The 142,790-nt window shown below is 49.6% G+C and overlaps 3 protein-coding genes and 2 non-coding genes across 5 annotated transcripts; 3 read left to right on the forward strand and 2 right to left on the reverse strand.

The window, feature by feature from the left end:
* Positions 1–9,868: 9,868 nt before the first annotated feature.
* On the reverse strand, positions 9,869–21,372 carry TAB1 (TGF-beta activated kinase 1 (MAP3K7) binding protein 1). Its single transcript, XM_065402752.1, has 11 exons — positions 21,291–21,372; positions 19,161–19,297; positions 18,802–18,955; positions 16,393–16,479; positions 15,435–15,573; positions 14,808–14,921; positions 12,689–12,800; positions 12,420–12,564; positions 11,821–12,043; positions 11,321–11,477; positions 9,869–10,536 (listed from the first exon to the last, which is right to left on the reverse strand). The coding sequence occupies exons 1-11, from the start codon at positions 21,321–21,323 to the stop codon at positions 10,329–10,331; spliced, it is 1,509 nt and encodes a 502-aa protein (XP_065258824.1). The 5' UTR covers positions 21,324–21,372; the 3' UTR covers positions 9,869–10,328.
* Positions 21,373–35,171: 13,799 nt separating this feature from the next.
* SYNGR1 (synaptogyrin 1) lies at positions 35,172–65,453 on the reverse strand. Its single transcript, XM_065402763.1, has 4 exons — positions 65,355–65,453; positions 41,056–41,293; positions 38,410–38,555; positions 35,172–35,390 (listed from the first exon to the last, which is right to left on the reverse strand). The coding sequence occupies exons 1-4, from the start codon at positions 65,451–65,453 to the stop codon at positions 35,172–35,174; spliced, it is 702 nt and encodes a 233-aa protein (XP_065258835.1).
* Positions 65,454–83,724: 18,271 nt separating this feature from the next.
* Positions 83,725–96,701, forward strand: RPL3 (ribosomal protein L3). Its single transcript, XM_065423690.1, has 10 exons — positions 83,725–83,809; positions 85,624–85,816; positions 86,528–86,696; positions 87,705–87,840; positions 89,360–89,546; positions 90,069–90,229; positions 93,295–93,396; positions 94,740–94,835; positions 95,497–95,616; positions 96,586–96,701. The coding sequence occupies exons 1-10, from the start codon at positions 83,807–83,809 to the stop codon at positions 96,628–96,630; spliced, it is 1,212 nt and encodes a 403-aa protein (XP_065279762.1). The 5' UTR covers positions 83,725–83,806; the 3' UTR covers positions 96,631–96,701.
* LOC135873126 (small nucleolar RNA U83B) lies at positions 89,709–89,801 on the forward strand. The gene has a single exon (XR_010561076.1). It is a non-coding gene; the product is annotated as a small nucleolar RNA U83B (small nucleolar RNA).
* Positions 95,946–96,038, forward strand: LOC135873124 (small nucleolar RNA U83B). Its single transcript, XR_010561075.1, has one exon. It is a non-coding gene; the product is annotated as a small nucleolar RNA U83B (small nucleolar RNA).
* Positions 96,702–142,790: the final 46,089 nt, after the last annotated feature.

Raw genomic sequence — 142,790 nt, forward strand, 5'->3', positions numbered from 1 at the left:
ACGCGCTGATGGCCCATTGAAGGGAATCCACTCTCCCAACATCTCAGAGAGAGCACATATACAATGGAGACTGCTTGACCCACATTATAGCAAAAGAGCTTTCCAGCAAGCTGGAAGAAACTATAAAGAGGGGAAGTGACATCATGACTTGGTCTCACCCTTCCCACAACTCAACACCTGGAAACATGTCTAGAGGACAAAGTCTTTGAACCAGGGGAGGGTGGTCCTGGGCTGGAAGGCAGTTCTAGCCTGTGCAATGAAGATCTGTGACCTGTTTGTACCATCTGCCAGGGTGAGACACTGCTTGACTCAAATCCTGTTTAGTTTATAGAACTCAGACTGCAAATTTATTTTTGTTTCTTAGGTAACCAACTTTGATCTCCACGCTTGCTAATTATAATCACTTAAAAATCTATCTGTAGTTAATAAATCTGTTTTATATTTTACCTAAAACAGTGGGTTTTGGCTGAAGTGCTTGGGAAATCTCAACTCAGTTTACAAAGGCAAGTGTGTGTCCTCTTCACATTGAGAGAGAGGCAAACTGGGTAATGAACTTACACTGGTCAGGGTTCTGATCAGGGCAAGACAGTACAGTTCTGGGGTGCCAGGCTGGGGAGAATTGGCTGGAGTCTCTCTATTGTTGGTTCATGAGTGTCTGGGGAAAACATTCATGCAGCTCAGTTGGGTGTGTCCCTGCCTGTGAATGTCTGTGTAAGTGCCGAACCTGCCAGAGGTTTGTAGCTTGCCAACAGCATCACAGGGTGAGATGGATACTTCAGGTTGTTGGGACAGAGGGCTTAGTGGTCCCACAATCCAGGTTGCACCCCAGGCACCCCATCACATTTCCTCAGGTGTTTTCTAGACAGTTTTATGTAGTATTGCGATAGCTGTGTCGGTCCCAGGATATTAGAATGATAAGGTGGGTGAGGTAATATTTTTTATTAGACTAACTTCTGTTGGTGAGAGAGAGAAGCTTTCGCGCTTACACTGAGCTCTTCTTCAGGTCTGGGAAAGGTAATCAGAGTGTCACAACTAAATACAAGATTGAACAGATAGTTTATAGCATAAGTAGTTAGCACATATTCTAAGGGACCATTCAAGGTGAAGTGGCCCATGTGTTAAATTGTCATCTGGGGCTATGCGGAAGCTAAGGTGCAGATGGCACAGCCGCTCCAACGTGGGACTTAGGAAGGATGCAGTGTGGGACTGTGAACACCCTAACCTAAAGCACACCTGGCAGAGTAGCTACAACTGAGGCCTTATGGTCCCATGCCAGAGCACAGCAGTTCTGCCAGACTCCATATGCGTATGCGGAATGTGTGGGCATCCTGAAATGTTTATTGCTCCACTTTACTCAGGGACAGAGTCTGCCCCCTTTACTCATGCACATTAGCACCCTTGATCTTACTTTGTGAGTAGTCTATGAAATCAATGGGACAACTTATTAAGTATCACACTCCACAGAAGCCTATTGGAATCTGACCCTAAATCAGTAGCCTACTAAGATGCTGACAAGCTCTCCTCCTGGAGAAAGCCAGCACAGCAACACAAATGTGGCATTTCCAGGTCAAGCTGTTCTTGTGCAATTGGGTGGGCTGGGGGAAGGAGTGTTAGGAACCTCTTAAAGCATCTAGCACACTTGTGCACATGATCAAAATAATACCTCTCCCAGAAGTCAGACCTGTCTTCCAGTAGAATTTCCCATCTCTTGGAAACTTTATCTAATTTACCTCAAGCTGTGGAAAACTTCCTTAGTAGACAATCTCACACACTAATATTTGTGAGTGTAGGCAGCCTGGTGTGTGTGTGTGCGCGTGCGTGCGTCCGTCCCCAAATGGACATTATAGTGGAAAGGGAGAGTCACCCTTGACTAAGGAGTTAGTGCTATGCCACCATAACACTGTACCTGTCATAGCTTCTCTTGTTTCAAACTGAGGGAGTCCTAGTCTTTTCCCTCCCATGCTCCTCTGTGCTTTAAATCCTTCATGCAGAAAATTCCTTACGCTCTTTGCTCTTATTCCTTCAGGACATCTCTCTTCTCATCAATTCTGACTGTTCAGCAGCCTGAACTCAGTTGTGCCAGTCCCTCTCTTTTCAGTTAGGTTCTCAGCTTCAGAAGATAAATATTAATAGCTTCCATGTATATACTGTGCTTCTTTTGCAAAGAATCTTGAAGAGTTTTATGGTTCATATGTAAACAGGGACAACTTGAGTCACCAATGAAACGTAGCCAACTCTGGGATGGAATGTGGCAGCTGTTTAGCAACATACAGCAACAATACACAATGGTTTAAGACAAGAAGCGAAGACAATTATTATATTTATTTGAAACTCCAGTGGGGAGTCCAAGTTGGCAGAATGTAATTACTTGTTTTGGATGTTAGCCAGAATACTTGGAATAACACTCCTACTTTTGCAACAAGTACCATAGGATTTTGAAATACCTAACCTTTCTATATTGGCATATTTACAATGAACACATTATACAACTAATACATATTAGGATAGGTTAATACTAGTACGTGTTAGGATTCCAAATACACCCCCATTAATATTATGGATAATTATCCAGGTCACAGGCTATAGGGCAGAGGTGGGTGGCCTGCGGGCCGCACACGGCCTGTCAGGGTAATCTGTGGCGGGCCGCGAGACAGTTTGTTTACATTGACTGTCGGCAGGTACGGCCGCCCGCAGCTCCCAGTGGCCGCAGTTCACCGTTCCTGGCCAATGGGAGCTGTGGGAAGGGGCGGCCATCACGTCCCTGCGGCCTGCGCCACTTCCTGCAGCTCCCATTGGCCGGAAACAGCGAACCGTGGCTACTGGGAGCTGTGGGCGACTGTGCCTGCGGACGGTCAATGTAAACAAACTGTCTCACGGCCTGCCAGAGGATTACCCTGACGGGCTGCAGGTTGCCTACCACTGCTATAGAGGGTTGATCTTAAGTCTTTTCTTAGAACTTAATATAGTGGATATGGAAGAAAAATGTGCCCATCTACAGGTAAGGGAACATTTCTTAAGAAGCCGCTCTTTTGAACAATGGGCTGCAATTTGGCATAGAGCGGTCTCCTCCCTGATTCCCTTTTGTCATCACAGCAATTACTACATTTTTTTCAATGGTGTATCAATCCCGCCCACCTTCTTATAACCCTCTTGCCAGCCCCCAAAAACCCAACAACAAAAAACCTTACTCCACTACTTCAGATACATGATGGAGTGTGGAGCGAGCTAGACACATGCCTACATCCACAGAGGGTACATCCCAAAACTGATAGATTCAGGGGGACATTGAAATAAGGTGATGAAGACAAGAATCTCAAGTTCTTGGTGGTACTGGTGGGTTTGCCCAGGAAAAGAGAAGCATCCAATTAAAAATTCCAGATTTGCCACAAAAAAAAAGAACAGGTGTGAAGTAAGATGCAAGAACAGCTCACAGTGGCTTCAACTGGAGTAGCAGATGTTCAGCACTGGTTGAAAAATCAAGCCCACAGTGATTTGTCCAAGGTCACACATGAAGTCTGTGGTGGAGCTAGGAACTAAACCCAGATCTTGAGTTCCATCAGACCATTCTTCCTCTCACTAAAGCTTGTTTGATGTAAGTAGATTTATTGTGCCATTTATATAGAACTTACAGTAAGAAGTCCCATGTGATCTTTAATAACCACAGGTAGTCAGGACCTCAGTTTTACATCTCACCTGCGTGAGGGAATAGGCTGTCATAGAGAACAGCCCCCTACAGTACCAAACCTGAGTAGGCGTCCATCCATAACACACCAAGCCAGCAACTCTTAGAGTCATTACAGCTAAAGTAGCCCAGAACAAGACTCCCAAAAGCAGTGGGGACAGAGCCTTTGCAGCGGCAGGATCCCAGCTAAGGCACCTTTTACCCGAGATGATCTGACTGAATGTGACCCTGGTAAGTTTTAAATGTAAGATCCACTTTTTTAATAAGACCTTCTTCCCCCATCTCATGGTATCTCTCACAGCAAGGGCCAACCCACAAAGTAGGGGCAGAAGTAGAAGGAACAGCACAAATAGAAGGACGTGGCAACCTGGGACTTGGGAGAGCCAGGTTCAATTCCCTGCCCCATTAGACACTCTGTGTGACCGTGGGAAATCACTTTGTCTATGCCTGAGCTCCCCACATCTGTAAATCAGGGATAGTAGCTCCCTGCCTCACAGGGCTGTTGTGAAGATAACTACATCATATATGGTGAGGGCCTACAATAATGGGGGCCATATTAAGTACTGAAGGGAGATAGGAACAGGACAAATACACACAGCTGGAATGTGGGAGACCATTAGAATATTCTTTCTGCCCACACCCATTATCTTTAACTGCTGCTCAGTACAGAGATACCTTACGTCTTTCTAAAATAGATTTTTAAAAGGTGTATTGCCCCCTTCATTAACATGTTTGTTAGTCTAAATTGAAAGACTTGGAGCTACACTGGCTGCCTCTTTGCTTGTTATATGTTCCTTTATTTTATCTGTAGCTTGCCCTCTAATGTAACCTCTCATTTTGAGGCTTAGCACACTGGGGAGGACGACAAACTGGTGGTAAGGAATAGTCTGAGGGGCAGATCTGGGCAATTCTCTCCCTTATACAGACTAGCTTGCAAACGTACTCCTCTAAGGGCTTGTCTTCACTACCCGCCTGGATCGGCGGGTAGAAATCGATCTCTCGGGGATCGAATTATCACGTCTCGTCGGGACAGAACAATCGATCCCCGAATTGACGCGCGTACTCCACCAGCCCAGGTAGGAGTAAGCGACGTCGACAGGGAAGCCGCGGCGGTCGATTTGCCGCCGTCCTCACAGCGGGGTAAGTCGGATCGGATACGTCGAATTCAGCTACGCGAATTTGCGTATCTTAAATCGATCCCCCCCCCCCCCCCAGTGTAGACCTAGCCTAAGGGAGGAATAACCATGCAAACCAATGGAGGCTTTGAGTGGTCTGAGCAGGAAGTATTTTCTTCAGCCCTATTAGCTAGAGGGGTCAGGAAATACCTCCCCCATGTGTTTAGACACCCTGTCTGGGAGCAAATGAAAACCCTGGGTTCCCAGAGTAGTAAATCAGCTGAAGATAAGACTCTGGGGAAGTACGAGACAAGTTACATTTCGCAAAGCGAAGGCATTGTTTCCATGTTTGCTTATATATTGATTTTGGCCTTAGCTGGCTGGGTGTGAGTACTCCAATAAAACACCTTGTGTCTTTTCTGTATATTTGTTTGGGATTCCAGGCTTGCTCAGACAAGTCAGTGGCTGCTACATGAGCCTCTGACTCATGCTGGTGCTCTTTCACAAGGGGTGTGACAGGCTAGAAGACAACCGAACAGACACCTCTCATGTTATGTTTGGAGCGTTAGTTCAGAACTGACATGAGTAAACCTGCCACCGAGACTACTTTGTACTCGACTCAGGCACGTCCTTGGAAGTCTACTAGAATACAGGCCAAGCCTGACCCAACTCGGTTCAGGAGATCACGTGGCCACGGCGGGTAGCTGCAGGCAAACATGAAAAATCTTTTCCCTCTTGCTATGTAAGTTCAGGCAAGCTTGAAGAGTCTTCAGTTTACAGGAATAGAGGTGATGGATATTCAGTAGATGGCTGAGGGGTTAAAAAGCCCTTTCATGTCTCTGCTTGATATTTGGACCCAGCCTGGCCTGCAGCTGGGTGCAATATAGAAGTGATCTCACTGTATGTATGTTTGGCAGAGGCATGCTGCTATGAACAGTTTGAAGCTAAGAGCAAGAAGTGCATCCAACACCCTTTGAGTTGCCTTCAACACTGCCTAATACTCTCTAGACACTGCTTTAGCTTGGATCATTTCTTGTCTTACTATCTGTACAGGGGAGTGGGAACAATCCCCTTTCTTGATTTATATTGTCATCCTAACGGGGTTCAGAGACTGCAGTTATCTTACCTCTTCCCTGCAGCAGTATTTGCCTTAGATTGCATGTTTAGGGCTCTCTCTTTCTCTGATCCTTGTAACCCCTTTTCCTGCCCTTGTGACTGTATATTGGAGACAAGGTCTACAACTCTTATTTAAAGTCTAGTTACAGGGCTATTCAACATTACAGACCCCATTTACATGAGATTGCTCACGGGAGAAGGGTATCAGCTTTCTTCACACCAGAATTGCACAGCATATTCAACATTTAATTTGCTTGAGAGAAGCTAGCAGTCCCCTGCTGGGTAGCTGCACTGATTCTTTGCTCTCCTCCTGCGTGGGACTTTACGCTTTCAGTGATATTGAATTTCATCACATCGCATGCAGGTCGCTGTGGGTTTCTCCAGATCATGCTGTAGAGTTTGGTTCTGTCCTCCTATGTCTGCTACTTAGCTGTTTTGTTTTGTTCTTTGGGGGGGCGCAGGCAGGAGAGAAGATATCACTTGGAATTTGGTCACTGCTTACTCTGTATCTTCTTGTAACTCACTAATGAAGATATTAACTTCTGATTTCTATTGTAGTCAATGTGGTACTATTCACACATCTTCCCCTTCCTTTGGAGTCTTTTCATTACTTAGACTTCTAACCCAGACTGTAGTAATTTTCAGGAGGGTAAGCTTTTCTCCATGTTCTTATTTTGGGGTGGGGATTCTCTATGAACACCTTAGCGAATCCACATACTGCACTACGGCCACTTCATTCCTTGTATTCACTAAATCAGTAATTAGGTCGCAGGATATGTTTGTTTAGCATGTTCTGTTAAGTGTGTTGGTAATTCTTGAACTTTTCTCTGAAATAGCCACATGCTGGAATATTGCCACTGGAACTGATCTCAGACTAAATTAGCCAATAGCATAGATGGGGGTGCGAAGTAGGTTAGGAAGGCCTGTTTATACAGATATCAATATACAGGGCATGGAATTGAGGATGGGATTGGAACCTTTCACCGACTCCAATTCAGTCCATGTCAGTAGAGGAAGGTCATTCTCACTGGATAGCTGTTCCATAGCCTATGGGGGACGAAGTGAGGATCTCAGTTCTGATTCTAGGGTGACAGATATCCCAGTCACCTATACCTCAGACACCAAGGACTGAATGGGCTGTGATTTCCTCTAGGTTGGGGGGGAGGGGGGGAGTACACTGTAGGGAAAGCTTGCTGTTCTGCAGATAAGGAGAGACTTCCATCTCCAGGGCTCATCAAGCCAACAACAGACTGAACCTCAGAGAGGCTCTGTGACGTTGCACTCTATATGATTTTATAAAAATATGCTAATGAGTGAATACAATGTAACTGGAATATGCTTCATGCAAAAGGTCTCTTGTAAGGTATCATTACAAAGCTTATAATCTACTGAGTGTGGTCATCCTATTTGTATAAATGTATCATTCTTGTATCTGAAACTAGAAATATGAAATATAACTCTGAGGGCCTATTGTAATTATGCAAAGTGTGGGTCATTAATGGTGGTTTGGAACCTTTATGGCTCTCAGCAACCAGGACAATTGACTGTGGATGGCTCTGTTTGCAGGCAAGCCTTCCTGTGAGTCAGGCTGGGAGAAATGAAGGCTTGGGGTCTTACAGTGACATGTGATCATGTCACCTGAACTGGAATCCATCTTTAACCTAGTGCTTTTCCATTGAGAAGGGGAGGAGGGTGGGGACCCAGAGGGACAAAGGATTCCTGCCTTATGCAAAATATATATAAATGTGTGGAACAGAACAAAGTGAGGAGCCATCATGAAAAATCCCCTAGGTACCACCTGAGCTGGAACAAGAGCTGTACTGGGGAAAGAATTGTGCCCAGGCCTGGAAGGTGTCCAGTCTGAGGAAAAAAACTTACTGAAGCATCTCTAAGGGTGAGATTATCTGTATTCAGTTTGATTAGACATAGATTTGCGTGTTTTGTTTTATTTTGCTTGGTAACTTACTTTGTTCTGTCTGTTACTACTTGGAACCACTTAAATCCTACTTTCTGTATTTAATAAAATCACTTTTTTCTTATTAATTAACCCAGAGTATGTGTTAATATCTGGGTGGGCAAACAGCTGTGCATCTCTATCAGTGTTATAGAGGGCGAACAATTTAGGAGTTTACCCTGTATACGCTTTATACAGGGTAAAACAGATTTATTTGGGTTTAGACCTCATTGGGAGTTGGGCATCTGAGTGTTAAAGGCAGGAACACGTCTGTTAGCTGCTTTCAGGTAAGCCTACAGCTGTTAGGGGACGTGATTCGGACCTGGGTCTGGGTTTGCAGCAGGCTAGCGAGTCTGGCTCAAACCAGGCAGGGTACTGAAGTCCTAGGTTGACGGGGCAGGAAAGCAGGGGCAAAAGTAGTCTTGGCACATCAGGTGGCAGCTCCCAAGGGGGGGTTCTGTGATCCAACCCGTCACAGGCTTATACTGCTCTCCTGTCTTAAAAGGGATCCCCTCTCTCAAACCAACATATGCCATTTCCGTGTCAGGTTTGAATGGATTTGACAAGGGGCCCCTCTCCAGCACGGGCAGATATACCCAGCACCCCTAACCTTCCGAGAAGTCCAAGAAGGGCAGATAATTGAACTTTTCTATGATATTTTGGAAAGAAAAATTAGCAGCCAGTACCCACACAGCAAGTATGAATCAAAGTTGTGTCATGCAAAGCCAACATCATCTGTATTTGGCACATATAGGGAGCCACCCACATGTGTGTTCGGGGCATTTCTTTTGTACTTTTCAGATCAAATGCAGCTTTCTATGCTAGTCTGGTCCAGCCCACATATTTATGATAAACTCTAATCTTGCCCTGCAGCACTCCCTACTCCACCCCCATGTTATTCTATTCCTGGACTCCGCTTATCTTTCAAAACATACACATTATTAAGTGACGGCATCCTCTTGCTCTTGCCAGCTCTGACTGCCCCACCCCACAGTCCATCCCGCTGTTTATTAGCAGCAGTCTGTTCTGTCTAAATTTGCATTTGTAAGATCTTCAGTGCACAACTGCTAAGATAAAGTCTGCACAATACCTCGCACGCTTTGGGTACTATATAAAAATAATAATAAACGTTTAGGCTACCTCTTATGTAGCATTTTGCATCAGCACTTTACAAAGCAGGTAGGTATCACATCCCTGTTTTACAGATGGGGAAATGGAGGAAAAGAGAGGTGAAGTGACATGGCCACACTGGGAACAGAACTCAGGTCTCCTGAGGGCTAGTCCATTGCTCTATCCACTAGGCCACAGTGTCTCTCATATTGATGATAAGAAGTCTCCTAGGAAGCTGACAGGCTCATATGTCCCTTTACTAAGAGACCAGCATCAAGATTTCATTTTCTAATTTATTGTGCTACAATCTGCCCTCTGTAACTACGGTTCTTTGATTCCTGGAGTCTGCCGGAGGCAGACAGAAGCACGTGTGGGGAAATAAGGGAGCTTTACGAGAGCACTCTGTGGACCAGACCTCCTCTCTGAGGATCTGAAGTTACATTTTAACTTGAAGTCCCAAGCTGTATGACTGGATGGGGAAGGGAATTACGAGTGGGATAAAGAGCCTTTCCCTTTCAGGTTACCAGTTCCTGACAAGCTCAGGCCAGTAATTACCTCCAACAGCTGGTCAGCGGTCCACTGGAAGTGAACTAGAGGTCTTATTTCCTATTGGGCAAGTCTCTGCATTACAGCTAAAACTATTCAAGCCCTGACCTCAGTCACAGCAGAAAGTCCAATAACTGCGGGAGCCAAGGAGACTAAAATCCCTGCGCTCTTGCTTAAGAAGGGCCCTTCCCAAAAAGGTCCAAGACACACATGCAGGGAGAAGCTGGCATGCTACTGACTGTCTCACCTGTTCTGAAGGTTTCAGTCTCTAGGGCTGTCATCCCAACACCTTCCTTTCACCAGCACTAAAATTCACTCTAAAGAAAACACAGCAAGCCACGCAGGTGACAGTAGCTAGAAGTTATTTATTCTGCAAAACAGAGGTATCTTTTATGGAGTTAAAGACTGGTATCACAGCGTAGGGTTTCTGCACTTCAATGTACAATGACTGCGTATATATACATACAATGTACAGCCACTGTACAGACATCTGCTCTTGCCCTCGCCATAACAGAGCCCTCCCTGCTGACTTTGTCCATAATACTGATGGTGAGGGATAAGTTTGCGACCCCTTCCCATATTTATGGGGTTTCCCAGAGAAGGTGGTGAAATGCAAAGGCCACACACATGTTGATGAGACAGTTGCACCAGCACCCAAGCCCAGGGTTCATCACAGCCTGGATCCAGGTTACAACTCATGACAGAACCTGGCCACCACCTGGAGTTATTTCATTCTCACCTCAGTCTTCATTTGCTCCTCTGGGCGAGCTCCTGGTGGTTGCAAGGCACCCCTCTTCTCCCTACATCAGGACACTGTCAATATTCCCTGTTCACCATGGTCCATGTTCCAAAGCCGGTAGAACTCTGCAAAGTCCACGTAGGGCTCAACACGTCCATCCTCATCTGGCTGGAGTGAGTGGGAGGGGCGGGAGCGGAAGAGGCCCCCATCTGAGCTCGAGCTGCTGCTCTGGGTATGGGTGTTTGTGGACTGGAGAGTCACTGTTGGGCTCTGACTGCAGAAAAGGGCAGGGAGAGAACACAGACATGTTCATTTTAATCTGTCCATGCCTAGTGCATATCAAATGCCAATGCCTCTTAACCGTATCAAATTACCCTCCCCGCGGCTAACAGACACACGTAGCTGCGGTCCCTCACTCCTCCAGGAACATTATAGAGACATGTTCAGATCCACTCTGATATTGACAGGTGATAAGAGAGCTGCCTCATCATGACAGGCCTGACGCATGGAACATCTGAGGGGTGGAGGACAGAGTAAGAGAAAACTGAGGGGGAAAATCAGACTTCCTTCCTTGCCCCTACAGCAGAGTCTGGCAACAAGAAGCGCTTTTCACTGTGTGAACTGCAACGTGGATGTGGCAGCTCCACTCTTCCTGGAACAACTAGAAGGTGGGAACCAAAAAGTTACTGGCACAGCAGGAGGTGTACGCCCCCCTCTATGGCAAAGGTGGTGCTGAAATCAAAGCCAACCATGATCTTGCATGGTGGAGAAATGCCCCTTCCAAAAATATGATGTAAATTCAACCCTTCTTTTCTTTTCTCCTGCGTGCAATCCACCAGCCAGACAGGTGACCCACACAGCCACAGCCTCTCCATGGGCCAGCCGGCTGACCTGAGGCCCCTGATGGAGTGGGCAAGCCCAAGCTCCCCTACCACTGCCCAGGTGCTGACTACTAGACCAACCAGTCCACCAAGGATCCTATTTATTCCACCACCCAAATCGCACCGAGTGAGAAGCAGGGGGGGACAATTGGTACTGAAACAGCACACAGCATTTACTTAGTGAGCGTGGGTGTGGCTTCATCCAGGGTGGAGCTGCTGTGGGCACCGTTGACCATCTGGCCTTGGGAAGGCATGACAAGGGACAGCGTTACGCTGGTCTTGCTTGTGCTCTGGGCACTGGAGTATGGCACAGAGACAGGATAGATACGGCCTCCTGAGAAGGGGAGAAAAAGGAACATAACAGCTGTCATGAGACGTGGGAGAGTGCATGGAAACCCCAGTGTCTGTAGTTCCCCACAACTGCCAGAGGGGTGTCCTGGCCTACTGAGATCCCATATGTCCCCAGTTGCTCTCTCCAGTGCCCTCCAGTCTCTGAATCACACTGTGCAAGGACACCTTGGACACCTGGTACTGAAGTGACAATTCCCTTAAGGTAGAGGGGAACAAAATCTCCACTGAAGGCTTCTTCCCCTGGCATCAGGTCAGTGTTGGCAGGACAGAGGGGTACTAATCTCCACTCCACCCACCCTCTTTTTCCAGTTCTCCCCCTCCCATACCTTGTGTCGGGGTCAGCATGGGCTGGCTCATCTCGCCCAGCGGGTACCCAAAGTTCCTCACCAGCAGCGTCATGTCTTCATGCCAGGGGCAGAACTTGGATCGTTCCCCACCACTGGCAAAAGTGTCACAGTGGATCCGCTTAACCCGGTCCACCACAGCCTGCGCCACTGCATCCAGCGATGTTTGCTTAGCAAACTCTGTGGCAATCATGGCTGCGATCTCCTGACCGTGGAGAGAGAAAAGGACTTTAGGAGAGGATTCTGGGGGAACTCTGACCCAGCCATCCAGCATAAAAGGTTCTTATGGTAACTGCCCAGTCAAATAGTTGGAGAGGCCTGAATGTCCCACCTTGAATTGACCTTTGTGGTCTGGAACCATCCCACTGCCCCAATGAACTGCTCCATTTCAAGAGAGGGAAAGCAGCCGGGAAAAACCACTCTGCTAGAACAGCTCACTCACCCCACTGCAGACTGGGATGATGCACCCAACCATGCTGGCGCTAACAGGACATCAGTGCAAGGCAGCTTGCGTGAGTGGAGCTGGTACCGATGGGATGATTTAACACCTTTGGGAATGCCTCCAGCCAGGAAGATCTCACCTGATTGGCCTGCCCGGGCCCATGAGCTGCCTCCAGAGCTTTGTAGAGCCCTTCTGACATGAGTACCAGGAAGCCAGTCACCCCATCCAATGGCTGCCCTCCATGGATTTCAGGCTCTGATATGATGGGCTTAGATTTAGCAGCACTGAATGGAGAAAGCTGATTTAGTATTTAATAGAGTGATGCGGGCAGGTGGAAGGGGGAACCTGCCTTCAGAAGGAAGCAGGGCTGGGGAGAGAGCAAGACCACAAAGTTGAACTTTTTCTAACCTAAGCAGTTCAATATCAGTGTAGCCATATTTGACCTTGTAATCCCCAATGCGCCGGGTGCTCTCTTGCCCACAGATAGTTCCAACTTGCTTTATTTTCCCTGCATCCAAACCTGACAGATAAAGAAAAAAAGTTAATTGATTCTTTGATATACTTGCTGAAGTTCCTGCACTTGTATCCTGAGGAAGGAGAAAGGAAACACCCATAGTTAAAGATACCACAAAGGGTAAACTAAGGGACATGAAGAGACATCAGGAAACCTCCAGGAACTCAACAGGGAAGGGAGGAAGAGTAGCTCATCCTGTCCCAGTTTTTGCAGGAGACAGCTTTCCCCCATCAGTTGCTCCAGGAACTTGAGAGAAGAACAAGAGAGCACACGTACATGTACACACACACATACAGTGAATTGGACAGTTGGCCCTGGGACAAAAAGCCCACATCCCGTTCCAAAGCCACTACTAGCTGCAGTGCTGGGTGTACAGGATTTCCAGAAACACAGTGGAACTTTATGACAAGGTTGCCTGTAGACCCTGCAAAAGGGGAGAGAAGGGTGTCTTATGTGAAATAAGATGCAAGGGTCTCTGTCCAGCTGCCTCTCCATGTGCGACTGCCACCCCAGCCCCCAACCTCTGTATGACGGCTTCAGCCCCACTGCACCATCTTTGTAATCCAGGAGTTGAGTGAGTGAGGAGAACGAGCAAATTCAATGCCTCTTACAGATTAGGTGCCTACATTAGCATCAGCTGCTCCCGAGAAAAGGGTAAAAAACCCATTGATCAGAGCAGCAAGCAGGCAGTTAGTTATATGGAAAAAAAGTTAGAAGGAATAGGAATATAAACCCTTATGCTTCAGGTCATAAACCAATCACTAACTAGCAGCGGTTAGGAAGGAACTTCACATCTGGGCAGGTTAGTTGTCCATTCTAGGGGTTCTAGCATCTTCCATTGAATCATCGGGTCGTGACTACTATTAGAGACAGAATTCTGGACTAGGCAGGCCTCGAGAGTCTGATCTGCACTGGCAATTCCCACGTTCCTAATTATGACCGGACAACAGGCACAAAAGAATTTTGGAAAAAATTAGTTCTAGAGGGTGACTATCACCACCCCAAGGTGAACACAGGAGTCCAGGTCAGACTCCCATCTGATTCCAATCACATTCACTACGTGGACGGTCCAACATCTACTCCCAATAGCAAGGCACAGCCCTGAAATCTGCTGCAGGCTGAGACTGACTCAGTCATTTAGTGTGGCTGACTTGCTGACTCCTGGCATGGATGATTCTTGCGATTGACAGACCAGTACAAAGAGGCTCCTGGTCTGCCAACCAGTCAGTGTGTATGCTCCAGCCTTTACATATGCCTGTCAGTCTCAAGTGTTGCATAAAGGCTGCTAGGAGTTAGATATCGATTGCCAGTAAAACCAGAAGGCACAAGCAAAATGCAGCTTAACCAAGTAAGGGAGAGCATCAGGAACAATGTTAAACTTCTGATACATCCACCTCTAGTGTCAGTGGGCTGTAACTGCAGACAGAATCAAGTAGGATACACTGGCTGGCTAGGGGATTGGGTGTGCAGGCAGCAGAGTGCATAGCATGGGGCCCTGGGGAAAAGGAGCCTTATGTGACTGTGTAGTCCATAAGCCTGAGGCTACCACTGGTTTTTGGGGGTGTTTGGCTGCATATATCACCACCCAGAATGCCCCTCCAGCTCATAGCTACTTCCCAGGTGCTTCTGGAGAACAAGATGTAAGGTGCTGGACTGACAGCCCTGAGACAAAATCCTCTCTATCCCCACAACAGGTACAGCACAGGCGGCAGCAGCAGTGCAAGCTCCAATTCCATATTATTCCTCATTAATGTATGTAACCTAGCCCTGGAGGGACCTACTCTGGGGTGAGAAGGGAGTTCAGTCACCATGGCTCATTCATTCCTTGGCTTCTCTGCTTGACTGCCAGCAAAAGGCCAAAATAGTGCCAAATGAGAAGGGGGTTTTGTGAGGCAGACACCAGTACGGATTGGAACTGGACCGAGCTCTGACCGCTCTTTCATCATCCCGGAGGGCTGCCTATCTCTGGATCCACTGAGCACAGCTCCCCTCTTTCTGGGACTCATCACTTACCCAGCTGGGAGAAGCGGAAGAGCTCATCCTCATTCTCTGTGGTGTGGTCCACGTTCAGCTGTGTCACCTGCAACCCGTCCACCGTAGACTTGCACAGCAGTGCGCGGTTTGTACCTGTGGTGGGAGCAGCATGTGAGGACCTGGTGACTATAAAGAGAGGGTGGAGAGGTGGAAGAGAGGGAGAAAATCCGAAGGGATGATAGGAGGAAAGGGGAACAAGGGAGGAAAAGAGGGAAGGGAATGAAGAACACACAAACCTTCACAGCAATCGCCTACAAATAGCTCCTCAATAGCATACAAAACAATCTGGACCAACCCCTAATCCAGTGCCTGCAAACATAGACAGTTCCTTTCTTCCCTAGGGAACTGCACTACTGTACAGAAGCCGCTTTCCCATGTGTCTCTGGTCACAAACATTAGATCAGCCAACCTTTGGAGAGGCGCAGACCCAGCAACCAGCTTCTGGACCATTTTGATTTCACTGCCATCCCCAATTAACTCGAGTGCATTTCTCACAATGTAAGAAGCAATCCAATTGTTCCCCAAGCTCAGGTTCTCCTCACTCTGCCAGAGCTGCAGCCACCCTCAGAAATATCAAGATCGAGCAGGTGCAGAAGAGGAACACACCTACATTGGCGATGTAGAGCTTGTTGTTGAGTATGACAGCCACAACAGCCATAGCTCCTCCAGAGATCTCCCGCTCTAAGGCCTTCAGTCTCTCCAGGATCTTCTGGTACTGAGAAGGCAGCTGGTGGTGGGGTACTCCCTAGAACACAGGATAAGGGGGGAGCTTAAACTTACACAACCCATGGCATCGAAATCACAACCGGACACTGTAAGCTCTTCAGGGCAGGGACCATCTTTAATCTTGTGTCTTGTGCAGAACCGAGCACATTGTTTAGCACTGAAAAATAACAGTGCCAGATCTGACATACCTTGGAGACAGAAGTCCTGTTTATTGGCAGAACAGACACTTCATAGGCACAGAGGCCATGCCCACTTCCCTGCCTGTATGCCTCAGCCTTGTCTTAGAAGGAACACATCTATAATGGTGATTGCGGAGTTTAGTCTCCATGACCCATTCAGTTCTTGGCCTCTCTGCTGAGACTAACAGTAAGAGGTCCAAGTAGTGCCAATGGTGATGGTGGGTTAATGTGATGTGGGAATGCTGGGAATTGGATTGAGATCCCTAAATCATTTCACACAAGCCAACAAATGATCACCAGAGGGTAACTATTTTCAGTTACAGCAGGGGTTCTCAGACTTTTGTACTGGTGACCCCTTTCACACAGCAAGCCTCTGAGTGCGACCCCCCCTTAGACATTAAAAACACTTTTTTATATATTTAACACCATTATAAATGCTGGAGGCAAAGTGGGGTTTGGGGTGGAGGCTGACAGCTCGTGACCCCCCATATAATACCCTCACAACCCCCTAAGGGGTCCCGACCCCTAGTTTGAGAACCCCTGAGTTACAGCCTCCCATGGGCCAGACTGAGGCCAGTGACCTAGAGGCAAGAGGCTTCAAATCCCATCCAGCAATTTGGAGGGGGCAGGGATGCATCGCTTCACTAAAGTCAGATTACCTCTGGCAGCTGGGAGTGAAGGCTGGCCTTCTCTGCCAAAGCATCATCAATGGACTCCAGAAAACTTCTTTCTGCCACGTCAAAAGCCTGCGAGGGGACAGGAAATATTAATAGGAGACAAGTTAACAGCAGCTGTTTTGCAAACACAGCAATCTGATGTCTGCTTACCTTCCATCCTAACAAAAACTTAAACTAGTCAACAACTTTACAAACTGATGTATAGACTTGTATATACACAGGGATCACTACACCCACCAGTGAAGTGCAACCACTTTGAAGTGGAATGGTGAAACTGGGTAACAGCACGTAGGAATATTATGCAACAGTTAAGGGCAGGAAATGAAAAATTAAACTCACAAGGAGACCAGAGAAATCTACTGCTGCTTTAGGAAATGGTTTCACAATCCCATCTCCCCACATCCTAAATGTTTTCACTTCACTCACTATCATAAACAAAAAAGGTCAATGGTGACCCGTTACTCAACACAATTAATATTAACAAGCAGAGGGAAGGAACACAAGCCAAAATATGGAAAGAAAAGGTTAAAGAATATTTAGATAAATTAAATGTATTCAAGTTGGCAGGGCCTGATTACATTCATCCTAGGGTACTTAAGGAACTAGCTACGCAATCTCAGAAGCATTAGCAATTATTTTCAAGAACTCCCAGAGGAGGGATGAAGTCCCAGAGTACTGGAGAACAGCAAACATAGTACGTATCTTTAAAAAGGGGAATGAAGAGGACCCAGGGAATTATAGACCAGGCATCCTAATTTCAATACCTGGAGAGATACTGGAACAAATGATTAAATAATCAATTTGTAAGCACCTAGAGGATAAAAGGGCTATAAAGAATAGCCAGCATGGATTTGTCAAGAACAAATCATCCCAGTTCAACCTAATTTCCTTCTTTGACAGAATTACTGGCATAGTGGAAGCAGTAGACGTGAGTGATATATCTTGATTTTAGTAAGGCTTTTGACACAGCCCCACATGACATTCTCATAAGAAAACTAAGAAAAATGCAGTCTAGATGAAAACACTATAAGGTGGGTGCCCAACTGGTTGAAAAACTGTACTCAAAAGAGTAGTTATCAATTGTTTGCTATCAAACTGGGATAATGTATCTAGCAGGGTCCCACAGGGGTCAGTCCTGGGTCTGGTACTAGTCAATATATTCATTAATGATTTGGATAATGGAGTGGAGAGTATGCTTGTAAAATGTGTGGATGACACCGGGCTGGGAGGGATTGAAAGCACACTGGAGGACAAGATTAGAATTCAAAAAGACCTTGACAAATTAGAGAACTGGTCTGAAATCAACAAGATGAAATTAAATAAAGACAAGTGCAAAGTACTTCACTTTAGGAAGGAAAAATCAAATGCACAACCACAAAATGGGGACTAACTGGCTAGGGGGTAACACAGCTGAAAAGGGCCTGTGCTATAGTGGATCACAAACTGAATATGAGCCAACAATGTGATGCAGTTGCAAAAAAAGCTAATATCATTCTGAGGTGTATTAACAGGAGTGTTGTATGTAAGACATGAGAGGTAGCTGTCCTGCTCTACTCGACATTCTTGAGGCCTCAGCTGGAGTACTGGGTCCAATTCTGGGCACCACATTTTAAGAAAGATGAGGATGAATTGGAGAGAGTCCAGAGAGCAACAAAAGTGATAAAAGGTTTAGAAAACTTGACCTATGAGGAACGATTAAAAAAACTGGGCCCATTTAGTCTTGAGAAAAGAAGACTGAGGCAGGGACCTGATGACAGTCTTCAAATATAATAAGGGCTGTTACAAAAAGGATGGTGATCAATTGATCTCCATGTCAGCAGAAGGTAGGACAAAAAGTAATGGGGCTTAATCAGCATCAATGGAGATTTAGATTAGATATTAGGAAAAACTTTCTAACTAAAAGGGTAGTTAAATTCTGGAATCGACTTCCAAGAGAAGTTGTGGAATTTCCACTGTTGGAGGTTTTAAGAAACAGGACAGACAAACAACTGTCAGGGGTGGTCTAGGTTTATTTGGTCCTCTCTCAGAGCAAGGGGCTGGATTTGATGATCGTTTGAGGTTCCTTCCATCTCTACAGTCACCTCTTTCTCCTTATAATCCCCTTCTCAAGCTGACCTGTTCCTATGTCCAAGAAAGACTGAATGCAGCTTCCTGCAGAGTTGTTAACACTGCACTAAGGGAAGTAGAGTGACAGAGGAAGGCTAGGCAAAAGTGAAATGAATACTGCTGTTCCACATTCTCAAGCCAAGTGCGCTCCCAGCTCCTGCCAGATGTCCACAATCTTCTCCCCGCCCCTTAAGAGCCAGGATATTGTTTACCCAGAGGCAAAAAGGGGAGTGGGATGTTGTTGCAGGGGGAGACATGGGGTCTCCACAGCCAGAATTCCATTACCTGCAGCAGGACCCGGCGCACATCAGCATCACTGTGATCTGCACTTAGCTGGCCCAGCAACAGCTCCGCGGAGAGCCTCTGGCCCACGAAGTTGGTGACCCGGTTGCCATCGTAGCCATTGAAGACCCCATAGAGGTAGTAGTTGTTCTCACTCCTGCCAGAGAGGGTCAGGGTGGAGGGGTTAAGGGCGGGTGTGAGGCACAACGACAGGGACGGATAGCACCACTGTGAGCCTCTCCTAACAAGTCTTGTACACTCTAATTCTGCCCCATTTCTGACCTCTACTGTAAAAAGCCACACACCACTTCTGTCCTGCCTCTCCATCTGTGAGCTTCTATCTCCACCTGCAGCCCACTTACCTGAATTTCAGCCAGTTATCCTCCCATGGGTGGCTTTCTGTCCCCTTACCATCCGCACTGTAGGAACGGTTTGGAGCTGAGCCCACCCCAGACAGCTGGCAGAGGGGCAAGTCATCTGTCCAGCTTGGCTGCTGCTCCTGGGGAATAAAAACAGGAAAGAGCCCATGTAGAATCCCAACTGGTTCAGAACTAGGGACACTGGGTTCTGCACAGGATGGAGCACCATCCACTACTTCATCACAGTCCTGAATGCAGCAACCCACCCAGTGACCTCTTATTCCTTGCTGCCCCAGTGAAATCACTTACCACCACTCTCCCCCTCTGAAGGTGAGCAGCCTGCAGCACTAGCTGCACCTCCAGCCCTTGCTAACAAGGAAAAGGACTGGAATGCACACTCAATATAGCAGAGCATTAACTGCCTCGGATGAACCCTGGTGTAATCTTTCATGCTTCTTAGGGAAGGAGTACAGGTGAATTTGGGGAACAGACTGAGGTTCTTCAGGTTTTGCGGTGCACACATCCAACTGCAGCCAGCAAAGGAACATGAAACAATCTACTGTTGTGAAGGTAAATAGTGAGGAATTCTTGGGGGCATAATCACTCCACTCTGCCCACAGCCAACTTTTCCCCCAGAAAACATTTCCTCCAGAAAGCTCCACAGTCACTTCTCAAAATCATCCCTTCAAAACACAGCGCACACCTGCCCCCTCCCAAATCAGCTTTCCCACATACCTGCCTCCTATGGACATCTGCTTCCCTGAAGAGAAAGACACTGCGTCTAGGTGCGCACACCACACATCTCTGAGCATGCAGGCACCCCCCCCCCACTCGCTCCACTCATATGCTGGGAGGGGTCTCACACCCCTCCCTATGACCCTCACACAGTCTTCCAGCGGGGAGTATAACCCCCTTCACCCACCCCCTCCCTGTGCCCCTCAGACACCCAACAGCCACCCCCCTCCTCCACTCCTTCCCTGTGCTCTCTCCACACACACCCCCAGCGGGGAGAGGGGGTAGCCCCCACCCCCCTACTTGTGCCCCCCCATAGACACTCCTACCCCCCAGCCCTGCCTGTGCCCCCCATAACCTCCCAGCCCCTGCCTGTGCCCCATAGACACTCCTACCCCCTGCCTGTGCCCCCCATAATCCCCCAACCCCAGCCTGTACCCCCCATAGACACTCCTACCCCCCAGCCCTGCCTGTGCCCCATAGACACTCCTACCCCCTGCCTGTGTCCCCCATAACCCCCAACCCCAGCCTGTGCCCCCCATAACCCCCCAACCCCAGCCTGTACCCCCATAGACACTACTACCTCCCAGCCCTGCCTGTGCCCCCCATAACCCCTCACCCGCTGCCTGTGCCCCCCATAGACACTCCTACCCCCTGCCTGTGCCCCCCATAACCCCTCACCCCCTGCCTGTGCCCCCCATAGACACTCCTACCCCCCAGCCCTGCCTGTGCCCCCCATAACCTCCCAGCCCCTGCCTGTGCCCCATAGACACTCCTAGCCCCTGCCTGTGTCCCCCATAACCCCCCAACCCCAGCCTGTACCCCCCATAGACACTCCTACCACCCAGCCCTGCCTGTGCCCCCCATAACCCCCAGCCCCTGCCTGTGCCCCATAGACACTCCTACCCCCTGCCTGTGTCCCCCATAACCCCCAACCCCAGTCTGTGCCCCCCATAACCCCCCACCCCTGCCTGTGCCCCCCATAACCCCCAGCCCCTGCCTGTGCCCCATAGACACTCCTACCCCCTGCCTGTGTCCCCCATAACCCCCAACCCCAGTCTGTGCCCCCCATAACCCCCCACCCCTGCCTGTGCCCCCCATAAACACTCCTACCCCACAGCCCTGCCTGTACCTCCCATAACCCCCCAGCCCCTGCCTGTGCCCCATAGACACTCCTACCCCCTGCCTGTGTCCCCCATAACCCCCCAACCCCAGCCTGTACCCCCCATAGACACTCCTACCTCCCAGCCCTGCGTGTGCCTCCCATAATCTCTCACCCCCTGCCTGTGCCCCCCCATAATCCCCCAGCCCCTGCCTGTGGCCCCCTTAGACACCCCCTCAGCAGAGGAGTCACCTCCTCCCCACACAGCGCCGCGGGGGGGGGGGGGGGCTCTCACTCACACTCTGCAGCAGGCTCCTCCTTTGCGCCGCCATCTTGCTGCAGCAGCAGCAGCGACACGCCGGTCCCAGCCCCGCCGAGCGCGGAGGCGCCGAGAGCGGCGCCCGGGCGGGGCCGGCGGGTTTGGGGAGCGCGCAGCGCCGCCTGGCGGGCAGCGGGAGCGCCGCAGCGGCCGCGCTGGGGTGGGGGCGGCTGCCGGCTGCTGGTGGCCCGCCCGCAGCGGGGGGTTATTCCCTACCCCTGCGGCCCCGGGGCACCCACCCGCCTGGGCTGTCCCGCCGTGCGCGGAGGGGACCCCCAGACCACGTGGCGGGGAGGGTCAGGATGGGGATTAGGGTCCCCAATTTTCTAATCTCACAAAATGGAACACCCTAGCCCCGCCCCTTCCACGAGGCCCCGCCCCCTACTCACTACTTCCCCCTCCCTCGCTGGGGGAGGGGGCTGTATGTTGAGGCAGGGGAGTGGGGTACAGGAGGGGTTATGGGCTGGGGCTGAGGGGTTTAGGGTGCAGGAGGGGGTTCTGGGTTTGGGGGTCTCAGGGCTGTGCTGGGGGGTTGGGGGTTCGGGCACAGGCTTATGTCTGGCAGCTCCCAATCAGCGGCGCAGCAGGGGGGCTAAGACAGGCTTCCTACCTGTCCTGGCTCCGCGCTGCACCCCAGAAGCGGCCAGCAGGTCTGTCTCCTAGGCAGGGGGGGCCAGGCGGCTCTGCGCGCTGCTCTCGCCCGCAGGCACCACCCCCGCAGCTCCCATTGGCCGTGGTTCCCCGTTTCCGGACAATTGGAGTGCGGAGCCGGTGCTCAGGGCGGGGGCAGCGTGCGGAGCTCTGTGCCTTCACCACACACACACCTAGGAGACAGACCTGCTGGCTGCTTCCAGGGCACAGCGCAGAGCCAGGACAGGTAGGAACTAGTCTGCCTTAGCTCTGCAGCACCAGACTGGACTTTTAACGGCTCGGTCGGTGGTGCTGACCAGAGCCGCCAGGGTCCCTTTTCGACCAGGCATTCCGGTCAAAAACCGGACACTTGGCAACCCTATGTGGCACCTGGCTCGGGCCCTGTGTCGTGGACTCTGCCCGGCTGCCGTGGGGATCAGCTCCCTGCCTGCTGGGTTCTTAGCAGGGCCTCAGCCCCTGACCCAGCCCCTGCCTTTCTCCAGTGGGCCTGGATTCTCCCCCTCTGCCACACACCACCTCCTTGCCCTCTCCCTCCTCCTCTCACCCCACTGCCCACTCCTCTCCTTCCTTGCACCCTGAACGTTCCCCTCACTGGAGCCAGACATGGCTATGTCTGCACTGCAGCCAGGTGGGCAATTCCCAGCCTGAGCAGATGCACACATGCTAGCTCTCCTCGAGAGCTAAAACAGCGGTGTGGCTGTGCTGGCACAGGTGGTGGCAGCGGTTAGGGCCTTACTACAATCTTGCTTGATTCCCTGGGCATAGGGTGACCAGATGTCCCGATTTTATAGGGACAGTCCTGATTTTTGGGTCTTTTTCTTATATAGGCTCCTATTACCCTCTACCCCGTCTCCCGATTTTTCACATTTGCTGTCTGGTCACCCTACCTGGGCACGTACTGTGAGGTCTAACCTGAGCCACCGCCTGTGCCGAGGCGGAAACACTGGTTTTGGCGCTAGCTCGAGCTGAGTTAGTATGTGCCCATCTATCCACGCTAGAAGCACCCTCCCACCCATACCTACAGCGTGATTGCTCATACTTCCCTCTTCATGCTTCAATCACACAGGGCTGGATAAGGCACAGGCCTCTAGCTCCTGGAGTCATGTGATTACAACAGAACCTCAGCTTTCATTTTCACTTAGCCCTCATGGTTCAGAAGAAAAGTTTGAAAATGTGACCTGAAAATCTGCCTGAGCCTGAAACAATAGATTGGAGAGGTGTGATCTGCCCCAGGCATCTCAATGGACAAGCCCCACTGCTCTGGGGGCCCCCACAAACACCACCCAACAGAGGTCTGTGTGTGCCAGCCAGGAAAAGAGTATAGCAGATACTCCTGTCCTGTGGGGAAGTACTGAAGGGCCTCACTGCTATTCTGCCTCTTCTCCAGGGGAAAGAGGGTCCTTTGCTTTTACTCTTCAGGAGGAAGAAGGGGACCTTGAGGAGAGGGGAGGGTGTCCCTCTGCTACCATCATTCTAAGTGGGGGGAAGTATCGGGGGAAGAACCACGGTGGGCCCATGTCATGGTGTGCCTAGGGTGCCTGAAATTGCCTTAATCTGACCCTGCACTCAAAAGCTCTTCTCCTCAGCTCCAGATCACAGCTGGTGCATCTAACAGGTCTTTAAAGAGGGTCAGTTCTGATTAAGTTCAAAACCTTAGGTCTCATGTCTCAGCTGTGTTCTTAGCCCCTTTATGCCACTGGAGTAGCTAGATCTCCTCCATTTAGAATGCCCCTGGTGTAGAGGCAGCATAAAGCCCTCTGCTGTCCTCCTTTGCAGTGCCCAGCATAGGGACATGTTGGGGCTGAGCCCTGGGACAGTAGAGGGCATGTCAGCAGCAGAAAGGGTGTGTGGAATGTTTGAATGCATAGGTGGCTGTGAGTATCCACCATAAATTAGAGCAGCCCCTGAGGTGGTTCTAATTTACACCAGAAGCTCAGCTAGCTCCTGGACCAGTTCAGAATTCAGTCACCACAAAACTACCTTTGTACAACCTCTTCCCCTACTACTGGCCTGTGCTTCCTGAGAGGCACAACTCAGAATTTGGGCCATAGTTGCCGAAGTCAGTGGAGTTACTCAGGAGTCTCTTATAACTGAGATCTTAATCTGGCCCTTGATCAGGGCTAATCCTATCAAAGGAACCCAGTGAATGAATTTAGAGAAAGACAGCATAGTTTTTAAAAATTATATCATTATATACATGCACATGTACAGATAATTGGTTTTGGTCTTTCTCAAGAATGTGCCTGCACCTTTCTAGGTGAGGGTAGCCTATTTCAGGAATGATGGGTTTTGTATAACATCTTTACGGGAACAGGAGGGGAGATGTAAGAATAATCCCATCATTTAATGAGGAGTCAGATGAAGAGACCTCCACTTGTGTGACTGACACATTTTTGATGTGAATGATGGATAGCAGAATGGATGCCATAGCACTGAAGGTTTCTGGGAACAGCACATTTCTCTGTGTGAATCAGTACCCAAGGGGCGTAAAAGTGATCAGATGTGAAATTCTGCTCTTGTGTGGCAATGTCATGCTGGCCAGGGTGGGAGTTATCAAGGTTGGACACTCCAGTAGTCCCATAGTATTCTATTGTTTTGTAGAAAATATATGAGGTTCAGACACACAAAATTCTACTTTCAGAAAAAACACCAATGAATTAACTCAATGATTTTTAACTATGTCTATGAAATGTTGGGGGCCTGGCCAGCAGAGTCCAACCCCTCTTTGTCCACTCTTGTCTAGTGCCTGATCACATCTGTTTCTTTCAAATATGTGGAGCGTTCGGATCCTTTTCCTTCAGACACAGTACACGATCCATTGGCTGGAAGTTGAAGCTAGACAAATTCAGACTGAAAATAAGGTGTAAATTTTTAACAGAGAGGATAATTAGCCATTGGAACAATTTACCCAGGGCTATGGTGGAGTCTCCATCACAGGCAATTTTAAAATTAAGATTGGATGCTTTTCTAAAAGATCAGCTCCCATTCAAACAGGAGTTAATTAAAGGAAGGGCTATCAGCTATGTTATATGGGAGGTCAGACTGCAAGGTCACAGTGGTCCCTTCTAGCTTTATAATCTATGAAGGACACAAGAAGTTCAATAATCCAAATGGAAATAGATACCGTGTTAGAATGATTTCTTAGAAAAAAGGTTAATATTGGCCAGGTAAGAGAATATGCTAAACTGAAGGTCCCAGTCCTGCAAACAGGTACACAGAGGCTTAGCTTTATGCACAAGTTTAGTCCCATTGATGTTGGTAAGCCCATGTGTAAAGATAAGCACATGTGTAAGCATTTTCAGGATCGGGGCTTGCATGTGCACACAAATCAAATGGGGAAAATTATTTTAAAATAACATTTCTCTGGAACTTCAAAAACCCATGTAGAGCAGAATGTTTGTATTGGGTTTATATATTAAAAAGATGATGGGAGATCTCTATTTTAAAACACAACTGCATTGCAGTTATCACCTTTTCTGGATTGCAGCAGCAGCAGATGCTGATTTGATGATGCCTAGGGTCATAGTCCTATAACATGATGAGCATGGGTAGCTTCCTGTGCCTGCAGAGAGCTCCACTGAAATCATTGAGGCTGTGTATGGGCACAGGGATCTGTCCATATGCATCACATTGCAGGATTCAGGAATTAGGATTGCATTCTGTCTTATAACATGTACATGCAGCTCCCACTCAGGTTAATAGAAATTGTGTGTATATGTTACAGCAGCTTTTAATCCTGAGAGAGAGCGAGAGAGAGCACTCTCTAGAGGTTAAAGCAGACCTGCTTTAGTCCTAGACTCACAGAGTTTATGGCCAGAAGGGACCATTAGATGAACAAGCATGACCACCTGTATATCACAGGCCATTACATTCCACCCCTTTACACCCAGGATTGAGCCCAACTGTGGTGCTGCTATGTTTTACTAAAACACATCTTTCAGAGAGGCATTCAGTCTTGCTTTGAAGACATCAAAGGATGGAGATTCCACCTCTGCCCTTGGGAGTTTGTTAATCACCCTCACTGTTAAAAATGTTTGCCTTATTTCTAATTTGAATTTGTCTGGCTTCAGCTTTCAGCCATCAGTTCTTGTTATACCATTATCTGCTAGATTAAAGAGTCCTTAGTCGCTGTGAAGATACTTATACAGCGGAGTCTATTCTTGGCTCTGCCACAGTCACACTGTGTGACCTTGAGCAAGTCACTTCACAGCTGTGTACATCATTTTTCCCATCTGCAAATTGTGACTAATAAGAATTACCCCACCGGGGTGTTTGCATAACACTTAGAGCACCTCAGCTGGAGAGTGCTACAGATGTACAAAGTAGTGCATCATGACTAATTATTTAGCTAGACTGACAGCTTTACACAGCACTTTACAGAGTGGAATGCTGCGCCACACAGCTTTTGCTGTTTGTGATTAACCCTATTTCCCCTTTCCTATATTTCCCCTTATTCTCTCTTCTTAACAAATTTCAGCAGAAATCACTGTGCTGAATGTCATAGCCAGAACCTACCTGAGGAAACAGGATGTTGGTCATTTAAGCCCCTCTGAGCCCCAATCAATAAATAAAATGATCCAGTGAGTCAAGCTAATAGTGGCATTAAAACAATCCCTCTCTCCCCATGTGTCATACTGCAGTCCTTGTATCAGTTATGGCGCTCTTATTTGTATTTTCTCCATTGTTTTGCTATCCCTGGTAGGAACCAGATCTACATGCAGTTGTTTCAGGTGAAGACTGGCATTATTGCCTCCCTAGTTCTACAGGTGTTTTCTCCATAATAAGGGAAGTGCAGTGACTCTATTGGGCCAATGGGCTGGAGATGGTTTCTACAGATAGACACAGTCCTGAGGAGTGCAGTGATGGCGAGATAAACATTTACAACACTTATGTTGTGTGTGTGATGAGTCATGAGGCTGGATTCAAATATATAATAGAGAGGAAAGGTGGGCGAGGTAATATCTATTATTGGACCAGCTTCTGTTCGTGAAAGAGACACGCTTGTGATCTTACACAGAGCTCTTCTTCAGGTCCTGTGTTAACTCGAAAGCTTGTCTCTGTCACCCACAGAAGTTGGACCAATACAAAATATTACTTCACCCACCTTGGCTCTGTAACCCGGTCGGCTATTTATAGACAGAAAAGCGGCGGCCAAGTGCCGCTGGGCACCCAAAGCCCCTTCCCGGCTCCCTCCATCCCCTGCAGCCTTACCACGCTGTCCGGCCCTGCAGCTGTCTTCCCCCTCCTCCACTCCCCTGAACGCTCCGCCCACCTGCTCCTCCCCCTCCCCTGCTTCCCGCGAATCAGATCTTCGCGGGAAGTCTGAAAAGAAGCAGGGGCAAGCGGGAGGCAGCAGCAAGTAAGCTGGGGCCGGGGGGGGGGGGGCGTGAGGAGGAGAGCTCCGGGGAGGCGCGGCCCGGGCCGAGTGGCGCCCGGCGGCTCCGGCCCAGCTCGGGCCCCAGCGGCTCTGGCCCCGGTTCCGACCCCAGGGCGGCGACCCCGGCTCGGGCCCCAGCAGCGCCAGCCCTGGTGCTGGCCCAGCGCCGTCCCGGGCCCGGGCCCCAGCAACGCCGGGCCGGAGTGCAGCCCGATTCCTGGGCTCTTTAAAGCCGGCCCGGGACAGGGAGGGGGGGTTGGATGGGTCGGGAGTTTGGGGGGGCGGCTGTCAGGGAGGCAGGGGTGTGGAGAGGGGTTGGGACAGTCAGGGACAGGGAGCAGGGGGGGTTAGATGGGTCTGGGGTTCTGGGGGGCTGTCAGGGGGGCAGGGGTGTGGAGAGGGGTTGGGACAGTCAGGGACAGGGAGCAGGGGGGGTTAGCTGGGTCTGGGGTTCTGGGGGGGCTGTCAGGGGGGCAGGGGTGTGGAGAGGGGTTGGGACAGTCAGGGACAGGGAGCAGGGGGGGTTAGCTGGGTCTGGGGTTCTGGGGGGGCTGTCAGGGGGGCAGGGGCGTGGAGAGGGGTCGAGGCAGGCAGGTAGCAGAGGGGGTTGGATGGGTCAGGAGTTCTGGGGGTCCTGTCAGGGGGCGGGGAGCAGTTGGATAGGGCATGGGAGTCCCCGGGGGTCTGTCTGGGGGCGGGGGTGTGGATAAGGGTCGGGGCAGTCAGGGGACAGATAGGGTCGTAGGGGGTTCTCAGGAGGGGGCAGTCAGGGGACAAGAAGCAGGGTGGCTTAGATGGGGGTGAGGTCCTAGGGGGCAGTTAGTGGCAGGGGTCCCAGGAGGGGGCAGTCAGGGGACAAGGAGCGGGGGGGGGGGTTGGGGGTTCTGGGGGGGGCAATCAGGGGGTGGGAAGTGGGAGGGAGTGGATGGGGGCGGGGCAGGGGCAGGGCTAGAGCGGGGCTCCTCCCCCCGTGTCCTCTTTTTTGCTTGTGGAAATATGGTAACCCTACTGTAATATCCTGGGACCGACACGGCTAGAGCAACACTGCAAACAATCATCTAATAGTTCCAGCCTTGCCAATCTGTAGTCACAAGCAACATCTTTTTGTATGTGTGTGTGTGTGGGGGGGTTCTTCTTTGCTTGCAGATCATGGAGGCTGAGGTTGGAGGAGAAAGCTACAGTTTTCTGGGAAGGCTGCAGGTTGGGTGGTGGAAGAGAAATGCTGGTCCAGCATAGCTGGGCCTGCTGCACTCATGTCATGCTACTCCTGGTCTTAATGCTGCAGAGCCATTCAGAACCTGCCCATTGAAGGGGCAGGACCAAAAGGTATAATGGAGACTCTCCCCTTGCCTCTCCCTTTCCCCACATCTTCAGCCTTCTTCCTGCAGGCCCAGCTGCCACACCTTTGCTGCCCCCTCCTGGCACTGACCAGCTACTGTAATAGTGGCTGCAGCACCACGTGTCAGGTCTATGAAGTGAGTAATGAAGATGCTGCTGTGTGGTGCACTGGCACTATACAGGAGTCTGCAGGCAGCAGCTGGGCCTACAGGCATCCCCCTTTCCATGCAGGCTGGAAAAGGAGAGAAAGGGAGAAGAAGAGGGAAGAGACCGAAGTGTGAGAAAGAACTGGAGAGAGAAAAGATGACAGCTCCCTTTCCCAAACACACCCCAGGGGTTTGAAAAGGCAAAATGGAATAGCTTCGCCCAGGAGAAAGGTGGTGGTGGGGGGGGGAGTGGGGAGACAGACCTGCCTCCACTCCATGTCTGTGTGTGCCCAAGAGACCAAACAACAAAGGTGATGATCCCACGAATGTTCAACCAATCTGGATTTTTTGAGTGGGTAGGTTTCGGTGTTGCCAGCGACTGTGATTTTATTGAGAGGCTCATGATATTTATTTATATTTATTTCACAGTCTCACAATAGCCTAAAGCCCCAGCTCCTGGAGTCCTTGTGATCTCATGAAAATTTCAGCTTTCATTTTAAAATACAAGGCAGTTTCTAGCCTTCATGGCCGCAGAGCAAAGCTTAAAAACATGGCCCCTAAAGGTTCAAAAAACAGAAGGAAATGAAAAGATGCCAAAATGTCTAATTATCTGAAATCTCATGATTTTTAAGACAAGCTCATGGGTTGGAGGGGGGTCGGGAGCTAATTATTTTTGATTGCTTGGTCAGCAATGCTGCAGTGGCTCACGGGTTATTGGTTGACAATGAGTTTTTAATGGGCTCCAAAGGACATTTTTGCAACCTACTAACATCTCAAAAGCTAGGAGAGTAGAAAGAAGCCTTGCCCCAAATGTAGCCTCCCACTTCACTGGGTGCACTGTACTAAACTCTTTTTGGACATGATTTTGAGTTGTAATCAAGGGGGGCACATTTGACCCACAGCAGCACCCTAATCCTGGCCTGGTGTAGAGGGGGACTGGAGAGCAAGCCCACCCCACACTCACTCCACAGTGATGGCTCCTGTCCCTGGGGCTAGGCCCAACTCCCCAGTCTGGTTGTTGCCATCTGGTGCACGGGGGTCACAGCACCATTCAGGTTTGGCCCAGTCACCCCTCTGTCATGACAAAGGGGCGTCTGGGTCAAATTTGAATGAGTGGCATTGCAACCTGGCTCGCGGGTCACAGCGCCACTCCGGTTTGGCACCCTTGGTTTCAGAAGTTCTGCGGGTGCAATTGAACCCAGGCTAAAGCCCCAAACAAAAATGGATCAGAAGATGGCTCTGCGTTTCCTGGTTACTCGATATTGCCCTAACTAGAAGGAGGGTGTTGCAGGGGGAAGGATGTCTCAGGGGATTGGGAAATGGAGTCTTTCACCACCAGGACCCCTGTGTTGATTGACCGCAAGTTGGAGAGGGGGATGGGTAGGATCCATAGGACTCAGATACCATGAGGATGGGCTCATTAGTGCAAGATAGACAGATGTGAGGAAAGTGTCATCTAAGGCTAGGCAGGGGATGGTAATTTGAGTATCATGCTGATCACATTGTGGCTATTGGAAATGAGATAGGTGTTTGTGGGAGGGTATCTATTGCTGAAGTCGACTGTAGCCGTGCCTGGTGATTTTTTAAATATTTAATGAGATTTTTAAAATGTGTCCCCTGCTAGAAGCTAGAGCAATGGATAAATAATCTAGAAATACATCACAGCAATAAACTGTAGGGTAAAATAACCCCCAAATCCCCAGGATATGAAAGGGAAGAAAACCCAAGACACCTTCATTATGGTTTGTTATTTTGAACATAACTTTATTGATAAGAGACACCAGTAGTTACCACCTTCACTTTGTTAACCACAAATATACAGGACGTAGTAAACATAGGTGCCAAGATGGCAGGGTTTATTGGAGTTGGTTTTGGAAAAACATACTAGGTGGGGGAGGGAGTGGGGGGGACACTCAGCATTGGACAGACACCCGAGGAACCTGTGTGCAGCAGGCCATTCTTTAGTCATCATATATATGTATTGCTTTATATTATACATCTTTTTATTTATATATAATATATATATACTATACACAGGCAGTAACGCTGCAGGGGGGGGGCAGGGAAACCCAACTGGAGCTATCAATTCCACAGAGGCAGTGAGATCGTCTAGAGAAATGGTTCGTATGTGCTGCATGGGATGACTGAGCTAACCTCTGGGCCTCATCGTCTCCTAGTCTCTCCCGAGGCTGGAGTTAAGATTCCTAAAAGGACCCACCCATCTGTCCTGCATTCTCAGGGTCTCGCACATGCTTATAAGGGTACAGGGTGCTGGCAGTGTCAGGTGCAGAGACTTATTCCTAGGGAGCCATCAGGAACAAATGCGGGGGGGCGGAGGGGGGAGTGAAATTAGTTGGTGAATAGCATGTGTGCATGGGAGGGAGAAACCTTGTGCCTGGGACTTGTCAGGACACTGGAGCAATAACCCCCTCTGACACCTCCTGTTGTGAAACGGCCTCTAACTCAGGGTCCCCACATGCTCTGTGTGCACGTGGGTGGGGGGCCAGAATCGTTCCCTCACTTCCAGTAGAGAGCCTGCAACCCTGTTAAAAAGCCACCACCACCACAGAGGGAAATGCCCCCTAATTGTTCTACTACTCAGAGACCCTTGTCCTCTTCTCTCGGTCTCCCCCAGTCCCTCGTTCATCAGGGCTGAAGATGTTACATTGAAAAAGAGTTCACTGCTCCCACCAGGCAAAAGCAAAGCCAGGAACTGAGCCACCAGAGTGGGCGAACCCTCTAGGAACCACTGCAAGCTCCTGCTTGCCATGCGGACATCTGCCGAGGGACAGAGAACAGGAGCAGAGGGACAGAGAGGTGGGGAATAACCTGAGACAGGAGCAGACTGGTTCTTCAGCTGCCTGGGAGGTGCCTGCCCTGACAGGGGAGGTAATGAGCCTGGCCGAGTTCCACCTCAGAGCAGCTAGGGGGTCCCTCGGTGTTTTGAGGGTAGCAGGGTGTAAGGGGGAAAGGTCTCTTTACTGACCAGCTCTAGATGACTTTAGGGACCCTCCCGGCTATGATGGGAGAGGGGACATTAAAATAGTCCCATGGTACAAACCAAAATAAAAACATCCCCTCCCCACGGGCCGAACACTCTCTGGTGAAGTGGGGGATGGCTGCTGGGTCTCAGAGATTCATTCCAAAAGACATGTTGGAGTTTTACCCTGAGACACCAGTTGCTTATAACTCCTCTACCTCCCCACACAACCCTCATCCACCCCGTCATTCTCTCTCTCACTCTGGGGGGGAGAGACAACTTGGAGAAAGCTTTCTCTGACACGGATTACAAAGAACCCCTCTTGATAAAGTCCCCCCTCTCCCCAAACCTAAATATTAGGCTACCCCAACAGAAGAGAAGCTTGGGAGATGGGAACCCTTCCCCACCAAACTTCCTATTTACAGTATTGCTTTTGCTCGGGACCATGGAGTGAGAGACTTGCCCAGCTCCTCTTTGTGCTTCAACTGTGACAGGGCCTATCATTTCCTTCCCCTCACCTCCACTAGCTGCTAGCCATGTGCCACGTACAGCGAATCACTGGGAGAGGCGCCAATGAGGAGGCCTGTAGACAATATACACACACACAGGCACATAGATCACGCAACAGCTGGAGTCTCAGCTCCCTCCCATAACAGCTCCTCCTCTTTTCAGTGCCCGAAGGTGGCAGCTCTGAGAACCAGCCCTTTAAAGATAGACACTGCAGATAAAAACATGTGTATAATTGTGTACAAAGGAGGGGATTCCTCACTAGACAGTTCCTCCCCCCATTTTGGGGCTGCGTCTCCCTATTTCTCCTTCCCCCGCATTTGGGGAGGGGTGTGTGGCAGGGGAGGAAGCTAGTAACCTAGATCAGTGGTTTTCAACCTTTTTTCATTTGCAGACCCCCTAAAAAAATTTTGAATGGAGGTGCAGACTTCTTTGGAAATCTTAGACATAGTCTGTGGACCCCCAGGGGTCTGCGGACAACAGGTTGAAAACCACTGACCTAGATGTTTTGCCCTGCTCTCCTGGCAACCCAAGTTCAATTCCCAAGCCTGGCAGGAACTAGGAGTCCTAACAGTAAGTGCTCTGCACTGCAGGGCCGCCCAGAGGATTCAGGGGGCCTGAAGACAAAGCAATTTCAGGGGCCCCTTCCATAAAAAAAAGTTGCAATATTATAGAATACTATATTCTCATGGGGGCCCCTCCGGGGCCAGGGGCAAATTGCCCCACTTGCCCTCCCCGGGCGGCCCTGCTGCACTGCCACCTAGCACACCTGTGTTCCATCCTTGAGCTCTCAATTCCTCAAGGTGCTCTGGAGAGTGGCCCCATGGTTATTGTTCTGTACTATCATACTGCCCTGGTTCTGCTCCTGGTCCCTCCATCCTAGAGGCTGTGAGCTCTGCCCAGCTCAAGCGTGGTAGCCTAAGAGTTAATATTCTGCACACCCATATGAGATACCTAAGCTTTGGTTCCTGGCCTCATTTTCTTAGGGCTTGTCTACATGGGGAAATTGCCCAAAATAGTTATTGTGGAATAGCTCCCCCTGTGGACACTCTATTCTGGAATAAAAGTCACTTGTAGTCCGGAATAATTAGTGTACTTCCAAAGCCGAGTAAGGATTCTGGGATAAAAAAAAAACATATTTTATTCCAGAACAGAGTGTCCACACAGGGAGCTATCCTGGAATAACTGTTCTAGTCGATGTCCTGGTGTAGACAAGCTCTTAGGCTGCCAGGAGCTAGGGGCTGAGGATGGAGCACTGACATCTCTGAAGAGTTGTAAGATAAACAAAGACCATATTTCAGTGGGAAGAGAGTGCAGCACGGCCCCTCCAGATTTTGCAAGGGCAGGGGGAGATGCTCCCCATTCAGCTCACTTAGCAGAGCTGCTGTTTAAAGATCCCTCTTAGGTTCCCTGATCCAGTCTCAGTCAGGATAACTTTGGGGCAAACACAAGAGCCCAGCTGCTGGGGCCCTTCTCATTGGTTACACCCACTCTAAGAATGTCTAGACACCAGCTGGCAGAAAAGCAGCAGTATTTCTTTCCAGCAGGGCGAGAAGCTCCATTGGGAGTCCTGCCCTGTTTCTCTGGGCTCCAGAAAGCGTAGCACAGATGCCCAGGATGATCAGTCTAGGAGCACAGAGAGGGTGGAATCTCTCTAACTCCACCAGGAATGTGGATTCAACAGGACTATAGAAATGAAATTCACCCGTTTGTCCCTTTCGTCCTGCACCTTTATTCTGGGCAAAGGCCACAGCGCTCCCAGAGCTGGCTGGCAAAGTCCCCCTTCAGCTGGTGTGAAGCTGGCTTTTCCCCAAATCAGCCCAGTGTCTTCCTCCTCATCCTGTGCTAAGCCAGTTGTGATCCCTAAGCGGAAGGAGCAGGGGACCGAAGGGAGTTCTCAGGAGTTTCTCTCAAGACATCTTCCCCACCCTGAGGGTGCAGCTTGGTTCTGGTTCTCCCTAGAGGAACGCAGTGTTAACCTCAGAAGGGTGCTTACATGGGGATGGGGAAACACCTCCAATCCAATCGCCTGGGGAAAGAGGGATTCTCATCGCATAGCCCATCCAGTCCAGTCCTGATTATTCTCTTGGTTTAAAATCTACCAATGTCTTTGTAGTTTTCGAAGGTGCCTGCAAAACTCCACCCCCACCCCATTTTCTCTTTCAACCCCCCACCCTCAATACCACTCCTCCCTACATCCCTGAAGATAAACCACCACCAACTTCCCATACAGTCTTGTACTGCTGAGGGGGCAATACCCCATGGGACAAAAGGGTTGTGATCTGCCCCGTTGCTTGCACATCCACCCACCCCCCACCCTTGCACGCCTGCATGCTTGCTCTGACCTCTCCCTCCCTCACACACTCCTCCCCCATCTCCAACTCTCCCTTCCATACACACAGACACACACGCATCCGCTCCAACACTGTAGGTGCCACCTTTTCTCCCCGCCCGCCAGAGCCGCTTGAGCGGTCCCCCTGTTATCTCCACCTCTTAGGCCTTTGCTTCCTGCGCTGGTGTCCTTGTCACCCTCCCCTGCCCACCAAAAGACTGAGCTGGATTCTTGCCCAAAGCTGCTGCTCACTCCCAGGTTGCCAGGGGAGCTTTTGCCGAGACAGGGACAGACTTGGGAATACACAGTTTGTGTCTGGTGGACAATTCAGAAGGAGGGAGGAGCAGTTAGGGATTTTTTTTTCTTAAAAAAACCCACCAATAAATAAAAACAAATGGCCCAGAAGGCTGGAGCATGGCCAAGGGCCACCTGTTGCGCTGGGACACACCTGTCTGTTTTGTGCCGCGGCCTCCCGCCGGCAGAGGGAAGGGGGCGAAGGGGAGGGGCACGGGAAGGGACACCAGCGTAGCTCAGTAGTTCTGCGTTTGGTACCCCTGCGTCTCAGCATCAAAAGCGTCTACCGGAGGGGGCTGCTGGTACGTCCCCACCGTGTCTGTGGCATCGTCCTCGTTCGTGTAGGGGGCGTAAGGCAGGCCGGAGTCCTGGCTTGGGTCCGTGTAGTCCTGGGAGAAGAGGGCCGAGTCGGCACCAATCCGGTAGCGCTGGTACGCCAGAAACGCCTGGCCCACCTTTAAGGGAGGACAAGGGGAGACAGGAAGCAGAGAGAGAACAAGGCAGGAGAAAGGGAAGGAAACACGCCAAGGAGGAGAGACAAACAAAAGCCGAGTTAGTAGTGGTTAAGGATTAGTGCACAAGGCATGACTGGAAATCACTGGTTAAACACACCCAAGTGCAAGAAGACTTAGTGTGCCCCATGGAGAGCGTGAGCCCAGGACAAGAGAGAGAGTGCGCTAGTGTGCCACCCGCTGCTTGCACTTGCTTTGCCCAGGCCCACAGCAGTCGCTGGGGCATGCTGGGTCCATCCTGCCCAGCGACAGGGTTCAAATTGTGCAGGCATAGACGGCCTGCAGATATACATGTATAACGTCCCCTCCCCAGCCAGGTGATCTGCTTTACGTCCACCTCAGAGGTCTCACTCCTTTGGGCTGGATCTGTGACCCATTTCACCTTAGACCCCACTGGGGCTCCAGACTGACCCGCCAGAGGGAGGAGATGGACGTGAGGCAGTGGCTGTTCCCATTAACCCTTTCACTGCCAGTCATCCACTGAGCGACCCACTACGCTGCCAAGAAAAAAAATCACAGGCCTTGCTGGGGAGGGGAGAAGAGGAGAGGGGAAGCAGATGCCTTCCCTCCGGGAGAGCGGTTAGAATAGGTCCAGCCTTGTTCCTGCTCCCTGCCTCTGACATTGCTTTTGGAATGCTCTTTGGTGTGATAAGGTCATTGGCGCTGGGGCTTATTGAGGGTCAGGGACCAGAGGGCTGCATTCCCGCAGCGTCCCAGACATGTTTGAATGGTCCAGCCACCCAGGGACCATCCCAGCGTAGTGAGTGAAAGGGGCAGAGGAGTGAGAGGAAGTGGAGATGGGAAGTAGGGATTGTGGTGAGGGGAGCCCTGCCTGGCTAAAATATTAAGACTGAGCAGATTCCAATAGAAAGGGATACAGGTGTTATTCAGCGTTAGTCAGGTGTGGGAAAGTGGAGGAGGAGAGGTGGGTCACTTCCTTCCAACTCCCCAAAGGACAATTAATGTCCCATCCCAGTTCCAAGGCACATCGCTTCTCTCTCTCCCCACCACGTCAGCTGCACCGACATGGCAACGTGCATCTGTATTCTCAGCCCCTATCCCCCACCCCGATCCTGGGAGTTGGAATCATCTGCACTCCGACCACCTCCTCCCCTATGCACACCCCTTCCCTGCCAAGGCCCTGGGGGAATGGCGCTAAGCGCCCCCCTGGGGAATGGCCCTAGGGCAGCGGTGCGGGGGAGCTAGGGAAGAGAGTGTTGTATTCTTCCTGAAAGCTAATGTGTCTGAATCTCCGGAAAGCCAGAAATGTCAGGAGGCCCTGTGAGGAGAGAGGGGGAGGGGATAAGGAGAAGAGTCAATGAGGGAGACAACCAAAGTCACGCGACTGAAATAAAAACCCCAAGAGACACCATTAGACTCCCCTTCCTCCAGCCAAACAGGGAGAGGAGCTGGACCCACACCTTCCTCCTCAGGCCTTTCATTTCATGGCCCTCTCTTCCTGTGGCTGAGGAACCCTGGTCCGTGGGGAGAGCCCTGCAGTGCCACTCATTGGGTACGTCTGCACTGGAGCTGGAGGCATCATTTCCAGCTCCAGCGGATGTACAGGCGCTAGCTTTGATTGAGCTTGGGTGCTAAAAATAGCCATGTAGCAGTCATGGTGCTGGCAGTGGGATGGACTAGCTCTCTGAGTATGACCCTGCCCTGGATCCTAGGTACTTACTCAAGTGGCTAACCCATCCTGCCATGGCAACACTTCTATTTTTAACACCCTAGCTTGATCAAAACTAGCATGGGTATGTCTGCCTGAGCTGGAAACTACACCTCCCACTCCAGTGCGGACACACCCAGACAAAGTTTGGGAGGATGTAGCAGGTGTTGCTCTCCTTTGCCGCATCTCTCAGGGGGTGAAGATGCTGCCTCCACAGCTCTTCCAGCCCCTGATTTCCCACCTCCACTGACAGCCCCATCTGCACTAGAACTACAGAGAAACATCGAGTGAGAAGAGCAGATTCTGGTTGAGTGGGATGGCAGCTATGCCACTGGCATGATCTTATCATCTGCGTACCACACATTTTCATTCCTAGGAGTGTGTTGGCTGCTATTTTGTGCGGGGGGGTGACACAGTATCTTGCAAAAGACAGACACACTGTGCTCTCTTGTGCAGACTTTACTTATGTTCTTTCTTGTTTTGTTCCATCTCTCTATTTGAAATAAAAGACTGAAAGTACAAGGAGGCTGTTTGTGTATGGAAAAAACCCAATAGGTTACATTGAAATGGAGCCCCAAAATCTGGACAAGTAGAGAAACTCCCTGGTGCGGGTTGGGGGATAAAAAGGGAAGGGAAAGGAAGCTCTGGGAACGGTCCAAACAAATTCTACCATTTTCTTCCTACCAAATGAATGAACTAGGGATCCCAGTATGGGGGCAAACCAGATACAGAGAGGGGGAAGACCATATGGTGTGCTACAGGATGTTAACAACCATCCCCTCCCCCAACACAGCTGCTGAAGCCCCTCCTGATGTCAGTAATGCTAGCAACACATCCTGGAAAGAGAAGCAGACTCTTTGTATGGTACTTATACAGTCCCCATTGCTACAGTATCTGAGCACCTCAGAGTCTCCGCTCTATTTATCCTCACACCTCGGTGAGGTAGGGCAGGGCTATTATCTCCACTTTACAGACGGGGAGCTGAGGCACAGGGAGGTTAAGTGGCTTTCCCAAAGTCACACAGAAAGTCTGTGGCAGAACAGGGACTTGAACCCAGCTCTCCTGAGTCCTAGGCTAATGCCCTACCCACTGGATCATCCTCCATTTCTTCTACTGGTCCTCTCCCAGAAGCCACTTCAGCTTCTGTTCCATTGGAAATGCAGAAGGAGTCAGCTCTAGCCAGGGGACCTTCCATCTACAGAGGGCTGAGCTAACCCTAAGTGGGGTGGGAACCGCTATGCAGGGGAGCCCTGATCCAAGGGCCCTAATCAGGGTCCCGGCTGCTTTACTCACCCAGGTGAAGATGGAGAAGAAAGAGAAGGTGATGGCTGCTCGGGCTGCATCTGCCCCCTCATTCAGCGGGTTGTTCTCATGCTTTGAAACTTGCCACTGGTTGGCCAGGAAGCAGAAGCCAACAAACCAGAGGAATGCCCAAAAGGCTGGGAAAGGACAGCATTAAAACAAGATAGAGAGAGAGGGGTAGGGTAGGGGTAAACAGTAAATACATTAAGTTTCTCCAGCAATTTCTATCCTGCAAGACCCCCAAGTGTTTTACAGAGTAGGCCAAATTCTGATTGCGCAGTCCCACTAAACTCAGCGGAGCGGCATGGCTGTAATTGAGGGCAGAGCAGTCACTCTGGGGTGTGCAGCTGCAGAGAATACATGTAAGGTATGGTGTGGTACCAAGGTTTTATCAGCATGAGCTTGGAGGGTCACATGATTCACGTGAGTGAGTTCTGCGGGGCCTCCCAAATGAGGCCCTGCAGCCCTTCTGAACCAGTTACGCTACACAATATGGTCCTGGAAGGACAAGTGAAGAGCAGTTTCTCCAGAACAAGCTGCAAAGGAATTGTAGGCAGCCAGACTGAAATTACAGAGTGATTGGAATTTGGGCAGGACACCAGGGCTAATGCCTTTATAAAAAGTGCCATGGGATCTATAATACAGCTATATGATGACAGACAGGCCCTCCGTTTTACATCTCTTCCAAAAGATGGGCCATACACACTGGTAATACACAGAATAACAGTGTTCCTGCTCGAGGGACTGGAGAATGAGTAAAGAGAGCAAGAGAGCAGCAGCATTTTGATGGAAGAAACCCCCTGGATCACAGCTCCCTTGGGGAGGGATGATAAATGAGCAGGATCAGAGTTCTAAGGGGAGAAAGGAGTGTGGATGATCCAGATCAGAGCATCAGGGCGTGGGAAAGGGGCTGGCCTGGAGTTCCTGGAGAGAACAGAAATTGATGCATTTACCCCCTTTCTGAGGTACGACCAGATACCTTGGGAGAAACAGGCAGGATGTTTGTTCTGCTGTACTGCACTCAGTTTCTCTAACACACTCCCTTCCGCTTCTCTGCATCTCACTGTTATTTATATAGCACTATCGCTGTGCCCTGGCTAGACAACGCGCAACGTTTGCTAAACAAGCAAAAAGACCCCTGAAGGGCTTGCACACTTAAAGGCCAAAAGAGGTACAGGAGAGTGAACAGACATTGGGCCTGATCCTCTTTGCGCAACCGTTTTCCAGTGGGGTAACTCCATTGGTGTCAGTGGAGATACTCCTGACGTGAGCTGATGGGAGTTCAGAATCAGGTCTGCAGAACGGGGGTGGATGTCATGTTGGGAAGGCTTTGCAGAACAAGTGATTGTGTATTTTATTTTAAGGGCAAGAGGGAACTGTCTCAGTGCACATTCTTGGGAAGCTGTTCCGGGTGTCTTGGGGCTGTGAAAGAAGGGATGAAGTTGGGAGGGAATGAGCCAAAGGGAATAGTGAGGAGCGAAATGTCAGCATGAAGGAGAGCGTGTGGGGGGACGTCAGAGGAGACAAGGACAGATGAATGAGGGAGTAGAGGACAGGAAAACTTTGAAAGAGAGATGAGGGAACTTGGTGCAGAAGATGATGAGACATGGAATGAAAGAAAACAACTTTCCCTGTGACACCCATCACTCACTGAAGCCTCCAGCTGAAGTACCAGGCACACAGGTGCTGCTCTGCAGTTCCAACAAACTAGGGACCATGGGAAGCAGAATGTAAGTTAGAACAGCCCTGGGTGCCAGGAGCTGGGCAGGGGCCTGTAATGCCTCAGAACATGCACAGTACAAAAGTGACTTAAAGGGAATTTATAGTCAGACTATTTAAAATTCTGTGGGTTTTTTGCGGGGGATGGGGTGGGTTCTCATTTGATTCAAACACCCGGCATTGGAAAGAAAAACCTCAGTTACAAGATGTGTCACCCTCTACTCCTTCAAATAAGGGCCTAGCAAGATCCTACCCCAGTTTTCTGGTCTTCCAAGGAGACCTCCAGCAAAAACCAGGGAAAATGAGACTTGATATTTCTAAAGGAAAAAATAAGGGCAAAAAGGTATCCTTTCAGGCTGTTTTTATGCACCATACAGAATTAAAATAAAGGGGCATAAACCAGATGTTTCTTTCCTTTGCAGGTCATTTTTAAGGCATGCCATTTTTAATCACAGGAATGCAATTTGTACATATGCTCACATCTCCCACATTGTGTGAGGAATGCTTGAGTTGTCTGTGGTGTCATTATCCCATCATCAAATCATAAGGCAGCAGCAGAGGCCAGAGAGAGGTTAAAGAGAGACAGGGCAAAGAGGAAGAGGATGAGAGGAGGGTGGGGGGAAAAGATGATGAGTTAAGCGGAAGGAGAGGCTAGGGGACAAGAGGAGGAAGGAGAAGGAAAGAAGAGACAGGAAGAGGAGAAGAGGAAAAAAGAGGAGTGGGCGTAAGAAGGGGGCAGAAGGTTGGAGGACAAAGAGGAAAAGAGGACAAGGTGAGGGGGGACAAGGAAGGAGACCAGTCAAAGAGCTCCTGTTCCAGGGATGTCTGGCCAGCTGGCTTATGAAATAAGACAGGTTCCTTCCCTCAGCTCAGCTCCCTGAGGAAAGGGGTTCTATGCCAACCAGCCAGGAAGCTCACCAGAGACTCCGATGTCCGAGAGCACTGCCTTCTTGCGGTCCTTGACGCTGCTGATCTGTGGGAAATAGACGTCCAGAGCCAGGTAGAGAAGGCAGCTGAGGAAGGCGAGGACGCCCACGGTGATGCCATAGTTGCAGGCGTTATGGTTGCGGTTGAAGATACAATGCTCCTCCACCTCAGTGGGGCTGTTCAGGTAACCTTCATTCACAATGGAGCCGAAGACAACAATGGAGAACACCTGAGGAGACAGAGGCAGGAGGAAGGTGAGGACCATGCCTGCCTCCAGACCACCAGGTGACTAGTGCAGTGGAGAAGAGGTCTCCCAAGACTAGCTGGCCCTCATATTCCTCCTCTGTCTGAGCTGCGAGCCTGTCTTGTTAGCTTGTTTGGACTACATCTGGAAAAAACTGAGTCACTTAGAACCATAACTGATTTTGGAGGGGGGTTCTCAACAAAACGAAAAACTGAAAATGGGTCAAATGCAATTTTGAACATCAATATGAAACAATATTTGGAAACAAAGTGTCAATTCCAAACCAAATGGTTCATTTTGACACTTCCAAAATTTTTGTTTTCAGGATTTTTTTGTTTAAAACTATTTGCGGAATTGGACATGAACTCAAATAGTTTGGTGCCCCCCAAAATGCACTTTTCTGTGAATTTACTATTTGCTAAAAAAGTTTTTGCCCAGCTCTAGTTTGGGCAATAGTTGAGGGGAAGTTTACCTGAAAAATGTTACTTTATTTCTAAGAATTGCCTCATAATAGGATATTCTAAACTTATAGTTTTATTTTTATTTTATTATTATTTTTACAAATTGAAGCTAAATTGAAATAGGTCAATCTCCATCTGAAATCAGAGTGCCCACACACAGCCTAGCGCCAGACTAAGGAAAAGGGTGAACTAGGACTGGTTTCATTTCTTCGGTTTTAGTTCTTGGGTAGGCAATCTCTGAGGGTTGGTCTACACTGAAAAGTTATATTGGCATAGCTACATCTCTCACGGGTGGAAAAATCCACACCCCTGAGCAACGTAGTTAAGCTGACCTAAGTCCCCATGCAGACAGCACTAGGTTGATAGAAGAATTCTCCCATCAACCTAGCTACTGCCTCTCAGGGAGGATTTACTACAGAAGGCAGTGTCTTCACTGAACCATTACAGCGGTGGAGTTGCAGCACTGTAAGTGTAGACAAGCCCTAAATCCTCGCAATCCCATACTCTATAGGCAGCCATTCACCCTCCCACTCCATCCTCCACCCACCAGCTCTCTCCAGATGGCTTTCCCTTCTATTCATTGTTCCCTCCCCACCGTTTATTCACTTATTTTATCTGTCCAACTTCTTCTCCAGTTCTCTCTTCCCCATTCACCCTCCCATTATCCACTACTCTGCATTCTCTACTTATCTGTTCTCCTAACAATCCTTCTATCCACACCTCCTTATCCTTTCTATCCATCTACTCTGTTCACTACATCCTTCCCTCTATCCAACACATAACACTAGCCATCTGTCTACTAATATTCTCATTCTATCCATTCAGCCACTGACTGATACACTCTTTCCTTAGCTGTGGATTTCGCAGGCATTTTCGGGCTGGAGCACCGTGGCCCATGGAGAATCACATAGCACATGCAATACATTCACCTCTGGTACCCCCAAAATCACAGCCCAGCCTGCTCCATGTGTATCAGATCACTAACCCAGCAGCATTCTGCCCGTGTGCTCCTTTCATTTGTCCTCCCTTCTCTCCATCCACCCAGAAAAGGTAAGTGAATAGGTGTCTCAATGGACTATCTAACCCAGTATGGCCATTCTTATGTAAGCTGATGATCACTTTCCTCTCACTTTTTACACACCAGTGTAAAAAATAAAAAGAGTAACTTCAGTAGGTTTCCTGTGGTATAAAGGATCAGGTCCTCTGTGCCTGTAGTGCAAGATGGGTGTAAATCTGGTTTAGAGGAGTCAATTTACATCCACACAGAGGGTGAATCAAAACCGAGATTCTGCAATCAGTAGTGACCCATACAGTGTGCAACTCACTAACTGATAGGTCAGAATTCAGGTGGCTTGTTTCTTGGTGCGGTAGCAACAGGTGTATCCATGTGAACAGTGTCCCCCATCAACCATTAGTGCAGGGAGTGGAGGAGGCACACAACTGTCCCACTGTACATATCCCACTGATGTGCCAGCTCACAGGCTGGAGCAGAATACACAGGGCTGCAAGAACACATGAAAGACCCAATTCTGCTCTCATTTAGAACATCCTCACTGGCTCTAGTTTTCAAGTGAAAACCTGACTCACTGTAGGCAGTTTTACTCCTACTTTATATGACAACGGTGCTGTTTAAATGATAAGCATTCAGAAGGGGAAAGCAGTGATTCCCTTTGCCTTCAATTCCCTTTGCACTGGTATATCCGGGGACAGAATTTGGTTGAATGAAGGCAGTGTACAACGGAAATCAAATAGGGAAATGTAGAGGGAAAGCACACAAGGCTGGCACTCTCACAAAACAAGCTCACAGCCACCCACAGACATAACAGTGCCTGTGGCACTGATGGATCCATTTTAGATTAGTAGCCAGGGGAAGCTGTCAAATTGATTGCCTGTTCCCATAAGGCCCAAGCTATATTAAAATTAAACAGCTGAACTGTCCAGTGAGGGATCTTGTTCCTGATCTAAAAACTGACATGGACTTGTAACCAAGTGGGCAAACCCATTTGTGGGGTTTGAAAAGACCGACACCTACCAAAGCTCTAAGTTGGAGAGGGGTGATCCCTAGTAAGCTTTTAGCATGAGTGTAAGTCATTTTATTGTTTTTAGATGTTTTCTCTGTAAAGCGTTTACCCTAAGAAGAAAAGCAGTTTGCTGTGTGAAGGTTGGTTGGTAACTGCTGTACCCTGTTCTAGCCCCTGGAGAGAGGTTAACCACAGGGCTGGATGGGACCCTGTCAAACCTGCTGAGGAAACCACGGTGAGGAGCAGAGGGACTGTGAAACCCCTGGTCTGGAGGGAAAGAGACAGGGGCCTCTGACTGAGAGAGGTGACGCTGGGAGCCGGAAAGCTTAAGAGGGTGCCCTCGAGGAAGACCAGGTGGTAGGTCACAGGTGCAGTTAACCCTGAAACTGCAAGAGGCACCAGTAAAAACCTGGAGAGAGAGAGAGCTAGAATCATTCCCCACTCCCATGACTAAAACTGAAAGCAAAGAGATGTGACTATCAAGTTTCAGACAGTGAGCAAAGATAGCCAGGGGCCCGACTAACAGGAATCATTCAACTAAAAACACCACCCATTCCCCTGTGTCACTTACAGGGTATAAGCACCATTTGAATTTTTGCTATCGCAATGGACCAAGAAATTTGAGACGCTGTAGTGCCAGGGTGGGAATAAATTACCGGTCAGTTATTTCCAATCTGATACATAATCAGCCATCAGCAGGGTTGGAATTTGAGATCCAGAGCACAGGCATCTGCTCCTTGACTGGAGTACCTGACAGCACTAGTAGGTTGTCATCTGCTACGTGGACCAGGTCCAGCACTAGAGGGAGATTAGATGCACACTCTACCAGTGCATTTCACAAATGTTTGCTGACAGCAGAGGAATGGTGAGACTCAGGAAATCTATGGTTCCATTCCAAGTTCTGTAGTGGAGTGTGCTCTAGTGGGCACAGACCCTTCTGCCCCATTCCCCCCAGACCTGACCCCTTTTGCCCATATCCCCTCCAGCCTGTCCCTGTATCAGCACTGTCTCTCTCTCTACCTTAGCCCAGGCATCTTGTCTCTTCTTAGTCTCTCTTCTTTCCTGGTCCCAGGCCAGGTCATCTTGCCCAGCCAGTCCCGGTCTCTTCCCCACAGCTCCTTATCTACTCTCAGTCCTCCCCTTCCCAACACATAAGCTCCCAGTCTCTCACCCATCTGCCTGCCCATGTTCCCCACCCCCCACCAGCTCCTACTCCCAGTCTCCTTGCCCAGCCAGTCTTAGTTTCCCCCTCACCTCTTGTCTCCATCTTCCAGTCCCAGTCTCCTATGAAGCTCCTTTTCCTAACCTATTCCTTCCATTGGCCCCACCCCACAAGACAGGCTCTTGCGGCTCTGTACTCCATTCAGGCTCCTTCTCCCTCCTTGTTGCCTGGGCACCAGCAGGGGTCGCATTCAGAGCACAGGAGCCAATCTCCCTGCTCTCCCTTCCTGTATCCAATGCCACTGTGAGCTGTAGCAGCCAAGAGAAGCAATTGCAGGGAAAGTCCTGCTCAGTTCCTCCAGCCTTGGACTGGCGCATGTTCAGTGCGAATGGAATCTTCACAGAATGTAGCTGACAAACTCCAACAAGCCTCTACTGAGTATGTGCAAACAAAGATTTTTCAAGTATCAGGGGGTAGCCGTGTTAGTCTGTATCTACAAAAACAACAAGGAGTCTGGTGGCACCTTAAAGACTAACAGATTTATTTGGGCATAAGCTTTCGTGGGTAAAAACCTCACTTCTTCGGAGAAGTGAGGTTTTTACCCACGAAAGCTTATGCCCAAATAAATCTGTTAGTCTTTAAGGTGCCACCAGACTCCTTGTTGTTTTTGAAGATTTTTCAGTGGTTTATAATTTGGGCAGATGGCAAAAGGCACACCCTTAACAGCACGATGACCCCCTGCTGAATTTCAAATCCCTGCTCCACAGCATGGAGTCTCTCTAGCGTCACAACAAAACAGAAGAATATTTTTTAATACAGAAAAAATATATATATTTTTCCTTAACCTTGTTCTTGGAAACAGATGAGGCCTGAGGCAGATGCCCAGAATGGAAATTTTCAGCCCAAACACAGTTAAAGTTTGGGAAAGTTATAAGCAGCTAAAAACAGGCTCTTACAATGGGAAGTGTCAAGCAACCTTAACTAACGATGGTGCTACCAGCTCTGCCTATAATTAGGGCCCTACCTATTTCACGGCTATGAAAAACTCGTCATGGACCGTGAAATCTGGTCTCCCCCTGTGAAATCTGGTCTTTTGTGTGCTTTTACCCTACACTATACAGATTTCACAAGGGAGACCAGCGTTTCTCAAACTGGGGGTCCTGACCCAAAAGGGAGTTGTAGGGGGAGTCACAAAGTTATTTTAGGAGGGTCATGTACTGCCACCCTTACTTCTGCACTGCCTTCAGAACTGGGCGGCCGGAGAGCAGCGGCTGTTGGCCGGGTGCCCAGCTCTGAAGGCAGCGCCCTGCCAGCAGCAGCAGAGAAGTAAGGGTGGCAACACCATACCATGCCATCCCTACTTCTGCGCTGCTGCCTTCAGAGCTGGGCGGTCAGAGAGTGGCGGCTGCTGACTGAGGGCCCAACTCTGTAGGCAGCAGTGCAAAAGTAAGGGTAGCAATACCGCAACGCCCCCTACAATAACCTTGCAAACCCCCCTCCCAACTCCTTTTTGGGTCAGGACCCCTACAATTACAACACTGTGAAATTTCAGGTTTAAATAGCTGAAATCATGAAATTTACCATTTTTAAAATCCTACTACTATGAAATTGACCAAAATGGACGTGAATTTGGTAGGGCCCTACTTATAATCATTTGCAATAATTGTTACAACTCCTACCCTGATGGAAAGCTGGCAAACTTCTCAATGTGATATAAAAGCGAGAGGATGCAACCAGAGGTGATGCTGGCATCCGAGTTGCCTGACTGCCTTGTACTAGGTGATGAAATGTGTATGCCCTATTTGCCACATAATCAGACAAGAGAAATTTAGAAGACCAGAAATGCCATCCAGGTAGGCATAAACTAGAGCTCATCTTGGTTTTAGAGCTGGAGATGGCAGCTTTGAGGGACTTATTTTCACTCCTGGACCTATTGCAATACCCCTCACAGAGACTAAGGCCTTGGCTACACTTGCGAGTTACAGCGCTGTAAAGGCTCCCCCAGCGCTGTAACTCACTCCCCGTCCACACTGGCAAGGCATTTGCAGCGCTGTATCTCCGTGGTTGCAGCGCTGCATGTACTCCACCTCTCCGAGAGGAATAGCGAGTATTGCGCTGCCGCTGCAGCGCTGCGGCACCAGTGTGGCCGCCCAATATGCTCCAGAATTATTCGGCAGTATCCCACAATGCCTGTTCAAGCCACTCTGGTCATCAGTTCAAACTCTACTGCCCTGGCCTCAGGTAACCAACCATGTGACCCACCCTTTACATTCCCCGGGAATTTTAAAAATCCCCTTCCTGTTTGCTCAGCCCGGCATGGTGTGGAGTGCTATCAGCAAATCTTTCCAGGTGACCATGCCTCCACACGCCAAGTGAGCCCCAACATGGAGCAATGGCGAGTTGCTGGACCTCGTCAGTGTTTGGGGGGAGGAAGCTATACAGTCCCAGCTGCGCTCCAGCCATAGGAATTACGATACCTTTGGGAAGGTATCAAAGGACATGATGGAAAGGGGCCATGACCGGGATGCCCTGCAGTGCAGGATTAAAGTGAAGAAGCTGCGGAGTGCCTACCGCAAAGCCCGTGACGCAAACGGCCGCTCGGGTGCTCCCCCCGCGACCTGCCGATTCTACAAAGAGCTGGATGCGATACTTGGGGTTAACCCCACCTCCACTCCGAGCACCACCATGGACACTTCAGAGCCGGTGGGGGGGGGGGGGGGCGGAGGAAGAGGAGGAGGAAAACAGGAGTGATGGTGGTGGGCCGGATGGAGACACCCCGGAATCCCTGGAGCCATGCAGCCAGGAGCTCTTCTCGAGCCAGGAGGAAGGTAGCCAGTCGCAGCGGCCGGTACTTGGTGGAGGACAAACAGAAGAGCAGGTTCCCGGTAACCGTTTTTTTTTTTCGGGAAGGAATTTTTTCGGTGCAGGCTCTTTGGGAGAGGAGGGTTAGGCATGCATGCCTAGATGCGGAATAGTGCATTGATGTGGTTTATCACATCGCGGTAATCGGCCTCGGTAATCTCCTCGAATGTCTCATCCAGAATGTGTGCAATGCGTTTGCGCAGGTTTATCGGGAGAGCCACCGTGGTCCTTGTCCCAGCCAGGCTAACGTGTCCGCGCCACTGTGCCGCGAGGTGCGGGGGGACCATTGCTGCACACAGGCAAGCTGCATATGGGGCAGGGCGGAAGCCGCATTGCAGTAGAAGACCCTCCCTTCCCAGGTCACCCTCAGCAGCGAGATATCGTCCAGGATGAACTCCTGTGGAAAATGTTGGGACAGTGTTCAGTGTAGGTGCCCCCTGAAGCTGTTGGCTCTCCCCAAGGCACAGAAACCCAGAGGACAGTGCAGCCCTGAAACAATCAGTCCCCTTACTCACCATTTTGAGGCTCCCGTGGGATATGTGTGCTCTGTTTCGGACGGGAAAATTATGCTATTGTGTAGACCCTGTGTGTTTTCTACTCCTTAAGTGCGGGGGGAATCATTACTCTGTCTGGTATAAACAATGCTGCCTCTGTTAAATGTTGCATTTTGCCTATACAGCTGCATCAACCTTGAGACCTCAGCCGTCCCTCTTATCGCCTGCTCAGAGACTGCAAAGACTCAGGAAGAGACCGCGAAAAAGCAAAGAAGACATGCTGCAAGAAGTGATGCGGCAATCTATTAAAGAGAATGAGAAAGCACAGGACTGGAGGGAGAGAGAAAGCAGGATCCGCCAGGAAAACGCAGCGCACCGGCGGCAAAGCACCACGCACCGGCAGCGAAGCACCGATAGGCTCATAAGCATCCTGGAGCGCCAAGCAGACGCTATCCAGGAGCTGGTAGCCATGCAGAAAGAGGAGCAGTACCGCAAACGCCACCCCCCCCTACAGCCCTTGTCCCAAAACTCTTTCTGTTGTGCCCCACTGTCACCTCCAACCCACTTTCCCCAACTTCCGTGTTCTTCACGCCACCTGCTGCCTCCAACACCAGTATCTTCACCACCCAGCCCTGAAAACCACGACCCTTACCCTCTGCACTCAGCCCCCATCACCATGCAGTATAGCTATCCTGAAGTGCAGCACTCACTGCACAGCACACCAGACAGGACATACGCGAATCTGTGATTGTACCGTTCCCCTCTCCACCCCCTTGTTTCTTTTCAATAAATGGATTTTTTGGCTTTGAAAACATTCTTTATTATTGCATAAAGTAAAAGACTCCTTAGCCCAGGAAATAAACAGGCACTGCAAGTCTGTTTGTCTGCTAAGCAGACACTGATTCCTAAAGATTGGAACTACTGCACTTCACTCCCGTGCAGGGCACCAGATATCACTGCTGGTTTTCAGCCTCAAATTGCTCCCTCAAGGCATCCCTAATCCTTGCAGCCCCGCGCTGGGCCCCTGTAATAGCCCTGCTCTCTGGCTGTGCAAATTCAGCCTCCAGGTGTTGAACCTCGGAGGTCCATGCCTGATTGAAGCTTTCACCCTTCCCTTCACAAATATTATGGAGGGCACAGCACGCGGATATAACCGCGGGGATGCTGTTTTCGGCCAAGTCCAGCGTCCCATACAGAGATCGCCAGCAGCCCTTTAAACAGCCAAAGGCACACTCCACAGTCATTCAGCACTGGCTCAGCCTATAGTTGAACCGTTCCTTGCTGCTGTCAAGGCTCCCTGTGTAGGGTTTCATGAGCCACGGCATTAACGGGTAAGCAGAAGCTCCAAGGATCACAATGGGCATTTCAACTTCCCCTACCGTGATCTTCCGCTCTGGGAAAAAAGTCCGGCCTGCATCTTCCTGAACAGCCAAGTGTTCCGAAAGATGTGTGCGTCATGCACCTTTCCGGGCCAGCCTGTGTTAATGTCAATGAAACGCCCATGGTGATCCACAAGCGCCTGGAGAACCATAGAGAAATACCGCTTCCGATTAACGTACTCGGATCCTAGGTGGGGTGGTGCCAGAATAGGAATGTGCGTCCCATCTATCGCCCCTCCACAGTTAGGGAACCCCATTTGTGCAAAGCCATCCACTATTTCCTGCACGTTACCCAGAGTCACGGTTCTTCTGAGTAGGATGCGATTAATGGCCTTGCAAACTTGCATCAACACGATTCCAACGGTCGACTTTCCCATTCCAAACTGGTTTGCGACCGACCGGTAGCTGTCTGGAGTTGCCAGCTTCCAGATTGCAATAGCCACCCGCTTCTCCACTGGCAGGGCAGCTCTCAATCTCGTGTCCTTGCGCCTCAGGGTGGGGGTGAGCTCATCACACAGTCCCATGAAAGTGGCTTTTCTCATCCGAAAGTTCTGCAGCCACTGCTCGTCATCCCAGACTTCCATGACGATGTGATCCCACCACTCGGTGCTTGTTTCCCGAGCCCAAAAGTGGCATTCCACGGTGCTGAGCATGTCTGTGAATGCCACAAGCAATTTTGTGTCGTACGCGTTACACGGCTTGATAGCATCGTCGGACTCCTCACCCTCACTCTCACTGTCATTTTGGATCTTAAGGAATAGTTCGACAGCCAAACGTGACGTGCTGGCGAGACTCGTCAGCATACGCCTCAGCAGTTCGGACTCCATTTCCCGCAGACAGATCGCGCTGCACAGAAACCGTTGAAAGATGGCGCCAAAGGTGGACGGAAACAAAGGGATTTCTGGGATGCGAAGCGATGCATCACGGGGCATTGGGACAGGACCCAGAATGCCCCGCACCCACGCCCCCTTCCCACAACCCACGGCGCCAGAATGGGAAAAGGTGCTCTGTGGGATAGCTGCCCATAATGCACCACTCCCAATAGCACTGCAATTGCCACAAATGTGGCCACGACAGTGCGCTGGGCAGCTGTCAGTGTGGACAGACTGCAGCGCTTTCCCTACTCAGCTGCACGAAGTCAGGTTTAACTCACAGCACTGTACATCTGCAAGTGTAGCCAAGGCCTAAGGATTGCTGTGGAGTTCCATTCCTCACTAATGGACTACATTGTCCAGGCATTAGCACTTTTGGCCTAGCAGGACACTATACTCATCTGCCCTTCACAATGACACAGAAGCACCTAGACATATTCTTGCCCATTGTCCTTGAAGGTCACCTTGGCTTACAGATAGCCTGTGACATCTAGTTGTATAAGGTCCAGAGAGGGGGACCTTTGTCTTTGTATCTGTTCTTTCTATTAGTATATTCCCACCCTTTGCAAAAATGGTTCAGAGGCTTGAAATTGTACAGGACCCATCACTGCCCCTCTAGTTTCAGACAGCAGTGGTGGCTCTAACCACACTTTTCCATCTGCGAGTGGTGAAGAAGTTGTAGCCTTTCCTCTCTGAGGTGGACCTTGTCAGGGTCGTCCAGCCAAAGGCATGATTTACAGCAAAGCACCCTATTGAGGGCTACCCTTGTAGATGTCTCAAAAACTTGTGATTGCAGAATGCTGCTACTCCATCTCCTGAGTGGATCGAGCCCCTGAAAACATACACCACGCATGCTCTGCACTGGCTACCCAGCTCTTCCCAGTGTGTCTCTAGGTGTTGGTTTTAATCTATAAAGTCCTATGTGATCGGGGACCTGGAAACCTGAGAGGCCATCTCCTTCCTTATATACCTTCCCCACAGCTGAGATCAGCGGAAGCATTCCCGCTGACAGCCCAGAGAAGGAGTGGAGAGCTAGTGGCAGGGTGGGAGGCTTCTCAGCTTTGAAACTGGCTCTCACTGTCAGCCCACCACCACTCTGGTAGACTGACGGTGAGAGCACAGTGCAGTGAGACTCATCCATTTCCATAAGCATTCAACTTGATAGGGGGCCAGAATGGGGTGATTTGAATGGATGGGCACAGTTGGGCCGGCAACTGTTGCTGCCTACAATAGGCACCAGCCTTGGTGTTTTTCCAGTTATGTAAACATGCCTAGAGGATGCGGGGCTGGGCGTGTAATAAATCATCATATAAATAAATAATGGCTTGGGAGAATCCACATTTGGCAGTCTTCAGAATGGAGGGTAGGGCCCACCTAGCCCCTGGCAGTTAATCCTGCACATGAACAGTGAAGGTGGCTTATCGAGAAACCCATTCGGATAGGTCTTACATTTGCTTGATTTCATGGTAAAGTATGATATAAATGTTTAATTAGATCATTAATTAAATAAAACTTCCCCCTCACCCCCCCAAAAATATCCCTGCATTAACTCAGCACTCAGATTTCACAGCTAAAATGTCAGAAATGCCAAAAAGTTACAGGAATACCAACATAAAAAATAGGACACTCTGGCTGATAGTGTTGGGCCTGATTCATCACGCCTGCCAGCCATGTAAATCAGGAGTTACCACGCTGAAGTCAGTGGAGTTACATTGCAGTAAGCAAGAGGAGATCTGGGCCCTTGGTACCTGTTACTAATAATGCCTAATGTTGCTGTAACAAGACGACTAGAGAAAAAATATTACATATTTTCAGCTTGCTTGCATCGTGCACTTTGGGTGTAGTCACTTTCCCTGTGTAGTAGCATTATTTATTATTGGTGAGTTTAGGGGCCCCAACAGAGATCAGGACCCCATTGCCACAGGGATGGCATATACACATGGTAGTAGACAGCGCCTTTCCCAAAGAGTTTACAATCTCAACAGACAAGACAAAGGAAGGATTATCCCCATTTTACAGATGGAGAACTGAAGTGCCGAGAGCTGAAGTGGCTTGCCTGTGGCCATACAGGAAGTCTGTGACAGGCAAAGGAATTAAATCCTGATCTCCCAAGTGCCAGCCCAGCACCTTAACCACAAGGCTATCCTTCCACTCTGTGTAGTTAGTTAGGCTCAATCCTGCAAACACATGTGCCTAACTTTATGCAGATGAGCCATCTCATTAACTTCAAATTGGACCATTCATGTGAATAAAATTACACACGTTGGTGTTTGCAGGATTTGGGTCCGGCTGGTTTCCACTGGTATTTGTGAGAGTTTCTCATGCTGCAATTGAGAAAGAAAAAATATTTTAAACATAGAAAAATGTGATTGTAAAACTTCAAAAATTGGGGGGTGGGGGTCTGAGAGGCAAGGGCATTACCTAAACCTACTTTGAAATCACTGTTGTAAACTGCCTAGATTTCAAAGCAGATAGTACCCTTTTAAGAGTCCAAGAACAACCTTCCTTTGGCCATGTTGCACATTCTGTACTGTATGTTTTATGCAATATATTTTACAGCAGAAAACATAATATATTAAGCTACCCATGTTGCACATTCTGTACTGTATGTTTTATGCAATATATTTTACAGCAGAAAACATAATATATTAAGATACCCATTCAACTAGAAAAACAGGGTTAGCAAATAGTATTTCCATGTGATTTGGCTGAGTTAGCACTGCTGTCGGAACCCTAACTTTTATAGTTCTTGGCTTCTTGTGGTTGTGAGCATGTAACCTTAAACACTGAATTAACACAGGTTTTTGCAATTACTTTTCTATTCTTATTTTTAAGAAACAGAAAAAATAAATAAAACCCCAGAGCTAGTCCTTTTGCAGTGCTAACAAGCTCTGCCAGGAAAACTTGTAGGCTCCTTGCTATGCAGCTGTTTGGCTTGCAGCGCTTGCAAGGTACGGAACCAAAAAGCGCTCCCTTTGGGCTGGGTCGCGCCATTTAGGCCCAGCTCTAGGCACCGTCCGAGGGAGAACACTGAAGACGTTTTCCTCAGAGAGGCAGAGTTCCTCCTGCGGCTGCCCAGCACACAGAGGAGTGCACAAGCTGCTCCAGGTGCTGCATCATTCCCACTGGATCAGGGACTGTGAGTTATATGGGCCCATGGTGCCCTTGCTCCAGCAAATTCAGGGCCCGGCTCCACTGATGTTCAGGGCTGGGTCTCTTCCCCGGCCCCGCCTGCTGCCCCGCATGCCTCCCCCGGAGTGTCCCTGCCTGCGCCCTGGGCGGCTGCCCTGACGCTCCGTGCTGCGCTCCCTCGCCAGCTGCTGCTGGCTACAAAAGGGAGCGGCGCTGGCGGCAGGCTGAGGCAGGAGGCGCACACATATGATGGCAGCCCTCCCCCCCCGCACCCACCACAGGGGAGGCGAGCCTGGACCTGAGAGGGGCCTGGCCCCTAAGAGCATGTGCAGTGATGGTGCCGGGTGAATGTGCTGTTGGGGGGACTGTGGAGTCCTCCTCTCTGGCCCCAGGCTCTGGGGCAGCCTGCCTGCATCCCAAACTCATCTCCAGCCCTGCCCCACCCCAGAGCCTGCACCCCCAGCCAGAGCCCTCACCCCCCTGCACCCCAACCCTCTGCCCCAGCCCTGAGCCCCCTCCCACACCCCAAACCCCTCATCCCCAGACCCAGCTGGAGCCCTCATCCCCCCACACCACAACCCTCTGCCCCATCCCTGAGCCCCCTCCCACACCTCAAACCCCTCATCCTCAGCCACACCCGAGAGCCCTCACCCCCCGCCATAGCCCTCATCCCCCCATACCCACCACATTGTGCAATATAGGGAAATTGTTAAATGCTTACTGTTTCCAGTCCATTTTTACATTATTTTAAATATATATATATATCAGCTTACAAGGCAGGTGTGGGGAGGAGGCGGGACTTGGACCCATTCTGGGCACCACCAAAAATGATACAAACCTGCCGCCCCTGCACTGGATGGTGACTAACTCTGCTTGCTGGTGCTGGGATGCCGCGCCATTGCTCCACCAATTCTCTGCTCCCTTACAGGCACCGTGCACTGCTGCAGGAATAGCTAGGGATCAGTCCCTGCACGCCTGGCTGGCTCGGACACGCCCTGCTCCCACCCCTCACTGCATGCTTGCATAAAGACCAAGCAGAATCTAGTGCTTGTCTAGCACTTGTTCAGTTAAACCCGTGGGCCCTAATTCTCTTCTCACATCAGTCCGGCAGTCAGCATAAGCCAGGGGTTCTCAAACTCGGGGTCATGACCCCTCAGGGGGTCACAAGGTTATTACTTGGGGGGTTGCGAGCTGTCAGCCTCCACCCCAAACCCCTCCTGGCCTCCAGCATTTATAAGAGTGTTAAATATAAAAAAGTGGTTTTAATTTATAACGGGGGTTGCACTCATAGGCTTGCTATGTGAAAGGGGTCACCAGTACAAAAGTTTGAGAACCACTGCCATAACCCCACCGACTGCTCTGGAGTTATGTCGGAAGTACACTGGCCTGCAAGAGGGTTTTAAACAAGCAAAGGCGTTTGGCCAGGCAAACTCAGAAGTTCCGACCGTGCTCCTCACCCACCCTACGGTGGACTCGCTTCATCACTTGCAGCCAGTCCTCCTCTTAGACACCCACAAACTATTACCATGCATTCCCATGGCACATCCCCTGTATCAGAGTGCAGTAACGAAGGAACAGGGCCGGCTCTAGCATTTTTGCCGCCCCAAGCGGCGAAGAGGGGGGGAAAAAAAAAAAAAAAAAGCCGCGATGGGCGGCACTTCAGCGGCTGCTCTCCCGCACCGCTTCATTATTCGGCGGCAATTCGGCAGCCGGTCCTTCCCTCTGAGAGGTATTGAGGGACCCGCTGCCGAATTCCCGCCGAAGACCCGGACGTGCTGCCCCCTTCCATGGGCCGCCCCAAGCACCAGCTTGCTGCGCTGGTGCCTGGAGCCAGCCCTGCGAAGGAGCAACTGACAGAATGGCCAGAGGAGATCAAATGAACACTGGCGTGTTGAAGGGGGAAACAGGGAGCTGAACCTGCTGATAGAATCGCATGCTGTGCAGAGCGTGTGTGTTGTGTGCCCGTGGCAGGGGAGAAGGGGCAGGGGAGCGCCTGGGGAAAGGGAAGGCAGCTTCCTTCCTGAAAGACATTTTCCTCCTTGAATTGAAGAAGCTGATTTAAACAGCAGCAGAGGGAGGAACCACACTCTGGGAAGCAGAGATTCCCTCTGCTTGAGGCATTGCTTTCCCCTCCGCCCCAACACTGCAGGCTGAGCCATGTAGCCAGCATAGCAGAACCTCCTGAGTGTCATGTGATGCTTCCATCATGCTGCCCATTTTCAGCAGTGCATTAGGCCCTCCTGAGCATCACATGATGCGTGCAGAACACTGCCTGCTTTCAGCAGTGCATTAGAATTTAATGACTATCCCATGAGGAATCCGACACGCTGCCTCCACTCCAGAGATCTCCAAGATTGCCCTACTGTGGAGTTGTCTTCCATGCTTCCTGCCCTAGCTAACTCCCCACAATTGCCTGCAGCCACAAGGCTGTCACACTGCCTGCTTTCTCCCCTTCCCCTGAAGCCCTTCTTATTTCATTATAAAAAGGAAATATTTTAGTGACATACTATTCCTCATGGGGCTTATAATTAAATCCTGCTCAGACAAACACAGCAAAAACCACTCCTGCGTTTGCTATCGGTAGTGACCCAAAATAAATAAATAAATCAAGCTAGGCTAGCAAAAAGAAGCAGGAGAAAGACAGGCCTGCTAGAGATTATCCAGCTTTTATTTTCATCCAGGCACCCACAACTAGAGTTCCTGGAAAGCTCTGGAGAGCCCAACATACATACATTTCTTTCTGCGTCTACTTTGATTTATGGCATCTGAAGAAGTGGGCTGTAGCCCACGAAAGCTTATGCTCAAATAAATTTGTTAGTCTCTAAGGTGCCACAAGTACTCCTGTTCTTTTTACTTTGATTTAGGTAGTTTTGAAGAAAGCATATACTTAGTTTCTTTGGTAAATGTCTGTGACAGGTGCTGGATCAACAGGTCTGGCAGCTAAAGGCCTGTGTTTACCCACACAGCAAGGTACTGTTCAGGCAGCCAAAACTTCCTAGATGCCACCAATGTTCCCTCTAATTTTTCCCACCCATGTGCGGAATGGATTTTGTTATGTGAGGCGGGGCTGGGCTGGGTTGAGGCCAGGGGAGGGGCACTTCTCCCTTGGCCGTGGCAGATCTGTGGCTGGGCTAGGTTGGAGCCGGGGGAGAGGAATCTCTTCCCGCCGCAGCACTAAGCACCTGCCCTGTGCTTAATAAGCTGCTGCGCGGCCCCGCAGCTTAGACAGAATTTAGGATGCCACCCTCCTGGTGTGACTGAGCCCTGACCGGGAGGGCCACCTCTGTGCAGGACAGTCCATCTCCATGACCCATTACTTATTTGGTTGCTCTGCTGAGAAAGTCAGCTGGGGGTGGGGGGAGGGAATGTGGACAGCAATCCCAGTAGGAATTGAACAAAACCCACTAGCTCACTTCATCCTATCAGTAGCCAGATAACAGCTTTTAGTCACTGCCGATCTGGGGCTGACCTGGAGCAGGTGATATAGAGGTAGAAGGCTCTGGAATACTAAATTCCCACAGCCGGTTCCCACTGTATGACTTGAAATGGTGTGACTGAGCTGGCCCACTTTGCTACACAGCGCTGAGGTGCTGATCCCTAGTATTAACCCTTTTACATCCTGCCGGAGTAGCGCTCAAGAAGTCTATATAACAGAAGAAAGCATCCTTTCTCCGCCATCGTTCTGTTCCTCTCCCTCCTTGGCAACCCAACCCAGCTTCCACTGAAGTGCTCCTCCCACACTCGACAACAGAGACAGAAAAGACCTACTACGTGACCTAGGCCTGGTAACTGCACCCAACAATACATTTTCTAGTGCTTTGTACAGGCCGTCTTATGTGTCCCATAAGGGGCTTCTATCACGTTTCCTTTGGAGATAAGGATGAAATTTTTTGAAACCGCACAAGGGATCTGGATTAAAAATTAAAGGGAATTGTTCATCCAGATTCCCATAGGCAGCTTTGAGAAGCTCAGCCTAATCCAACGGATCCCCCTACCAAACATTCTTCCTGATCTTCAGGCTAAACAATCTTCTTAATTTCATCCCATTACTCCTAGTACCACCCTAAAACATTCCTCTCTAACTTTGGTGTCAATACCCTTCAAATGCTTCCAGATGGTTATTCTATTCCTATTGGTTATTGTTCAACCTAGCAACTGTACACATATTTAAATCAAATTTCATCTTTCCTCATAAAGGGACTGGAGGGCTTAATGATCTGTGTGATTTCCCTTCTCACAACACCCTCTAATTCATCAATATCTTTCTAGTAATGAAGTTCTCAGACTGAATACAGTATGCTAGGTGCAGTAGCACAACCTTTGTAGAGAACTATTATCTCTGTACCCCATGATGTAACTGATGTCTCTGCATACATGCCTTAAAGGGGAAAAAAAATCACACTGGCCCTGTTTGCTGCCATCTCCTATTGTGGGTTCATGTCTAATTTACAATCCACTGTCACCCCTAGGTCCCTCTGCATTATTGCTTTCCAATGGTCTCCCTTATTTTTCCATCAGTGTATTAGCCTGTATTTTTCCAAGATGAATCTAATTTTATTACCTTTTTGCTCATGTTTCTAACTGCTCTTGGTTCCTTTGTGTTATTTCTCCTTCCTCACTGGGGTTCGCAACTCTGCCCAATTTAGTGTCACCTACAAATGTCAGTAACATGAGGCTTACTGCCACTCCCAGATCATTACTGAAATGTTAAACAAAACTCAACTTAACAGACCCTGCTGTAACCCACCCAGCATCTCCCCCAGATCAATCTAGTGTTATGTATCGTTATTCTTTGGTTATTGTGGTCTGTTAGCCAGTTCTCAGTTCACATGACAGCGTCCCTGCCCAAGCCCATTTGAATTGTTGTTGTCAATAAGGCTTCATGAAACACTGCACCCACTGCTTTAATTAAATCCAAATACATTTTATATGCACTGCTGCGCTCCCTTCAGCGGCCTATCTGCTGACATACTAGAAGGCAGCCAGCAAGCAGGTGTGGTGGGTGTGGTGAAATCATGTGAACAAGATGAGGCAGCTACCACTCACAGCACTCAGTGCTATTTCTGGCAAAAACCGAAGGGAAGAACCAAGGCTGAGCAAATGTGGAAACTCATGAATGCCGCTCTGCTACCAGAGTGAGATTGGGAACTCACTGTGGGGAAGCAGTGTGTACAAGAGCCCAGCTTTGAATCCCCTTGTCACCCATCAGAAAGGTGAGGGGGTAAGTCCCTCTCACAGAGGCTCAATAACCTGAAGTAAGTGGAGGCACCACCGATGGAAATGTCTAGGCTGAATTCAGCAGTGACATACATGGGCTGTAAATTACAGCCAGTTTCTGACCAACATACATCTAAAGTAGTAACAGGGTCATTTGCAATGATTTAGCAGTCAGCGTGTGCAAGACGAGTGTAACTTCCACACCTGGCCACAGGGGTGGGGTGGGGGGAGAAAAAGGGGCTTTTTCTGCTATTCCCTAATAGGGTTGTAAAAGAAGGCTGTTTCTCTATTCTCACACACACCATCCTCAACACCTTCAGGGACATTCAGGTCCTAGTGGAAGTGGGTATAGCTGCCACTGACTTACAGTACTACACAGCAAGGACTGGATCTGCTCCCCAAAAACCAAATCAGTGTAAATTTCACTGCTTCACTATTTACATCCATTACTTGACTAACCTGTACTCCGAGTGCAGCTTACACCCTCATTTAAATTCCCACTGGACTTGGCCCCAACATTTAGCAGTCCTGTAAGTGCAGGGCTTGGAGAGAGTATGATGTAGTGCATAGGGCACTCAATTAGGCACCTGGAGATCTAGGTTCTATCCCAGCTCTACCATTGACCTGCTGTGTGACCTTGGGCAACTTATTTCCCCTCTCTGGACTATAGTTGCTGTGTCTGTTTTGTGTATTTAGACTGTAAGCTCTTTGCCGCAGGGACTCTCTCTCACTATGTGTTTGTAGCGGGCCTAGCACAACAGGGCCCTGATCTCAGTTTAGATAGAACCTCTAGGAGTTTCTGTAATTAAAAGAGATAAATGATAACAGCAACATGGAGTGAAAGAGGAGAGGGAATGGTAAGGGGCTGTTTTTATTATCCTGTTATTATTTATTAGCTGATTCTGGAGCTCACATATGGTTGAAGGAAACTTTGCTTTTCTAGTCATATGGCAACATTTTATTCAAAGCTTTCACTGAGCAGCTGCTGTTTGAAATGCACAGAACCAAGCCACCTAACTGAACCTATTTCTAAAACAAAGAGACACTCCCAAGCTGTTTATGTTTTTTAAACTGAATGATGCTTCAATCTCTGGAATTAACAGTGCCCAGCAATCAGGAAACCCTGAACAATAAGCAACAAGCCTTTTCTCAATTAACACTTTATTTATTTGTGAAGTCAAAGCTAGATTCAAAAGTGGGCATGTCCAGGGTGGATTTGATTTAAATCATGATTTAAATCACTATTCAGGAAGACTCGATTTAATCATGGATTTCTACATAAAAGTGCATTCTTGTTGGTTGTTATAACCTTAATACATATTCTTCACAACTCGGAGATAGATGTAGGCTTCATTTTTAGAAGGTACACACTATACATTTTTAAGTGATTTATTTTGAAAACTTTTCAGATTAATTTTACAGCTATATCAGAAAATGAATGATTGTTTGGTTGTTTCATTTACCAGAGCTAACTGAAGCAGATATTTATGAAGTCATTGGGAGGTGAACTATCTCCAATTCAACAGGTTAATCATTAATATTTGGAGGATTTTCTTGCCATGCTGTATTAGGAGGAGAACATCACCAGACAGACATTTAAATTGTTTTATTTAACTATTTCTCACCCCTATTTATTTATTTTAAAACATTTTTCCTGTTAACAAGCAAATCCACAGTTTGAGAACTGCAAAACTAAGCATCTCTGATGGTATCTTCTAGACCAGAGGTGGGCAAACTATGGCCTGCGGGCCACATCCGGCCCTTGGGACTGTTCCGCCCAGTCCTTGAGCTCCTGGCTGGGGAGGCTAGCCCCTGGCCCCTCCCCTGCAGCCTCAGCTCGCCGAGCCGCCAGTGCTCTGGGTGGCGGGGCTGCGAGCTCCTGCCGGGCAGCTCAGCTGCGAGAGCCGCAAGCCTGCCCCGGTGCTCTAGACTGCACGGCGGCGTGGCTGGCTCCAGCTGGGCGGCGCAGCTGCCAGTCCTGGTGCTCTGAGCGGCATGGTAAGGGGGTGGGGAGCGGGGGGATTGGATAAGGGGCAGGGGGTCCCGGGAGGAGGCAGTCAGGGGAAAAGGAGCAGGGGGGGTTGGATGGGTCAGGGATTTTGAGAGGGGCAGTCAGGGGGTGGGAAGAGAAAGGGGGTAGATAGGGGGCGGGGGCCAGGCTGTCTGGGGAGGCACAGCCTTCCCTACCCGGCCCTCCATAGAGTTTCAGAACCCCGATGTGGTCCTCAGGCCAAAAAGTTTGCCCACCCCTGTTCAGACTAAGCACTGAGTCCCATTGGGTAGATAGAAAGATTAACCTAAATAATCTATACAGAAGCCCCTGGAATCCCATAAGATTGGGTCCCTAACCCATGAACTATTGGAACTCATTAACAAAACTTTTCTTAAACATTACATGAATATATTGTCTATATTTCTATAATTCTATAGAATTAGAATTTATAGTCCCTATTTCATGATGAGATATCTTTGAGCTATAATGTATCTTAATTAAAACTATCTTTAGGTAGGTTTTTTCCTCAAAAAGCATTTTATCAAAAAAATCCGATTTAAATAAAAAAAAATCCTTTTTTTTTTTTTTTTTTAAATAATTGATTATTATGCACCCTGGGCATGTCACATCCTGCCTTAAAGACTTACACAGGCCCCAAAACCAGCATATGTAGCTGTGTGGCAGAAGATGGGAATAGCTTCTTATCTGAAACGTGGAGTGGGGAATCGCTTGCTCAGTGTAGCTGACAATGGTATAAAGAGGCTGTCATCTCTAGATCACTGATTTCAGTGCAAATCACAGGTCAGGGTAAGGGTGTGACTGGATGACTCAAGCCTGGTTTCTGTAAAGCTTTCCAATGCTGCTAACACTTATGGGAACTCTAGTATAGAGCCACTGGCATTTTACCCACTGTGTCATCTAAGGCTAGATCTATACTTGAACCGCGGCAGCTGCACTGCTGTAGCAGTTTAAGTGTAGATGCTACCTACATCGCCAGGAGGGATTCTCCCATTGCTGTAGTTAATCCACTGTCTACACTGGGGGTTAGGTTGGCTTAACTATGTCTCTCAGGGGTGTGGATTTTTCACACCTCCGAGCAACATAGCTGAGTCGCTCTAACGTTTTAGCGTAGACCTGGCCTGCCTACTAAGAACAAGTCTACGTGACATGGTGGTAAAAGCCTCATCTACACTAGGGCTCCTACTGTTGCTGCCAGAGGTGAAACTGCACAAGTACTAGCAAAAGTGGGAGATTTTTTTTGAGGGTCTGTGTGAAGGGGAGACAAAGCCTTTTACCTCTAAGGTAAAATACAAATACAACTCCTGTCAATGTGACCTAGTGATCTAGGTCTGAGACTCAGAATCTGTGCGTTCTATTCTTAGCCCTGCCTGCTCATTGGATGATGCTGGGCAGGTTGCTTAACTTCTCTGTGCCCCAATTTCCCTATGCGTAGCATGGCTTGTGTGAACAGAGTTGGTTGTCTCAGTCTGGTTGTCAGTGGACAAGTCCCCCCATCTCCACTGGCCCCCTTGTGGGGGGGTCTCCACAAGGAGGCTAGGGACTGAACAGATTATGTACAATTAACTTCTCCACGCTCCAGTAGGTGCTGCTTTTTCCAAGCTGAGGCATGTTGATGGGGAGCAGTGTGGGGGAGGTTTGAGTGGTTACTGCCCTTGGTAAGCAGGTTTGGGGAAAACGGGGTAGAGGACTCTGTTCTCCAGGATTGTTGAGCCAACACCTTTTGCCTGCACCAAATTGGTTTAATTTTTTTGTCAGGTGTAAAGAAAGAAAGATTCTGCCCACGTGCTACAACAAGCATCCTTACGTGCGTACTGGGGAGCTGCTACTTCCTATCACCAGCAGCAGTCTGGAAACATGAGCTCCCTCACACCAGTGTCCTGACAGTGCCCAGAGTCTCACTCTAGTGATGCCAACCTCTCTACACTGGCCTAAGCCTCCTGTGTGTCAGACCCTGTCACCAGGCGCCCATCTTCTTCTCAACGTTAAACAACATATGCCATCTTCTACAACCTACCTGAGTTCTTGTGCCTCATCCTTTAAAGGTGTGTACTGCACTCATCGAAATTAGATAGCATGCTCTATGGGGCAGGGGCCAGGCAGAGGTGCTGGAACAATTTGTATAGTGGGGGTGCTGAAAGCCATTGAACCAAACTGTAAACCCTGGATATGATGGAAACCACTTCAAGCCAGGGGGTGCAGCAGCACCCCAGCACCCCTAGTTCCAACACCTATGGGGCCAGGTGTTACTCTGTGATGGTAAAGTGCCAGGCATACCTCTGGTGCTTCACAATAAACACTAATAATACACAGCATATCATTACAAATGCTTTGGGTTAGCCTGTGAACTCAAGGCTCTGGCTCAGCAGCACTGGGGGAGAGGTGCTAAAGAGGAGATAAAATGGGCCAATAGGAACTGGTGAGAAGAAAATGAAGTAAGGGGGAGAAAAAGGCGCACACCCCGTTTCTCCCCGTGACTAACAAGCAGGCTGTCCTTGTTGGGATGCTGACCCCAGGGTACTGCCAATGTTCTGCAGTGGGACATTTGTTTCTATAGCTAAGTGAAGGTCTGTAATGTTCTGCATAGGGTCAATCCCATTCCATCCTCTGTCAAGGTCAAGGAGACAGAGCTGGCGGTTGTGTGGAAACAGTAGGGCATCCAAGGGAATGCTAAACCCAGGGTAGTCTGTCATGGCTGGGCAGTCATTATGGAACAAGTATGGGAGTTCATGGAGGAGCCGCCAGAGTACAAGAAACAATGGAGCAGAAAGAAGTGCACAGCAGAGACCGTCTCTTGTTCTCTCTCCCTCCTGGCTTTAGGAAGCCAGAACTCTGCCTGCAGTGTTAGAGTGAAGTCGTGGTATTACAAAAAAGGGAGAGGAAATTCTGTCTCAGAGATTAGGGTTGGAAAAATCCTTTTAGGTCACATCATGTCCATCATCCTTGGCTGGAACACTCTCTGCTGCTTTCCCCAAGCCAGGCGATGGGGGGGGGGGGGGTGCATCCATCACTTCATAATGGATTTCCATAGCAGCTTTGCGCCAGGAGATTTACTGAACTCCCCGTCCCTCAGTAACAACCATGCTGTACTGTACCGTACATAGGCCCGGTCCGACAGACCAACTGACCATATTAATCATATCCCCAGGGATCTCAGGGTGCAGCTAGGCTTTGCAATCAGGCTGAAGGGGCATCTTCCTTGACAGAAATGGATTGTGCCACTTTGGTCACACCAGCAGACGGAGCACCTCCTTTGCACCGGCACAGAGCTTGATCTGGCTATGGGATGTTAGTGCCAGCAACAGGCTGGCCAATCCGATCAACCCGTGTCCCCCCCACCCCCTATCTGCCCTTTCCTTTCCATTTTTTCCATATACATTTAAAAAAACAAAAACAGGGAGCTGCTTTGGGGCACCTCAGGCTCATGCTTGTCCACCTTGGTGTGTGTGTGTCTCTCTCTTCACACTCTCCTCCTCCTCACACTGCCCCCCACCCCCTTCTTAACGCAATCTCTCTCTCCAGCTCTGTGTTTGCAGCTCGCTCCCTTAATCCCCATGACCTTCCCGCACAGAGCTACAGCCATGGGATCAGTGTTACAAGATGAGAGACCCTCCTCCCCCCACCGTAGCAAGGAAAAGAGGCCGAAAAGACCCTTCCCCTCCCCCCTCTCACCGAGCCGTCCCACCCCCTCCTGCACAGAACCACAACACATTGCAGAGTGGGAAAGAAGGCAAGGGAGCCGGGCGGGCGAGAAAGGACAACACGCTCCCCCCCGCCCCGCGTAATCTCGTACAAGCCCCCTCCCTCGCTGCTCCCTGTCTCCAGCAGCAAGCAGAGCAGAGGCGCTGCCGTGCAGAATCATCATCTCCACCCCCCCCGCAGACACCAGTGTTTCCAGGTCCCCCTTTTCAACAAAACAAACAAGCTCCTCCCTGAAAATATCCCTACAACACTGACTGACCCGGGGGGACGGGGACGCCCCCATTGCACCAGATCCTACCCTGGGGAGGGGGTCCGCGCCCGGACGGGATCCCCCCGCGGGATTGTGTTTGGATCACGTCCCATTTTCCACCCTCCTCTCGGCTCCCGGGTTCTGCCCCCACCCCGCTGCAGAAACACCCCATCTTCGGGCAGCCGCAGCGGGGGACACGCGCGACCGGCACCGGAGCCGCCACCTGAGCCGGGGTTCCCAGCGGGGCGGCCGCCTCTCCCTGGGCAGAGGTGACTTTGCAGCACCGGCTCCAGCTTCGCCCCCCCCCCCCATGGGGCCCGGCCGGTGTGCGTGGGGGGCTTGCGGGGCCCGGCAGGTGTGGGGGGGGGAGCGGGGACCCCCGAGCGCAGGGCACGCGGCTCATTGCGGAGCGCGGCCGGGGAAGGGCATTCCCCCCAGCCCGCTGCCTGCCCCCAGGGATCGGCCCCCGCCTCGTGCCCTTACCCAGGAGAGCACCCGCAGGACGGTGTGAGGCTGCCGGAAGAAGGTCTGGGGGTCGAAGGCGCCCCCGGCTTTGCCCGCTCCATACGCGCCCCCTTCCATCCTTGGGGCGCCCCGTGGCACGCCGCTGAGCCCCTGCGTGTGTCTGAGCCACTCCGAGCAGCTGGCCGGGGGTGCCCAGGAACGCTGCCCCGGGGGGTAACGGAGGCAGCTGGGCGAGCGGGCGGGGGCTAGCTGTGCATGGCCGCGCTGTCGCTCCCCGCTCAGTCACCGCTGCCCGGCTGGAGAGACACGCACGCTCCGCTCCAGGGCAGGCGCTAGTGCAGGGGCCGCGCGCTCCCTCGCAGCAGCAGCTGAGTGGCGGGAACGCGCCAGGCAAGGGGCGGGAACGCGCCCGGAGCAACTAGGGGGGCTGAGAGCGTGAGCCCCTCTGAACGCGAGCTGTGCAGACCACAATGAAACCCCAGCTGTTTAGGTATTTTTAATGCAGTGCTCAGGGCAATGAAGGGTGCTGCCTGTTTTATTTCTGTAGGGCCTACAAAAAGTATTGCTCACAAGTGCCTATGCCCACAGCCTGAGTCCTGCTCAATGGTTACCTTACCTCAGTCCAACTGATAAACATTTCATCTTTGCTGCACTCGCATGGGTGAGTTGGAGGGGCCATGGGTGTCGAAACAGCCTTAGGTTGGCATGAAGGATGCTTTGAGATCCCACCAGCCTGAGCTGGCAGGCTACAGGGCTGATCTGGATGATATGGGCCAGGGAGTGAAGCTCCCTCATTGCTTCATCTTCAGCTTGCTTGCCAGCAAACAAGACAGTCAGTAAATAACATTGTTTATAGTTATTTTATTTGACAGTGCTGGAGCCCCTTTGAGGTGCTTCACAGGAGACAGAGAAAGACCTAGAGTCAGCTTCTTGCCTCCATTATTAATATATAATATATATATTATATATTAATATATATATATATATATAGTCTCATAGCAGGTAGAAGCCCCAGTCATGGACCAGGACGCCTTGTGCCACTCCAGCAGTGTAAAGGAGTCAGAAAGGGGGTGGAGTGACTCCTGAGAGAATCCCAGTGTACCTGTCTCCATGCTGGGATGGGCGGTGGGCAAAGGAGGGCGATGGCTGGAGCTATCTGTGAATTTGGTAGTAGACAAGACCCCAGATCTAACACAATTTGGCAGCCAGTGTGGGTGGGAACAAGCCCTCATAGAACAGAATTCAATAATGGACTGTAGTTTGGGCTCCTACCTGGGCTAAACCACTTTTTTTTTTAACCGTCACATCCACACTGGGCAGCCATAGTGTGTTGGCACATGATTCAGGTGTAAGCTTGGATTGAGTAGCCTAGACATTGGTTCTTGAAATTTCATGTGTGCTCTAGTGTAGACAAGGTGCCCGTGGCCACCCACATTTTGACTACCATGTTTTCTAGACCTCCTCTGAGCCGGTTCAGATGACATGGTGGATAAAGTGCCACTAGTCCAGCATTCAAAAATCACGAGTCAGGCCCCAAAATCATGAGATTGACTTAAAAATCATGATTTTTTTCAAAAAATAATACATTGGGCTCTTTTTATTTACTTTGTTTCTGAGCACTTACATGTGCTCATTTCATGTTTTCAAGAATTTCTTTGAAACCACAAAGGCTAAAAACATACTTCTGAAAAAATGAAAGCTGAGATTCTCATATAATCACCAGACTCCAAGAGCTGGGGCTTTAAGAAAAACACCAGTTATTGAGACTCGTGGTAAAATCATGAGAGTTGGCAAAGCTGCTGGTCTGAGGTAAGACTCCTACCCTTGCTACCACCAGTGGAATTGCCTCGGTGGGAAATTGTAAAGAAAAAAAATGTAGTGGAGACATAGCTCAAGTTATTGGGCTTGATTTTCCTGCTGCATACACTGGTTTTATGCCCAGACGCCATTTGCTTCAATAGAGTTACTCCTCTACCTCGTAGCAAAGCTCTGTTTCACTTTTCTTTTTTGCTCTCCTCTAGACACATTTTCTGGAAAATTTGAGCTTCTTATTTAATAATACCTAGTTTTTCATCAGCAGATCTCAAAGTGCTTCCCAACCTTTAACATACTCATGCTCTCAACATCCCTCTGAGGTAAGGAAGTACCATTATCCCCATTTTACAGAGGGGGAACCGAGGCACAGAGGGGCTAAGTGACTTGCTCAAGGTCATACCGGAAGTCTGTGGCAGAGCAGGAAATTGAAGTCAGGTCTCCTAAGGGCTGGGCGAGGCTAGTGCCCTAACTGCTGGACCATCCTTCCTTCCATTTTTGTGGATTTATTCTGATGTATGGGCACGCAACCTCCTAGAGCTTTAGGTGCAACTGAATCTATTACAAAGAATTTAGGCTGAAGCAATGCCAACAAAGAAAAAACATTGCATACCGAGAGTAAACCCCTCTTCTCTCAACATAGTTAACCCACCCCCTCAGTAAAAGCCTAGAGAAACAGATGTTACAACATGCTCGAAGGTGAACAAACTTAGGCTTGTTTAATTTAGCATATTCGGACATGTGAGCTCTGCCTCTTCAAATCTGAGCAGTGCTGAGGGGGGAAACTGACATTGTAAGAGGTTTTCTTAGATCAGATCTATCACATCTGAGGCAGACTGGTATTGGGACTAGTGATGGCACATTGCGCCTGCCAGTTCTGCAGAGCTCACCGAGGAACAGGGCCGGTTCTAGGTTTTTTGCCGCCCCAAGCAAAAAAAAAAAAGCTCAGAAAGTGCAACTGCCAAAGCAAAAAAAAAAAAAAAAGAATGGGCGGAATGCCGCCCCTGTAATTGTGCCGCCCCAAGCACGTGCTTGCTTTGCTGGTGCCTAGAGCCGGTCCTGCAGAGCAACGAGAATACAGTCTGGGACTGCATTGTCTTTTCCTGGGTGCCTTCTTCTCGGGTCCCGGGGACAGCCACGACTAGGGGGAATGCTTGGTAGCATGGCTGCAGTAAGGGATCAGGGCCTCCACACAGAAGAAGCTGGCCTCTGGGCTCTGCCAATTTGCGGTGTGGGTCCTGAGGCTTTCTCCACATGGAGCAAATCCCAGCCCATAGTGTGGGAGATCTCTGTAAGGGGATCTTCATGCAGATTTCTTCCCATAAAGCCTTCTTCTGTGGGTGTCACTGAGCCGGGAGAGGAGATGGAAGCTCTCTGAGAGTTTATGAAGCTTGTCTAATATTTTATATGCTAGGTGCATTCCTTAGGTATGCTTTACATTGTGTTGTGGAAGAACAACTATCTCGGCACAGTATTATACCATTCTGCTCTCAATTACATCAGTACAGCTGACAGTGGAATTCGGCTCTATATGTACATGTTTTGTTTTAACTATTAACTTAGGGTTTGCCATAATTATCAATATAATAATAATACACATCCCATTTTACAGGCTAGATTCTCATTTTTACCATATAATTATAAAATAACTCAATTGGAATATAAATCTTGTACTTACATTTCAGTGTATGGCATATAGAGCAGTATAAACAAGTCATTGTCTGTATGAAATTGTTGTCTGTACTGACTTTGCTAGTGCTTTTTATGTAGCCTGTTGTAGAACTAGGCAAATATCTAGATTAGTTGATGTACCCCCGGAAAACCACTGAGTGGTGACAGACACTGGAATCTTGCAGTCTAGCTTCCCAATGGAAGAGAAATCAGCGTTGCAGAATCTGGTACATTCTAAGCGTAAGTTGCTTTATTTACATATGTACATCAGATCTGGTATGAGATGATCAAACAGTCCACAGGGCAAATCCAATTTCCAGGCATCTCAACCCAACACAAAGGCCTGGTTCCTGGAGAGTAACTCTGCTTCAGGAATTGACTCTAATCTGAGACCAAGGCAGACAACAAATTCTCCTGCCACTAGCACAGCTCCCTTTACCTGGTAACGTGGGTAACCAAAATCTAACACAAGCATTTCTTCCAATACTCAAAGCTTGTCCGTATGCGAAGGAAAAGAATTTGGGAGACCCTTGGGGATAACAGGGCTACATGTGAACACCTGCCATAACAATAATATATACATTGGTTATCCGTCATTTTAATCTGCGTTTATAGCAAATTTATTAACACTTTCTGCCTTTCCATACTGTTTCCCTTGCTCTTTTCTTCCTCAGTTCCCTTCTTTCACTCCACTTTTCTTCTGCTGTACAGGGGCAAATCCTGCCCCCTTACACCTATTGGACACATGCCACTGGAAAGGCAACAGAACTGTGCCGTGGGTGTGGGGTTCCATTGAGCAGGGAGGATTTGCAGGGAAGATGGGGGCATGAATCCCTGATAACACATATATGTGGGTCTGCTGACCAAACTCCTGTGTATGAACTGCTGCTCCCTTGGGTGCTACACTAGTGGTAGAATAGCTCTGTTTCTCTCTGGCTGTGGAATGGGTGAGGGATTTGTTCTCCTTCCGCTCACCCTGTTTACTCAGGCTTGGTGCAGGGCAGAGGACTTACCCCATCTTAATGTATCCATTCCTTCCTTCACACTTTTCAATATCTGTTTATCTTTAGCTTAATTTTTTCTCTTTATTGAATGTTTCCATCTTTTCTTCTCCTTCCTCCCTTTCTGCTCAGAGCACATCTAAATGATACACTGTTAAAAAACACCAATGACTGCTAATGCCCTGTCATTGCTCCTATTGATAGGGTGGCACCAATGTTAGCAACAGTGGGAAAGTTTTGCCCCCCAAATCCTGGTGTAGACAAGGCTCTGTAGTGAGCTGTGTTTGCAGGAATCAGAGTTTGGGCACAAAAGCATTTTTTTTCCTCCTGCATTCTCAACAGAAGAATTTGTTGGTGTTTCTTTCCTCACCCCTACACTGGCAGGCCAGGGGAGGGGGCTGAAGGAACTTATCAGCCTGCTGATGACTCAAACACTACTGGGTTGTTGGCAGAGCAAGCCAGGAATTCTGATCTGCCTTCCTCTTCCTCTGCCTGGTGTGGTCTAGGATTTGGGGCCAGATTATGGCTGGGCGGGCCCAGCAGTGATGCAGGTGCAAGGGCAAGGAGCCTGCACTGAAGAATTGTAGCTGTTTGGCAAAAGCTGTGTCTGAAAACAGCTACACCTCTACCCCGATATAACGCTGTCCTCGGGAGCCAAAAAATCTTACCGCGTTATAGGTGAAACCGCGTTATATCGAACTTGCTTTGATCCGCCGGAGCGCACAGCCCCGCCCCCCCGGAGCGCTGCTTTACCGCGTTATATCCGAATTCGTATTATATTGGGTCGCGTTATATCGGGGTAGAGGTGTAGTTAAACGGGCACTAGCACAATTTCAAATCTAGACAGACCTTAGAGAGCTTCTTGACTCCAGTACTATCTGATTTCCCTTTGCCAAAGGAGGAATTAATAATTTATCTCATCCTCCAGTTCCCAATTAATAACTGTTCAGGTTGCAACTCAGCCCTATGTAGCTCGCAGAATGAAGAGATGCCTTATCAGAAACCCTTGTATAAACAAGTTATGGACATGATTTGAGCTGGCTTCTACCATCCAGCAGTATGACTTGATTTTTATTATGCTGATTTGTATGCTAGAAATACCAGTAAATGAACTGAGAGTGATTTAATATTGGTGGTGTATGTATTACATTTTCTTATGAAGAGGTGATAGTCTCCATCATTAAGTTGTTGCAGACAGGTTCCATGATAAGGCTTATTGTTAGCTCTCCCTTCCCTGCATAACGTTAACTCCAGAGCATTGTTTTGTATTGTTTGACAGAGTAGTACCCACAGGCCCTAACTGCATTCAGGGTGAGTTGTACCAGGCACTTAAAAATACATACGAGTACATGCTTCCTGCCCTGAAGAGCTCACAATCGGTTTGATAACATGTCCCTGCTGGGACAGGAGATGTGAGTTATCTTATGTCTTTTTTTTAAATCTTGAGGTGCACAGATGCTAAAATAATGGATTCCAATATAAGAAACTAGATCTATTTTATCTGATCAATTGTTATCTAATCTAAGGATGTTTTGTTTTTTACAGTGTCTAGGTACTGTATGCTGTATCTTTTTGCAAAGTATGAATAAATTAAAGGCTGTTTTTGAGTTACAAGGCATTACAAATTACCATGAACATGGAGCTGTTCAGTAGCAGAGTTAAAAGTTGCAACACTGCTCTGTGATAGGCCCTGTATTCACTTGTCTTATAACTGCAGAAGAAAAATATTTTTTGTGATTACTTAAAAATAAAACATGCTAGTGTATCCTGAACGTGAAGGCAATTGATCAAACCTTTTAAAACTTAACTCTAACCCCAAATCACTGGGCCATTTCTAGGTGTCATTAAGGTTGTTCTGGGCTATGTAATATGATGACTACATGTGTAAATTTATTTAGGAGATTGTGTGTATTGCGAATATATTTGGATATCTGCCTTCCTCTAATTGTTCAACGGTCATACGTTTAAATGTTTAGTATTTTTAAGATAATATTTCTTGGAGTGGGAGCGTAGCAGTGACCTTCATTTAAACTTCACAAAGTATTTTGTGTGTTAATTCTCTTAAGTCATATTTCAAAGACCTTACCCAAGAAAATGCTAATTGACTTTGAGATTTTTCTTATGTAAGGAATTCAGGATTTGGCCCAGTAATATCTCCTGAATAATGGAAAATGTATATTTTAAGTGTCATGCTGGAAGAAAAACAAATAAATCTGAACTCTCACATTCAGCCAATGGACTACCAATTAGTAGCAGCAGTTCATCAGATGAATCACCCATAGGTTGATCATGTCATGAGCACACTGCACTTTTTATAACAGCTTCTGAAAGGGTTCATCCAAAGGCAGGAACCTTTCATTAGGGAGGGTTCCCACCACCTTTTAAATTTGCAAGACAAATTCATTTACATCACAGCATCATGGGATGACATTGCATTATGGTGCCATCACAATGGAAGGCCACTGTAATTGCATCTGCCTCATCTTCCCCACTCTTAAGTAAGTGGGGGACAACTCACCAGCCAGCTGCATCAGTGACGCTGTCACCAGTATCGAGAGTCCCGGCCCTTTTCCCAGAGATGCAGTTATTGTTCAGGCATAAACACAGTTCAACATCAGTCAAAACTGGTCCGGCTGCCTGGTTCCTCCAACGGCCTCTGCCTCAGAGGGCTTCTGCTGCCTACACAGCAGGTATCCCCAGCCAGGTCTTTCACCTAGCTAGTGTGGCAAGCCCCCTTCCAGAGATAGGGTGAAGAGAAAGAAAGGTGAGAGGGAGAGAGAGAATAAGGAATGGGGGGGGGGGAGAGAATTGAAGGAGTCATCACTGCTCAGATGCTCCTTAATTATATTATCCAAAAGGGAAGATGCCAAGATGTTTGGGAGTCTTAAACAGTCCCTACCCTCCAGATATCCTTCTGCACAAACACTTCAGATATTCTAGAGGCTCCAGCTGCTATTTACTCCTCACTCCATCATGCAAACTGCACTCTATAAAATGGGAAATAACCTCCCCCACACAGCTTCCCTAACTGTCTGACCCCATTGGACAGCCCTCCATCAAATAATGCAGAATGGCACCATTAGAGACGGGAAAGACCTAGAGGCAGTCAAAGATGGCCAAACTTCGCAATGCCAAGGGCCACACTGGAACTTGCATAAAAAAACCACTGGAGAGAGTGTCGAACTTATATCTGTTTTAACTTGTAGCAAAAATAAATGCCATCCAATGGAAACTGGCTTGGGTACTGCATTTTTACCGAGTGTTTTTTAATAACACTGATTGGATATTGAGACTCTTCCTACTTCCTTATCACCTTCTTCTCTCCTCATATACTGCTTATTCAGATCTAATTCTTTTGATCTTTAAAGACCTTTTCTCTGCATTCATAGGGTGGGTTGGGGTTGTGATTTTTGTGCCTTTTTTATTTGTTTTTGTTTTTTTGTTCTGCTGCTGCTCTCATTCCCTGAATACTGCAGGAGCTCAATTAGTGCCAATTGTGATGGTGGCTTTTGCAGTGTGGTCCATCTCTCTGCTAGGACTGAACTGAGATCGCCCAACTCATTGCACATACTGTAGAGCACTGAACAACCTTTGCCAAAAGAACTACATGCCCATTTGATACAGATTGCTCCCTATGCTGGCACTCTCAGGAGACAGGCCAACGACTGGGATGGCCACAGACATTGAATTGTCCCTGCCTCATCTCTCTCTACCTCTCTGTTCTCTTCCTGTTTGTTCTCTCCTTTTGTCTCTTACCCCCTTTGTCACTCTTCTGTACGGTGTCTGTTTTCCTCAACTCTCTTCTCAGCCTGTCCCTCCCTCCATTCCTTCTTTTTCTCTCCTCACTCCCTTGCTTCCTCTTTGCTCCCTCTACTCTCGCTGTGTCCTCCTTGGTCTCTTGCCTCTCTCTGCTCCCTTTGTTCCCTCCACAGCCCCTCACCTTCTTCCTTTACTCCATCTCGTCTCTCTGGCTTCCCATCATACTATATCCCACTTCCTGCTTTCTCCTCTTAATACCTCACTCTACATATTCTTCATTCCTTGATGGAGTTCTTATGACACATCAAGAAATATGATGAGGCCAAATTCTTATCGCTTGTCATCTAAATCAGGATTTGTACCCAAATCCTCAGAGATGGTCCTCAGAGATGGACATCTTATGCTTAAACCACACTTCACCACTGGGACTCTTCCCCCTGCATTACACACCTTGTGCTGTTAGGCCCCTTCCCTCAAAAACAGGGTTAGTGCAAGGACATCTTTCATAAATAAAATACCACAAATATATGAGCTGGTCCTTTATGTGACTCACTGGACAATGACAGAAAGTATGGAGAGGTAGAGCACAATGAAAACCATGCAGGCTATCTTCAGCTGCCTCACTGTAGTACTTCTGGATTGCGCAGAAAATGGCTCTCTCATTCTCATATAGCTCTGGAATCTTACATGCAGGGGAAGAGCTGTGCCCTCCAAACTATACCTACCAGCACCCCTGCCTATGTTCTCACTGACAACCACAAACTGAAGCAGGTCAGTGGATGAGGGGAAGTCTTTGAGGACTGAAGTTGTAGGGCCCTTGAAGCGGTGACTCAAGGGAACCCGGGCAGGGGGGAGGACAGAAGTGATGGTAACTAAGCTGTTGTCCTCTGAGGCAGGGTCCCATGTAGGCCTGGCATAGCTGAAGATGTGGGTGATTCCATATCTCACTGCCAGCGCTGACATGTGGAAAACTTCTAGCACCCCATCGAGGAACCCAAAGAAGAGCGAGATGCTCACCTGACGCATGCCTCCTCGCAGCACTATCTTACAGTCCTTGCTGTCCTCCCGGAAACAGGCAGCCAGATGAGGGTGGACCCACTGGGTACTGGATGACAAGGTAGCCCAAACCACTTGTTTCAGGTGCCCCAGCAGCTGCACAGCACCTCTCCTGCCACAGTGCAGCAGGATGGTGATTAGGTGAAGGCAGAAGACTCTGGCTGCTGCCAGGGACTGCCATAGTGCCTTATTTGCTAGCATCTCAGCCCAGAGCTTCTTGCCCAGAATTAAGAGTAAAGCAATTGCCATCTCTAGGCTGCAGCGCCACAGGATGAAGAGCCTGATCACCTGGGCAGCGACCCATTGGGACGCTAGGTCTGCTACAGTGGTGAGGGGATGGAACAGTGGTTTGTAGATGTTCACGAAGATAGAATAGGTCAAGAAGTAGAGTAGCACCAGGTGGACTCTATGCAGTTCCCAGTCCATTCTGCTCTGTGTCTAGTAGTCTTCTTCACTGGCAGATGGAGATCCAACCTTTTTGGCCCTGCTCTTCGCTCTCCTAGAACTCCAACCCCTTAGCTGTGGGGTTGTGCTCATGTCGACAGTAATGTCCTGCCCTGCCATCTGTCCCTGTATTTGGTTCTGGATAGTCCCCTCAGATGACTGGGTGATGACACCACAGTCAATTGCATCAGAAAGAGAGGAGGGGTGATGGGTCATGCTAGAGTACACTAGTAGCTTGAAAACACATGATCAATTTAAAGGGAGTGGAAGCTGGTGATAGAAGAAAGTGGATAGGCAAAAGTGAAGGAAAAGTGCTTGCAGAAGCTTTGTGCACTGGTGCACCTTGGTCCCTCCTATTCTCTGGCTATGACACACCATAGTTTCATCTCCTAAAGGCTGTAATACATAGGTCTAATTCTGGTTGTTGGGTTTGATGTGAGTGTGGCTGGGTGTTTGGTGGCCTGTGATGTACAGGATGATCAGAGTAGATCTGTTCTGGCCTTAAACCGTAGGACTATGACTAATACTGCAAAGATCATACTGTATCTGGCTCACATCAGGACAACCAATCCTGAGCAGTTGTCACTGTTACTGGAATGGTTTTTACTTGCCAAGGTTCTACACCAGTTCCTGTATATATCCTGTGACTATCTGTAGCAACATATAAAGCAGAGCAGAACTCTTTACAATGTTTTAACCATCAAACTTTTAAATGTTTGTAATTTGCAGTGGTGTCAAACAGGGATTTGTTTTGCTACCAACACTCTTCAGTATATTCTTCTCTCTGCTCCTTCGTCATGCTTTCTCATATAACATCTCCACCTCCATACAAGATCGGACGGGAAAACTCTCCAACAGTGCAGGTCTAAGAGCAAAAAGCAAAGTCAAAAACCTGCTGATAAGCTAACTTATTTTCAAGGATGATGTGGTGCTCATCACACCCAGTGAAGAGGAGCTCCAGCACCTTTGCAGTAGCTTTGTGCTAGCTTGTGATGAATTTGAACTAATCATCAGCCTGAAAAAAAAAAAAAAGAACAACCAAAAAACCAAAACCCAATGCTTATGGCAAAAGGTGTGTTTGACTGCCCCAGAAGTTCTAATAGCTAGCATCACGCTATAAGTTGTACAGAAGTCCTGTTATCTAGGATCGATTGTATCGGATAACGTATATCCAGCTGGTGAGTTTAATTTTCATAACAGAAAGGCAGCCACCATATTTGCCCAACTGACCAAGTGCATGTGGGCTAGCCGGAAACTGACACTGCACAACAAGATACGGGTCTACCAGACATATGTTTTGAGCATGCTGCTATATAGTGGTGACACCAGCTGCAGCAGACATGAGAGCAGGCTAAACACTTTCCATGATGTCTTTTCTTTATTCTGAATATCAAGTGGAATCACAAAGTTCCTGCCACTGAAATACTTGAGAAAGCAAAATTACAAAGTCTTATCACTATTCTCAAACACAGACATCCGCGTTGGCTTTGTCATGGGCACCAGATGGACAAAGGATTCCAAAGTATCTCATGTATGGAGAACTTGTGGATGCTCCAAGGACACTGGGTCGACCTAGGCTCAGGTGCATGGTCATTTGCAAAAGGGACCTGAAAACTTTTGACATCGACACAGCAAGGTGGGAAGATGCAGCTAGCAACTGACTGTGCTGGAGGGAGTCAAAGAGACTGAAGAGAGGGGGTTGAGAGAGTGGAAAGTGAAAAGAGTTAAGAGGAAAGCACAGCAGACCTCAGGTGCTAGCAGTGCACTGGCTTCATCTTCCAGCCCTGCGCTTTACACCTGCATTATCTGTGGCAAGGACTGTCACTTGGCAATTGGGCTTTTAACCACTTGCGGTGCTGTAGCACGGCACATAGCATCTGATCTGCTTTGGCATTACACCATTGTCTTTTCAGACAGATGGTTGCCATTCATTTCTAATTTTTAAGTGCACACATGTATAGCTGTGAATGACATGAAATCCAACATAGATTTTATTTATATATTTAAACCAAAAGAGAGTTCAGCTCATCTTTGAAATGATGCGAAGACGGCTCTGCTGCTCTGTCCCTGTGTTTGGCCCAGGAATAGAGGGCAAGAGGACGGTGGGAAGTCAAGAATAGTTGGAGTGCACTGCACTCTGTCCTCTCCTTAGCACACTCCCCACAGCAGGGGCCAGAAGAAGGGCTGGCAGAGAGCATTTCTAACAGCTTTGTGCAGATGGGAATCCCCTTTAAGTGGGAGATATTCCTTGTAAGCTGTTACTTTGGCAGTAAGGTAAAGGTACAGTAGTGCTCCAGAAAACCAGGTCTAAGGAGTTAATTATGCAGGTATAACCACTCCCCTCAGCTCCTGGGACAAGAGCGAGCTGGGTAAATGTATCGTGGAACAGGAAAAATTCTCTTGTTGGTCCCTGTTTCTTCCATCTGCTGTTGGAACATAGATCTACAATGCCAGCCATGTCGTTGAGGCAAAGAAATTAACAACACTGAGTGACTGAACATTTATATGAATAAAGATAATATTCTGTTATCATAGAAGCAATCTTGGAACCACTCGCAATTATCATGGAGAACTCATGGAGGGTGAGTGAGGTCCTGAAAGACTGTGAAGGGCAAACATTGAACTGATCTTTAAAAATGAAGAACAAAGAGGACCCAGGGAGTTACTGACCGGTCAGTCTAACTTCGATACCAGGAAATTATTAAACAATCATTTTGTAAGCAACTGGATCAGTGGTTCATAACCTCTTTACCATTGTGGGCCACACATGCAGCTCTCTATGTGTTATGTGGGTCACATCCACACAATATATATACTACCTGTATGCTGAGGATGTCACATGGGCCGCAGCTGCATGCTGATTGGGTCGCAAGTGGCCTGCGGGCCATGGGTTGAGAACCACTGATCTGTAGGATAATAGGGTTGTAAGAAATAGCCAGCATGGATTTGTCAAGAACAAATCAGGTCAAACCAACCTAATTTCCTCCTTTCACAGGGTTACTGGACTAATGCATGGGAAAAGCAGTAGATATATGTGTGATATAACTTGATTTTAGTATGGCTTTACACAGTCCCATGTGATATTCTAATCAGCAAACTAGGGAAATGTGGTCTAGATGAAATTACTATAAGGTGGGTGCACAACTGGTTGAAAGCCCATACTCAAATAATATTTATCAACGGTTATCAAACTGGGAAAATGAATCTAGTAGTGTCCCACAAGGGTCAGTCCTGGATCTGGTACTAGTCAATATTTTCATTAATGACTTGAATAATGGAGTGAAGAGTGTGCTTATAAAATCTGCAGATGACACCAAGCTGGAAAGGGTTGCAAGCACTGTGGAGGACAGGATTAGAATTCAAAAGGACCTTGACAAATTGGAGAATTGCTCTGAATTCAACAAGATGAAAGTCAGTAAAGATAAGTGCAAAAGGAAAAATCAAATGCACTACTACAAAATGGGAAATAACTGGCCAGGTGGTAGTATTGCTGAAGGATCTGGGGATTATATTGGATCACAAACTGAATATGAATCAACAGTGTGATGCAGCTATGAAAAAGGCTAATATCATCCTGGATTGTATTAACAGAAGTATTGTATGTAAGACACAGGAAGTAATTGTCTCACTCTACTCAATTCTGGGCACCACACTTTAGAAAAGTTGTGGATAAAGTGGAGAGAGTCCAGAGGAGAGCAACAAAAATGATAAAAGGTTTAGAAAAATGTGACCTTTGAGGAAAGATTTTAAAAAACTGGGTATGTTTAGGCTTGAGAAAAGAAGACTGAGGGGGTCTGGTAAGAAGGGCCCTACCAAATGCATGGCCCGTTTTGGTAAATTTCACAGTCATAGGATTTAAAAAATCTTAAATGTTTTGGTTTCAGATATTTAAATCTGAAATTTCACTGTGTTGTAACAGTGGGGGTCCTGACCCATAAGGGGGTTGTGCAGGCCCTGGTGCCCACCTGTAAAGCCAGCCCTTCCCCTCCTCCCCCATAAATGACAACTACCCCTCCTACCATGCCACCCTCACTTCAGCGCTGCTGCCGGCAACAGTGCTGCCTTCAGAGCCAGCCACCCAGTTCTGAAGGCAGTGCAGAAGTAAAGGTGGCAACACCACGACCTCTCCTACAATAGCCAAATTTTACAGAGGAGACCAGATTTCACAGTCCGTGACACATTCGTATGAATTTGGTAGGGCCCTACTGATAAGTCTTCAAATATGTTAAGGGCTGTTGTAAAGAGGACTGTTATCAGTTGTTCTCCATGTCAGCTGAAGGTAGGACAAGCAGTCATGGGCCGAATCAGCTTCAAGGGAGATTTAGGTTAGCTATTAGGAAAAACTTTCTAACTATAAGGGTAGGTAAACTCTGGAACAGGCTTCCAAGAGAGATTGGGGAATCCCCATCTTTGGAGGTTTTTAAAAACATGTTGGACAAACATCTTGCAGGGATGGTCTAGGTTTACTGGGTCCTGCTGCAGTACAGAGGGCTGGACCTGATGACTTCTCGAGGTCCAGCCATACATTTCTATTATTCTATTGTCAAAGCTTACAAAGAGTATTGGAAGGGATATAAATCCTCATGCTTCAAAATTTAAATCAATCTCTAACTAGTAGAGATTAGGATTAGACCTTAATGGGGGCAAATTACCCTATATCTGCCTACTGTGAGGTCTCTAACACTTTCCTCTCCACCATCTGATCCTGGCCCCTCTTGGACACAGGGTACTAGACTAGATGGATCACAAGTTTAACTCAGTGCTGCAATTCCATCCTGTAGTATCTTGGGTAGTTTAAGATCCTCATTTTAGGAAGTGTGTCACGTGGCACAAAATAACTTCTGCCACCACACAATGCTGTCCGGGCACTGTGCTCTCCTTTCCTAGTTCAACATCCTCCACGCCGTGACCCAGTGTCTGCCAACCTCCCAAGTCCTCCTTCAGCTCCCTGTCATGACTGAACATCCTCTTGTCACTGTCTCTGTGTTTCTTAAGGGCTGCTCACAGGGTATCGACGCTGCGCGTGGGGACTACAGCGTGCTGGGAGCACCTGCTTTCTGTCCTGCTCTGGTGTAACAGGGTCCCTCTTTTGAGGGTGATATCAGCTCTCTGCCCTGCTCTAGGTCTGATCTCGGGCTTCTGTGGCCAACTTTCTAATAACTGGACCACCCCTGCCCCACATATTCCCCCCAGAGTACCTGCCCTGACTCTTCACCCAAGGCCCGGCCCCTGCCCCTGCCCTGCTTCTTCCCCCCAGGCCCCACCCAGCCCCAACTCTTCCCTTGAGGCCCTGACCCCCACTCGCTCCTCTCCCTTCCCCCACCCTCGCTCCTCTCCCCCCTCAACTCCAGCATGAGCAGCCTCAAGGGACTTTCAAACCCCAGCTCCAGCAGGCCACCTGGGAGTGCAGGTCAGAAGAGCCCTGTGGCTGCACGGGAGCAGCAAGGCAGCTTTGCTGGTGAACTAGGACGCAGCCCTCCAGCACGGCAGCCAGGGCCGGATTAAGGTTGTGAAGGGCCTAAGTATTAATTACATATTGCAAAAAAATTATGAAGTCATCAAACTATTATCTACATATGTATTTATATATTATTTATTTATGTAATATTAACAAGTTTATTCTACTCTCACTATACTCAATTCTTCACACAATTTCCCCCCCCCCTAGCTTTAGCTGTGGCAAAGTCATGAATGATGTAATTGTAATTCAAAGACCTGATGATTTCATTCTCAATGATCAAGAGGGACAAAGCACTGAGATGCTCTTCAGTCGTGGTGGATCGGAGGACATTTTTGACCCTAGTTAGAAGAGAGAAGGAACGTTCTCCACTACCGTTAGTGATCATTAGTGACAAATTCAGCCGTAATGCAGTTTCAACATTTGGGAAACATTCTATCACAGAGGTGGGCAAACTACAGTCCGCGGGACCCTCCTGCTCGTCCCCTGAGCTCCAGCCCCGGGAGGCTCGCCCCTGGCCCCTCCCCTGCTGTTCCCCCTCCCCTGCAGCCTCAGCTCGCCCTGCTGCTGGCACAATGCTCTGGGCGGCGGGGTTGCAAGCTCCTGGGGCAGCGCAGCTGCAGAGTCTGGCCTGACCCGGTGCTCTGTGCTGCACGGTGGCGTGGATGGCTCCAGCCGGGCGCCTGTCCTGGTGCTCTGAGTGGCACGGCTCTAGCGCCGCCAGCCATCGGTGCTCCAGGCATTGCAGTAAGGGGGCAGGGGAGGTGGATAGAGGGCAGGGGAGTTCGGGGTGGTGGTCAGGGGGCGGGGGTGTGGATAGGGGTCGGGGCGGTCAGAGGGCAGGGAACAGGGGGGTTGAATGGGGGCAGTGAGGAAGGAGAGGGGGGTTGGATAGGGTGGCGGGGGGCTGTTAGGGGCAGGGGTTCCAGGGACGGTCAGGGGACAGGGAGAAGGGGTGATTGGATGGGGCAGGGGTCTGGGGGGGGCAGTCAGGAATGAGAGGAGGGGTTGGATGGGGTGATGGGGGGCAGTCAGGGGCGGGGGGTCCAAAGGGGGGTCAGGGGTCAGGGTGGTGGTGGATGGGGCAGGGGTACTGTGGGGGCTGTCAGAGAACAGGGAGGTTGGATGGGGCAGGAGTCCCGGGGGGGGCATCAGGGGGCGAGAAGCAGGGGAGGATAGGGGGTGGAGGCTGGGCCACGCCTGGCTGATTGGGGAGGCACAGCCTCCCCTAATCGGCCCTCCATACAATTTCTGAAACCCGATGCGGCCCTCAGGCCAAAAAGTTTGCCCACCCCTGTTCTATCACATTGCATTCAGTGATAACTTAATACATCCAAATAGATTTGCTTTTGTCATCTTTTTCTTTATATATCTGAGAGTGATGTGAATTCAACAAATAGAAGAAATTCTTTAGTAAAATTTACTGGGAGATCATCTGGGTACTTCTGACACAGACGTTTGATACCTTCACTGACTTTGGAACTTGAAATGTTAGGCGAAAAATCTGTCAGAACACTAAAGGTTTTGTCAATATTTTTGTGAGCCTCGATCCAATGTTCTAATGAACTCTTCAGTTTGTCGATGATTGTGATGAAGGTATTAACTCTGAAGGCCTCCTTGTCACTGAATGAGTGGGCAGTTGCATTGTCGCATGTCTTCTGTCTTTTGTGGTGTTTGGCTGACTTATACTCATGGTTAGCAGTCCTTGCAGCCCCCTGAATTTCACACTCATCAAAACTATCCCGCATTTGTGGAAGAACAGTTCCAAGACTCCTCATTAGGTTTACAACAATGGAAAGGTCAATTTGAGCACTTTGCAAGCTTAGACTGCACCTGCTGAATGGCTGAAGTATATCATTGCAGACCACACACAAAATAACAGTTTCCAAAGTGCACATTGCATCACTCAGGATCTTTGCATCTTTTTTTGTTGCTGATTTTTGAGATTCATCATCCTTGATGCTCTCTTGCGCTTCAAGGATGGTGGGGTATCCCAGAACAACTGCATTCACAGCTTCAGCGTTGGCACTCCACCGTGTCCCTGAGAGTCATTTGGGCACTGGGCATCCCTTTGGTAGTGAATCTCTAAGAATCATCCAATGACTGGTTGATGCAGAGAAAAAATTGTAAAATTCTTGGACAAATCCAAAAAAAGAAACTGCTTCAACACAACAATCCATGGCAGACTGGCCAACAAGGTTGAGTGAGCGTGCAGCACATGGTATGTAATCAACCAAAGCATTGCGCTCTTTTATCTTTGCCTGCATCCCTGAATATTTACCACTCATATTGCTTGCATTGTCATAGCTTTGGCCACAACAAAGGCTAATGTCAATCCCATTTTCAGTGAGGAAATCGAGTAGGTGGCTGGTGATGTTTATGAAGGTCATGAAATGCTCAACTGGTACTCTGGGTAGCACATAACGCAAGATGACAGTCAGCTGATCTACATGTGACATATCCGGTGTTGAGTTGACGAACACTGAAATAAAATCCCACATCTTTGATCTCATCTACAATGGCCGATAGCGTCTTCTTTGCCAGCAGTGCAATGAATTTATCACAAATAGTCTTTGATAGATATAATGTATGGCCTTTTCCACGATTTGCATGTTCATTGATGTGCTGAGCTAAGAAAGGGTCGAACTTAGCGATTAGCTGCTGGGAGTCCCCCATCCCCCGCCCGCAGTAACCGGACTTTTAGTATCCGCTCAGTACATCTCACACCGAAATCGACCCCGGGCAACCCTATGTCCTGAGCCAGCCTGGCCTAGAGCTGCCTCAGCCAGGAGCACCATCCTCCCAGCCCAACTCAGCAGCCTCCTGTCGCCCAGCCCCACCTGCCATGGAGACCTGAGGGCAGCTCGGGCAGGGAGGCGGCTCTGATCCCCTCAGGGGAGTTCAGTCAGGGCTGGTGAGCAGCCTCCACCCCCTCACAGGAGCTGCTGTGACTTTAAGAGAGGTTCCCTCACACCCTGAGTTTGGCTCCCGTTACTGCCCAGGTGTCCCCCCGAGTGAGTTTCAGTGATGTTCACAGGCCTATTGGCATTAGGATTTCGCATTCTCAAGAAGTGTGGCCCTAACCATGAGCCATAACTCTTCGCGCACCGCAGTTCTACTGTGGGGTGGGAGGGAGGGAATGACGTGTGAACGCGCATGCGCAACGGTGATCGTACGCCCTTACGTAAGGCAACGTGGAAGTGGCTATAAATAGCGCGTGCGCGGCCTAGCCGCCCCTTTCTACTAATTCGGCGCGGGTGCCCGCTGGGATGGTAAGTGGCTTTGGAGCGGGTGTTGGGCCGCATCTCGCCATCCCCGGGCATCGCCGCCATCCCGGCCCCGGCCGCCTCCGCACCTGCCCCCGATGCCAAGGGGGCCCTGCTGGAGGCAGCGCGGGGCCCATTTCTTGGGTTCGCGAGGCGGGGAAGGGGAGACGGGGCTGGAGAGCGGCCCGCGCCCGGGCGGGAGGGACGCTCGCTGCCTGGGCTAGGGGAGCGGGGGGAGGACTACGACAGGCCTGGGCTGAGGGCGGGGAACTGCAGAGCCCCCGGGTTAGAATCGTTTGTAGGCTGCTCTCACACGTGTTCGCTGCTGGGTGGGGGAATGACTCGGGGGGAGCCCGCCTGGCGCTATGCCACCGACACCTTGGCTTTACAGAGCAGTCGCATGGAGTTCTCCTGTCCTCGCTTTACTTCCTGGGGCCTGCTCTAGCGTCTTGCTCCTCTTCAGGAGATCGGGGGGTACAAATGGGCTGCAGCACAAAGCTTATTGATGAGGCTTCAGCTGTAGTTGATTCACTCCCCTCACTCTTAAGTGAGGTTTTGCTCTGAAAAGGGACAGGCAATGGTAGATCTGCCCCCTGTATACGCCAAGGTCCGTGATGCTGACTTTAGGGTTAAAATGAGCTGTTGCTGACTTGAATTTTGCTATCCTGGAAAGGCAGGGCAGTTGAGTGTAAGGTGAAGTCTAGCTTGTGTGTCACTAGTATTGCTAATTGAATTCCAGTTGCAGGGCCAGATTTTCTTAGTGTAATAATGCCTAAAGCTGTTTTGATTGGGGGAGGGGGGAGTTTGCACAGGTGGAAAGGACAGCATTTGGTCTTGCAGAGCCTGTTATTGCTGGTGCTAGCAGGCAATTTGCAAGAAACTGGGGACAGCTTAATGAACGTTAAAAGGAACCCACTCAAAACTGTTAAAAATACTTTCTGCCCAATGTGACTGCTATAGCAGCTGCCACAAGATGAAGCTATAAGTTTATTAGAATTCAAGGGGTTTTGACTTCTGGAAAATGGAGGGCACTGTAGTTAAATGACAGAGAAAAATTTAGCCCAGAATTGTCCATTATAGAGGTTCTTTCACCTTCCTTAAGCATGTAGTATTTGACACCATTCCAGTATGGATACCAGATTGGATGGACCATTAGCCTGAGTTGGTATGACAATTCTTAGGATCTTATGTAACCCATCTTGGGATGAGTGTGCAGAGCTGGCAGTTGAGAAAACCTTGTTTTTGTAAGCTAATCACATTTCATCTAAAGTAAAAGTGATCCCAACAAAGTTGGACTCCACGGAGCAGATTTTATGTCACTTTTCAGAGTAGAATCACGTTTTGCTATTAATTTCTGTAATTTGTAAGGACTCCCATGTGTGTCCATTCACATGCACATGGTGGGGTTGGGGGAGAAAGGTTTCTTTGTGGAGAACTGCCCTGACAAAACATTTGTGGCATTTTTGCTTTCCTCTTAGTAGACATTTAACTAGAAAGGCACTTTGGGGGTTCAGAACCTCATCCTCCAAAAAACCTTTGTATTGTGTCTTTAAATTTTCCTCACTCATGTGAACAAATCTGATTGACACATGTAAGGCCCTGATGTATTCACCATTCTAAAATGGTAACACACTTAAACTCCAAACAGGAGAGCTGGTGGAGAGAGGAACTTCTAGAAAGCAGGACATACTGGTATGCCTGTGTAATGGCCCTCTCTTTCAAAGGGAGCAAGAGAGACAGCAACTAGTATGCCATTAAGGGCAAATTAATCACTCAGGCAACATGAGTGTTAAAAGTATGTCTTTTTTTTTTGTTTGTAGTCACACCGTAAGTTCTCAGCTCCCAGACATGGATCCCTTGGCTTTCTGCCCCGCAAACGCAGCCGACGACATCGGGGCAAAGTGAAGAGTTTTCCCAAGGATGACCCCAGCAAACCCATCCACCTCACTGCCTTTCTTGGGTACAAGTCTGGCATGACCCACATTGTCCGGGAAGTGGACAGGCCTGGATCTAGTATGTATTTCTCTGCTGCTGTTGTTATAGGAGGTCACTGTACAGCTTTTTTTCCTGCACTGAGGCAGTGGGAGGAGACTGTCAGGTTCACGTGGGTCCCTAGGTTTGATTCCCAGTCTGATTTCTGCCACGTCCTTGATGTTCTTTACAATGGCTCCTCGGCTGTTGTTTCCAGTTGCTAGTTATAAAAGCAAGATCCCAATGACTAGTGGATATGTCCTCTTCACCAGTTCCAGACTTTGTGCCTAGCTGGTGGTTGGTGTCTTACTTTACTGTAACTGCTGTTCTTGGGGTGTGTGGGTGACTTGCCAAGGAGCTTGCTGGGCTGGTAGAATTGTGTTGTAGCAGACTACTTATGATGATCTTTTCTCGACGGGCGGACATAAGGAAATCGCCTCTGGCGCTTTTTGCTGACTGTCGAGTCCTGAATGTAGTTCTGTTACCAGCCACCACCCAGCTCAGTTAGAATGGCTTCTCCATTTTACACCACAGGGCCAACCTTGGGTTTTAGTATAGCATCTAGTCACCATTATACCCTTAAGGTGCCTCATAGCTCAAGTGGCTAATCAGGGTCCCCTGGTCCGTGAAGCCCACTGACTCCAGCTGTGTGAAGACCTTTAGGGGTCACTGGACCCTCCTGATACTTTGGGGGGATGGGGTGTTTCATCTGCTGTGGTGCTAACTGGCACAATGTGTTTTTGTCCTTCCCAGAGGTGAACAAGAAGGAAGTGGTAGAGGCAGTCACTGTGGTAGAGACTCCTCCCATGGTCATTGTGGGCATCGTGGGCTACGTGCAGACTCCCCGTGGCCTCCGCACCTTCAAGACCATCTTTGCTGAGCACATCAGTGATGAGTGCAAGAGACGCTTCTACAAGAACTGGTAAAAAACATGGAGCAAGGGACCTCATTTAATCTAGCCTCGAGAGCCTGTTTCTTGCATTGCTGGCTTTGTTGAATGAGCGTAGTGGTATTGTAGTTTAGTCTGAACTGTTCACTTCAGGGCTCCCACATCACAGCCAATGATTGGCCCTTGGGGATCTAGGTGCTAGGTTGAAGTTTGTCTCATCACATAATAGTATAAAACAGCAACTGGCTGGAATAGGGATTGCTTAATGCTTGTCAGGTGCTGTTTATAGTGGGGCTTGGGGATCAAGTTAACTGTCTGATGTCTGCATGAACACACTATGCGTGTTTTTTTCATGAATGGACATAAGGAAATTGCCTCTGGTGTTTGTTGCTGATTGTTGAGTCTTGAGCATAGTCCTTTTTTCTCAGGGAAGGGGTGAAGATTTTTTTCTTATCACTCTTCCATGCATTGCTGTCATGCTTTCACATAAGGTCACTCTGACAATAGGGCTCCAGTAGGGTTGTCAGGTTCTCCTTTGCCTATGGGATTAGGAAGGATTTCTCCTAGATGCTCTTCTTGAAGTTCCCACACTGCCAGGATAAAGAGGTCCCCAAATGAACGCATGAATGGTGTTTTGGGTATTGCATTGGTGTCCTCTTACATCAACTGTAAGTCAGGGTTGAAAGATGTAGGACTTTGTAGACTTGGAAGCAAGGCAAGAGCATTTACAGCAGTATTTTAAGGCAACAGATAATCAACTGATAGGCACTGTATTGTTGCAGAGCACTGCTCTGGTATTTTGTGAATGTTTTATACTGTTTGTTAATATGCTTTGGATGAATTCATGGCAGCTCCGCTCAGCTCTGGCAACCCAGCCTCTGTCTGATGAGCTCCAGGCTCCGCTTGCTGGTGGAAAAGATTCCTTAGAAGCTGGCAATGAGCCGAAACCAACTCGGGTGGCAGCTCCTTCCGCTCACCCCCCTTTCCTTGGGGGACTGATGAAGGGCTAAGCCATACCCTCTCTGTACTCTGCTCCTGAAGGCACAAGTCCAAGAAGAAGGCCTTCACCAAGTATTGCAAGAAGTGGCAGGATGAGGAGGGCAAAAAGCAGCTAGAGAAGGATTTCAATAGCATGAAGAAGTACTGCCAGGTTATCCGGGTCATAGCTCACACTCAGGTGAGTGTTCTGTCTCCTTCATAAAGAGGGCTCAGACTTGGGGGTACAGAATCCACAAGGACTAGGGGTGACCTGCCATTGTCCACAGAAACTCACTCCACTGCTGCTCTCAGATTCCTTGTCCCCCCAAATCTGGTGCTCAGTGTTAATACCTAACATTTATAGAGGTAGTATGGTCTACTGGATAGCTCACTGGACTGGGACTCCAAAGACCTGGGTTCTATTCCCAGCTCAGCTACTGGTCTGCTGAGTGAACTTGGGCAAGTCACTTCCCCTCTTGTGCCTCGGTTTCACATCTGTACATGGGGCTAATGGTACTGAGTTCCATTGTAAAGCACTTTGTTTTTTACTGATTAAAAGCACAGTATAAAAGCTGGGTATGGTATTATGCTTGACTTCAAAGTCTTATGCAAACAACTAACAAATCCTTGCTGTACCCCTCAGAGGTAAGGCGCCCCATCCCCATTTTACAGGTGTGAAAACTGAGTTTGGATTGTCTGCAGCACCCTGGTGCGTGCGCATGTGTATATTGTGTGTGTGTGTCAGAGCTGGCATTGGAACTTGAGTTCTTGGGCTCCATCCTGTGCTCAGACAACTAGACCACCTCCTCTCTTTCCGATTATAGTTACAGCTAGAAATAGGATTGAATGTTTTAGCCTCCTGTCCTAGGATCCTCTGGCCCCCATGGAAATCTCCTTTACATCACTTGGTTTTAAAAAATGGATGGCTACTATAGTTTCAGACCAAGGATATGTGGGCAGTGCTCTCCTGTGGAGACCATCAGTGGCTTTTATTAATCATCCAGATTAATCAGGTCATTGCTAAGCAGAGTGAAGCTCTTCTCCTCCTCCCTCCCCCCCTCCATCTCACCCTTGCATGAGTGCCAAATACTTCCAGACTGAGGAATGTAACAGGATCTCCTGTGTGGCAATAAGTGGAGTAAGCTGTCTGGTCACAAGACTTTAATATATTAGAGATGGCCTCTTGTGGCAAGCAGCAAAGAGGGAGGTGCAGCTGCTGTCAGCATTTTAATGTCAGTCCCCCTTTTCCCAAATATAGTATAGAACATTGGGTGTGTTATGTGACCTTACTTAAGCCTCTGGGACTGGGTAACAGCCTTATCTTCAGTCCTTTTTTTAAGATCCTCAGCGTGGCGACCAGCTGTAAGGGCGGTGTGAGGCATGTATTGTAAGCTCAAAAGGTTCTCTCTCACCAACAGAAATTGGTTCAATAAAAGATATTCCCTAACCCACCTTGTCTCTCTGCTGCTTTTCTTCTCATTCCCTTTGGTGATCTGGCTGCTAGAAACTTAGGCCTGTCTGTGCCATTGTACAGCCTTGATAACTCTTGCCCTTAACCCCAGAGCTTCAGTCTTCCAAGCATTGTGTATATTGTGACTGGGCTACAGCAGAGGTGGAAAAATCCATCAGACCCAGGATGTGAATCTCAGACAGAGATTGCACTAGAGATCTCAGCGCTTTGTCTGGGTTATAGAGCTAATTTTAGGTCTGTCTTCCAGATGCGTTTGCTTCCGCTGCGGCAGAAGAAGTCTCACCTGATGGAGATCCAAGTGAATGGTGGCACCATCGCTGAGAAAGTGGACTGGGCCCGGGAGAAGCTGGAACAGCAGGTGCCTGTGTCAACTGTCTTTGGCCAAGATGAGATGATAGACGTCATTGGAGTCACCAAGGGCAAGGGATACAAAGGTAGATGTCATGGCTGCCTCCCTCTTGTTTCTCCAAGGCTTCAGTCTGACCAGAACCCAGAGTTTAGTGAAGAGTTGTTTGTAATCCCCCACACTCTTGCCCTGGTACATAGGGCATGGGTCAGATGGGGTATCTTCAGTTTTGCTCTCACATCAGAAGTGGACTGTTCAATGATGAGGCCATGGAATACGTGCTGGACAGAGCATCCGACATCCATGAGGAATCATTCCATGCTGCCTTCCTTCTGAGAACAGCACCCAGGGAATAGTTGGGGAAAACATGGGCAGCTGTGGGTGGGTCTTCCACAGAGTCTCGTAATTCACAACACCCATACCTAATCAGTTACACTGATCCAAATTTCTGTTGGTGTTGCCCTGGATACACATTCTCCTTACGCAACAGCCACAAACAGTGTGCATAGTGTTGTCCCAGGTTAATTATAAACACCTCTGTAATGAAGGCATATGCCACAGCTGAGCAGTTATGACAGTCCTACAATGCTGTAATGTTTTGTTGTTTCAGGGGTCACCAGCCGCTGGCATACCAAAAAGCTGCCTCGCAAGACCCACAGGGGTCTGCGGAAAGTAGCCTGCATTGGCGCTTGGCATCCTGCTCGCGTGGCTTTCTCTGTAGCCCGAGCTGGTCAGAAGGGATACCACCATCGCACAGAAATTAATAAGAAGGTAAGAGTCTGAGATGTGTATTGAAGTGTCCTGGACAAACTAGAGTCCTGGTTCCCCTCGGTGGATAGTCAAGGTCACTGCAGAATCACCAAGCAGACGGAAGGTTTCAGACCACAGTTCAGGGTTTAGTTGTTTGACTAGAGTTGGCAGCCAGCAACCCTGCAAAGTAATTCAGCTTCCCCAGCTTACTATTACTTGCCAGTACTGCAACTTGTTCACATGTATAGGTGCTTAATGGAAATGGCCAAATCTGCGCCCCCCTCCCCCCCCACCGGTTGGGCAGGACACAAGGGCAGAAAGGGCCAGACTTACTCATATTTGTTAAAGATGCGGGTTCTCTATAGACTCCTGTAATCAGCCTGAAAGCTGAATGTACAGTGGTCTACAGTGAGCTCAGGCTGTGCCTAGGACCAGCACTTAAGCTGCTTAGTTGTATTTTATATTTAGGGCCCTACCAAATTCGTGGCAGTGAAATCTGGTCTCCCCCATGAAATCTTGCTATTGTAGGGGGGTCGTGGTATTGCCATCCTTATTTCTGCGCTGCCTTCAGAGCTTGGTGGCCAGAGAGCAGTGGTGCTCCCAGCCATCCAGCTCTGAAGGCAGCGTTGCCAGCAGTGGCAACACAGAAGTAAGGGTGGCATGATTGGGGGGGCGAGGGGGGGAGATGATCACATTTTTGCAGGGGGGCAGGGATGGCCTTATGAGTGGGTGACTGCCCAGGGCACAGTGGTCGGGGGGGGCACTGTGGTCGTCCCCCCCACCTCCATACACACACACAGGCAGCCTAAGGTCCCTTTAACCGCTGAGTGCTGTGGAGGGGTAGGGTTTGGGGCACACCAACTGGGGGGCTCTTACCGTGTGCCAGACTCCAGCTGCAAGTCCCGACCACGCTACGGAGGGATGGGACTTCCTCTTCTCCTGCATGGGCTGCTCCTGGGGCCAGGTCAGACCCACCTCCACTGCCAGCACAGAAGTGTGTGGCACTATCATACCAGGCCATCCTCACTTCTGCACTGCTGCTGGCTGTGGTGCTGCCTTCAGAGCTGGGTTCCCATCCAGCATCTGCCACTCTCCAGCTGCCCAGCTTGGAAGGCAGCACCGCCACCAGCATCAGCGCAGAAGTAAGGGTGGCAGTGCCGCGACACCCCTCCACCCCCCTTTTTTTGGACAGGACTGCCATGGTACAAAACTGAAATTTCACATTTAAATATCTGAAATGGTGAAATTTAAGATTTTTTTTTAAAATCTGACGACCATGAAATTTACCAAAATGGACCATGAATTTGGTAGGGCCCTATTTATATTCAAACAAATATCACAGCAAACCAGTTGGAGTAGGAGAGGCTGATGAATAGTCACACCAAAAAGGGAGGCAGAGTTGTCCAGTGTGTAGGACACTTGGGTTCTGTTCTCTGCTCTGCCACTGCATGGCTGACCTTGGGCAAGTCACTGAGGGTATGTCTACACAGCAAAGAAAAACCCGCGTCTGGCCCCGTGGCAGCTCAAACGGGCTCGCAGGACTTGGGCCCTAGGGCTGTTTCATTGCTGTGTAGACTTCCGGGCTTGGGCTGGAGCCCAGGCTCTGGGACGCTCCCATCTCACAGGGTCCTAACGCCTGGGCTCCAGCTCAAGCCCAGAAGTCTACACCAGTGGTTTTCAAACTGTGGGTCATGACCCAGTACTGGGTCGCAGAATGTCAGGCACTGGGTCGCAGGAGCTCTGGTCAGCGCTGCTGACTGGGCCGTTAAAAGTCCCGTTGGCAGTGCTGCCCGGCTAAGGCAGGCTAGTTTCTACCTGTTCTGACACCGTGCTGCGCTCTGGAAGTGGCCAGCAGAAGGTCTGGCTCCTAGGCAGGGGGCCTGTGTGCTGCCTGAGCACCGGCTCCACGCTCCCATTGGCCAGACAGCAGCCAATGGGAGCTGGGAGGGAGACGAGGGTCGGTGCCTGTCGGCAAGAGCCACACAGAGCTGCTTGCGCACCTCCCCCTAGGAGCCGGACCTGCTGCTGGCCGCTTCCGGGGCGCAGCGCGGTCCACGGTGCCAGGTCGGGCAGGAAGCCCGCCTTAGTACTCTTGCTGCGCCGCTGCCTGGGACCTGCCTGAGGTAAGCCCGCACACCAATACCCTCTCCTGTACCCCAGCCCCTTCATACCTGGCCCCACCCCAGAGCCTGCACCCTCAGCCCAGAGCCCTGACCCCCTCCTGCACCCCAGCCCAGAACCACCCGAAACCCCTCATCCCCAGCCCCACCCCAGAGCCTGCACCCCCAACCTGAGCCCTAACCCCCCTCCTGCACCCCATGCCCCAGCCCAGAGCCCCCTTCCACACCCTGAACCACTTATTCCTGGCCCCACCCCGCAACCCTCACCCCCACACCACAACCCTCTACCCCAGCCCTGAGCCCCTCCCATTTGCAGACGGAGAAATGTTGTGGGCATTAAAAATTTTCTTCAACTGGGTCACCAGAAAAAAAAGTTTGAAAACCACCGGTCTACACAGCATTGAAACAGCCCCGCAGCCTGAGTCCACATTGGCTGGCACAGGCCAGGTTTGGGTTTTCTTTCTTGTGTAGACATACCCTTAAACTTATTTTTTTTCCCCATCCATAAAAATGGGGACGAAGCTACTTTAACCCACTCACATAAAACACGCTGTGGTACTGTCAAAACAGTAGGTATTGTTTCAGTTAGTAATGAAAAGTTGAACTCAGGAAATTCAGCATAATTGAAATTAAGACTTTTTTTTAATGTAACGGGTAAGTGGCCAAGAACATCTGTACACACGAGTTCTCAGGAAGTTAAAATACTTTTGATTTGTTTCTGTTAATAGGATGCCCTGGTGACAAGTTAAAATGCAGTGACTGAGGCATTGGTTTTATGGTAGAGACAATATTTGAGGCTCTTAATTACTGCACCTAAACACTAGCCACATTTGTTTTCTACATTTCTCTGTGCTCAGCAAACTTCATATGGGTTTGAACTACTGTTTCTGGATTAGGTTTTTCGCTGCTGTCAAACCATTTCTCCCAGCACATGCGAAATAGCGTTGGTTTGTTTTGTCATCGTAGGTCTACAAGATTGGCCAAGGTTACCAAGTCAAGGATGGAAAGCTGATCAAAAACAATGCATCAACTGACTACGATCTGTCGGACAAGAGCATTAACCCTCTGGTGAGTGGCTTTCCGGCTGTTAAAGGTTTGGTGTGTGGGAAGGATATGGGAATTCAGTCTTGGACTGTGATCTCATAAACCACACAGCTTATTCTAGTGTAGTCAATAAGGAAAAGCTCAGGTACTGCAGGGAATGATATTGATTCCTTAGGTTGCATTCTTCTCTATCAATATTGAACAAGTGTAGCAGTGTAGTACTGTGGATTGCTGAGCTGTGTTGGTTGCAACTTAAGAGAATGCTGTCAACTTTAAAAATTACACTTCTGTGTCTGAGGTTTTTTACCTACGATTGTTACAAGTAACACCTGTTGTAAAACCCACAAGGATTGGAGGGAGAACTCAAGCAGGTGTAGGACCAGAAACAACTAGTTCATTAAAATTGTCTAGATTTCAAGTTTGTCCCTTTACCATGGTCCTGATCACTCTTGGGCATTAGAATCCCCAGGCAACTTTTTGCAAAAATTGGGCTCCTGTGTTTTCAACTTTGATAATTCTATCAATCTAAAATTCTCTGCTGTTTTCAGCTGGAGAAGCTTTCAATTTCATTTCCATGACAGTGTGCTCTTGCTGTGGATCATTAAATGGTTGCTTTTCAGTAGTGTGTAACTAGAAGGTCCTCACAGAGGCTTCGAACACTGAATTTTTAGCCAAAAAATTTGAAAGAAATGTTAGCCTCTTTAGGCCTGAATTTTTTTTTAGTTCTCTGCTGAAGAGAGAATCCGTGGTAGCTGGGGGATTTCATTTAGGGCAAAGTGGCTAGCCAGGTTGTAGCTCTGGAAAGTCTTAGACAGGAAGCTGAGTGGTGAAGCATTTATAAGTCATGCTGTCTGCCTTCGGGGATGAGCCACTGTAATGTGCCAGCTCTGTGCAGTGGAAGAGCAATATGCAGCCAGGCAGGACAAGTGGAGAGGTGGGGGCAGGAAGAGCTAACTGAAAAGTAGCTTGTGGCTTGCTGGGAAAGCATAATCCCTGTGTTAGAGCCTATGACTTAGCAAGGTGAAAGGACTAAAAGCTCCTGAGGCTGCTCTAGTATATGTTGTGCTGCCACAGCTCCCTGTGGAGCCATCCAGCAGCACAAAATAGCTGCAGCTCTGGCCACGCCACCTCCGGTCTGCCCTTCATGTCAGGCTGCACAGGGCTGTTCTACCTATGCTTCCAGGGACTCTCCCTTACCCTGGGGGTTTCCCTGGTAGGGAGGTCTGCTGGCCGTGACCTCTTTACAGCCAGCACGTGTGCGGTGCAGGAACCCCAGCACCGGCAAAATCAGAGGCACTGTTCAGTGTAGGCCAGAACTTGCTAGTTCTGCATGGTACAGTGTGCTTAACCATCCTCTCTCCACTCAGGGCGGTTTTGTCCACTATGGTGAAGTGACCAATGACTTTATCATGTTGAAAGGCTGTGTGGTTGGGACCAAGAAGAGAGTCCTAACTCTGCGCAAGGTGAGCAATGCAAGAATATTGGTTCTGCCAATCTCTGGGAGGGAGCCAGGATTCTCTGTTCTGCCTTGCCTCATGCTTCAAATTAGAGTCCCTTTACCCCCAGAACATTGTCTTTGATAATTGGGGGTTTTCCATAGCAAGCTAGAGGAGAAGACGACTTGGGAAGAGAAAGTGCTGCCCTAACACAGGAGCGCACGCTGCCTAATGCTAGTGAAATGCTCTTCTGAAACATTTAACGGTGCTGGGACACTGGACTAGCTGGGCTATTGGTCTCTTCAGAATGCTACGTCCTGTTTGGTTGTTAATGAAGGACCCCATTGGGTTTGAGAACTCTTGTGGCTCATGAAGCTTCTCTTGTACAATAGCTTAGCTTTTCCTTCTGCCTATTAATGCTAACCTGTGGTGACCACTCCATCCCCCTGTGCTCCTGCCTTGGTTAGTGTGATAACTGAGTGACTTGCTGACACTGCTGTTAGAGCAGCTGGTGTGTTACCAGGCTCTTCAGCTCCCTGCTATGATGGTGGTTTGGAATCGTGTATGTTGCCCATAGAAATTTCATTTGAAAATATCCAATTATGGCAAATTCTAGCAGGGAATGCAGATCCTGTGCTTAAAATTGGTGACTGGGCTGCTACATTCTAACATGTCTCTTCCCCCACAGTCCCTGCTTGTGCAGACAAAGCGTCGGGCCCTGGAGAAGATTGACTTGAAGTTTATTGACACAACTTCCAAATTTGGTCATGGCCGCTTCCAGACCGTGGAGGAGAAGAAGGCTTTCATGGTAAGGACATTGATATCCTGGAGCTCAGCTTTGTATTGCATACCTTTGTATTGTCTGGCTGCACAAGCATGGGTTGATGCCAATGCAGTGTGTTTCCACAGTGAGAACTGCAGTTAATAACTCCACCATTGGGTCACTGGCACATGTGTACTCATGAAGCACAGCACAGGGGTTTGTTCCAAGGCTGTGTAACTGTCCAGATGAAGTTGGAATCCTGTGGGAGGTTCATTTTTTCAAGACTCATGTGATTGTGAACTCATTTCATCTACGTAGCCTTTGTTACATGGGGCTGGGTGCGGCTTGGATGCTGCCCCCACCCCAGTATATGGGCTGTTCAGTGATGAGGCCATGGAACTAGCACTGTACACAGTGTCCGACAGGCATGAGGAGACATTCCATGCTGCCTTCCTTCTGAGAACAGCTCTGGGGAACAGTGCTGAGGTTGCTGCAGGCAGCAGCGCAGGCTGTCTCTGCCCATGGCACATCGAGTATCTGATCTGTCCTTGGTGAGAAGCAGCAGATCTCTGGTCCCTTCTTGAACCTTGAAAGTTTTTAATGTGGCCAAAACTGGTTTTGCCTAAGATTTCCTCCACCATTTCACACTCCATGCTTTCAAGAGGTGGAGCTCTTTATAAGCTGTTTAGTGCTTTCTCAGAAAGAGGAGGCAGTGATGATGGCTCTAAAGTTAGCTTTGCCACTAGGTGGTGCCAGATTTTATATTTAAATTGTTAATTTGAGATGGTGCATAGCAGTGTAGCTTCACCAGCCTCCATTTCTGCTGCTTGCTTCAAGTTCAGCCACACACTTAAGCTAAGATCTGCACCACAAGTAGGCCTTTGATCGTTGTCTTCATTGGTGGTTCAAAGCAAAAGTAACCTTCCACAATGAGGTATTGAGGACGGTGGGATCTCCAACATTGGGGAGATGGTCAGTTCTGCTAGGTAACTGCTTGTTTGGTGTTTTTTGCAGGGACCACTCAAGAAAGATCGTATTGCTAAAGAGGAGACTGCTTAACATCTGGAACAGTCTCTGCAGCTCTGGTCTGGTCTGTCTCAGACAAATAAAACTACAGATACTTTCAAAAATACCAGCCCTCTTGCCTCTTGCTTTATGAATGTCTGGGTAAAATCTGAGATCGCTTTTGCTGTGGGTCTTATTCATATTTAGCTTTAGTTGGGTCACCATGGTAACTTGGGGCTGCATGTCCTGCTTTCCACAGCATACTTTCTCTGCAAGAGGGCTTCTGCAGCACAATGAAAATTCCCTCGCCACAATGACCTTCTCTCCTCCGCAAATCCCTTTTTGAGGGTGTGAACAGGGAGCGGAGATACCAAAAACACAAGCCCTCATGCTCCAGGACGTAAGTCATCCTCTTAGGAGGAAATTTCCCCTACAGGGGATGTTACTCCATGATAGCCCACTTCAGGATTTCTGCACCTGGAATTGGCCTTTGGTGGGGTCAAGAAATTAGACTGTTACCCCGTTGTGATCCGGTATGGCAACTCTTGTAAATGTAGTGCTTGGAGAAGGTACCAAGGAGACAGTCCTTGGAGTTCAGAGTCCTCTCTCCATAGAGTGCTCTGCTTCCCTCATACCCTACCCCCTCCACCAGGTGCCTTATGCCTGCCCTGGAAGGATCATATCTAGTAAGTTTAGTCTCCATGGCACTTAGGCCCCTCAGACTGCTAAGAGGTGAGTAAAGTCAGGTGGAGGGCTGCCCTTGGGAGATTGACCCCCATGGTCTTTACACAGGTCTCCTTTACCCTTGTCACTCTAGGTTTTTTTTTTTTAAGGTGCTTTAGTGGGGCAACAGCCAAAGTATTCTGGTTCCCCAGCAGTAACTGGTGTGTGAGGGGAGAAGCAGAACAGGCTTCTCCCTGCCATGGCTGTTCTCTGGAACAACCAGCTGGGGAGGGGCTAGGAATACAATCTGAGGGAACCATGCTCCCCTGCATTCTAGAACAGAAAGGGGAGATGCAAAGCTTCCTTGAATTGCAGATTCTTTGAGTGCTTGATCGTGCTGATTCCTTGCTAGGTGTGTGTGGCACATGCAGTTGCCAGAGATTTTCCCCTCGGTGATATCCATAGGGCAGGCCCTAGTATCCCCTGGAGCCCCGCTGGTATAAGGGGTGCCACCAGCTCCACACCCTCTTACCACCCGTGACGGTTGCTTGGAACGACCGTACTCTTGCAAGGCTTTCCCAACAGTGGTTTGGACTCTTATCCCAAAGAATCTCGTCCCGGATAGCCACCTGCATCTGAGCTTGTCAAGCAGGCGAAGGTTCTGCCTCTGACCATTGTGACCCATCGCTCTACAAGAGCACAAGTTTCAGCTGCGTTCCTCATGCAGTTACCAATCCTGGATATTTCCAGGGTCATGACATGGTCATCAATTTATACCTTTACACCCCACTACACTACCCAATAGGTCTGTGACTATGCCAGTTTTGGTAGAGCTGTGTTGCAATCAGCACGTCTGAATTCTGAGCCCACCTCAGAGGATACTGCTTGTCACCTAGCATGGAATGGACCTGAGCAAGCACTCAAAGAAAAAATGTTTACTGACCTTTGGTAACTGTTGCTCTTTGAGATGTGTTGCTCATGTCCATTCCATGACCTGCCCTCTTACCCCTCTGTCAGTTACCCGCAAGAAGGTTGCGGAGCCAGCAGTGTCCCTTATACTGGCACATGTGTGCAAGGCTCCAGGGGGCGCTAGGGCCAGGCCTACAGATATGACTAGGGGAAAAATCTCTGGCAATTGCACATGACGCACACACCTAGCATAGAATGGACATGAGCATCATATCTTGAACACAGTTACAAAGGTAAGTAACCATTTAAAAAAAAAAAATTGTGATAACTTCCAGGTTTAGACTCTAAAATGAGTTGAAAATCTCTATACTTCCTGTCTGGACTGGAGAGTGCCTTGAGTTTCCATGGCAACAGCTGATGTTACTAACACCCAAGTGGTAGCAAGAAGAATTGTGCTGCATGTTCTGTTCCTATGTGATATGTGCCAGCAATGCCCCTCTGCCATGTACATTGGCCAAACTGGACAGCCTCTACACAAAAGAATAAATGGACACAAATCAGACGTCAAGAATTATAACATTCAAAAACCAGTCGGAGAACACTTCAACCTCCCTGGTCACTCAATTACAGACCTAAAAGTCTCAATACTCCTACAAAAAAAACTTCAAAAATAGACTCAGTTGTCAGTAGCTAGCGGTGTGGTACTCTGCTCTTGTTTGACAATAACAGTCGGCTGCGTGCGTGTTCCCTCTGTGTGCTGCCCCAGCTCTCGCAGATAGCTGACACAGCAGACCCCGAGAGAACCCCCAAAGACCACAGACTCTAGTAGGGTACGAAGGAACCCAAGCCAGGTTTATTGTCAAACAAAGCACAGTAATAGTTTCCTATAGACTCTACAGGACATACTACGAATATGTGCCCCCTGGCAATGGACACCGCTCAGTCAGTGGCGGGACACTCCACTGCCCCCTAGGCTGGACAAAGATGCGCACTCTGGGACCTACTTTTATAGTTACAGGACAGATTACTCATCCCTACTGACGTATTAGGTACAGCCCCTTGGCTCATTAGGGTGCTGTCTCCCCTTTGATCATGTTGTTCCAGACAAACAGATCTATCCATCATGCTGTCCTGTCTTTAAGGCCTGGTCTACACTACCCCCCAAATTCGAACCAAGGTACGCAACTTCAGCTACGTGAATAACATAGCTGAAGTCGACATACCTTAGTTCGAACTTACCGCGGTTCAGACGCGGTCCACACGCGGCAGGCAGGCTCCCCGTCGACTCCGCGGTACTCCTCTCGCCGAGCTGGAGTACCGCAGTCGACGGCGAGCGCTTCCGGGATCGATTTATCGCGTCCAGACCAGACGCGATAAATCGAACCCAGAACTTCGATTCCCAGCCGCTGAACTAGCGGCTGGGTGTAGACCTGGCCTAAGATGCACCTGCCTGTTCCTTGTTATGTCTATGGAGTGTCCTTGTATCGGGCTGTCCAGGTGCCATCTTGGCACAAGTTCCTCTTATTAGCCCTTATGTGTGAACGCACCTGCTTCTAACAACCCTCTTCTCACCAATGTCTGTGAGTGAGGCCTGCCTCTGCCTCACAGCCCAGCTTTTGCTTAGCAGTGCCTGGAAGTACTTTGGTTCAGGGTTCAGGCCTCAGACTAGGCCTCTGACACAAGAGTTTATATTTCAGGGCCTCATCTTACTACAGACTCCAACAAGAAACTGCTGAATTGGAATTAATTTGCAAACTTGACACCATTAAATTAGGCTTGAGAATAAAGATTGGGAGTGGATGGGTCATTACACAATGTAAAACTATTTCCCCATGCTAATTTTTTCCCTCTTACTGTTACTCACACCTTATCAACTGTTGGAAATGGGCCATCCTGATTATTACTACAAAAGTGTTTATTTTTTTTCTCCTGATAGCCCACTGTAATTGATTAGTCTTGTTATAGTTGGTATGGCAACACCCATTTTTTTTCATGGTGTGTGTGTGTGTGTGTGTGTGTGTGTGTGTGTGTGTGTATATATGTATGTGTATATATATGTATCTTCCTACTGTATTTTCCACTGCATGCATCCGATGAAGTGGGTTTTAGCCCACGAAAGCTTATGCCCAAATAAATTTGTTAGTCTCTAAGGTGCCACAAGGACTCCTCGTTCTTTTTGCTGATACAGACTAACATGGCTATCACTCTGAAACTTGTTCTGAGGTGTTAATTATGGCACTGGCTGTTACCAAAGGAGCAGTAGGGAGGTTGGCATGACACATTCATATGTATGACATCAGTTTAATTTTCCTGAATCCTCTGACCCATCCTTGCTTAAAGGTTTTTCTCCAGACAGCCTGATGTCACAGAAATAGCTTGCGAGAGAGATGTCACTTCCATGTTAGTTTGACTTCCTGATAAATGTATAAAGGGGGGGGGGGGGGAGGAGAGAGAGGTACTGAGCTTTGGATCATTATTCTGACCCTCTGCTATGTAAGAACCAAGTGGTATTACTGTGCCACTGAAAATAACTGTTCTGCTCTTGAATAGGCAGACTATTCATCTTGAGTTCCAGACTGAACACCCCCCACCCCCCTTTTTTTTAAAGTCAGGTAAAAAGTGCCCTCTATCAGTCATGGCACTGAAACCAATCCGGATTTGTCACCTGCTGATGGCATAAGTACATGTATTGCACCTAAAATAAGTACTGTGTTTATGGGCACTCTAGTGACACTGGCTAGGAAAGCACTGGAGCTTACAGTGATGGGGGCCATACAAGTACTGAGATTATCTATTCTCATGCTTCAGAGCATAAACTGATCACTATCAAAGGTCAGGAAGAAATTTTCCTTCCTGCCTGTAGCCCATATAGAGGAAATAATAGGTTACTACTTCCTCTGAAGCATCCAGCAGTGGCCACAGCTGACGGTACTGCATTTGATGGAGCCACTGGCTTAATCCTATATTGAATGAGACTAATAACTGCTTTTGGTAGACTCGATGTAGCAACTGTTCCTATTAAAATGAAAAGAGCATGAAAGGGAGAGATTTGGGATCCTGTTTGGCTAAAAACTTGCCACGGCTCAGATAAGGTGACCAGCAAAGGCAGAATAAAATGGGTTTTCCCTTCTTTAAAAGAAAGACCTGCGACGGTGTTACAAAATTCTATTTCAGGCCTTGGTGACTGGAGATGAAATGAAATTGATGTCACCAGGGGTCAAGCAAGAGCTGAGCAATTGAGGGAGAAGGGCTTTTCTGTCCAACTTCTTAATTTCATTGACTAAAACAGTCTCTAGAGAATGTCTGTTAAAGATTCACCCCATATACATTGGTGTATATGGGGTGAGAGGCCATTATATATTTGTGAGACCTCAGTTCTAGCAAAATCAGGGAAGACCAGAGTTGACATCAAATTCCTGATTTTTTTTTCCTATGTGGGTTTTAAATAAATATATATATATATATATATTCAGGCTTTCCTCTTAAGCAAAAAGCCCAAGCACAATTTTTAAGCATGTTCCTCAAACTGCACTTTAAGGACAAAAGTGTAATGGACAGATGTGCCACAAGATGGTGCTCTTACCTCTCGAGCCGAATACAGTAATTATGCCTGTCATGATGGCACTTGTTAGAGGAATTTGACAGTAGGGGAGGCTTGTGGCATGTTGAATGCTCAGTGTGGGTGTATGGGTTCCTTACTATAGCCTGGGGCAATGGGGAATTAGGGCTGGGAGAAAGCAGGCTGACGGTTCACTTAACCTCTGTGACTATTTCTCCCTCTGTAAAATGGGGAGAAGATATTTCCCTGCCTGTCATGCTTTAAAGCCATTTGGGATGCTCATGTGGCAGGCGCCTTAGAAGTGCAGGGTAAGCTATACAATGAGAAGTTTGCTGAGGCAAACTAGAATGTGCTACTTGAGAATTAAGTGGGCCAGCAGGCAGTCTGCGCTCTCAGTGCTTGGGCTTGTCTAGCAGAGCGCTCTCCCCAAGCTCTTCCTTGTCCTGCAGTAAAGTCTGCATCCTGTGTTTAGAACACAGTCTCCATAGCAACAGGCCACAATCAATTGAGGTCACAGATCAGGGTTTCTCTAGGCTCAGCCTGGAGGAGACTTGGCTGTGAAGACAATAAATGGTTTCTAAAACCTAAAGCTTGGAGAACTGGCAAGCAGGACAGAAAGTAAGTGTGTGTGTGTGTGTGTGTGTGTGTGTGTGTGTGTGTGTGTGTGTGTGTGTGCGCTGCAATGTGTTGTTCTCATGTTAAATGTTCTGTTATGCAAGTCCCTCTTAAAAGGCTGAGGCTCTCCAAGTACCTTACCCACTTTGATTAAACCTCGGCCCCCTGTGAAACAGGCAGGGGTTATCTACATTTAATATAGGGGGGAGCTGAGGCAGAGCTGCCCCCTACATAAATGACTTGCAAAAGACCTGACAATCTGGTAAAGCTAGGAGTACAGCCTGGTCTCCTAACTGCCAGTAGGGTGACCAGATGTCCCGATTTTATTGGGACAGTCCCGATTTTTGGGTCTTTTTCTTATATAGGCTCCTATTACCCCCACCCCCTGTCCTGATTTTTCACATTTGCTGTCTGGTCACCCTAACTGCCAGCCCGTTGCTTCCATCTGTTCTGAGGGCTGTGGGAATCCCGACCCTGGGGCACCAGGCCTGGAATTCACGCTTCCGCTCTAAGCCAGGACAGAAGTATTGGAATCCAGGCTGCCCGCTTGCAGGCAGAGCAGGAATCGCAGTGCAGAGCATCTCGGGTTGCTCCAGGAAGGGGCTACGAGTGCATTTTTATCGTCTTGCTGAGGCACATCTGGGCAGGAGCTGCCTGTTTCCAAGCTCTTCCCCTTCTTAGAGATGAATCAAAAAGCAGCTGCAAATCTCTAATGAAGACATTAAAAACATCTGAGGATGCCTCAGGGGCAAGAGGGGGTTCAGGTTTGAGGTCATGGCTCCCACAATTCGCTTCACAAGTGGCCTAGTTGATGTTCTTGCATTTCACCCAGGTCTCTGCCTTTGATCACAGCGACAGGTGGAGAGCTTCAACTATGCTTAATGTGGAAGAGGAGCTTATTAATATGCCCAAGGGGGATGGAGCTGGGTTCACGCAGCATGTGGCTGTTTTCTAGCACAGGTTTAACCCAAAATGAATAGTTAACACACTACTTTTTGTAGTTTGGTTTGAAAGTGCTGCTCCTCAGTCCCCTTCACTGTTATGTATATGATGGTAGCCCCTACTGAGCTTGGCCCCCATTGTATTAGGCACTGTACAAGCTGAAATAAAAGATGGGCTCTGTCTCTGAACCCAGATTTTTGAAGTCTCAGGCCAGTGTCTTAACCACATGATCATCTGTCTGCTGTTCACCTGCTCCCTCTGTACCCACAGTTCTCCATTATCACATTCACTGGCTTCCCATCACCCCCCGCCCCACTTGCTTTTCAGAACTATCTGCAGACTGGCTCCACCCAGCCCTTTCTGAGTTGGTCTCCATCTGCTGTCCTCCTTCCTATTTGGATGTCATTTTTAGTTGTGCTGTCACTGTCTGGAAACTCCCTCCTGCAAAGTCATTACTTGGTCTCTTTAAATCTCCCCTAAATTTCTCTTTAATTCATTATCATGACTTCTTCTTTTAAATAGAGGCAAATTACTCAGTAGGGTACAAAAATAGAACTACACATTACCATCTGCAATTGTGCTAGGATAAAAGTGTCTAAGGGACATCAACCCACACGCTTGGCAATCTACTAACTACTGTCCCTGGCATGAGGAAGCAGCTTCGGGTGACCCGATTTTATAGGGACAGTCCCGATATTCAGGGCTTTTTCTTATATAGGGACCTATTACCTCCCACTCCCGTCCCGATTTTTCATACTTGCTATCTGGTCACCCTAAAGCAGCTCTCACAATGAGCATAACTTAAGTGTCCTTTGTGGCAGTTTTACACCTTGCCTCTGAAATGGCAACTGCTACTGGCCATTACTGGAGATGGGATACTGCTTAGCCAGACCACTGGTTTGATCCTATATAGCAGTTGCTATCAATTCTGTGACATGTTTTGGGGCTACTGTGTGCATGTGAAAACTATATACAAAGGACTGCGTGGCAAGCTCGGCTTGTTCCAGTCCTGTTCTTGTGGAAGCCTCCATCCAGCTACGCTAATAGCTCTGTGGGATGTGGACCCTGGCACACGGTATCAATCATTCTGACAATCCCTGGGATAGTGTTGGCATATGGACGTTCTCGGTAAGGTACGGTCACTGGGCAGGTCTTAGAGTGAAACTGAGGCGCCCCCAAGGAAGGTGCCCAAGGTGAAGACTATCTGTGCTGGTCCTTGCATTTGTTCAGTTGGAGCATGGAAAACTAAAGGGGCTTTTCCCCCCGCAAGGGTATTTTCCTCAGGTATTGGTGTTTCCCATGAGCTAACACTACCTGTTCCATGTTAGACCTGGGAAAGGGCCCTTAACATTTGACATGATGGTCTGACAGAAATTGTGGCCTTGAGGTGGACAGGAGAAGCTGAAGGACATTCCCTGGATTCCCAAGTCCATCTTGATCACAGGGTACTTTGCACATGTGAGTAGCTGAAACACCGTCCCTGGGAGGAAACTGTCACAAAGCTTCACTGACTCAGCAACATTGGCTCCAACTTGGGCAAGAATCACCAGGAAGAAGGAAGATGCAGCTCCACTGCCTTCAGCTGGCTTGTTCTGACGCAGCAGTTGGTTGGCTTAGAGGGCAGCCTTTTCACTGGCTTAGAAGATTTCCATTCTGTTCAGATAAGGGGCTATGGAGTCAAATCCATGCGGGGTGGGTATGGGTGGGGGGATGTGAGATAGCAGTTTGCTAGAGCAAAATATAGGGATGGACATTGGAAATCACACATGGTGCTCTGCTAAACACACTGCTGTCCTGCCCTGCTAGTCCACTCCTACAAGTGCTTTCTATAGCTATGCCAATGCACCTCACTCCAGATCTGCAGTGTCTTGTTCTGTTCTTCTCTTGGGGTCCCTACATGCAGCTCTGTTTCATAGAATCATAGAAGATTAGGGTTGGAATAGACCTCAGGAGGTCATCTAGTCCAATCCCCTGCTCAAAGCAGGACCAACCCCAACTAAATCATCCCAGCTAGGGCTTTGTGAAGCCGGGCCTTAAATACCTCTAAGGATGGAGATTCCACCACCTCCCTAGGTAACCCATGCCAGTGCGTCACCACCCTCCTAGTGAAATAGTATTTCCTAATATCCAACCTAGATCTCCCCCACTGCAACTTGAGACCATTGCTCCTTGTTCTGTCATCTGCCACCACTGAGAACAGCCGAGCTCCATCCTCTTTGGAACCCCCATTCAGGTAGTTGAAGGCTGCTATCAAATCCCCCCTCACTCTTCTCTTCTGCAGACTAAATAAGCCCAGTTCCCTCAGCGTCTCCTCATAAGTCATGTGTCCCAGCCCCCTAACCATTTTCGTTGCCCTCTGCTGGACTCTCTCCAATTTGTCCACATCCCTTCTGTAGTCGGGGGACCAAAACTGGACACAATACTCCAGGTGTGGCCTCACCAGTGCTGAATAGAGGGGGGGGGTTTCAGCTTGTGGGGGTGACCTGCACTCACCTGCTATAAGCCACAATGGTTTGGGGGAGTATTTCCCTCTACTAGGTGAAGCTCTGTCATTTGTGATGAAGGTCTATCTACCTACCACAGAGGAGGTGACTTGTGTGTGTGTGCTTGTGCTTGACGCCCACTGGCGTGCCATTACCCACTATGGACTTTGGCTTGGTTTGGGAACAGCGTAGGTTATGGTAGTTCCCGTGACTTTGGGGAAGTCTTTCCCCTTCCCCCATTGCACTGTTGAATCATGTGTTTTTTCAGCAGTCATCAGCAAACTGCGGTGAGCGTTAAATTTAACTTGTGCTGTACTCGTAACTTCCTCGAAATGCCACAATGACGTTGCCTGCCTGAGCTGAGCTTTCGGGGCAAGCAGGGGTTTCCGCTGGCTTTGAATTGGGAGGAGAGGACATTCTAGAGATGGAAACCCCACATGTTTTCTTCCCTCTTGCCCATACCAAAGGCAGCTCCAGGGCAGGACTCTAGGTGCTCTGTGGCAAGCTGGATCTCAGCTCTGTGCCAAGCCCCTGGGTTTCTGCGGTGCTGCCACCCAGTGTATCGCATGTTCTGTGGCAGATTCAGCTGTGTTCTAAACCAGAGGATTTTACTCAAGTCAGTTTCGAAATGAGTAGCAGGCTCAGTGCAGCAGCCCCGTGTTTCTTTGCAGTGTGCTGCAATATCCTGCACCAACATGAAACTGCACTGTGCAAGCTGTCCGGGGGAGGGCAGAAGTTGGAGGTTTTGACACCAACCTAGAAAGGTGCGGGCGGTGGTATAGGTGTTTGGCGCCTGGGAGGAAGTTGAAGCTTTTTTTGCACTAGGGTGAGGCGGTATCTCCTCATTTCCTATCATGTACAGGCAGGTTCAGAAGTGACTGTACATTTTGAGGAGAGAGTTTGAACTCTTTGTTCCCCAGCAAACCCTGACAGCAGCTGTCCTAATAGCCACTGCATCCAGTATGATAAGAAAATTAATTGGAAGTTTATGCTTATATACCTGTTGTGAAAAAGTTAAAATATTTATATTTAAATTACAACATTCGGCTCCAGAGAAAATGCCCCATAGAGAGAACTACTTCTCAAAGCTATTGTTTCAGGCAGTCTGCAGATTCAGGCAGCCAATACTGCATCAATTTACACCTGGTTCTCCTTTTGAAGGAGTTCTCTGCAACCATAAGTGGTAGAGCCTAAATTAAGAAAGAAAGAAAGAAAGAAAGAAGCTGAGATTCTGTGGCACGAGTCTGCAGCTGTGGAATTGCTTAACTTGGTGATAGAGGCTTCCCCTACAGAAGAGTAGATCGCTACCAAATACTGAAGAGGTAATTTTCCAAACTGTGGTCATCACAATCTCTGTGTTATCCAGCATTCTTATCTGCTCCCATATCTGAAATCTGGGTCAAAACCAATGTTCTATTTTGTCCCTGTGGCCCAAGCAGTTAGCCAGTATTCGGGGCCATGCATGTTGCTTCCATTAAGAGGAGAAATCAATCATACGAGTCAGATATAATCTTTGCGATTAAGCCTGGTTATTTGCAAAGAACACAAAGTCCTGTTTCCCTGAACACAGGAGAATCACACAACAGCAGGCAGTTTTCTTGCTGCAAAATCCCCAAGCCTGCTCTTGAGCAAGCTCTGTGCCTAAGAAGCTCTGTTCCTTTGCTTCCTCCCAGCATCACAATCTCACCTGCTTCTCTGGCTTTCTACCTCCAACACACACAGACAAACAAACCTAATCTCTAAACCCCTGCCTTTGCAATCAGGGAAACCTCTGTTAATCTGATGCACAGACCTTGCCATGTGGCTCATAGCCTTGGGTGGTAGCTTCTACTGTTTCTGGCTATCCCACTACAAAAAAGTGCTTAATTGTTCTCTCCATTTACCCTGAAAAAAGGAATGCTTAGCACACCTATTGATTTTAACCAGGTCTGTGATCATCTCTGATGGCAGCCCTTAACAACTTTCAGCACAACAGTTGGCTTTTATGAAACAGTTTGGCAATGTTTTCAGCTATGCTTCATGCCCTTCGTAAAACTGGGGTCTTCCTGGGCAGCCATGCAGAGCTTCAAGAGCTCTCTTTGAGTCCTGATGTCTCAACAGAACTCCTTCTATTCAATGCTCCTGACCCCAGCTGTTTCTCCCAGCAAGTGATTGTGAATAGTCTCCTAAAGAAGAGGGGCTGAGCATGCTGCTTCCATAGTGCTCTCAGCCCTCTCCATGCTTCTTGGCATGAAGGGCAGTTAAGTGGAACTGCTCTCTGATATAGTAGTTTAATGTGGCTTGCCAGATGTCTCCTGCCTGTGCCTACAGCTGTAAACAGCCCAGCACCCTGACATCTGTGATGAGGCCCAGATCATCAATATGACTTTCTAAGGTTTTTTGGGGGAGGGAGGTTGCCTCTGTCCAAGAAGGGAATTTCCCAACCTTGTTCTCTACCTCTTCTAGGTTTCATTTTATAACACCAGTGGGTGAGTGGAAACACGAGGCTGATGGGAAGCGACAGAAGGGGAACACACGACGTCAAAAGTCATGTCCAACTTCCTCAGAGGGACTTAAATATTAAAAGTGAAGCAAAAATTCAACAGCCACCAAAACTGCCTTTCATGTTAAAACAGCCACAAAACAATTCTTTGCTTTCTTTTTAAAGGAGAGAGAGTAACCCAGTTTGGGTAGCAGGGCTGTCATTCTTTAAGCTGTCTATCTTGGCCCCTTGTCAAAATTATAACACTTTGCATGGCCACCTGGGGCCTTCAAAGCCCTTAATACAAGCAGGGGCAGCTCTATGTATTTTGCCGCCCCAAGCACGGCAGTCAGGCAGCCTTCGGCGGCGCGCCTGTGAGCGATCCGCTGGTAACGCGGATTCGGTGGCATGCCTGCAGGAGGTCCGCTGGTCCCGCGCCTTCGGTGTACCCGCCGCCGAAACCGTGGGACCGGCAGACCTCCCGCAGGCATGCCGCCAAAGGGAGCCTGACTGCCGTCCTCACAGCGACTGGCATGCCACCCCCTCAGCTTGCTGCCCCAGGCACGCACTTGCTGCGCTGGTGCCTGGAGCCGCCCCTGAATACAAGTCCCAACAGCCCCGTGAGCATCATTTCACAGATGAGTAAACTGAGGCACTGAGCAGTGAAGTTTCCACTGATTTTGGGGTGCTTCAATATTGGGGAGTATGACTTGACACTCGGAGTGTGCTTTTTCCGGGGTGCTAAGGACTCTGAGCTGGAGAGGTAGCTGCTCAGCAACTCTGAAATATCAGGCCTTATGTGTCTCTTGTCATGCCACTTTGGGCTGTAATCTTTTATGTGGTAGGTAGGCTCAGACTAAGCCACTACTTGGATGGGAGAATATCAAGGAAAACCCAGGACTGACTCCAAACAGGGGCTGCTGTTGCTTCTGAACCAATGCCCCAGTCTGGTGTGAGGAGGTGCTGGGCTGCTGGAATGCCATAAAACTCTGAGTGCTTGGCCACTCATGATGAAATCTCCCATGGCAAGATGTGGGGTTAGCCCTGGCCAAATTCTAGTGCGGGGTCTTTCATGTTGCCAACCTAAAATTCCCCCTGCAGTGTCAGTTGGATACAATACTTCAAAGCTGTGCAGCATTATGGACTTGATGGATTCGTTTCAGTGGTGGGTTAGTGATCCTTGTGTTTGGCAAAGTGCTTGGAGAATCCTCTGGGATGAAAAGTTCCGAAAGAACTGCTCTGGTCCTCTCCCGGGTGCGCTGGTGAACTGGTTTCTGAATCGGTTTGCCTCTCGCTTTACCTCCGCTGTGTCCCTCCCTCCCAGCCCCACGCTCCGTGAAAAGAAGGCATTGTCTCCTCACTGTTATTGTTGGCACTGCTGGGATGATGAAAAGTGATCAAGAAGTGGGAACGAGAGGCCCCAGCCCCCTCCTCTGGTCTCCTGGGAATGTGGCGTGGCCAAGCCAGGTGCTGAGTGGGTGTTGGAACCTTTCTCCCATGTTGACAGTGATTCAAGGGGGGTACTCGTCTGAACCCATCGCACCTGTCTGTACAGCGGGGGGAGAGGTGAGAGGACCGATGGGGAGTGAGACCCTGTTGGAGGAGCTGAAACAATCTTTTGGGGTTTTTTGGCCAGTTTAAAAATGTTGTCTTTGTTGTTGTTTTTAACAATCTATAATAAGCGTGCACCTGCAGTAATATCACTCCTAATACCAACCATGCTCAAACAACTCTCAGCCAACTTAAACCAGTGCCTTGTGGCCACTGGCATCCAGATGTTTACAGTGCATTTAAGAACTGAAATTTAATGTTTCCTATTTCAGATGTGCACAGAACATTCAGAAACTGCTTTTTAGGTCCTCCTATTCTAGATGTGCAGACAGCATTTGAGAACTGACCTTTAGTCACTTCCGGTCCAGTTGTGCACAGAGCACTCAAGAACTGCCCTATAGTATCTCACGTTCCAGATGTGAACACAGCATTCAAGGACTGTCCTTTGGTAACTCCCATTCCAGATGTGTCCAGTGCAGGTGAGCGATGCTTATTTAAGCACTCCCGGTCTGAGAAGTGAAGAGAGCATCCAAGAACTGCCTGTTGAGCTTTCACCATCTCAGAACAGCCCAGGTTTAGTGTTCTCCATTCCAGACGTGCATGGAACATGCAAGAACTGCTCTTCTGACATCTCCCATTTCAGATACCACCAGTGTCTTGTTGGACTCATGCACCTTATGTGGTTCAAGGTCCACATGACCACAGAGCATCCCTGACCTGCTCATTTAGTACCTGTCCTGCAATCCAGATGTGCAGACAGCAACCTGGCCAGATCCAATTTCTCCCTCCCCTGATCCCACTGATCATGATGTGCCACTCGTAATGTGCTCTTTTTGATCTTCCCCAACCAAAAAGAACCTTCTGTCCCTATTTAGCATGTTCCATTCTTTGATCTCTCCTCAGTCCTCTTCAGCACAGTTCACTCTTTAACCCCCATCACTAGAAGGAGAAGGATGTACATATCATGCTGAGGTGGCAGGTGGTTGGGAGTCCCTCCCTCTCCTCCCCCAATCATTCCCACTCCAGCCCCATTTGGCCGTTGTTCTGTTTCTGCCTTTGGGAGCTGGAATTTGGAGCAGCCCTGACGTGCATGTGCTGCTGCCTGTACAGGCTTCTCCTCTGAAGCTGGGCCAGGAATTCCTCACGCCTGTTCCCAGCAGGCCCTGAAGGAGGGGAGGAAAGAAGGCGGGAAAGAGCAGCCTTGACCTGGGACATGGGAATAGGAACTTGCAGGAATGTGGAGAAGAGAGCACCAAACATCCAACCCCTAAGTAAAACCCTGCCCTCCTCCAAGCCCAGAAGTGGGAATTTGTAGGAAAAAGGGCCCAAACTGGCTGGAAATCCTGGGCATTGGGCCACAGTGGTGTCCTTTGGGGTGCCCACAGAGGAAGGTAGGGTACCACCCCCTCCTGAATCCCAGATCTCAGCTTCCACTTGAAAATGACCTGGTGGAATGATTGGAAAAGGCAAACAACAAGGAGGCCTCAAGCCACTCATCTGGGGATTCTTCTCCAAATTCAATTGTCAAGAGGGGCTTTTTGTTCCCCTCAGAGATCTGTATGTGCCTAGTGAACAGCGGAGTACTGGGACGTTGCTCCCGGGTTTGCTAGGGGCTCCTTGCTGAGCTGGACGATACTGTCTGTCCTGCAGCTTCTCCAGACAGAGCCCCAGAGAATACAGGTCACAGGAATTTGCTCCCAGAGAAATTCAGCTGCTAGAACTTAGGGGGTGAGGGTGAGTTTCAAGGAGTCTGAGCTCTCATCCCAAGAACTGCCCTTGTCTCCTTCCATCTGATAGCAGGGGCCCTCTGCTGTTCCATACCTCTGTTGTCACACTCAAGGAGAGAACAGAGGAAAGGGAGATATGGGAATTTTCCTCTGGCATTTTCTACTTGGGAATGGGAATCTCAATGCACTGTAAAAAAGTTAATGAATAAATCTGCACAGTACCCCTATTACCTTTACTGCCTTTTTACCAAGTGACATACCCAATGGCACAGAGCAAGTCTGTGAGAATGAAAACCCTGACCTCCTGGCTCCCAATCCTGGGCTTGAACCACTAGGCCACGCTTCCTTTGTCCCTGTTCCTGAGGGGGCAGACTAGCAATTGAGAGAAGAGGTGATGAGACAACTAGCTGAAACGAAGGCAAGAGAAAGACATACAAGGTCAGAGACACACAAGGGGAGCAGTGTAAATATTCAGATGTGTGTGTGGCCCTCTGCATGACAGAGGAGCGCGGAGGACAAACAGCGACAGGGGAGGGGTCTTGTGGCTGTCGGTCCTGAACAGGTCAGGGCACACAGGTGCTGGTCTTCCCCCGGCCCCTGAGCTCTCTCTCACTCTCTCTGCACATTGCAGTATGGATTGGGTGCTGATGGATGCTTTGCCCAGGAGTCCCTGTTGCCATGGGAACCTGCTGGAGCAGATGAGGAGCCCGGTGAATGCAACCCAAGCAGGAGTTGGTGGTTTCTTTTCATGTCTCCCTCTCACTCACACTCGCTCTTTCACCAGGTTGCCATGATGTCACTGGGTAATTAACGGTGTCAGGTTTGGGGTAGCCAAGAGGGGACTTGATTTTAGAACAAGGCAGGGGACTCGGGGGGGGGGGGGGAGGGCCTCACTGGGTGAGAGGTCTGGGGAGAGGGGCCATGGGGAAGGAGGGACCCCACAGGGAGAGAGGCTGAGGGAACAGCTCTGGGTGGAATGGGGATCCATGAGAATAGGAGGCGCCCAGTGGAGGAAGGGTCTGATGGTGTAAAAAGGTGAGGCAGAAAGGCCCTGAGGGCATTTTTATTACACAGTCTTACTCCAGACAAGAGTAATGTGTGTGTGTGCGTGAGGCTGTGTGTGTATGGGGTATGTGTGGCAGGTGTGTGTGTGTGTGTATGTGCATTCAGTGTGTGTGTGTTTGTGTTGGGTGTGAGGTTGTGTGCGTATGTGAGTGCGGGGTGTGTGTGAGTGAGGCTGGGTGTGGGTGTGTATGTGCGGCATGTGTGCATGAGGTTGTGGGGGGTGTTTGAAGTTGGGGGGGGGTTGTGTGTGTGTGTGTGTGTGTGTGTGTGTGTGTGTGGGTGTAGTCCATCATGGAATGCAGGAGGAAGGGACCCTCAGCAATGAGCTCTGTAGGTGCCCCCATTTTCTGAATGACGCTGTGTGTATCTCTGAGCATGCCACTTTCCTGAGAGCCGATGTTCATTCTCTCCTGCCCCCACCCAAAGTGGACCCCACAGCTCACTATGGTGCACACATGACCTGATCTCTTAGAACCCTGCATTCAATTTGGCGTGCACAGGGGAACCATGACACTAGGCAACTAATCTGGAGGGAGACTATGGCTACCACCCGCTGTGAATTTGATAGCAAACCTCCTTTAATGCTCCAAATCGCAGGGCAGGGAAGATCCCCAGCTCTGAGGCTCATCACAGAGAAGGAGGGAGGCAAGCTGGCCTCATGGTGACACACTATGTGTGTGAGTGAGAGAGACACACGGGGAGGGAATCCCTCTCGCTCCTCTGCTGGCCAGTGGGGTTGTGGGCCCTGCAGAGACAATGAGGGAAATTCATAGTTGAGTGGTGCTCACTTTACAGCGGCAGCTGAAAGGGGGTCTCCCCGGCAGGCGCACAGCCAGCATAGCTGGCTCTGGGCCACCTACTTCCACAGCAGCTCCTGGCACAGCTGTGTGCTGGGGACAGGAGAAGGGTGTGCAGAGTGCTCCTACGCCCCAGCTGTTCTCTGGTACTGCAATGGTCCACAGGGGCTGCAGCCGGGATGCAAGATAGGGCAGTCCTGAGGGCTGCTCCAATCAATGCTGAGGGTGTGGGTTCAAGCTGCTTTCCCCCCTCGTTATCAGTCCCCGTGTCAGGATCAGCACTAGTGCAGGGAGAAGTTCCCTTCAGTTTGCTCAGCCCTCTGAGCTGCATGTCTCTCACATCTCTCACCGTGCAACGTCCCCTGCTTGGCAATCTGGGAGCTCTGCTGTGCCCAGGCGGACGGAAGAGGGAAGAGCGCTACATTGTTGGGCCTGGAGGATGTGCATGTGGGAGGTCTGAAGGGTCTGAGGAACACCTCTGGGAATGTGAAAGGCAGAAATCCTCCTCCTTTCAAAGCTCCCAATGGTGTGGGGTTAAGGAGCAACCGTCTGGAAGAAGAGAGGAGACATGCCCAGAAGGAGAGAACTCACATTCCTCGACGTCTCTGTACATTCCTCCGGATGAGTGGCAGGGGGCATAGCTAACAATAGAAGGGGAAGTTCCCTTCCTCCCTCACAGGTGCTAGTTGCCCTGGTACCCGTTCACACGGATCCCATTGTAGTCTGACTCAACGTTTCCCTTCCCCCGTATGGCTGGCTGCGGATTCTGGTTTCGGAATACACACACACACACACACACACACACACACACACCCCCTCCCATCCATGGAGGCTGATATGATTCAGGATTCACTAATGCCCGGTTGTGTCCTTTGACTGTCCCCTCTAGTGCCTCCGGCTGGCAGAGGCTGAGAATGGAGGAGCAAGTGAGCACTCAATAGCCAGCACTCCTGCACCATTCCCCCTAGTGCCCTCTGCTGGGCGAGACTGGGAATGGCAGTTCCCCAGAATCACTTCCTATCTACTGTGCTTCTTCTTGAAAGGGGCAGGAGTGGCTGTGAGCAGGGCCGGCTCTAGCTTTTTTGCCGCCCCAGGCGGCCGGGGGGAGGGCGCCGGGGAGGAGGGCGACCGGAGCCCTGGGAGGGGGGCGGCGAGCCCCGGCGAGGACTCCGCTCTCCCCCCGGCGGGAGGGTGCCGGGGGGGAGGGCGACAGGAGCCCTGGGAGGAGGGCGGCGATCCCCGGCGGGGGCTCCGCTCTCCCCCCGGCAGCCGGGGGGAGGGCGCGGGGGGGAGGGTGGCCAGAGCGCCGGGGGGAGGGCGGCGAGCCCGGCTGTGGTCCCGCTCTCCCCGGCGGCCCGAGCGCCGCGCCGCCCCCCTCCAGGTGCCGCCCCAAGCACCAGCTTGGTTGCCTGGTGCCTGGAGCCGGCCCTGGCTGTGAGCGCCTCACAGCCAACATTTCTGAACCCTTCTCACAGTGCTCCCTGCTGAGAGCAGCTGGGCAGGAGTAGCTGGTTCAAGGACAATGGGGGCTCGTCTGAGACTGATGAATGTTGTGCCGGCCTGTACACCTCTCTGCTCATCTCCCACTCTTGCCTTCATGCTCTCCACTGACAGTGTGGGACTTGCTGAGTGACATCATTGCTACAGTCCAACCTACTCTGCCGCCTGCAGCTGTTCTGCATTCACACATAGAGCAGACAAGCCTGGACCCAATCCCATGCTACTAAAAATACACACACTCTCCTGGAGGGGGGGCAGTCTGGGCTCCCTCCCGCACTCCTAAAAATACACACAGAGCTAAATACACAGACAGCCAAGTGGCCAAAGTGGGCTCAGTCCCGACAGGTTGACACTAAAACACCCACATGTAGGAATTTGGCCAGGCTATGGAGAGTGGCACCCCTAGTCTTGTGAAAAGTGCTCTGGGAGCTTCAGGGACCAGAAATGGTCATGGCCTTGGTTTTAGGTCTCATTTGTCAGCAGAGCATCCTCCAGCACAGTGGTTCTCAAACTTTTTTACTGGTGACCCCTTTCATATAGCAAGCATCTGAGTGCGACCCCCCCTTATAAATTAAAAACACTTTTTAATATATTTAACACCATTATAAATGCTGGAGGCAAAGTGGGGTTTGGGGCGGAGGCTGACAGCTCGCGACCCCCCCATGTAATAACCTCGTGATCCCCTGAGGGGTCCCAACCCCCAGTTTGAGAACCTCTGCTCTAGCACCATGCTGGGGCCTGGGTTCAACACAGATTCAGCGGGACAAGCGCCCTCTTCCGAATTACCAGCACCACTTCTTGCAGCCCCTGAGGTTTCCTTGGAGGTATCCATTGTAAGAACTAACTAAACCCAGCCCTGCTTAGTTTGTGAGAGCAGCCCGAGGTACCGTGGCTCACTCATAAGGGTCCCTCTAGTCACCCTATGGGGAATATTGGGTGTAGGGATGAGGGAATAAAACAGGCTTGGCTAAGTCACAAAAGGAAGTGAAAGAGACAGTTTATGGTTCAAAGTGTCTGTGTGAGCCTGTCTCCCTCACTCTCTCGCTGCTGTCCAGGTGCAAGTCAGCCCAGGTAAAGGAGACCTGACTCATCTGATGGAGAAAGTGCGCTGTGTCTCAGACACTGCAGCCTGGGAGGGATCAATCAGTAAACAACTCAAACACACAGCACACCTCTTGCCACAATCCAGGACAGCCTCGGCAGCAACGCAAGCTAAAGTACCAGTGACAAGGGCTATTGCTCCCCATGCTTCAAGGCATAATCTGATCGCCAGCTGGGGCCAGGAAGAAATACATGCACCCTAATTCACAACTGTTATAATTCTCTACACTGAGATGGGAGGGCATTCAGGGAGCATTCAGCACTGACTACCTTTGGGACTCCTGATCAGATGGCCCACGGCGCTGTTCTAATACATGAATGTCTATTTTCCTAGGCAGGTGGGAAATTTTGACCCCTCCCTCCCTTTCCATGTGTAAGAGGTGGTGGGCAGAGAGTGATGAAGAATCTCTTTTCCCTTCTTTCCCCTTTCCCACAAAGAGTTAACACCTCACTGTGCTCTAGCACCCACTCCCCCTCCACCCCCCAGCTTCCCAGGTTAATGTTTAAACGAGCCCCATTGCTAATTAAATATTGATGACCTCAAGCAGGTTTTGTTATCACCCCTGAACACCTGATGCATGTGTCACCGGCGGGCGGGATTAGTTCTCCTCATTGGCACACCGCAAACTGTACATGGACTAGCCGTGAGGTCTCCATTGAAGGAGAAAGAACAACCACAGAAAGTCAGACAGTGATTAGTGGCAAATGGAGGCTCCAGATGGTGAAGTTTGCAGCTACTTCAACCCAAGCCTTTCCCTGCAGGGAGCAGTGTAGGGAATGGTGTTGTAGGAGCACTGACTGTGGGGAAGCTCATGCCTGCTCCAGTCCCAGTCTTCCCTGGCAGCAAGGGGGATGGCACAGAATCACTGGCTGTAGGGCACATGTAGCTACTTCAGCTCCAGCCTCACAGCAGGAGGCACTGTAGGGAAGGGTATGAGAGTTGAGAAATAGTCTGTCTCTTTAAGCATGGTGACATCACCTAATTCCTCCCATCCCATCTACAGACCAACGCATTGACTGAACAACTTGCCCTGCCTGATCTTCCTTTCCGAGGCTTGACATCTGACCTCCCACCCACAAACACTCAAACAAGGAAGTGCCTCTTTGACACGCAAGGCCAAGATCAAGAACTATCTTGAAGGTCACTTGCCAAGGGAGGTGAATCTCCCCCAGAATTGGGCTTTTCCATTCAGCTCATCACTACCTGCATCTCTGAATGCTCATTCAACTGAACTGTAGCTGCCAGGTCTGCTGACCCTGCTGGCGGAGCCATGCCAGGATGCTATTCTCTGTATTTTTCAGCAGAGAAGTCCTTAGGCAGTAGCAGAAACCTAGGTGGGTTTGATGCTGCTTCAAACTTGTGATTGAAGAGAAGGAGGTATTGCAGGCCAAGCTACAGGTGCATTGGCAGAGTGTGGGGGTGGTTTAGACCTGAGGTATGCATGCACGCACACACCCAATGGAGAAATAAATGACCCTTGTCAGCACAGGCGGAGCAGAGGCAGTGAGGCCAGTTGCGAAGAACTGGATCCTGCAACCGTAGCAGGGGCCCTGACATGACCTCCCCATCACCTCACTGTCCAGAGGCCCGAGCCTCAGTCCCATTGTTTAAATGTCAGCAGATTTTTCAATCTTTCATCCAGCCAACAATGGTGTTTTCTTGCAGACACCCTCCCTCATCTTCCCCACTCCAAAATCTGACCTACATGACCCTTAGGGGGTGCTGGCTGCCAGGGGCTCGACAAAGCAGCTGCTGCAGGGAGACGAAATTTTCCCAAAGCTGCTCTGCCAGTGAAAAGCGGGAGGGATGAAAACAGAGGCAGGAGAAAAAGAGATAGCGAGGGGAAAAGAGAAAGGCAGAAAGCAGTGATTCTCAAACTTTTGTTCTGGTGACCCCTTTCAAATAGCAAGCCTCTGAGTGCGACCCCCCCTTATAAATTAAAAACACTTTTTTATATATTTAACACCATTATAAATGCTGGATGAAAAGCAGGGTTTGGGGTGGAGGCTAACAGCTCGCGACCCCCCATGTAATGGCCTCGCAACCCCCTGAGGGGTCCCGACCCCCAGTTTGAGAACCCCTGGCAGAAAGGAAGAGAAAACTGGATGGGAGAAAGAAGGATAGAAAAGTTTTGGTGGACTTTGGGAAGTTTGTCAGAGGTATGATGGACTTCACAAAGTTCTCCCATAGGAATGGATTAAAGAAAACTTTAACCCATACAGAATTTGAATTAACACGCTCCTGAATCATGCCAGGTGCACTAAGGTGAGATAAACTCAAGGGCCATACATGAACCAGCAGGTATTCCCCAAGAATTTCAAAGCAACTCGGGGATTCCTGCAGACATTACCAACATAATGGGGTTCCTGAAACATTTATAAGCTGCTCAGGGACTGCTTTGATGTTTCTAAGCCCAGCAGAAGGCTCAGTGCTGGTTTTCCCAGCAGTAAGTGGTAGAGACTTCATTGAAATCATTTTCATATTCAGGGTTATAAAAAGCTGTTTTAAAAAACAAAGGTAGTTCCCTAACAAGACCATTTAGGGCAGAGTTAAGGGTGTAAATACACCATTTATTTACAACCAATGTATTAGAACATTGTAACTGTTACCTCCCAATGTTGGTCAGAGATCCCACCCTTCAGATAAAAGCCAGAGGTCAACTTTTCCACATCCATTCTGAACCTATTGGCCAGAGACCCCCAATAACCTACACGCCCTTACAAGACAGGCCTGACATCTCCCAGTATTGGCCCCAGTCCTGCAAGCTGCTCCACTAGCTTGGACCCATGCACTGGTCTGTAGCCGTATTCATTGGGGCTCAGGAGTCTGCCTGCACAGAGTAGCTTGCAGGACTAAGTCTACTGATTGATGATATAACCCACACTCACTCGCCCATACAGCCAAAGGTCTGTGATCGGGACCCTCCCCGATTCCAGTTATGGGACAGAATTACTTCAGGGATAAGGCTGGGCTCCGTTTTGTTACCCTTCCAGGCTTTTCCCTGATGGGACCTCCTTTGTCCTGCAAATTGCAGCAGCCTCTGTTTCTTTTATGTTCCTCCACTTTCTTAAATCAAGACATTGGTCAGCTTCTCTCTCCCTGTTATTCTTTCTCAGAGGCTAGAGGTAGGTTGGATGAGCCCCATTAGGAAATCGTGTGAGTGCCCTTTAAAAGTGAGGCATGATGGGAACCATCTCTAGACTGTAAAGTCCAATGGTACAGAGCTCACTCTGATGATGGTTTTAACAGAGAAAGGGCCTGGTGATGTACTTGGGACCCCAATTCTGCGGGTTGTGGGCTATGTCTGATTTGTTTTGATTGTTTTTTTTTTTTAGTGACAACAAAACAGAACTGTATAAAACTGGCTCCCTGTGGGTTAGTGTGTGACAATCCATGTCTGCTGGCACACAGAGGCATCACAATCTTAATCAAAACTCAGCACTGGGATCTTCAGCTCCCAAAACACAGGTCTCTATTACTTGTGCCAAATGAGAACTTTTACCTGTGAAAAAGTAGTAGGCTGTTATAGTTTCTGGGGTCAGGCACTAGAAGGAGACGTAAACACACACACTAAGCCAGTGTGTGTCATATGGACTTCTTGTTAGAGAAGCCAGACCTGAGAGTCTAAGGGCCACAGAAGTTCAAACTCCACCTGGAGTGCAACATTTTTCTGACTCTCCCTCCTGCGTATATGCTAAGGGAGGGTTATAGGTGCATTTCATGTCAGGAGTTCTGGGGATGTCACAAGATCATGTTATAGGAATTCATATGCTTAACAGGGAAGATGCAATTGTTTTATGTGGCAGCCAGTAGGGGGTCTTCTTTTCCACGTGCCCTGGATCACTAAGACCCTATCTATCCTAGGAAATGGAGCTGCGTTTGAATGAGACAAAGTATGTTTGAGGATAATAGTTTGGTCCTGTCTGTACAAGCTGGTTTACTGACATTTGGTGTTGGACTGTGGCGGGGAGGAAGCCATGTTTGGAAATGTTTTTCCACTATAGCTTCATTTTCTAGTTGTGACATTCTATACCTTGGGGGAGCGTACTGTAACCCCCATATTCCTCATTTTCATATACTTGTGACCTTACTTATAAAGCATGCCTTGTAAGTTATCAGGGGAAAGGTTATGATCTGCTGAAAAAGTCATTTCTCTATCCATGTATCTGTATCATTAATGCATATGAAGTTATGAGAATTGTGTTGTATGGTGGTCACTAAAACATGCTGTAAGTTGGGGAATCAGCCAGCTATTAACTCCCCAGAGGCAACAGCAAGGAAAGTAACCAACGCCCGGGCGGGGTGTCAAACAACCCATCAACAGCCATTGTCCAGCAAAGGAGCTACAATGCAATGACTCACCTGCATGAGGCCACACCAGGGGAATTGCTCAACCTTGCTTGGAGAGACTCAGCAATGCCCCCCAGACATTCCTGGACTTGTGCTCCCCAAGCACATGGACTGAGGGTATAAAACAGACAGAGGGGACACATACTGGGGCCTTCTCCTGGCCCCACCTTCGCTGCAAGCAACTAAGACACTGAGAAGAAGACTCCAACAGAGGAGATTGGCCCAGGTTTAAGGAACACGCCTGTATATTAAGGACTGCAATATCCAGTGGGGTGAGAAAAACTGCTTAATCTCGATGTTGCCCAGTCTAATAGGTTTGAGAGTTTAGACTGCATGCTTATATTTTCTTTTCTTTTGATAACCACTTTGACTTTTTGCCTATCACTTAATATCACTTAAATCCATCTTTGTAGGGTACATCTGGGTATGGAAATTGTATGGTGGGCCATGAATGCTCATGAAATTGGGGGCTGGGGTGTGGGAGGGGGTGCAGGCTCTGGGGATGGGGCCAGAAATGAGGTGTTCAGGGTGTGGGAGGGGGCTCTGGGCTGGGGCAGAGGGTTGGGGTGTGGGTAGGAGGATGAGGGCTCCAGCGGGGGGTGCAGGCTCCGGGGTGCAGGCAGGGGTGAAAGTAACTTAAAGGATTTACCAGTACGCTGGAGTCCTGAGCAGGAGGGTGGGGTCTCAACCGGAAGAGGCGGGGCCTTTAAATCCCCGGGCCCTTTAAATCGAGATTTAAAGGGCCCGGGGCTCCGGCTGCGGTAGTGGCGGCTGGGAGCTCCAGGCCCTTTAAATCACGGCCGGAGCACCGTGGTAGTGTTAGGTGTGGAGGTGGCCAGGAGCCCCGGGGCTTGGCCGGCAATTTAAAGGGCCAGGGCTCTGGCCACTGCCGGAAGCCCCAGGCCCTTTAAATCGCTGCCCGAGCCCCGGGGCTCCTGGCTGCCGCCGCTACCCCAGGGATCTGGCAGCAGGGCTGTGATGGCGATTTAAAGGGCCCAGGGCTCCGCTGCGGTAGCGGCGGCCGGGAGCCCCGCGCCCTTTAAATCACCGCTGGAACCCCGAGCCACCGCCGCTACCCCAGGGCTCCGGCAGCGGGGCTCTGGCAGCAATTTAAAGAGGCCAGGGCTCTGGCCGCTGCGGGGAGCCCTGGGCCCTTTAAATGCCGGCCTGGGGAAGCTGCCCCTAGCCAGTACAGTCAGGGGTGTACCAGCTCTTGCCAGTATGCCGTACCGGACCATACTGGACCGTACTGGCTTGCTTTCACCACTGGGTGCAGGAGGGTGGGACTAAGGGGTTTGGAGGGCAGGAGGGGGATGAGGGCTGGGGCAAGGGGTTTGGGCGCAGGAGGGTGTCAGGAGTGCAGGCTCCGGGCGGCGCTTACCTCCAGCAGCTCCTGGAAGCAGCAGCATTTCCCCCCTCTGGCTCCTATGCAGAGGTGTGGCCAAGCGGCTCTGTGTGCTGCCCCATCCGCAGGCGCCACCCCTGCAGCTCTCATTGGCCCCGTTTGCTGGCCAATGGGAGCTGCAGGAGCAGCGTGCGGAATCCCCTGGCAGCTCCTACGAGTAGGAGCTGGAGGGCGGAAGTGCCACTGCTTCTGGGAGCCACGCGGAGCAAGCCTCCGAACCTGCTCCCCGGCAGGAGCTTGAGGGCAGTACTAAAATGTCTGAAGGGTTGGATGCGGCCCCTGGGCCGTAGTTTGCTCACCCCTGTGCTAGAGGCTGTGCAAGAACAACCTGGGAGTGGGGGTTCTCACAGCAAAGCAGGGTAAGGCTGGCTCCCAGAGTCAAGGATTGGAATGACCTAGCAGATCACTGGTCCAGATAACGCCAGGAGAACGTCACACTAGTGTAGCCAGGGCTTAAGGAATATATTTATGTACAGATAGCATCTGGGTCTCTTGAGAATTCAGCTACTCATTCTCTTGCCTGAAATTCTCACCTTCTGAATGTGCCATCCGTACTGACTGGCTGACATGGAGATAATTGGGATGTCAGCGATAATGGTGATCTTGGGCAGGGGAATTAACAGCTGGTGAATTCTCAAGAAACTCAGATCCTGTTTTTGTGCTAATATTGCCTGAGTTCTAAGAATAAGAGAGAGAGAGAAACATAGGAAATTGCAGCGACAGAAGCAGAGTCGCCTCCCAAACAGAATGAAAAGCTGCTGACGCCTGTCTGTGAAACAAAGAAAGATTCAGAAAGGCCACTTTCATGGGCTGGAATGACACACAGCTCTGCCAATGCATCGCACTCCCTGAAAATCTAGTCTTGCGTTCCCCACATATACAGCTCTACCCGTGCACCTTGGTCCCGACCCGTAGCACCCCTGCTATTCCAGTCCAGGGCTCCCCAGGCACAGTCTTTGAATTCAGGGGGGTGAAATCATGGCCCTACTGAAATGAATGGGAGTTTTGCCACTGACTTCAATGGGCCCGGATTTCACCCAGAGTGCCTAGAGGTACAAGCAGTTTCAGTACCACCATGGATCAATTCTCTGTATCCCAAAGACAGAGAGGAGAACTTGGAGACTTCATAAGAACCCAACAATTTCTTGGGGGTGGGAAGGAAAGGAAATAATGCTGACATTTTTGGAATGGACTCAGCTCTGGGGGAGGACACGGGGGAGGGGGAAAGCCCTGGGACTTCCTTCTAACCTGGATCCAGCTGCTCTGAAAGCTTTGGCTGGCATGTCAAAGGGGGTGGGGAGTGTGATTACAGTAATGCGTCTCTGCGGCGTGGGCGCAGGTCTCTCTGCCATTTCAGACGGTTCACTTTCCGCTCCAAAATGCCAGGGCAGCTGTCTCTCTGCTTCTCACACACAACAGACCCTCTGTCCCTAATGCGCAGAAGGAAATTTTGAGCAAAAAGGCCCCAAGGCCAAAATCTGGAGGAAAACGTCAGCATGTTATTCTGTGGGTCCGTCTCTTTCAGAGCTACGGCCACCCCTAGTCAGAGACAGTTTGATGGGGGGGGGGGGGATGACAGACAATGTACCCCCCTCTAAATCTGATCACCCTGCCAGTCTTTGGCTCCTTCCACTGACAGATTACACAGAACAGCACTTCCTGCCACCAGTGATGTTACTTCCTGTATGCCAGTTACTCTTTTTTTACCCCTCTCTCTTCCACCTCCTCACAGATTCTGTGGGCGTGGCTCAGTGCAGGGAAATCACTTTGCAGACCCAATGCCTAAACATCCCTAGTCACGTGGCATCTTGGCATCCCCAATAAGTCTTGAGCAGAGGGGCTGGGGAAGAGCTGCACTGACTGGTCAAGTCTGGTTCTGACATCTGAGTGCCGGATTTAACAATGACCAGCGTCAAACCCCTCCCCAATCAAAACCACCCCTGCACCAAGGAAGTTCCAAGAAACCAGCCTTGGTGTCCAAAATTCCAAGAATCTGGCAATAAAAAACAGCTGCCTGTCAGGATGGTGGGAACTGTTCTGACCTCTCAACACCTTCCGTATTAAAGGGGATAATGGTAAAGTCTTAGGGCTAGATTGTTCTCTGGCCTCAGGGTTGCCCTAAACTGCAACAAAGGCCAAACCCGCACCCACAGCCTCAGAACTAGGAAGGCACATGCCCCTGTCCCTCAGACCAGGCACTGTCCCAAGTGCTGGCAGACTGATTAGGGTTGCCACCTTTTTAATTGCTGGTAACCAGGCCCCGAGGCTCCGCCCGTGGCTCTGACTCTCCCCCAAGACCCCGCCCCTGTTCTGCCTCTTCCCCCATGGCTCCGCCCCCATTGCTCACTCATCTCCCTCCCTCTTCTTTCCCCATTGTTCACTTGCTGGATCATCGCAAGGAGTCTGCATGCAGGTAGGAGGTAGCCCTGGCTGAGCAAAGGGCTGGCCCAGGTTAAGCCTCCCCCTGTTCCCCGATAACTGGACTTTTGGTTCCGGTGTCATTTAGGGTTACCAGGACTGGACTTTCCAGTCAAAAACTGGGCACCTGGCAACCCTAAATGGCACAGAAGCCAAAAACCGGACTGTTCAGGTAAAACCCATATGGGTGGCAACCCTAACATTGATGAATTTACCATGGACATGGGAGGAAGAATGCCAGATGGGCAGTGGCTTGGGTACCAGCTGAGCTCCTGCCTGGCATTACACTGAGGAAGCTCACATTGTGGAAGGCCTGAGAGAGCACAAGTGTTAGGAAGCTCACGGTGCCTGCCCCCCGACTGGCACTGACAGGGCACCACTGTGAGAAAGCTCATGGAGCCTGTACCCCGGCTCGCACTATGTGCCAGGGCTCACTCACACTCAGAGCACCCGCTTGTGTCAGTGCAGCATGTTGCCACTATCTTTGGCTCCAGCATCTCCTGCCAGCTGCCAGCCTCTGGCCCCAGGTCCTCTGTGGCTCAGCCCTCCGTCCAAGTCCCCTAAGTTCAGATCCCTTCCAGGGTATCAGAAACAAGTCCACACAAAAGTCCAGCGGGACTGAATAGTTCTCCGACCCTCTTGGGCTACCGAAGTCTTTTCCTCTCCACTTACAAGATGTATCTCTGAGGGCTTCCCTTGCAGGAGCCTGCACTGCCCCCTGCACTGTCTCTGTCTGTGCTACTGTAACCCTGGGCTTCTCTCAGCCAGACTAACCTGTCTTCTCAGCCATCTCCCCCTCAACGGAGCTCCTTCAGACTACTTATTATGGCTTAGTTCCACCCACTCTGGCCAGGAGCCAATTAGCTTCTCCCCTCTCCAGGTGCAAAGCATGAGTAATTGGGTGCCTTCGCTAGCCTTGCGGGTGATGGAGGGTAAGCCCTATTTCACACCCCCCACCCCCAAGGTAGTACTCGTTACGGCACTCTCTCCCCTTCCCTGTACGCAGCCCTGTAGTCACTCCAGCTCTTCCTCTATGTCATGTACTCGGGTAGTAGACAAGTGATTTTTATCATCTGACACGTCTTCATAACTTCTTGGACGTGTATCTGCAGGGCCTCCTCAGCAGCAGTGAATCGCTCTGGAAGTTCCCGGACCAGTGTACTCTCCCTGGATGGTCTGACCTCCTGTGGTTGCCCTTGGGGTGGTGGGTCAGGGTCCACAATCAAGGCAGCTTCTCCCATCTCCTCATACAGGACTTCCATTCCCCACGAACTCACCGAATCCATTTCCCTGTCTGCAGGGGTCTATTCTTGGCTTCTAGAGGCTGGGGCACCCTTGTCACATGTTTCCCGGTTTGAAGTGCAGCCAGCTCCCATTCGAGTTGCTGCTGACAATTCTTTTCATACACCAGGTCTAGTCTTGTCCAAAGCAGTTCTTGCTGTTGTTTTGTGGCCTCCTCTATTATTTTCTGTTGTGCGGCTTTCACCTCCTCCAGCTCTTGGTTTGCCTTGTGTAACTGTAGGGCCTGTAGTTGACTTGGCATCTCTTGTTGGACTCTCTTAACTCACTTCCCCCACTCCATTGAGTCCCCGCACCTTGGCCCCAGCTCTGGGCTGCCCGTCCAACAGCCCATGTCCGGGTGAGGGTCACCTTACAGATAACTCATTTACATGGTCCTCTTTCCTGTAACAGGACTGGGAAATCAGGCCAGTCACTGCCTACAATTATTGGCCAGGGAAGGTCTCTGACTATACCAACCCTCAGCTTGTTCCTCTTACCTTGCATTTTTCTATTCACCTCCACTGTGTGTGTGCACGGAGATACACAAGTCTACTCAAGATGTGCACCAGCAGATGCTGAGCTATTTTCACAGTCGGAAGACTACTCCCTTAAACCAGTACCTGTACCTGGAATCAATTAGTCCTCTCATTACATGTTCAGCCATATTAACAGTTATCTGGCAGGCTGTAGTATGCCCCCTGTGATGGGTTCAATCACAGAAACCCCCTTGGGACTGTCACCTGATGTGCTGAGACTACCTCTGAGCCTGTTTTCTCTGCCAGTTTGGGCCTGCAGAACCCTGCCTTGTTGAGCCAGACACACCAGTCTGCTCCAGCACAGACCCACGGTCTGAACCACATGCCCCAAAGCTGCAGACTTAACTGAAAACAGCTTAAGAAGTGCTCCTGTCTCCAGCACTCAGACACCCAGCTCCCAATGGCATCCAAACCCCAAATGAATCCGTTTTACTCTGTATAAAGCTTATACAGGGTAAACTCATAAATTGTCCACCCTCTATAACACTGATAAGCAAAAGTGATTTTATTAAGTATAAAAAGTAGGCTTTAAGTGGTTCCAAGTAATAACAGACAGAACAAAGTAAGTTACCAAGCAAAATAAAACAAAACAAAACACGCAAGTCTAAACCTAATACATAAAGAAACTGATTACAGATAAAATCTCACCCTCAGAGATGTTCCAATAAGCTTATTTCACAGACTGGACTCCTTCCTAGTCTGGGTCCAATCCTTTCCCCTGGTACAGTTCTTGTTAGCTCCAGCTCAGGTGGTAACTAGGGGATTTCTCATGACTTTGTTCTGCTCCACCCCCTTCTATAGCTTTTGCACAAAGTGGGAATCTTTTGTCTCTCTGGGTCCCCCCCACTCCTAAATGGAAAAGCACCAGGTTTAAGATGGATTCCAGTACCCGGTGACATGTCCTGTGAGACCCCAAGTCTTCATTCTTCCTGGCCTGACTCACAGGAAGGCTTGCAAGTAAACAGAGCCATTTACAACCAATTGTCCTAGTTAATGGGAGCCATCAAGATTCCAAATCACCATTAATGGCCCACACTTTGCATAATTACAATAGGACCTCAGAGTTATATTTCATATTTCTAGTTTCAGTTACAAAAATGATACATTTATACAAATAGGATGACCACACTCAATATTATCCGCTTCCCTGTAGGCCTCTGCTCTCTCCACAGCCTCATCAGTACGTGTCAGTCAAAATCGCTGGCCTAACTCTGGGCTCCGGCAGGCAAGCCTCTAGGAATTGTTCTAATATTACAAGGTCCGCCAGCTTGTCTAAGGAGATCATGTTGAGCTGTAGCCATTGTGTGGCTAAGTCCTGTAAATGCTGTGCTGCCACTCTAGGGCGCAGCCCTGGGGGAAAGGCTCTGTCCTAAACTGGTGTTGAGGTACTTCCAGGATCAGCCACAGCCTATCTAGAATGGCTTCTTCTACACTCGCGCAGCACTGCGCCTGCTCATCGGACTAAGCTCGGTAGGCCGCTTGAGCTTCTCCCAAGAGGAACAGGGCCACTCAAGCTGCCCAACAGGATTTAGCCCACCCTACTGAGGTTGCTACTCTTTCAAAAATACACAGGAATGCCCCTAGGTCATCAGTCGAGCCCAATTTTGCAAAGCCAGGTACTGGACTGGCAAGATCTTCTTCTCCAGAAACTACCTAGGGCCCTGAGATCCATGGCTCTAGGCATTGCAGGAAACGTTCTTGCTGTCGTTGCTGCCCTTGTAACAGATTCAACAAAAGAGCAAGCGCCTGCTCCTGTTGGGTTGCTGGTATGCAGACTACCTCCTCTATGTTCCCAGAAGGAGAAAAAAAAAAGGGGGGGGGGTGTAGTGTGTCCATCTGCCCCTCATCTTTAAGGTAGTTGGTATCTCCCTCTGTCCACAGAGGGGGTCCCCACAATCCTACTTCTAGTACCAATAGGTTGTGGGGCTCACTGACCCTTGGAGCACCCCATTGTGTCAGTATGGGATGTTGCCACTATCTTCAGCTTCAGCATCTCCTGAAGGCCACCTGCCTCTGGACCCACAGACCTTTTGTGGCTCAGCCCTCTGGCCAAGTCCCCTAAGTTCAGACCCTTTCCGGGGTATCAAAAACAAGTCCAGCGAGACTGAATAATTCTCTGATCCTCTTGGGCTACTGAAATCTTTTCCTGTCTACTTACAAACTGTATCTCAGGGCTTCCCTATATTGCTGCCCCTATAGTGCACTGCTCCCATTGCCTATGCCTGTGTATCCCAACCCTGAAACACCTGTCTCCTCTACCAGCTCTCCCCCAGCTGGGCTCCTTCAGCTTACTTATTACCACTTACTCTGCCCCCTCTGGCTAGGAGCCAATTAGCTACTCCCCTCTCCAGGCGCAAAGCATGACTAATTGGGAGCCTTCGCTAGCCTTGCAGGTGATGGGGGTTAAGCCCCATCATGCACTGACAGGGCACTGCTGTGGGGAAGCTCCTGGTAAGTGTTGATTGAATTAGTTCTCAGTGTCTCTTTGTCTGTGAATATGTCTCTAGCGGAACATTGGTATGAAAATGTGCGGGTCCTGTTAATACCCATTCAGTCTCTAAAAATAGACACAGCACAGCAAAGAATGTATCACCAAAATAGAGTTGACGCTGGATCAGTCAGCGCTGAAGTTGATACGGGGAAAGGTTCCCATTGTGGCTCTGCAATGAGAGTCTGCTCTATTATTGTTTGCATTTACACTCCGAAACCACAGTGGTGACTTTACTGCCCACGAGACCAATGTACAAGCAGAGGCTGTGAAACCCTCCCATGGACACGCAGCAGGGCTCTGCCAGTGCACCTCATTCCAGCCCTGTAGCAACATCTGCTATTCCTGTCTTTGGGCCCTAGACACAGCCCTGCCACAGTAAGTTGCAGCACTCCTACCACAAGCCCTGCTTCTTAGATCTGCACCTCAGCTCAGCAGCACACAGTTCAGCCTCTGCACCTACATGCTGACCTACAGCGCCGCCTCCGGCTCCAGCGCTCGCAGGGAAGTGTGAAAATGGGCATTCAGAAACAGTGAGTCACTGTCCAGATGTAATAGACAATGTGGGAGGATCTGTTTGTCACTGCACGCCACTTTCCCCATCTCCCAAAAAGGAGTGAGCAGTGGAGGAGGAAGATGGGGGCAGGAAAGCCCTTGTTTGTTCGTTCCCAGGAAAGAGCAGGAATTGCCATATGAGGAATCACCTGGCCTCAAGAACAGCTCCGGATGCTCTACACTGACCTAACCTCATCCCACTCCGTTAGAAAATTCTCTCTTGGCTGATGGGATGCTCCACTTCCTTCAAGAAATCTCTTCTCCTGCACTGCCTCTTACTCCAGGCTAGCAGTTAGCAGCAGCTGGTTTCCTCTAGGCTGCGATCCACTTCCTGCTCCTTAAACTCCAGCTTTTCTGCACCTGCTGCTGCTTCTGGAGCTCCCATTCTCCCCCACCTTATGGAGAGCTAGAATAGCTACTCTCCCGCAGAGCCACATGGCCGAGTGGTTTGATCCTGGCCTCTGGAAGTAGGAAATTCTGAGTTCTAATTCCATCTCTGACACACACACTCTCTGTGACCTTGGACAAGGCCCTTAAGTGCCATGTTTCTCAGCTCCCCGTCTGTGAAGTTAATAATGCAGTGTCTATCTCACAGGGCATTCTGGGGTTTAATTCACTGATGTTTGAGAAGTTCTATGCATTATTATTGGGACCAAACTCTGAAACACAACCGTCTTCATATCCTTTATATGCTATGGCCTTCTTTATTGTCCTGCTCCCACGCAGAGCTAGGCCAAGATAGAGTTGCAGAATCTGAGAGGCAGCTGGGATGCCCGAGGAGTGAGTGTTGGGATAAATGGGGAATGAAGCTAAGAGCAAGATCTGGGTCGCACTGTGTAGAAAGTGGAGCCAGCAGTGAGGATGTTCATATAGAACAGCATTCACTAGGAGATAGAGTGGGACTAGGGTGTCCATGGGAAATGAGAGTGGAGAGTCATTGGGAATGGGAGCGCGGGATGAGGCTGGGTGTACATAGGAATAGGAGTGGTGTTGTGATTCTCCTGAGCTCGGACTCAGGACTTGGAACAGAGGAAGAGTGAGACTTAGCTGAGGAACAGGACTCCGGAGGCTGGGATTCTCTTGAAACTAGACACAGGAGTGGGGCTGGGAGGCACTGGAAATTGGGACCTGGAATGAGAAGCTCCAGGGATGGACGTCAGGGACTGAGTGCACTAGCTGGAGATTGGAGCCAGGACATACATGGGGAATGGGAGAAGAAAGGTGAGACTTTTTCAGGAACGGTGCTGGGATACTGAGAACAGGAGTTGGGTTGTATCAGAAACGGGAACTTGGAGCAAGGGAGGGAGCACTGAGTGGAAACTGAAATGGGAAGTGGGGATGAACCCAAAGAACGGAAATGTGGGATGCAATGCACTGGCAAGCTGAACCAGGAGTGGAGCAGGGATACAGCAAGAGTAGGGAATGGTGTGTGGTGAGATGCTGATCTCAGAGCCACTACAGCTGTGATACTTTGTCTACTGCTCTGCTAGGGGGTGTTTGTATTTTGTATTGCGGTAGCCGTAGAGACCCTAGTCAGGATTGGGGCTCTGTTACAGTAGGTACAGTATAAAAACATATGAAAAGACACCATCTCAAAGGGGACATAATTCAAACCAGAGAGGATAGAGCCCTAAAAGAGAATAACCTCATGAATGGGAAGGATCAGCTGAAGTAACAGGTTATTTCTAGACTAGGAAATGAACGAAGTGGCCTGATGGCCCAGAGGGAGCATGGGGAGGTCTGAGATCATCAAGCTCATGAAGCCATTGAGAGAGGTTATATCATCACTCACATACCAGAGGATAGGAACTGGGGGAGGAGGAAGGGGGGACCGGATGCCAGGCCGGAATGCTTAAAGAAGTGATGTTAAGGATATCCCCTCTCCTCCTCCTCCTGAGTCAAGATGTAAGGATTCCTCCCTGGGCCCCTGGAGCAGCAAGGGAAGTCACAGCAGGTGTTCCAAGGAGGGGGAGCCATGAATTCTTCCCCACCTCACACACCACTCCACTAGCTCCCACTGCTTCTCCCAGGTGCCATCTCTTCACTTGGCTTTGCATTTTTTTCTGGTTCACATTTAGAAATGGAAAATAAAGACAGAAAACATATGAACCCACCCAAAGCAAACGGGGACCTGCTATTAGGTCAGGACCGAGGGGCTGGCAAGTTGTGGCAGAAAGGCAAGACTGTTGCAGCAGGAGATGCTGCAGGGCAGACTGGCATGCATGGGCAGAGGGACAGAACGAGAGCAGAAAGGTGCCACAGGACAGGGTGGAGGAGCCTTGGCAAAGCTGTGTCAGGGCCAGGGCTGGAATAGCTGGGGATACAGTAGGTTAGTATTAATAAATGTTATAGATCATTATTTATTTGTATTATTGCAGTTCCTAGGAGCCTTCCTCCTGGGCCAGGACCTCCTGGTGCTTGGTGCTGTACAAACACAGAACAGAGACAGTCCACACCCCGAAGAGCTGACAGTGTATAAGACAAGAGACAGCAGATGCATACAGATAGATGGGGGAGTATAAGGAAACAATGAGACAATACTGGCCAGCTCATCTTCAAAGGACTTTATAAACATTAACCAAACAATTCCCTCTCTGTCCCTTAAGAGAGGTTAGCATCATTATTCCACAGGAAACAGGTTAAATAACTTGCCCAAGGTGATCAAGTGAGTCACTGTCACAGTCACAGGTAGCACTCTAGAGCGCCTGGGCCCAGGCTCAGATCACTGGACCCTGCTGTTTTCTCTCAGACGTGGCACAGCTCAAGGCTGAAGTATATTGGCCAAGCTGTGCAGGGGAAGCTGGCCTAGCCGCTGTCTGGCTCTTCATGCCTCCCTTTTATGAATAGGATTTTTCAAATGCTAAAATCCCACACCAAGCCGTATGTGCATCTCAAAGGCATCCGGATGTGTGTTTGCAGCTGGGGCCTCCACAGGGCCGATGCAAGGATATTTTGCGCCCTAGGCGAAACTTCCACCTTGCGCCCCCCTCTCCTCTTCCCCTCCCCCCAGAGCATCTCTTATTATAAACTTTCAAAAATGAATACTGCATAATATGGCATTGTTCATTAGAATTAATACACGTTATTGGACCCCATATCTACTCTGGTGACACCATCAGAGGACCCAACCACATCAGACACACCATCAAGGGCTCATTCACCTGCACTTCTACTAATGTTATATATGCCATCATGTGCCAGCAATGCCCCTCTGCCATGTACATTGGCCAAACCGGACAGTCCCTCCGCAAAAGAATAAATGGACACAAATCAGACATCAGGAATGGTAACATACAAAAGCCAGTAGGTGAACACTTCAATCTCCCTGGACATTCTATAAAAGATTTAAAAGTCACTATCATTGAACAAAAAAACTTCAGAAACAGACTTCAAAGAGAAACAGCAGAACTAAAATTCATTTGCAAATTTAACACCATTAATTTGGGCTTGAATAGGGACTGGGAGTGGCTGGCTCATTACAGAAGCAGCTTTGCCTCTCCTGGAATTGACACCTCCTCATCTATTATTGGGAGTGGACTACATCCACCCTGATTGAATTGGCCCTGTCAACACTGGTTCTCCACTTGTGAGGTACTCCCTTCTCTTCATGTGTCATTATATAAGGCCTGCATCTGTAACTTTCACTCCATGCATCTGAAGAAGTGAGGGTTTTTACCCACGAAAGCTTAGGCCTAAATAAATCTGTTAGTCTTTAAGGTGACACCGGACTCCTTGTTGTTTTTATAAAATTAGAATGGCGGATACTCCATCATAATGGGGGATCGGGTTTGGTGGGGAAGGGAAGCTGACGGGGTTCGGTCAGTGGGGGCTTGGGTTTGGCTGGGGAGTGCAAGGGGAGCAGACCGGGTTCGGTCACTGGGAGGATCGGATTTGGCTGGGGAGGGGAAGGGAAGCAGACCAGATTCGGTCAGTGACGGTTCGAGTTTGGCTGGGAGGAGAAGGAAGCAAACTGGGTTCGGGTCAGTGGGGGATTGGGTTTGGCTGGGGAGCGGAAGGGAAGCAGACCGGGTTGAGTCAGTGGGGTATCGGGTTAGGTGGGGATGGGAAGCAGACTGGGTTCGATCAGAGAGGGAATCGTGTTTGATAGGGAAGGGAAGCAGACTGGGTTTGGTCAGTGGGGGTTCGGATTTGGGTGGGGAGTGCAAGGGGAGTAGACCAGGTTCAGTCACTGGGAGGATCGGGTTTGGCTGGGGAGGGGAAGGGAAGCAGACCGGGTTTGGGTGTGGAGGGGGGAGAGGGCGCAATCTGGGTTTGGCCGGGGGGCGGCGGGCGGGGTAGATTCAAAGAGCTGCAAGGTGAAATGGGCGCTCTCCTCTCCAGTCCCTGGCATGCAGCAGGGGGCCAAATGCAATTGCAACAGGGCAATGGGAGCGTGTCGCCTGCTTTGCCTTCATGAGTCCGTCCTGCACCCGGGCTGGGGAGTTGAATGCTGGGCTCTCGCTCCGGCAGGGGGGCGTGGGGCAGGCAGGACTGTGAGGCAGAGAGTGCACGGCCCTCACGCCAAAGCACGGTCGGGAGGGTAGAAAGCTGAGGCGCAGGGAGGTGGGTTAAAGCGGCTTAGCCGCCTCTCCACACGAGAGAGCCCGCAGAGCTGCCAACCGCGGCGTCCCTCCCTTCTCTCCCCAGGGAGCAGAGCCTCTGCCTGGAAATCCTGCAGCCCGCTCTCCGAGCATGCCATGTGCAAGCCGGCCCCGGCCTGCACCGCACTGACAGCACAGCTCAGCCCCAGCAGGGGTCTTACACTTCCCGGCGCAAGCTGCTCCACTCTCCTTCTGGCTGCTGTGCAATCTACAAGACAGAGGAGCTATTACTGTAATGTACCTACCAACACAGTAATAGCTATACAATTATCGATTCACAATCAAAGGACTTCGCTGGCTTTCTAAATGGCAGGAGAGCAATTCATTGGGAGCGTGGTTCTTATCATATATGTCCTCCCTACAGTCTGCGATCTGCAGCCAGCGTCTTGACTGGCGGTGGCACTCCCAAATCTTGGCGCCCTAGGCAGCCGCCTAGTTTGCCTAGTGGTTGCACCAGCCCTGGGCCTCCAGGGGAAAATGGGGACTTGCATCAGCAATCCCAGACCAGGAGGGAGAGATGAGAGGCATGCTGGCTGATCACCCCCCCACCGGGGCACATCAGTGGAAAAGGGACAGCAATTTGCCACGTGTTTACACAGGACATGTGGCAAGTCTTGAATCATGCCCCTAAGGAAACCTGTGACTCCAACATGAGCCCTTGTTGTATGACTTCCCCGCTCTTCTCACCCCGTCTCTCTTTACTTAGCTCTACCTGTCAGGACCTGCGTGGGACACAGATAAAATTATACAGCTGTAACAGATGCGTCAAGTCTCCCCAGCCATCTCCCTGCCTCCAGCGCCTGATCACTGCTCACCCTCCTCCCAGCTCTGGATGGAGCTCCATCCAGAGCTGGGAACACACACCCAGGGCCGGCTTTTCAGAGCTGCTGATTGCCCGCCGTGCAATGTCATTTGGAGTTGTGGATGTTCAGCACTTTTGAAAACGAGGCCCACGGGGTCCCTTAGACTGTGCGAGAGGTTTTTAATGGTGGAGATCTCCACAACTAAGCTTGGGGTAGGGGGTTGCTCTTGTCTCGCTAAGGGGGATGGATGAGTTCATTCCTGAGCATCTTACCCTCCAAATTATTCTCTGCTCCTACTGGAGAAGGACTGAGGCCAGATGGGGTTGAGTAACAGTGACAGTTTTACAGAAATGCAGGGGAGATGTGAATACAGATGGGACACCAGCATCGTTCTCTCTCCCAATCCCTCCTTCATCCAACCCAATGCTCACCTCATAACCCGGCACCAGCCCACTCTTACCCAGTCCCTCTTCACTGAACCCAACTCTCACCTCTGACCCTACCTGCCACCCCTAGAGCCCCACGGGCACAGTTACCAGGCTAACTGCTTCTCCCACCCATCCTTCTCTCTGAGCGTGCACCTCCCTCCGGCCTTGGGCCTGAGCACATGGCCTCTCTCTCCAGGTGCAATCCCACGATTCTCCCACTCTCAGACCAGGCCCTGGCTGCAGTCCTCTGTGATCAGCCCTGATAACCTCGGCAGGCTGACGTGTCTTCAGTGTCTGCCGTTCTGTCCCTTCTGTGACCAGTGACGGTGCTATCCAGTCACCAAGCACACTTCCTAAAGCAGAGTGTTATTTATTTAGAAGCAAAGCTTTTAAGACAAAACAGATCTTAAAACAATAAACCAGTCTCTACACACGCCTGCTTCTCCCTAAGGCTCACCATTGCCAGGGTCTGGGGAAGATCCAACTTCTTCAGCTTCCCACCGCAGAGCCTCTCTCTGTGTCAGCCTGTCCCCTGGACATCCCCTGCTAATTCCCCCCTTCCTCTCTTGAGAGTGCTTTTTAACTATTTAGGCCTGGTGTACGCAACACAGTTAGGTCGATGTAAGATGCTTTGAGTTGACCTAGCTGTGCATGTGTCAACACTTAAATTTGTCTCCCACTGACACAAGCGCCCCGTTACTGTGATGCAGGAACACCACCTCTTGAGCAGTGTTGGGCCATGGTTGATGTATGGAGATGAACGCAGTGCAAGTGTAGACTCGGCATTACTTAACAGTTCTTCAGCTGCTGTCCCACAATGCCTGGCAGTGATCATTCTCATCACAATTGTGAACTTCACTGCCCAGAGGTCATGGAGACAGCAATCCCCTGCCCCTTTAAAGCCCTGCAAATTTTTGAAATGCCTTGTCCTGATTGCCCAGCTTGGCGAGCACAGCTAGCAGCTCTCCACTGCTGCATGCAACTGCCCAGCTCACAATGCCAGCTACACGCTCCAGATGTGCTCTGGCTTGGAGTAGACAGTAGACAGTGGATCTCCTGAGCCTGTGGGGAGAAGAGGCTGTGCAGGCACAGCTATGGACCAGCTGGAGAAACATGGACATCTACGAGCAGATTGCATGGGGGATGCAGAAGAAGGGGTACAATAGGGACCAGCAGCAGTGCCATGTGAAAGTGAAGGGACTGTGGCAAGCATACCAGAAGGCCAGGGGGGGCAACAGTCAATCCAGTGCCGAGCCACAGACCTGCCACTTTTACAAAGAGCTGCTTGCCATGCTTGGCAGAGACCCCATTACAACCCCACAGACCAGCATGGATACCTCCGAGGAGCCAGAGTCACAGGCCCCCTGGCCTGAACAGAGAGGAAGAGGAGGAGGATGGGGGACATGCAACTGGGAGTCTAGCTATGCGGGAAGTCAGGAACTGTCTGAGACTCCATCATAGTCCACTCAGTCCAGGCCATCGAGCATGGGAGAGCCTGAGGCAGGGGAAGGATCCTTGGGTAAGTGTGTAAATTTATTTCCCCTTACAGTGATGGCGCCCCAAAGACTGTTTATTAATTTACTCACACTACAAGAGGTAGTGGTACAACAAAGAGCAGTGGTGTTACTGTCTGCTTTTCATTCCCCTGTCCAATTAGGTAAGGGGGGCATGCAGAGCAGTTGGCTTATGCACACAGGGATGTCCCTTGAATCCTCCTGAGAGATCTCGATGAAACTTCCATGGAGCTACTCTGCAATCCCCTCTCAAAGGTTTCTAGGGATGACAACCTTATTTATCCCTCCATGGCAGGACACTTTCCCACACCACTCAGCGATAACTTTGGCAGGCACCATTGCATTACGCAGGCTAGCAGCATGTGGGCCAGAGAGGATTCGGGATACCAGCAGCAGCTGTTCTCGCTCTGCCTTTTGTTCCCGAGGGGTGAGACATCAGCTAAAATCACCACCACTTGTGGAAAATGGTGCCAGTATTCAGTGCCAGGGCCCTATACTCTTAGTTTCATGCAACGAAGCAATTCCCTCCTCATTTCCCGCACCCCTGGCAGGTCATATTCACCATGGCCAGCGCTGTGAGTGGTGCTGTGCACAAGCGCTCCCAGCCTTAAGTGTCAATAAGCATGTCTTGTTTGAAACTTTAGGGGAGCAAGAGAAGGGAGTTCTGAATCTTAACTTTCACTTTCCATTGTGACTATACTGACAATGGTACCTCTGTGTGTCATCTGCAGCTGCTGCTGTTGCAGCCTTGCCCTCCTCCACACCCGTGGAATGCCTGAGTTAGATAAGGAGGAAAAAGAAGAGGACTCAGGATGAGATGTCCACTGAGATCCTGCAAGCCAGTGCTGCATCAAGCCATCAGCAAAGGGCCTGGAGGGTGAATATTGCAGACAACCTGGAGAAGGAAAGAGCACACAGGAGAAAGGCCCAGGAGTCCCAGCAGGAAGAGGAGAAGGAGATGCACTGTTAGAGGGCTTTCCCTCAACCCTCCCTCTTCCCTGGTTCTTGTCACGCAGACAGCAAGCAGCAAAAGACCAGAAGTCCGAAGTGCAGACAATGCAATGTTTATTGGGGTTAATTTCCAAGCAAACATATTCCGAAGCCCTTCACACCAGTCGGGCTTATCTCTATACACCGATAGAGTCTGTTCCCCAGTGTTCCCTTCCCAGCTCTGACACCGCAGAGCATTTACCTCGTATCCCCCTTCCCAGCTCTGACGCCGCAGAGCCTTGCCTGTGTCCCTGTTCCTCGTTCCCTATTCCTGTTTCCCCCCCTTAGCAAGCATGGTTCCAATTGCCCCTTCCACTTCCTGTTTGACCCCAGTTTATATAGTAATATTCTCAGCTATACCTTAACCAATCATTTTACTGAAAATTAACCAACCAATCCTAACATATTGTAACATAATTCTCTAACCAATTATATCCCACTAGCCTAATTAACTTACACCTAGCAAAATTAATTATACAGCAGACAGAAACAATTAGTGAACCAGACAGATTAACAACAGAAAAGTGGGGCCATAAAGATAAAACACTGCAAAAATGAGGATTTCACAACTACAACCATTGATAAGTGATTTCTTGCCAGACAGGATGCTATCAAACTAAGTTTTCCTTAACCATCTTAAGATCTGTTTCTTTATCTGGTGGTGATAGGCACAATCAGGACAGGATTGTATTCCTAACAGTCCAATACCACCTTATTTCAATGTGACTGCTCACTGTTAAAGTGCTCTTTCAAAGCCTCCCTGGGCCACTGAGCTCTTCTAATAGCCCCTGTGGCTGTTCAAACTCAGCAGACAGCTGCTCCACCTTCACATCCGTGGCAACTCTTCCCCCTTTGTTTCACAGATATTATGCAGGACACAGCAGGCAGCTATAGCCATTGGGATTTTTTTCACTGAGATCCAATCTTGTGAGTAAACAACACCAGCATCCCTTCAATCTACAAAAGCATGTTCAGCTGTTGTTCTGCACCTGCTGAGCTGGAAGTTGAATCTTTCGTTGATGCTGTCAAGGTGGTTGATGTACAGTTTCATGAACCAGGAGAGCAAGGGACAGGCTAGGTCCCCCAGGATCACTACTGGCATTTCAACATCACCAATGATAATCCACTAGTTAGGAAAGAAACTCCCTGCTTGTCACTTTCTGAACAGTCCTGTGTTCTTAAAGATGTGAGTGTCATGCACCTTCCCTGACCAGCCAACGCTGATGTCAGTGAAGCATCTCCAGTGATCCACCAGTGCTTGCATGTACTTTGTGGCAAGGTGGCCTGGTGCCAAAATAGGGATATGAATGCCGTCTATTGCTCCACTATAGGCACCAACTCTGTGGGTGCTTCAGGGCTGGAGCACCCATGGAAAAAAATTAGTGGGTGCTGAGAACCTACCGTAAGCCAGCTCCCTCCTTTCCCCCAGCGCCTCCCGTCTGCCAGTGGCCTTGCCGATCAACGTCTCCCTCTCCCTCCCAGCACCTCTTGCCCGCCGCAATCAGCTGTTTTGCAATGTGCAGGAGGCGCTTGCGGGAGGGGAGGAGTGAGGATGGGGCGCACTCAGAGAAGGGGTCGGGTGGGGGCAGGGCCTGGGGCAGAGCGGGGGTTTGAGCACCCCCCGGGGCCCGGAGGAAGCCAGCACTTGTGTACTCCACCACAGTTCAGAAACCCCATTGTTGCAAATTCACCCACTATGTTCCTGCACATTGCTCAGAGTCACAGTCCTGCGCAGCAGGAGAAGATTAATAGCCCTGCACACTTATATGACCACGGCCCCCACAGAGGGCTTCCCAAGTCCAAAATGATTTCCCACTGACGCAACAGCGGATTGCTACCGATGTTTCCACAGTGCAATTACCACTCACTTCTCCACTGTCAGTGCAGCTCTCACTTTAGTGCTCCAGTGCTGGAGGGCTGGAGCGAGTTCTGCACACAGATCCAGGAATGTGGCCTTGTGCATCCGAAAGTCCTGCAGCCACGACTCATCATCCCAATCCTGCATTATGATGCGATCCCACCAGTCAGTGCTTGTTTCTCGGGCCCAGATGCGGCACTTCACAATGTGCAGCTCCTCTGTGAACACCACCAACAACTTTGAATTGGTTCTTGCTATGTGCCACAGCCATCTATCCCCCAAGAAACTGTCATGTTCCACCGGGGCAGTGCTTTGGGGAGCTTGCAGGAGCGATACCCACCCCCAAATTTGCCTTAGCCGCCCCCTGTAGCCACCCCATAGCAGCTGCTGCTCTCCAGCTGCCTAGCTCTGAAGGCAGAGCGGAAAGAGTGGTGTCTGCTGACCGGGCACCCAGGTCCAGCAGAGAAGTAAGCCCAGGCAGGGGGTCACAGTCCCCAAGAGCAGCCCCTGGCCCATGTCCCCGCCAGGGTGCACCGCCCAGGACAGGTGCAGGGTCTGGGGCTCCCCACAGTGGCCCGAACTGACCCACTCCAGCCCAGGCTCTTGGACCCTGCCCCCCACGGTCACTGCTCCCCGAGGCCCCTACTGACCCTGGAGCCAGGTACTCCCACCCGGGCAACTCTTAACGGTTGCATAAGCAGCCAGAGCCGCTCACTGCCCAGCTCCGGCTTCCAACATGGCCAGAGGTTGGGGCCTCAGGGGGGACAGAAGAGGAGCAGAGGGCAGGGCCATGAAGGGGGTGGGGCCTCGTGGTGAGAGGAAGGGGCTAAGGCTCATCTCAGCCCCCCCCACTAGGAAGAGGCTGGCGCCGCCCCTGTGTTTCACGCTGACTGTGTTCTTCTTGCAGTTCTTCAAACAGCAGAGGATCACGTGCCCTGGGCTTGTAGTGCTTACAATAATAGTGCAAAGCTGTGCAGGCTCCACACTTCTGTCAGAGATGGCGGACAGCAAGCAGGGCCACAAGGGTTTGTGGGATTTGGGAAAAAAAGCATGAAAATTATGGGATATAGATTACATTATGGGATGGAGACCGTTGCACACTGGGAAGTTGACTCCTTGCTCCCAGTCACCCTGGCATGACTCCTTTCTGCCCCACTGTGCATCGCCAAAACTTCCCAAAAGACAGTGTGCTGAATGGTGATAGGTTGCACACTGGGATACCTACCCATGGTGCATCGCACTGTGCATTGATACAAGCACTCCTTGGTGAATACGCGCAGCACAGACGCAAGGAGCCAAGTATGAACATGCACAAGTGATGTACTAACTGCAGCAGCTTTATGCTGACATAACTTGTGTTGATCAAAGTTTGTAGTGCAGACATGGCCAAAGCGCCCAGCCTGGCAAAACAAGGCTTGCATCTTCGTTGGAGACAGGATATTTTGTTGGAGACAGGAGACAGGATCCTTGAAGCTAATAGCTTTTCCCATTGTCTTTCAAGTGTGTGCTGAGATGTTCTCATCTGGGGAGACATTGTGTTGCTTTCCTGCTTGTTGTTCTTCCAACAGCCCCCCGTTGAATTAAAGTATAATGAACATTCCACTAACTCTAATCTAGTTATACAGCCTGTCTCAATAACAAGATCATATTCAATATTCAGAACATTATTGCGTAGCAGCTCCACATCTGCCACAACCACCACACCCAATTCCCCAACCTTCCCCTGGCGTTGTGCCAGCTTCCCCTCAAACCTCCTCAGCTTTTGCTCTGTTGTTTCCTGTTCTCTTGTCCTTTTCTGCATCCTCTCCCCTCTTCTTTCCCCTCGTCTACTCCCATTTCTGTCTTCCTGCCCTCTCTCTGTTTTCCTCAATTTCTCTCTCCACCTCTCCTCCCTCCTCTACCTTCTTCTCCAGTCATTCAGTCTTGCTTCTCTCTGGTTGCCTTGATGCTGACATTTCTGTTGCTCATGCGTGGATGGGAACAATGGCAGGAATACCAGTGTAGGCAGTGTACTGGTATTGTGCCATCCAACTCCGCTTACAGCAGGTGTAGAGAAACCGGTAGTAGAAAGCACCTGCAGCTGGTCTACACTAGTGCCACCACCTTTGGTAGCAGCACTGGAGCTGCACTAGCATTAGAGGAACAGTTGGAGAATTTCAGTAAATCCTCAGTAGAGACAAGTCCTCTGAATCTGTCCTCCCTCCCTGTCTATGAGCTCACTCAAAGGCATTTTCTTGATTAGATTCCCAAATTTACAGGCACACAATAAGGCAAGGAAACCCTTGTTATTCTGAAGTTCCAGCCCTACTCTCCTGGGTGCATTTACCCTTCCTATCGCTTTCCTGCCACTCCAGAGCTGCTCAGATGTCCCTCAGCTGGAACAGCCACCTGGGCTCTAGGACTGAATCATCCCCTCTTCCTCCCAGATCCCCCATGTCAACTGGAGTTGCAACAAACAACAAAAAATGAATCACACACCTACGGAAATCAAAGGGACCTTGGCTAAAAGACAGGACCCTTCTAACCCGTCTAGATGGGTTGGCATGTATATTCCAGTGTTGCCACCACCCACAGCTGTTTGAGCCTGGCTTCCCATACTAAACACAATATATACACTTGAGTTCACTCAGGGTGGAAACAAATCTAGTTCAGGTACTCCTTTTCCCAGGGTCTGTACCCAGTGTTCATTCCAGGGAGCACAGAAATCCACTTCTAGTAATAGTTCTCCTATCACAGCTGGCGCTCAAAGTCCTTTCCAAGAACAGGGCTCCAGTTCAGGTCTTCCCTACCTCCAAAGAGCTAGGCCCAGAACCCATTCCTGGCAGAATAGAACTCCAATTCAGGTTCTCCCCATCTCCAGAGGGCTACACCCAGAGCCTATTACTGCAGTTAGAGTCAGAACACCAACTCAGTTTTTTTGTCTTGTTATTTCATCGGCTAACACGGGTGGCCAACCTGAGCCTGAGAAGGAGCCAGAATTTACCAATGTACATTGTCAAGAGCCACAGTAATACATCAGCAGCCCCACATCAGCTCCCCCCCCGCTCCCAGCACCTCCCACCCACCAGCAGCCCCGCCAATCAGCGCCTCCCCTTCCCTCCCCATCAGCTGTTTCGTGGCATGCAGGAAGCCCTGGGCGTGAGGAGGGAGGAGCGAGGGCATGGCAGGCTCAGGGGAGGGGGCGGGAAGGGGTGGAGTGGGGGCAGGGCCTGTGGCAGAGTCGGGGTTGAGCAGTGAGCACCCCCCAGCACATTGGAAAGTTGGCACCTGTAGCTCCCTCCAGCCCCGGAGTCAGTGCCTATACAAGGAGCTGCATATTAACTTCTGAAAAGCCGCATGTGGCTCCGGAGCCACAGGTTGGCCACCCCTGTGCTATCAGTTTTTTCACTTGAAGCATTCACAAGTAAATCCTGGTCTGGATTTCTGTGCCCACCTAAAAGAGATTTCATATCACTCCCCAGAGCTGGCAAAGGAAATGACCACTCTTAGAATTCCAAAATGGGTCTGAACAGCCCCAGTCGGGAGAGGAGTTAATTTCCTGTCTGCTGTACAGCAGGGTAGGACGCAATTCAAATTCACGCTCCTGTTTGTTGGTCACATCTGCTGAGGAGTC

Source organism: Emys orbicularis, chromosome 1 (assembly GCF_028017835.1).
Source record: "Emys orbicularis isolate rEmyOrb1 chromosome 1, rEmyOrb1.hap1, whole genome shotgun sequence".
Lineage (NCBI taxonomy): Eukaryota > Metazoa > Chordata > Testudines > Emydidae > Emys > Emys orbicularis.

Excerpts from the sequence above, each read along its gene's own strand:
- TAB1 (XM_065402752.1), bottom strand. The coding sequence starts at position 21,323 with ATGGCGGCGCAAAGGAGGAGCCTGCTGCAGAGT. Across the intron at positions 18,956-19,160 it reads GATAACTGGCTGAAATTCAG|GAGTGAGAACAACTACTACC; the intron begins GTAAGTGGGCTG and ends CCTCTCTGGCAG. Across the intron at positions 15,574-16,392 it reads TTCACTCCCAGCTGCCAGAG|GGAGTACCCCACCACCAGCT; the intron begins GTAATCTGACTT and ends CCTGTGTTCTAG.
- SYNGR1 (XM_065402763.1), bottom strand. The coding sequence starts at position 65,453 with ATGGAAGGGGGCGCGTATGGAGCGGGCAAAGCCGGGGGCGCCTTCGAC. Across the intron at positions 41,294-65,354 it reads TCCTGCGGGTGCTCTCCTGG|GTGTTCTCCATTGTTGTCTT; the intron begins GTAAGGGCACGA and ends CTGTCTCCTCAG. Across the intron at positions 38,556-41,055 it reads CTCGGACATCGGAGTCTCTG|CCTTTTGGGCATTCCTCTGG; the intron begins GTGAGCTTCCTG and ends GTCCTTTCCCAG.
- RPL3 (XM_065423690.1), top strand. Across the intron at positions 86,697-87,704 it reads AGACGCTTCTACAAGAACTG|GCACAAGTCCAAGAAGAAGG; the intron begins GTAAAAAACATG and ends CTGCTCCTGAAG. Across the intron at positions 93,397-94,739 it reads ACAAGAGCATTAACCCTCTG|GGCGGTTTTGTCCACTATGG; the intron begins GTGAGTGGCTTT and ends CTCTCCACTCAG.